The sequence below is a fragment of the Echeneis naucrates genome, chromosome 12 (assembly GCF_900963305.1).
Source record: "Echeneis naucrates chromosome 12, fEcheNa1.1, whole genome shotgun sequence".
Classification (NCBI taxonomy): domain Eukaryota; kingdom Metazoa; phylum Chordata; class Actinopteri; order Carangiformes; family Echeneidae; genus Echeneis; species Echeneis naucrates.
In genome coordinates this window covers 7,687,745-7,831,607 of record NC_042522.1, presented here as the reverse complement: position 1 = coordinate 7,831,607, position 143,863 = coordinate 7,687,745, and the positions used below count along the sequence as shown (strand labels likewise).

General features: G+C 40.7%; 7 protein-coding genes across 10 annotated transcripts; 3 read left to right on the top strand and 4 right to left on the bottom strand.

Moving 5' to 3' along the window:
- Positions 1–35,142: 35,142 nt before the first annotated feature.
- Positions 35,143–42,404, bottom strand: pigo (phosphatidylinositol glycan anchor biosynthesis, class O). Its single transcript, XM_029516075.1, has 10 exons — positions 41,927–42,404; positions 41,226–41,369; positions 40,918–41,041; positions 40,373–40,532; positions 38,527–38,709; positions 36,795–38,391; positions 36,459–36,662; positions 35,908–36,092; positions 35,615–35,685; positions 35,143–35,272 (listed from the first exon to the last, which is right to left on the bottom strand). Exons 1-10 carry the CDS (start codon positions 42,402–42,404, stop codon positions 35,143–35,145), a joined length of 3,276 nt encoding a protein of 1,091 aa, XP_029371935.1.
- Positions 42,405–43,357: 953 nt separating this feature from the next.
- Positions 43,358–47,699, bottom strand: stoml2 (stomatin (EPB72)-like 2). Its single transcript, XM_029516024.1, has 10 exons — positions 47,553–47,699; positions 46,756–46,908; positions 46,231–46,330; positions 46,027–46,085; positions 45,819–45,920; positions 45,600–45,734; positions 45,250–45,394; positions 44,968–45,047; positions 44,736–44,864; positions 43,358–44,587 (listed from the first exon to the last, which is right to left on the bottom strand). The coding sequence occupies exons 1-10, from the start codon at positions 47,592–47,594 to the stop codon at positions 44,477–44,479; spliced, it is 1,056 nt and encodes a 351-aa protein (XP_029371884.1). The 5' UTR covers positions 47,595–47,699; the 3' UTR covers positions 43,358–44,476.
- A 680-nt stretch (positions 47,700–48,379) lies between these two features.
- unc13bb (unc-13 homolog Bb (C. elegans)) lies at positions 48,380–108,203 on the top strand. 4 transcript variants are annotated; one of them, XM_029515536.1, is made up of 41 exons: positions 48,380–48,637; positions 55,575–55,604; positions 61,125–61,224; positions 63,028–63,145; positions 63,305–63,428; positions 65,523–65,596; positions 65,787–65,844; positions 67,402–67,615; positions 80,554–80,847; positions 80,936–81,026; positions 88,679–88,725; positions 88,914–88,992; positions 89,268–89,273; positions 89,896–89,970; positions 90,114–90,333; positions 90,485–90,712; positions 90,838–90,979; positions 91,163–91,332; positions 93,099–93,214; positions 93,806–93,969; positions 94,516–94,666; positions 94,837–94,905; positions 95,199–95,288; positions 95,453–95,590; positions 95,867–95,997; positions 96,201–96,286; positions 97,627–97,753; positions 97,868–97,964; positions 98,167–98,310; positions 98,879–98,956; positions 99,124–99,201; positions 102,904–102,992; positions 103,086–103,232; positions 103,516–103,639; positions 103,749–103,802; positions 103,947–104,024; positions 104,378–104,525; positions 104,765–104,821; positions 105,043–105,135; positions 105,245–105,404; positions 105,990–108,203. In XM_029515536.1, exons 1-41 carry the CDS (start codon positions 48,616–48,618, stop codon positions 106,273–106,275), a joined length of 4,797 nt encoding a protein of 1,598 aa, XP_029371396.1. In that variant the 5' UTR covers positions 48,380–48,615; the 3' UTR covers positions 106,276–108,203. The 4 variants fall into 4 exon arrangements, with proteins under 4 accessions (XP_029371396.1, XP_029371399.1, XP_029371398.1 ...); XM_029515539.1 differs by lacking the exon at positions 89,268–89,273 and having other exon boundaries at positions 95,453–95,581; XM_029515538.1 differs by lacking the exon at positions 89,268–89,273.
- A 2,177-nt stretch (positions 108,204–110,380) lies between these two features.
- On the top strand, positions 110,381–121,384 carry LOC115052188 (phospholipid-transporting ATPase ID-like). The gene is given in 28 exon segments (XM_029516174.1): positions 110,381–110,488; positions 111,601–111,684; positions 111,866–111,924; positions 112,096–112,209; positions 112,437–112,535; positions 112,693–112,754; positions 112,869–112,941; positions 113,095–113,165; positions 113,246–113,328; positions 114,126–114,284; positions 114,828–114,916; positions 115,163–115,356; positions 115,470–115,678; positions 115,783–115,826; positions 115,926–116,091; positions 116,313–116,501; positions 116,624–116,739; positions 116,832–116,996; positions 117,216–117,327; positions 117,504–117,688; positions 118,498–118,566; positions 118,789–118,972; positions 119,078–119,301; positions 119,734–119,817; positions 119,951–120,196; positions 120,342–120,480; positions 120,580–120,710; positions 121,124–121,384. Coding segments are annotated over 27 exon segments (3,582 nt in total). The 5' UTR covers positions 110,381–110,488; positions 111,601–111,629.
- A 7,112-nt stretch (positions 121,385–128,496) lies between these two features.
- stbd1 (starch binding domain 1) lies at positions 128,497–133,842 on the bottom strand. The gene is made up of 3 exons (XM_029516499.1): positions 133,416–133,842; positions 131,638–132,008; positions 128,497–131,134 (listed from the first exon to the last, which is right to left on the bottom strand). The coding sequence occupies exons 1-3, from the start codon at positions 133,705–133,707 to the stop codon at positions 129,167–129,169; spliced, it is 2,631 nt and encodes an 876-aa protein (XP_029372359.1). The 5' UTR covers positions 133,708–133,842; the 3' UTR covers positions 128,497–129,166.
- Positions 133,234–137,275, top strand: LOC115052414 (heat shock protein 30-like). Its single transcript, XM_029516500.1, has 2 exons — positions 133,234–133,256; positions 136,607–137,275. Exons 1-2 carry the CDS (start codon positions 133,234–133,236, stop codon positions 137,190–137,192), a joined length of 609 nt encoding a protein of 202 aa, XP_029372360.1. The 3' UTR covers positions 137,193–137,275.
- LOC115052415 (heat shock protein 30-like) lies at positions 135,177–135,856 on the bottom strand. Its single transcript, XM_029516502.1, has one exon. The coding sequence runs from the start codon at positions 135,795–135,797 to the stop codon at positions 135,177–135,179; it is 621 nt and encodes a 206-aa protein (XP_029372362.1). The 5' UTR covers positions 135,798–135,856.
- Positions 137,276–143,863: the final 6,588 nt, after the last annotated feature.

Here is a 143,863-nt window from a genome sequence, read left to right as displayed (position 1 = left end):
CAGGGGACACCTTAAGGTCTTTATTAGTATTCAGTCCTCTGCTGCCCAAGTGTCACAATGAGGAAGTTACAGAGATCTGCAAGAGCTCATGTAATAGCCATTTATCGAAGTGAGGAGAAAAAACTGCACAACTACGACGACCACAATCAGCTCAGCTGTTAAAACAGAATACTTCAAAACCAGAATGACTCATAGAAGAAGGTCTGGTGCCATTACAGCCACATTTGGCTGCTCAGGTGCCACTGAGAAAAACCTGAGTGGATATTTCTTGAAGGTCAGTGTCAGAGGGGCTGAATTTAAGTATTGCAAGGAAGACACCTTAGTTCAGGACGAACTCTTCTGGCCCATTTATTAAATTAAAATTACTTTTAGAAAATGTCTAATGATCTGCCCCAAGACAATTGTGAAACGTCAGTGATGATTAGTGTTACTATGATAGTATTCTGGTAGCATTGTTAGCCGTTGAACCAAACTATGATTTTTATTCTTAGGTTAACACAACCCAAGCTAAATTGGAAAAAAATATCTGAATAAAAAGGTATATATTTCCCCCTATAACCATATTGCAGGAACTTAAATATATCTTTGAATGCCCTGATGCACAGGTTTTGGACATAGTCCCCAATGAAAGCAGCTTGCATCTGTTGTTTTGGATTCTATTAATATATAAATATAAACCAACCAAACCCCCTTCTCAAACCACATCAATCCAACATATGTTCTTGTACTTTCCATCATGTCATGAATTTGATGCTAAGCAGTGCCTAGCTTTGCTCTCATGTCATGTTGCTGTGAGTTCCTCCAACTGTATGAGTCACTTCCCAAAGCTGTTGAATGTCACTGGTATGTGCTGATTAGAATCCCAACCAGCTCCTCTTTTCATTCCTTGTTTCGGTGAAGGGGTGGAGTGAGGGGTGGTGGTGGTGGCGGTGGTGGGGGGGGTGGCTATGAATGGAAGCACCACAAAGCACGCCTTTTCATGAGAATGAATCCCCCCTCAGCCAAAGATCTCACCCACGGACCAGGGAAGCAAAGACCTGGAACTAATTACACTAACGAGTTCACCCAGATCCCTGCAATAGCAAGTGAGTGGAATCATTAAGAACCATTTAAAACACGCAGATGTATGTGCACTCGGACACACAGGGACAAATAAATCAAATCACTGACATTAAGGGTCTTTTTCTGTCCCTGGCCTGCACTGATCTGATCCATCATCGCTCCTTGAGGAAACATACTACTTTACACATGAAACAACTCATCTCCCTCTGACATTTCATTCCATCATCTCACCTGAACGCTACAATCACCACACAGAAGCATCACACTGCTGAAGGCTCAACAAATGCTTTGGAAATCAACTTCTGTACAGAACAAATGAAAGAAAAACAGAAAGGAAAAAGTAAGTGAATACAGGCGGAATGTAAATCTCAATGCATCACTGGGCCAGAGATGACACGTTGGCTTTCAGGCGCTGCCAGGTTGAGAGCCTGTGCCAGCTAAACGCTCTGAAAGAATCTTGACAATAAGCACATAGCAGGCAGCAGGGAGGCAGCTCAGGCTGCAGAGGAGAGCTGCCATGGCAAGAGGAGCAGGACTCGGTCCAAGGTTAACACCGAAACTGACTTGTTTATGCACCTGTATGGGCTGCAAGATAACAATAACAGGGTTGTAAACAATGACTGATGGAGGGCCTAATGGACAGCAGCACTCCCCCGTGGGACAGTGCTGGGGGAAAGTGGGAAGCTGGAGACAGAGCAAACTACAGTGCGTCTGCTGCTGACTGGAGCAGCAGTTCTCAATGACCCAGCCATGCCCTTTGATGCCGCATCTCTCACTGAGACAACTTATAAGGTCATAGAAAACAATCAGCAGCCTATTGCTTTAACAGCTGAGCTCCGGGTGACGTAGACGAGCTAAGTATATGCTGAGAAGTCCCCAGATTTGGCCTTTTCATACAGATTTCTGCAGATTTTCTCCATGCACGGTTGCCCTTTGTGAAAAGAGAAGGATGCAAAAGCATCGGAAACCCCAAAAAGGCAAAGCAGCAAGAGCTCTTAGTAGTTTTATGACAAGTCCAGCACGCATCCACACCCATCCATGTGCATGTTGACCTAAATGTGGTTCTCCTGTACCAGCAGCTGCTACAAGGCTTCCCAGCAAACATCCAGCCTTTATGATTACAACAACAACAAAAAAGGAGAATCTAGACCAGCACACATTTTTGTTATGCAACATATATATATATATATATATATATATTTTTTTTTTTTTTAAGGGAGAGGGAAAGCCAAGCAACCTTGCACACACATATGGACTCACCTTAAAGGGTTAAAAAGCTGGTGCTCACCGAGACTTAGCGGGGGACTTGATCCGTTCTGTGTCAAGCCCGGCCGTCCAGCATGGCAAGACTTTGCTGGGGAATGAAGTATGTGCGCCCTCCTGGTCGACCCGCAGAGAGATGGATGGATGGATGGATGAATGGATGAATGGATGAATGGCACGGCGGTTTGTTATCCCTTCCCCTCACGTAGGAAACGGAATGACTCTCTCTCTCTCTCTCTCTCTCTCTGGCAGGACTTCTCCAGGAGCCGCGGACAGCTCCGGTGCTGAAATCCTTCTCCTCCTCCTTCCTTCCTTCCTTCTCTCCTTCCTCCCTCCTCCCTCCTCCCTCCTCCCTACTCCCCCACCACCGTCCGAGGAGACACGCAGCGGGCTCTGCTGGCGGCTAAGGCAGGAGGAGACGTCGGTGCGGACTCACACACAGCTGACAGACAGCAGAAGTTCAGTTCAGTCACGGATTTATGACCGCCCCATCTCCAACACCGCCCCCGCACCACCCTCCTTACACACACACACACACACACACAAACACAAACACACACAGATTCGCATCCACCTCCACCCAATTTTTCCGCTGTGCGTCCGGGGAGCGCGTCGAAATCATTCAGGTGAATAACTTGTGCTCTCTTCAATCCCGGACCAGAAGAATCTGGATTGGCCAGGAGTCCTGCAGTGCTCCCCCCCCCCCCCCAAAAAAAAAAGATTCCTCAGCAGCCAATTATTTCAAGCAGAAATTCAAAAAGAGCAATGGGGGGTGACGTTTGAATCCAATCTTAATCCAATTTGGGCATGAGAAGCTGAAGAGGAGAGTTGGGGGTGTTTTCAAGAGAAACAGTCTGAATTTTGATTGAGCAGATGTGTGAAATGAGTGCTACATTATGCATGTAGAGCTACATCTGCCCATTGGAGATCAAATTTGGGTCACTGCTGTAACACACTAGACTGAGACTAGACCAGCACCAAGACATCCCTGACTTATTCGTTCCTCACTGCAATAATCACATCTTCACATGAGTTTTGAAAACAAGTTATACGGTGCTTATATGGTGGTCAAGTGTTTTCTTCTTAGTAAAGTGTTTCCAACTTCTACTTGGAAATTGCAAAAATCTCCAAACGGCCTCCTCTTAAGCACCAGCAAGGGCCTTATTCTATGTAGCATGCTTTCATTATGACAAAGTTAAGCGTTGCCACATTTGGTTCAGGCCAAGCAATCAATGTCTATCTATGCTAACTGTATCGTTTTCATCCTTAATGGACGATATTTACGTTGAAATAGTAAAGTGCTTCCCCTCGATCAGAATTAGCCTTTTTACTCAAAATTTTGTTTTCATTGATCCATTAATTACGGACTAAAAACTGAATGTGGTTACAAATGACAATTTTAATGCCCTAGAGATGGAAGGGGTATCAGCATCAACATTACACAACAGGCGAAAAAGCAGCAAACCCTGTGATTCATGCTGGAATCAGCGATGATTAAATTTGCATCAAAATTTTGTATGCCTCAAGTTTAATTTAAAAAAAAAATAATAATGTGGTTTGATTTGCTTGTAGATATATCGTGTGTACTGGTTTAACACTAAAAATCACACTGCAAAAATAAGTCCTGTGAATCTTACAAAAGAATGCCACAAGTTCAACCGCTCACAAACGTCTATTATTTATAAAGACGCAAAAGACACAAAGGAAGGAAAAACTACTCAATCACAATTTCATGGGTCAAGCCTCACTGATGGTCTGGAAGTGAAGGCTGGACTGACCCTACAGTAAAGCCACGGTAGCTCAGACTGCTGAAGCAGTTTATGCTGGCTATGATTAAAAAAAAAAAAAAAAAAAAAAGTGTCAGAGCATCATAGTTGTGTATGGGGCTGTGAAGCTGCTGCAGACCGGTCAGGCTGTCGACCATGAACCCCGTCCACCGCTAAAAGCGTTTACAATGTCCACAGTGTGAACGGACAGATACATTTGGTTTCTTACCTACCTGCAGCGGTCTTGGCACCAAGATGCATTATGGGGAGCAAGGAACAACAACCGGTTCAAAGTTTTGCATTAGCTCCAAATCCCCCTGATCTTAATCCAATCCCATGTGCAGGAGAACATGTCCAATCAATGGACGTGTATTTACTCTTCCTCCACAAGATGAATCATTAGACCTAAAATTCACCAGCATGTTTTGATCTGGTGCTGTTAGACAAAAGAAAAATAAATGCACATAATGTATTACCGGATAAATATATTGTTACAATGATCATAGCAGTTTCAGCAGCAACAAGAACCGGAGAGAAGCTGCTGCCGTTCTCCGGTTCTTGTCCACAGCGCGGTGTATGGTTAATGTATGAACAACTCCACGCACCGTGTGCCACTTGTTCCACAGCCTGCTGGTTCAAATGGAAGCCCATGCATTATTGATGAGGAGGTAAGTGCACACTGACCCACGGACCTGGAGGTGCTTGGCTTTTTTTCTCAGCTGGAGGGCAGAGGAGGAAATGGTCATCAGGAGGAAGTCACAGAGGAAACCTGACCCCTTCAGCTACTTCCCTGTGACACCTATTCCCTGTGGTCAACTTTATGCTTTACAAAGTAAATAGGATAATGATATCTTCCTTTTCTTGTCTGGCTGGGTGATGTTAGGCTACCACAGACTTCTCTCTTATTAACCATGTCAATAGAAAGTACAGATATTAGAAAAATCCATGGAACATTTTAATGCAACATTTTTTTTTTTATGTTTAACGCATCAGTGTGTGTTTCTGATCTTTCTGAATTTATATTAAGATGAAAAACCTTTTGTGCTTTGAGGTGAAATTGAGTTCAAATCTTCAGTTCAAAGGGACAACGCTGGAAGAGTTCATTATTTAAACTTTACTTTTCTTTGGACAGAAACTGGCCCTAAATGATGAGAAAGGGCAGCGGAAAAGCCAAGCTTGGAACATTTTTAAAGGAAGAATTAGGCTGGGAAAGCAAATAGCAGTGGCCTCAGTAGCTCTTTCAAAATAGATGTAATGGCCTCAGCCGAGCAGTCTGTCACTATTAACAGTCCATTCACAGTCCAGTTGCATTCTTAATAGCATTCCCATGGATTTGGAGCTGCATTTTGGAGCGCTGCAATCACAGCCTTTTCAACACTGAATCACTTGTCCTGTGGAATGAGAAAACGGGCCTGATGGTACCTGATTGGTCCTTTAAGGGTGAACAGTAATTGTAACTTCCTCTTTATATTCTTCCACTTGCTCCATTTCTGCGGTGAATGAATTTTAGTGCAAGATCAATTCAATAGCATGACCAGTCTTCCAGTGTCTTCAGCAGTCACGCTATTGATCTCCCCTCCTATCACAACAATCGGCTGAATATAGCATATACACAGGAGGGAGCTTTTTTCACAACTTGGAAGATATGATGGCCAAAACATGGACATAGCTCAATATACTAGAATATATTTTATGTAATTTAGAAGCAGTAAAATAAGGGCAATGTCAAAGTAAAAGTAAAGCAAGTCGATAGAGAAATGAAAGTTGCAAAATACTCAGAATACCGTCATGCTTTTCTGGAGTCAACATTTTAAGGAAAACCACTGAGGTGTAATAAGGCTTGGCTGGTCAATTAGAATATGATATCGCATTAGCACATCTCATTCCAACATGTTTGTATAGACCAGTGTTGTGTTTCATTCCACACAGTCCTGTTTCCTTCTGTTTTCCTCGTGGATTATTCATGAATCATTGTTAGTTTGCGCATACATCATGTACACATCCTACGTTACGGTGGCGCAGGCGTCTTGCTGCATTCACAAAATTGGCTTTGTCTTTCAGAGTCACGGTCTCACAAATTGATCTTTCTACAGAATGTGAGGATTGGTTTTCACATATTCTCTTGGATTGTGAACCTTGACATGTAAAGAAGCTGAATATGTTACTGGCCCCTGCTGGGACAAACATCTCTTTTTACTCCTTTTGGGTTAGACGCCTGAAGAGAATAAGGGAAGGTCCTGTTTCCTTTTCATTTGTTTGAACACAGATTTTTGTCCAAACATTCCACTGGTTTGTGTTAGTTTCTTCAGCTCATTAATCATATTTGTTGTGTGTATTAGTTTTGCTCTATAGATTACTGTAACCATGCATATCCCTGAACACGTCTTGTGGAATTATGCTTTCACTAAACCAAAAATAGAACAGGGCACGGGCAGATTATGAAATATTCTGTTAAGTACATACTATTTTATATGCAGGCAACGCAGACAGTCAACTCTAATGTGATGCTGTAAAGTAAAGGCTGATGTCAGTGGCATACTGCTTTCTACAGGATTTGGGGAAATTTACGCCCCAGAGACGGACGTGATCAATAAAGCATAAATCTGGGTGTTTGCCTTACATTGCTGGAGAAAGTGCTGCAAATGTGAAATAATGCTTTTATTTTTCTTACCCTGTCTTAGTGCCCATAGGCATGTTGCCCTTTTGAGGCAGCAGAAAGCGATCATATGTTTGACCGACAAAAAAAATGGCTCAGTATTTCATAATGAGTGTTTCCAAAGGTGTCTCTTTCCATCACTTGAGATAGCATCTATTGAAGCAGTGGCTGCGTCAAAATCGTAAAACTGAGAAATAGCTACTTTGAAAAATGGATAGTATGTAATTAATGTGTTGTGTTTTATAGCTTGCATCAAATGTGAGACTAAATTTGTCCCGCCACATTTTCATGGTGAACCAACTTTATTGTCTGTGTCAGGACTGGGGTCATTTGTCACAGCATCTAATCAACTGACTGCAAATATCACTGAATCCTGAGATAAAGACAGCACCATTTACAACTGTACCCGCAACTGTATGTTACACCCAAAAACATTCATAACAACCATAAATAATTAAGAGATTAAATACAACAGTTTCTAACCATGCACCAGGTGCAACATCCATCCAGTTAAAACAGCAAAAAAGATATGGACAAATTTTAAATGCATTATTACCACATGCTGGACTGTTAAACTTGAACCTTCAGTACAACATAATGTGCAGACATACACACAGGCTTTGTGTCAGTCAAAAATGTGAAACATTTAGCAATCAGAGGATTTGAAAAGTTGTCAAGTTAGCCACTTGGTGCAATCTAGAGCTGAGACTTCTTTTGTCTGAAATCAGCCACTCACTGTTTCAATAATGACAGTCACCTTGCCACCATTGTTATTGTAAAGTGCATAAGACAGACGAGAATGGAAAACATGACAAGTTATAGAATCCAGCTAATTGAAAAAGAGGTGGATTCTATTAAGAAACAAGGATTCATTGATTTCATTTCTTGACACAGCCTTTGGTTCATTTCAGGTCATCAAAATACCAACAACAAAGCTGCAGAGGTCAAACACTCAAAGGAACAAGGGGAAAGGCAAAATGAATCAGGTGAAGTCGCTGTGCTTAAAGAATCTTTTTGGATTGTATTACGTCAACATTAGCCCACCAGTACACAGAAATTGCTTGGGTGGAGGGATGTAGGATGAGCCAGAGTGAGCACTGAAGAAACTTTGATTTGTGGTGAGATCCAGGGCTGAGTCACCCTGCAGTTAATCTGATCATGATTAATTATCAAACAGAGTGGATTAGGTAAAGAAAAATGGAACAGCATTTCAGACTATGAGTCTGATTTCCGAAGTATTAATTAGATTTTCACTCTGTGTTTGTACAAGAGCTGTTTTTTTTTCCCAACTAGCCAAAATATAATTTCTATTTTTATTATTAAATGCATCATAATGCGATAGACTAGTTCTTTTTCATTCATAAATCTATTCTTTATGATCTGCGTGCTCTAAAAACATGACTATACAGACTGTTGGCTGGAAAAAACAGAAAAATTGCTAGGCAACTAATGAGCCCTGATTCAGCTAATATTCCATTGGTAATTTTAAAATGTGCACTGGATTTTTGGGAACTCCAAAATCTACCCAGTTATTCATTGTGTCTCATTGTAATAGCTCTCAGTGAAAGTGTGTGCATTTCAATTTGCGTGAATTAAAGTTGTCCTCCATTAACTGATGAATGTTGTTGTGTGTAGTAAATGATAATCAAAGAACCTGCACTCCCTTAACTAGCCTACATTCTGACATTATTTGGGATTGTTATTATTCCTTTGAGAATCTGATCCTTAAGACATTTAAATAGCATCTGCAAGCAGAAATAATCTCATGTTGCAACTGTCAAGCCTCCAAATATGTAAATCTCAGTACCTCAGTTCGGTTTGATTTATGTTGTCATGGTAATAGTCCACAACTGAAAAGCAATTTATTAGTGGGGAAAATAAACATTACCACCTGATGATTTTGATCTTAAACTTCCAATACGATCACTTCCAAGATGGCGCTGCTCTGCCGGCAACACGGAGTGCTTTTGCTCGGTCCGTGCAGCAATTTCGCTTCTCCTAAGATAGACAAATTTAAGCAGCCTTGACCTTGATAACTTGATAAGCATCATAAATGGTGGTATGTAAGGTGATTTAAAGGTGACTGTTTTCCGTTTCATACCAGGTTCCAGGGTGTCACTCCCCACATTATCGCCATGTTGACCATCACACCGGTGTCTAATCAGTGTTTCGTTTTAATGTTGTCCTTTTTTTGTCTTCAGTTATTCAGTGTCCTGGTTCTGAGATGTGACTTTTTTTTGTTCGCAGGTTTTTCAATTAGAGAAGCAGCCCTTTTTGTTTCTTTTCAGTGGTTGAGGCAGAGGGTTTGCTCGGCAGCTCATTTGGGGGAAACCAGTGTGCTTAATTTGGTCTGTGTTAGTACTGTCACACCCAGCCCACACTCACTCACCTCCTGCCTCAACACCTCATCAGTCACGATCTCCGGCACCTGGTCTCCCCAGCTGAAGCTCCTCTCCACTCATCAGCCAGCCAGTGCCTAACAGACACTGTCAGATTGTCCTTGCGTCATGCACTTAGTGCCAGCACTCTTTCCTGGCCGGCTCGCCATTCTGGCGGTTCCTGTCGCCTCATCTATGCCCCCGATGCTCTTGATGGACATGTCCTGGGTACTGCCATGCACTAGGCAGCTGACTGGCAAGCACCAGTTCCACATCGTTGTCTGGCCCTCATCATGGCATACCCCTGGCTCTGTCAACACAATCCAAGCATCAACTGGAAGACCATGTCCATGAATGAGGGGTCACCTTCTTGTCACCTGTACTGCCTGAATTATTCTCCAGACGTCTCAGACATACCCACTGAATACCACGACCTCCATTAAGTCTTCAGCAAGGCCAAAGCCACATCATTGGCCTCCTGCCTGGGACTTCTCCACCCAAGGCTCGCTTCTGCTCCCTGTCCACCCTGGAAAGGAAGGAGACCTGCATCAGTGACTCCCTGGCAGCAGGTATTATCTGCCCCTCTTCCTCACCTGCAGGAGCAGGTTTTAATTTTGTGGCAAAGACAGAAAAGCCTCTAAGGCCTCACATTGACTACAGAGGCCTGAATGACATCACAGTGGAGAAGTGGTATCCCCTGCCTGTCATCTATTGTGCCTTCAAACTGTCCTTGGGGGGCACTAATCAACCTAAACATGCCTTTGGACAGTGGGAGGAATGGGGCATGGGGAGAACGTACAATCTCTCTCTCCCCCAGGCCCAGCAACCAGACCTACAACTTTATTGTAGTCGGATAATGGTGTTAACCACTGTGCTGCTCTACAGTGACATGTAGAGTCAAATTGGCTTCTTTTTTTTTTTTTTTGGGGGGGGGGGGGGGGGGGGATAAGAATGTATGATGGACATGTCTAATAAGCAAAACACCAAGTTGAATGATTCAAAATATGAATATAACTTAAGTTCATTTTCTGACTGAAAGGGGTTTCTTGCCAGGAGCAGATGTTATCAATCAGCGGTCTGACAGTTGCCAGACAAGACAAGGACTCTTGAGCAGCACTAATTCAACAATGGAGACAAGATTTTTGCGTGCGAAAGGCAACTTTTGCGTAGCTTTCCACTACTTGAGACAAGTTTGATCCTCAACCCACAATATTCTTGTTTGACTAGTTTCTGAACACCCATTGAGAAGGCTTCCGTCCTCAGCTGTGTGTAAACACAGCCACACTAGCTAGCTGCATGCCTGAGTGTGTTGACAGTGATGGGCCTAACAACCTTACACAATATCTCAGGCGGTGGTTAAAAACAAAGACATTACTATGAGGGGGAGCATTTCCTGAACTGCTCAAACACTGTCCTTAATCCATATTTTGCTCACATTTGTTTCATGCAGAGGCAGTACTGCACCATGTTACTACAGCTTTAAGTTGACAACAGAATGAAATCATCCTTGCAAGCAAGTCAGGGAGAAATGGGAATATTTCAGCCTGTAGTGATGTTGCCTTATTATATAAATGTGTAACTGCAGTCTAAAGAAGGTGTGTGCTCTTCAAGTCTACTGTCTGTCCTCTGGAGTAATTTATCCCACACTCACACACCCCTTCATTGCATGACAGAAGTGGTAATTGGATTTCCATCCTTGCGCTGAAATTTGATAAACATGTGCATCTCTTATCTAGCTGTCCATCACAGCAGAACAGTATTTGGGGAGGGGGGGGTTAGATATGAGGAAAACTGACTAATCTGACTTTGGTGGGGACATTTGCTCTGTGTTGCATCATGTAGCTTAGCTCCTGACCAAGCACAGTTAGTGTGATTTTATCCAGACGCTACCTTCTGACCGACGCTGTCCTAGCCTTCCTATTAAATAAACCCTTTATCAAATACTGTCCTTTTTCTGCATAGTCAAGTTGGATCACCAGATTTGCACTGACAGAGTATTGTTTACCTTTATCTTAGCAAACTGCCTGTTACATGTTACACAATGTACCATTTTCTATTGTGTGTGTATTTGGGCAACTTGGTTTGATTAATGATCTGGAGCTGCTTTTTTTTTTTTGACATCTTCGTCTGCTGATGTAGATGTATGAGCAGATCTGGCAAAGCCACATAATTCAGCGTCAGCTCCCCCACCCCCCCCGTTCCACACTGACACAGTGGATCTGGCACTGAGGCATAATGGACCACAAGCATCGATCAGGTCCAAAAAGAAGGGAGGGCTTACAATGGCTGGTGTTTGAGCTTTTGAACTGAATTAAATATGTCGCAAGTTTCTGCGTATTTATGGCCTGCATGGTGTAATAGGGACAGGCAAGTCCCGAGGGCAGCAAGAAAATTTACCTCGTTCAGTTCTCACTGTGAGCAGAGAGCTACCTTCATATTTTTAAAATGTTAACACTTGGAGGTGGAGATTTAACAGGATGCCAGACTTGTGAAATAAATTTTTCGAGCGGGGAAAAGGTCAATTAAAAAAAGAAAAACACATTTTGTAGGATGAGTATGGCCCCTGATAACAAAACTGTTAATTGCAAAAGAAATATTACCTAGTGAAATAATGACAGTTGACATAAGAAGCCAATATTTGTGAATACAAACAAATAAAATCTCCAGTGCCAAGGCACACTTTCCTGATATCTTTCCTGGTATCTGATGGTATCAGAAACCTGCTCAGACACTAATCAATTGTAGGGAAGGCTTTATGGATCCATATTGGAGTTGTCTGAGCATTTGCAGTAAAATGAACTTTTCTGACAGCAACAATCAATCTGTGCTGGAAAAAAACTAGATTATCTCAGCAGCAACCCCAACTTTTTTTTTTTTTTTTTTGAGTGTGTCAGCTAAAAAAAAAAAAAAAAAAGAGAGCTGTCCAAAAGCATACAGGCTCGATAATGTATTTATCACTGATAATCATTCCATAATTTCAATCAGGCCCTGTTATTTATGTTACACTGTATTCTAAGAGGTGTGATTTGACAGAAAAATATGTTGTGCTATATCTATTTTTGGTGCATTCTCCTGAATATCAAAGTTAAGTAGATAAAAGATTCCCTCTGGCTATCAAGTGACAGAAACAATTACAATCATGTATAAATAGCTATGAATAAATGAAAGGGACCAAAGTTAAGGCAGCATCCATGGAGCCATCAACCACCACTCTCCAGCATAATGTCACTTCAAAAACCTTAGTGTGTTGAAAAAAGTCAACTAAATTTAAGGCGTTCAAGATGACAACATCTTCATGTGATGATGATAAAGGTGAAACTTCTCAAACAATATTGCGTACACAGACACCCAAACATTATAAAATGTCAACATGCCATATATCAGGTTTCTAAAGAGCAGTCATGAGATTCAAAATGGGCTCATCTGCCTGCTATTCCAACAAAATAGACAAAGATCTGACAAGTGTACATCGCTAAGAGGGGATGCGTTTAGTTATGCATAACTTTGGCTCATGTAAATGTTAACAGGTGATTTATAAAAAGTCATCTTCCCCTATAGTTGTCATAAATTTGCTAAAATGGGAGTCTAGGCCCCATGTTGTTGTTTAAGAAACTGCAGTGTGTGTTACAGGCATGTTGGTTCATCATTCAGTCCTGCAAACTGCAGTTTGGTTTTCATATGACATCCCAAACTTCTCTCAGAAGTCTTTGACGAAGCTTTTAGAACCTGGAGGTTTAATTTCTTGAGTGCTACTTCAATCTAATCACACGGGCATGAGTGAAGATGACCTCCGATGTGTTTGGCTCTGGCTCTTTCAAACCCAAATGGGACAGCTATTTCCTGGACTGCCATGTTGAGACAGGGAAAAGCTTTGCCCACGTGTGACCCCACTGCCTGTAAACACAGTACAGAGAAGCTTTTGTCACTGTCACCGGCAGGGTGTACGTCTTGTCTACTATCTTTGCAGTTCAGCCCCTGTAGGCACTCATTTGCTGCTACTCCTGTAAATAAAAGTAAGATCAGCCCTAATGTCTGTTTCAAACTTTCTACATCTAATTTTGGTCTGAAAAAGTTCACGGCATTCAGATTTTAACATTCACATTCATTTGGAGAGTAAGTTGGAGGTGAATGAACATATTGCTCAAAATGTTGAACTGTTCCAGCTGACGGAACTGTCAACGGCTCAAATACACACACATTACAATGCTTTGAAAAGATCGTCACTTAGAAAGTGATCACAAGATAAAAAAATGGAAGTAAAAGAAAAAGCTGTTAAAGTTCAGTACAGTTCAGTACCTGAACGTTTGAGCCATAGCTATTTCTGCTTAGTCATCCTTTCATGTCCCAAATTAAATTTAGCCTGGATTTGTAGTGATGACCTAATTTTGAAGGGTGTATACTTCACACTGAGCCTTAAGTTGTGTCAAATCAAAAGCTTAGTGTGAGCGTAAACATTATGTACTGCAACTCCACTGAAGCACACAGTTATTTATTTATTTAAAAAAAATGAATAAGTTAACTAATTTAACTGCACATAGAAATGCTGCTCAGTTCTTTTTGAAGTAGAGCAGCTGTCAGTGCCACATTATATTGGCTGTTAGCAGAAATAGAAAAGTTCAAATGACTATAAATTCCTCAGCAAAATGGAGCTCTGCTCTGCTGTCATGTTGAGTTGGAGTACTTCGTGCTCACACCAGCGAATGTAGACGTGTAGTGTTATCCGTGGCTACCAAGGAAACCTGCTTCTGCAGCGCAGGGCTCCGAAAGGGCCTGGCAGTGTTAATTAATAAAAATAAGGCGACAGAAACAGCCACAACATCTGAGACCACGTCAGACAACAGGGACAGGTTCAACTTCCCATTGTAATTTGAACTAAGAGCAGGGCCCGTGGAACAAACCATCAGAATCACTCCTGCACACGATATCCTCATCTTTTCATATACGGAGGTTAATTTCGGTGCACTCTGAGGAAAACTGGGATGAAAGGAAGAGCCATTAGCTGTGCCACCTCACCGCCTCTTGCTAGCAGACAATCATCCAGATATCAGCCATCGATAATGTTTACAGTACAAATGACAGTCCATATTTGCATGGCAGCAGCCCAACAGACCATTTTAATACAATTTAATATTTGATAGGACCCCTTCCAGTAATGGAAACTCTGTGTTTGAGATGAATGTGATGATAAACAAAAAGAAAAAGAAGACCAGGATCTGGTCACCAATCTTTGCTAGAAAAACAAAGCAATCAGACAATCAATCCACAAATCATTCGTTTGAGTCAACACACATTTGTCGAGTTTAGTAGTGGATTAAACACTAAAGACTGTCATTTCATCTTTTGAAATTATCGGCTTAATTTGAGCAATGTGGAACCCATTGCTGCTGCATCACACAACAGTCAACAACACAAATACAAATAAAAGAACAATTGTACTTGTGTGCATACGAAGACGGAAGGATCAGACAAAACTCGTTTAAAGATATTGATGAAAAACAGGCAGCTGCAGGCAGCGTTGCACTGATCTGATTACTTTCTTCCGCACATCCTCCACAATTACAGTACAGCTGCCTCCCCAAATCACTGGGCATGTTAATAGGTAAACTATCTAATGCTCCAACTCTATTATCACGAAACAAACAGGAGTGACTGGCTGAGCAGGCTGTATTATTAAAGCTCCACGTGAAGTCATCAGGTTTATTATAAATTATTCACATATCCAGTCTTAAGAGTTGGTGTCAGTCTTTTATATTCCAACTAGGAAAATATAAATTTAGAAATGAAGAGAAAAAACGACTCATCTGCACGATTCAATTGTGATGCCTTACAAAATATCAATCTTAGGATGCTCAGAGAAAAAGGAACGATTGTCTCTTATTCTGTCTCTCCCACAGCACACAGGCTCTGTCTAACCTTTATTTACTTCAACTCCAGAATGTAAGACTTTTATTTGAGGTAGATCTTTTTATTTTTATTTTTTTTTTTTCAAACTACCTGCTGCGCTGAAGTAAGCTACCGTCTCATTTCTGTTCTGTAATGCCAAGCACCACCCAGACAGTAAAAGGAGAGGAGATCCCCTAGGTAACCATCCACCGATGCCCAGACGTTGTCGGGAGTGCACACAAGCACTCAGGGCCATAAACTCTATCGAGTAACATTATGACTTGCTGTGATGAAATTAATGCTAAAGTTTGGATCAGCTTGTGATTGGTGAAAGTTTTTACTTTCTTACTTTTGATTTTCGCTGTGATGGGGAATCCAGCCCTCTGTGGGTTGATGATTTGCGTTTCCACTGACTGTCACTATCTGTTTTTGATTCAGACAATGGGTGTCAGTAAAGATTGTCAACTTTAATAGCTAGTTCATCAAGATCACGGTGTGATTCAACAGTTCCTATAATTTTTCAGGATGGTACTTTATTTTGCTATAACAGAACCAAGACCCAGTGTTTTGGAAGTTCTTCTCAACTTCCCTGCATCCGCTCATAGAGGTGTAACCTCTGGTGTACCACATTTATACAAAATGCCCCCCCAAAAAAATCTCTAACTCTGTCAACTACGTGTAACACTGCTGTAAGTCAACCAATCAGGAACATTTCAGAGAATAGCTGAGGGACTGCTGCTTCTGCCCAGCCAATAAGAACGTTTTTTTATCTCGCTTCCAACCTTGTATAACAAGAAGAACTTGATTATCTTGCAAAGAGCCATGAATTTAATCTCTCTGACACCTTTGGAGCCAAGTGGATTGCAAACTGTGAGCCAAACTGAACATTGTCGTATCTGGAGCGAGGCAGCTCCATTCCAAAACCTACTGGAACTCTTCCAAGAAAAGTGTGGCGTCTATGACCAATTGGACAACAATCAGAGCTTTATATCAGAAAATATCTTTTGTATGTATTGGCTCTGTGTCTGGTCTGATCGGATCTGATTTTACAGTGATCTACAAAAATAAACAAAAAGGTATTACAATTAAAATGTTGCACCCTCTGGTACAAGAGACTTTGTCTCTGCTGTTCTCCACCTACTTAACACTAGGGAGAGGACCACAGAAATACAGAACTGTGTTATGTATCTGAAATTAGCTAATTGTTCAGCTATTGGCAGATAACATTTTATTTATATTAAACTTCGAGAAAGAAGAAATAGCTTTTAAGATATTTGAACATCATCATTAGTGCCCATACACTTTGATACTGATGTTATAGTTTCACAGTGTGTACAGCCTGGATGGGCATGGCTTTGAAGTGCGCAGGATCAACTTTCCTTGTTGGTACAGAGCTACGTCTTTAGTCAAAATATCAAATTAGAAATCGAGTTGAAGGGCTGGTCACAAGCAGCACTCAGAAAAGGGGCAGGAACGACACCCTGTCACGATACACAAACGCCTTGGCGCCACACTCTATCAGCTGTGATGCTCTCATGTACTTGAGGAAGAAAGGCGTGCTTAGCTTGCATGCATAATTGATCAAGTGACTGGGTTAGATGAAAGACAGATATGCTGTTGTGCACGATGGGAGAGGGAAAAAAAATATGTTTCCCACTGGCCAAGCCTTAATGTGTAAGGAAATGGACGACCACTTATCGCATATGCACTGTTATGGATGTCTTGTTTCTTGGGCAAAGCCGCTACGGCTGTTTCCAAAGTGGACAGACGACGATCAAAAGGTTAAGTGAGAGGATTTATTAATAGGACTGCATATACTCAAGATCTGAGCATTTATTTGATTAAGAAGAGTGCTCACCGGGCTGTGGCGTGGGCCATGAACCGTTTTCCTACAAGCTCTTGAATTTGAATTCAGTTGCATGTGAATCTTTGTCCTGCCTAAGTCTGTTGTGGTTCTTTAAAATGCCAGATAAGGCCAATGAAGACAGGACAAATCACTTGCTTATTCAGTGTACGATCTGTGATGCCTTTTCTACATGAAAAGTAACAGAAATCATTTACCATCAGACTCTTTTGGATTGTGCGCAGTTGTCATAATAAAAACTGACAGCATGATGCTCCTTGCAGTCTTCCCAGAGCTAAAATTCTCGCATATTTAGATAAATGAATGAATATCTTGCAGATTGGTATTTTTAGGAGAAATGAAAGTTCTATGATCCCCACAGGTTTATTACTGTCAGCTGGCACAACCTAGGATTCCTTTCCACCAATGGAAAAGTTTGATATTTTATTAAAGATGCTTTATTGCTACTTTATGTAATCTGTCATCTTGTGCCCACAGGCTCTACGCAATCTGTCCACATACTGCTACAAAAGGAATTTGTGGAGGCAAGTTAGATAGACAGCTGCTTGAAAAATAAAAAAGCCAATATCTTCAAAAGGTTGGGACAGATGCCCCCCCTCCACCTCCTGCAAAATCCTCCTACACCCTTTTATTTCTTTAGGTGTTTCCTCCTCAGTTTATTGTGTTATCCTTCAAAAAAAAAAAAAAAAAAGAAAATATCATGAAAGTGGCTACAACTGAAGCTATTTCTGTTAATAGCAATGATTTGGTATTATGATTATTTTATGATTATTACTCCTCCTGAACATATTGTGTGACAAAAGTCTTACATATAGCAGTTGTAAGTGGCAGATTCAGCTATCCTCTGGTTTGGTTGTGCTGGGGAGTTATGTCGCTCCACGCAGTGTAAATGTGAGTGCAATTTAAGTAAAGAAATATATGATACCTACATTTTGATACGGCAAGTTCCAAACACGGTTGAGTTTGTGACACAACTGCTTTTTCAGCTTCACTGGGTCAGAAGGAGCTTTTATTTATTTATTTATTTATTAATTAAAATGTGAGCAATAATTTGACACCCACACCTTTTCTATTGTTATCCTGATTGCTACAACCATTGGTAAAGATGACGTAGCCCCTCTCTGCGGTGCATCACAGTCATATTCTTTAAATAGCATCTCTCATTCGAGCACAAAAACAGCAGAACCTTCCACAGAGGAGTTTGTTTTGTACGAGCTATCAACCAACAGCGAGCTGGTGTGCCGCCCCAGTGTTTGCTTGCCCCTGATGAACAAGGGCTCTGCCAGCAAACAACCTCACAGAGAGCACACATTCACCTCAGTCCATAGTGGACTGACTCTGCTGACACCAATTCTCTGAGCACATGGAAACCAGGGAGGGCACAGACAGAAAACTCACTCAGAAATACGGTCAGAAGCAGGGTAGGCAGTCGAATACAGCAAAGACTGAGGCAGGAGAGACATAAAAGCACTGAACAAACCTGACGTGGATCTTGGATGTGCAGTGTCTGCACACTTTCGCACCAGTTTGTGCTTTGCACATATAACATTAACCATAATCAATTTTTTTGCTTATTTTCAAGATGGTCCCGCACTAGTGGCGGCTTGCTGTAGCAGCTCTGTTGTGTTCTTTTTGAAAATACCGTATTTTGCGGAGGCGCACCGCAATATCAACGACCGGGTCTATTTTCATACATAAGGCGAATGATAAAACGTAGAAAGCGAAGCAGTACGTACCGGAATTTCAAAAAGAGGCGGAGCTAAGCGCACTGCGTTCTGTTCTCTGATTGGTTTATCGTCGCCAGCGATGGCAAACACCTGAAGTTAGTGTGACGTTGGAACAACTTTGCATCACAACATTTGATCATAATCGGATTATCATATGGATTTGAAAATTGGGTTTACGTGAAAAACCTGACGTTGGCTTGACGTCTCATCATTGTAAGATAACACTGACTAAATGTTGGATGATGGTTGGTTGTCAGCACTACATAATTAGTTATCTAACGTTGTCCAACCAAGGACCAACGTTAACACAACTCCCTGTGTCAGCTGGGAATGCTCCGACAATCCATCAAGCTCAGCAGCTTTGTCGCTTACCAAAGTCACACTAAAACATTTTGACCTATTTTTGAGCGCAGTGTGCCACATAAAATAGGTTCGAGGTCCACAAGCACAACAAGAATTCATATATAAGGATTTTAAGTGCGCCTTATGGTGCGGAAAATACGGTACTTCAATATACTTCTCTTCAGCCTACATTTTTCTACATTTCCATGCTTTTGTTTTAGTTTAGTTTCAGTCCACTTATGTGCACTGAATGCACTGTGAATTTCTCCACGGTGGGATAAATAAAGGCAACTCTAACCATAAGCTGTGTCATCTCTCTTGGCTTCCAGCAAGAAATAAAATATTTGAAACATCCTTCTGAGAGATTACTAAGCGTTCCAATAATTGTAGGACTGCCAGTAACTGAAACTAGCTTTTTTTTTTTTATATAATTTTCATAGACATTTCCATCTTAAAGCAGCTTCAGATTTCAAACAATGAGCCAAGACGGGCTAAGGTACACAAGCATCCCCATGTAACAACTACTGACAAGCATCCTGGTTGACTGGATCCTAACCAGAAAGCACTTAGACTAAACGTGTAAATGCACTCGAGACACACTGAGGACTGAGATCTGAGATCAATCTAACCATCCAAACTGCCTCCAGAGCTGGTCTGAGACACATTTGACCATGTTAACAATGACATTTTAAAAAGGCTTTTACTCAGGCCGACATAGAGAGACTTAAACAAGCTAACAGTTTGACTTGATGCTGTACAACAGAAAGAAAGCCAGCATTCACTCTAAATGTTGTGTTTTCTGTGACGCAGTCTGTTACAGTATATCAGTGACACATGTGATGGTGGTCACAGTGGAAAAATAGGCAAAATGTTTCAATGCAAAGTCTTATTTGATGACCTGCAGCCTTCTGCAGAATCCCACAATGGTTCCTCCTTATTGGTTGTTTCCTCTGCCATGATTGCTTTAGCTGTTTGACCTGTTACACTAAAATGAAGTGTGTTTCACTTCCATGAAGACTTTTATTCTTGACTAACATTGCCAACTAAAATCAACAAGTAAACATTAACTAAATACCACAATCTCACACACACCACACAACTTTCACAAAGCAGCCTATATAAGCATCCATAACAAAGAAAGCTATAAGCTTTAGCTGTGAGCTACAAAAAGGTGTTTTCCAAGTGTATAGGATCTTGGGTTTGTCTTTGTATTGAGAGTTTCAAACTTCTTTGTAATCTTCTCAATTCTATAGCAACTTCATAAAAACAACAATTACAGCAAATTATTTTATGTTGCAGTTAAAGTAGAGTCATTTTATTCAGTTTGTACTGCTGATGGCAAATCTAGAGCCAGAAAAAAAAAATCTTGAAGTTTCACTGAAGTGTTTTTTTAATCAATAATATAATACAAAATAAATTTGTACCAAAGGAGATGTATGTTAGTAACTAGACCTCCTCCTCTACAGAATAATTTCACAATCCTTTCATACGTCTCTTCATATGGCTTTTTGTGACTATTACAGTACCATCCAATATAAATAAATAAGCACATCTTCTTATATCTCCCTGCCACCACTTAAGTGCTTCAGCCAATCTCTCCCAGATGAACTGAATTTTCTATGGCAAGTCCGAAAACATTGTTTTCCATCTGCTATCCAGTACCATTACAAAAACAAATTACTGTTGAAACATGAGCAACAAAAACACCGTAGTATCAGCGGTAATCGTCATCGCAAGATAAAAGAATGGAATGAAACGCTATCAGTAGCTCAGAGAACTTTCATGGCTTGAATTTTTAGATAGAGCTAAAGTAAAAGGGATTGAAAGGACAAGAAAAAAAAATCACTCAGCTCGGAGTGTAAATGATTTTTCTTCTCATCATAGTAAATCACACTAACTCTATTGATCGTCTTCCCATCTGGAAATAAGTGGCTGAGGTGAAAGAGCCTGCACCATGTTGTTTTGCTCTCACATCCATCTGTGTCTTTTGGATGCCTTCAGCCACTGCAATAATACAAATGTGATGGACCACTCTTGGCCGTATTCCCCGACGCATGGATTTTATTATAACGATAATTCCCGAGGGCATTTGAGAATGAGATCAGCTCTGCCAATGCCCATGTCACAACTTCTCAAGAGCACTTACAGGAGGTAGAAGAGAATAAGGAACTAAGTACCTATTTTCTCCCCAACCTAGACCTGTAATATACTGACCAACAGGAAGACTTTCTTACAGTCCACTGCCTTGTAACCTTTGTGGAAGTGGGAGGCATTCAGGGCTTCTTAAAAGTGAGCATCACTCTGAAAGCCAACAAGAGGCCTTACGGCTAATTATATCCCAGCTGGACGAGGGAAGTACAGCTGGATGGTTGACAAAAACAACCTGGGTAAAAAAAAGGAAGGAGAAAAAAAAGTAGCATTTTGTTGTGATTCTTTCTAATTGTGTCTTTGGGAATTATTCCTATCCAACTGTGGGACATGTGTACATTCTCCTGGTCATCAGTGAAACTTGACAAGCATGACCATCAATTCAGAACACTCTATCAGTATGTCAGTGTGAATGTTATCCTTTCCTTATCTGCTGTCCAAACTGGTTAGCTTCTGGAAGCTAAATAAGGACATGCTAAAGGAAACAAGAAGCTACCATATAATCAATTTAACATGAATATTTGACTGTAAATGTTCCACAACCCCATTATTCATTTTCCTCGTTACAGCAACTTTTGTCCACTATCTGCAATTAATCAGCTTTGAATCAAGGTGGAGCTACCTTCCCTGTTTGTGTGTATAACTAAGTAGTGCTCTTTTATATTGTAGCTCTAACGAATTGAACAAATTGAATGTCTCATGACAATGTCTTTAATGTCATCTTTACTGAGAGGGAAGGTTCTCTGTCCTCTGGCTGTGGTTTTAATTTTATCAAAATCTTCTGGTTATCAAATCCTGACCACCTGCTGGCAAGTTTTCATTTTGTTCCCTCTCATGGGCAGCCACTTTAGTCATCTTTCAACTGTGACTTAATCTGCCTATGTTTTATCACAAGACGCCACTGAGATAAGCGTATAACTGTGAATCCCTAGAAAACCATTAATGTAGTTAAGTCTGGAAGTTTGGGTTATTTGAAATAGGGTGGTGCGAGGTACTTACTGTCACTGTATTACCTGCAGTATTTAAGCCCATGTTAAAAACTAAATTCTAATATCAGTTGAAAAAAAGTCAGCAAAGCAGGAAGGTGGACACAAATGCAGATGTAAAACCAGGAGTTGACAATAAAAGTTGATTCCACAATGAGGAACTAAATATAGAGCTTAATTCTAATCCACTCATGTGTGGAAAGAAATTCAAGATCCTAGAAAAAAGGAAAAAATCCAAAACATAGAGGAAACTCAAGTAAAGCAGACAAAATGGCACAAAAATGGGAGAAATCTTAAACCAATTTAAGTTTCAGTTGACAGTCAGTTTGGGGGGGGCAAAGACAGAAAGTACAAGAAACTTAAGTCACCATGTACTCACTAAGGCAACATGAACATGAGGTCCAAAGGAAGTGCCCAAATCCAGTTATATAAAAAGGAAGATGATGACAGGAAGTACATTTTCTTAATGGTTGCGTTACTGTAGTCCGACGCACAAGCACACCTCCGGCTGATTTGATCTGCAGGGCTGCAGTGTTTACTGTGGGTGCACTTACATGTAGTAATATGATAGTTCAGAGGTTCAGTTTGATCAGTTTCATCTTCTATGCCCGTGCTCCCAGCTGCTTCTTCTGCTCACTTTTTTGTATTTCAGTTTTCCTTTTTTTTTTTTTTTAGGTGGGGGGTGGCAAAAAAAATTCATTTCTAATTAATGCAAACTCAGTGAATTATTTGGTATGAAAATATATGATTCATTCCTGATTGGTCCTTTGGGCCTAAAGATCATTCTAAATTTTACTTTCCAGATAATCTAATTCCTGGCCTCGAGCAAAATGATCAAAGGATAGCATGCTGCAGTGGTTGGAGAGATTTCTGTGAATGAGTTGATGTGTCCAAACTTTATTCATAGTTTTCGTGACATCACACCATTGTTGGGGATGGCCCCCTGCCTGTCCGCAGCCTTCCAGCTACTATTTTTTATTTATTGTACTTGTTTTGCCTTAACTTTTACCAAAATAGTTGCTGTGAAATCGGCTGCACAAATCAATGAGGAGACAGGTTTAGGTTGTTGTTCTCTGGCGTTTCCAGTGTTAGCTGCCATCCTGGACCCGGTTTTTTGCCCTCCACGGGTCACCGCAAGTCACGGGACTGAAAACTATGAATCATTATGGTGTTGAGAATCTGACCACAGCTGGTGCCTGTTGTCGAGACATGAAAAATTTTTCATTCTAACTCAACACTTTTCCCATTTTAAATGGGGAAAGGATTCACTCCGGAACATGGAAGATATGATACTGAGGAACATATCCTGACATTTACACGGAGGTGTCAGAGTGGGTTTCAGTCCAAAGCCATAGAGTGTAGCTGACATTAACCCCATTCAGTCCCTAGATTTGAGCTCCTTCTCTTCCAAAATGCATCCACAAAAAAGCATTCCACATAATCTCTTAGGGGGAACAGCAATTGTGTAACTTGCCTCAGATGGATGAAACATTAGTGCGTAGAGGTTTAAAGAGCAGTCCATTGGCATCATCCATTAGCCTAATGTGTTCCTTTCCACTCAATAGCCAATCCTCTCTCTGCCCCATAACTGCTTTGTCATGTGCTCTTCTCTTTTAACCTCTCTGTTGTGTTTGGAGAGATGAACGAGAAAATATTGCACCGTAATTGAGAGTTATGCCTTTCCAAACAGCCAATACTGGGAGATATTCCCTGGTATTATTCCCCTTCTTAGTGACTCAAGGTGCTCAGTAAATACAAGATGAAAGGCAGACTAAGAAAAGAAATTCTGGCTTTGTTGTTGCAAATAGAAAATGGAGGCACTATGGCAGGTTAGTTGGTTGGTTTACTTTTTTTTTTTTTTTTTTGGTCATCATGAAAAAAAGCAAATGATGAAAAAATATGCAGCTCTTATGATGATTAATTAACAATTTTTGTGATTCATACTGCATTTTATTAAAATAAAGCTATTTGATCTGATCTGACAAAATCTCAGAAAGGAGTAACTTATCAGAAAGAGAGACATCCAGAAGAGATTAAATATATAGTTCATCTACAGCATATATGAGCTGGATTTTTCCGCACCTCATTAATTAATGCATATTGATCAATATGTAAATGAGGCTGGGAGAACTATTAAATGAGTCTGGAGCTGTTTCTTTCATTAAACGCAGCCCTGGACATGTCGGAAACAAAATATATTAAAAAAGATTAAAAAAATGAAATATTTTTAAATCAGTTTGAACCATCTTTTCCATAAATTCCTTCCAACAGACATTGTAGGAGATCACGTCCCATTCTGTTTGGAACAAAATAACTGAAAACTCGAGCTCTGTGTTTGTTTATAGGACAGTTAATTCATCTTTACCACCCAGTGTTGTCCTGTGGATGTGTCACTGTCTGTTGGCATCGACAGCATATGTGTCACAGCTGTCAATGCAGCTGAAAGGTCCAGAGCGCGCTGCTCCAGGATGTAAATATGCAAACAGGGGACGATTAGCCATGCACAGCAGAGACATCGCACATTCAGTGATATAAGTGAGAATATCCAGCTGACTGCAGAAATTTTGCAAACATATGGCGCTCTTAAAAATGCAAATGAACATATACGTTTACTATGAGACGACACCAAGAAAGAGAATTTCTGTGCAGTCGCAGAAATACTGCGACAACAAATTTGGCAAGGGAGACAGACGAGATGAGGAATCATTTTGGGACAGGAGCATTCAGCTAAATATGCTAATGTGATGCTTATGCCAGGTGTTAGTAATATAATGCAAACCATCTTCCTCTTTACCGTGGGAATAATGGTAGGCTAGGAGAGATGATGTACAATTACTTTATTCACAGCTGTGTGTCTATAAGCCAAGTTGCAGGAAATATGGAAACAATCTTCCCTTCCTGAGTTAAATTTGAACTTTACTTTTGACCATAAGCACCAAGCATTACAGTTTTTTTGGATTATTTTCAGGTGATAAAAAAAAAAGGTACACCATTTTGTGAGCCTGCGTGACCCCTCAGGTAACTCTAATTTATTTCCTCTGCCGATTTTCAAAGACTGCAGTGGACCAGGGCTTATGGGAAATGGTGTTTGGTTCTGATAAAAGACAGACACACTAAATAAACAATATGATGAGATCGCTTTTCAAAAACCACTGACCATATTTAGCATTTGGCACACTCAACTGAGATGGTGAAGGTGGTCAACGTTACTATTATTATTATTATTAAAATTATATGGCTCAAACTATATTATTCCCAGATAGAGCCCTGTTAATATCTTATTGTAATACTTCTTCAAAGAATAGAAAATACCTTTCTTACCCCTGAATTTTTTTCTTGTAAGTATTGAACTTTTTGTCTCCCTGGATTCTTTGATTTGTCATACATAAAAAAATGTTAAAATCACATCTATCTGGGATTTTTAAAGCTGGATCTGGGTTTAGTGGAGACATTGCTGTCATATATGCTCCAGGCAGTGGAGAGGCATCTGGAGAGTGTGTGTCCATACTCTGGGAGGATCAGGGTCTCACTTAGGAGCCCCACTGAAGAAAAATATCCCCCTGGAGGAGGTGAAGAAGCAGCTGAGTCTAATTCATCAGATTACCTGGCAGCTGGGGAAAAAAAAGGGAGCACCCTCAATACCCCAAGAGCTTTTGCTGTGTAATTGCTTTCATTTGAAATTCATATTTGTATGTGTGTGTGTGTGTACTTGCGAATGGACGACTGTTTATTTTCCAGCTGCCACCGGTTGCAAAAACAAGCTTACTTTTCTCCCAAGTCACGTCGCTTCACTTTGTCTAGCTCAGGAGTTTTGTGGCTGCCAGCATGATATGCATACATTAAATCAAGCAAATTCAACAGCGTGTACCTGAATGAGATGACTGCTGTTTTTGCCAAATGAAGAAATCTGCACCAGAGTGCTCGTATTGGTAATGTGTGTCTTCCAAGGCCTGTATGAGCTCAAAAGACTCATTTAACCATATGTAAAGTGGATTTTAAAAATGTATGAAGGGGGATAAAAACCTTTTCTTAGTCTTTGTTTTTAATCTTTTATTTATTTTATGAGTTTGTGAACATTTTTAGGAGTTTATGTCGTCTTTTTTTTTTTTTTTTTTTTTTTTTTTTTGCCGGAAGGTAATAGTCTGTTTAACAGCATGTCCTTGCTGCTGGACAGAAAATATGGCTAAAATTTGTTTAAAGCAATCAGCAACATGAAACAATTTGCCATATTTTTCATTAAGTGGAGTCATAAAGTTGTGTACAACCCAACACACGAGGGGAGGTTTGTCAAAATAAACAATAAAAAAGACATTAAAAACAAAAAGATGGCGACCAGGGCTCATGACCACATCATCATTTGTGGCCACAAAGAGCGGGCATGTGGTTGCTCCTTTATCAGTTGTTCTCCTGTTACTGCAGGAAATCCCTTTTGATTATCTGCTCTCTACTTTCATTATGATCATGTGATAATATAGGTAAAAAAAAAACGTGGGCTACCCTCAAACACATCGCCCATAGACAAAGCAATCCACATTCTTATGATATGATATGGGATATTTTTTTTTTCCTGGATGTCTACAAAGCTCTGCAATGTGAGTTATACGTTGAAAGTCAGTAGGTTGTTTCTGACATTTTCCAAAAACCTGATTCATGCATTTCATAATCCATATTACAGGTGACCTTTAAGGCAACCTCTAAAAGCTATTTCAGTGAGCAAACTCATCTGCTCCACTTGCGTTTTTGTTCAATACAAATACAGTTCACTGGGAAATAACCATGAAAACCTTAGCTCCCAGAAACGCTGTCAGCCACATACTCAAAAGCCTCAGAGCCTCACAGTCAGTTCCTTTGTCAGGAACTTTAGCTTCAGTCAGTGCAGATCATCACAGATCCTTTCTCATGGTTTACTGTAGTTGTGTGTGTATACTCAGTGACTGTTCAGCACAGGCGGGGCTCCTCGACCAGTTGGTCATCTGGTTATTATTGACCTATTTTCACTTTCTGTCTCCAGAAAATCCAGCAATATTTTCTAGACAAATAGACAAATTTATGCAAGAGGGGGAAGTTGTTGTGAGAGGGGTCATGCCCAGTTTCTGTGTGGATAAAAGTTGTTTGTTTTTTTTTTTTTGCTTCTTTCATTGATTACCATTCAACAAACTTAGATCCTCTTCTGTTAAGTACTTATTTTAACCCAAATCACAACCCTTCCCTATACTGAATGTATTTTTCTGGCTCAGCTCATGACTCTTTATCATCGTAACCATGGAGATGAAGGGGCAGGTCCAGTCCACTATTGGTATACCCCATGTGTTAATTATAGTAACTATAACAACCAAGGTCTGATGCTTGCTATCATAGGGTGGAGATTCATCTTGGTCGTATCAGAGGGTGAGCTCAATGAGCTTGATGGTGGTTCAAGTTGGAGGATTAATTGGTTCAGCACCATAAAGCGCTATTGATACCAGCACAACTACACCTTCTTGACCCTGGGTGCTTCCACTGGGAGCTTCAGGGCTTGTGGGATGCCTTCAGGTGTTTGTCTGTGGATGATTCATGTTTCATGATTCATGATTCTGTGTGTGAAATCAATGTTAAATTTTATTACTATCGCCAAAGACACAGAGGTGGTTAGAAGAAGGTAATTCGACTGCTGAAAGCACTTCCAAGCTGATGAGCAGTTTTATTTACATGCTGGGTCAGTTCAAGTTTGTCCAGTAAATTTAAGAACTCGGTGACTTCAGAGTCATTCCCTTAATTGAAATGAATATTCAGGTCTGTATCGAGGATTACTCCGTCTTATCTAATTACACGAAGTGAGTTCATCTCATCATCAGCGTGGAAAATCTCTGCATCCATATGTACTTTCTCTATTTTTTTTCTTACATGCGTAAAGATATCAAAAGGCGTGAAGGCACCCTTTGAAAGAAATTGTGATTACAAATTGATAATGAGATTTTTTTATTCATGCAGAATTTCCTCTCTGGAAAAATACATTACTGTAACGCATTAAGAGATTGGCACTGATAACTTAATGCACATAAGTACTGATAATGTATTTAGAAGAAACCACAGGTAGTTTTTGAGCTTCATGCAATCCTAGCTGTATCAACACATTTCCAATTTTAGAAATGTCTGAATGCCCCAAAGGAAGCAAACAAGGAGCTTTATGTATCTATCTCAGGTGTGAAGAGCTGGGATATCAAATATAGCATTGTGAATCATCCTGGCCTGTTTTAAGGTGGCGATGATTTGATATCACCCAGGGCAACTCGTCTGACCAGGATGTGTGGGTTTTTTTGGGGGACCTATAAAGCCGCTGAAACCTTTCAAAGACATATTCTGCCTGAGAAATTCAAGCTTAAAATTAACTTTGTTAATTTGCAATCACATATTAAGTGAGCATCAGGGAAAGTGAGCATGAATTCACTTGACTTTTTTCAAGACCCTTTGCAATGACTTATGAGTTACCTGTCAGTAAATATCCTGAAAACAAAGTCTCTCTGAGCAATGTTTGTTTTGATGTCCTTGACGCTTGATGATGTGGAACGCTTTCTGCCACAGCAGAGGATCAGTGATGATGAGAATTTGCCTCACTGGCTCATTTAGCAGCTCTCGGTGAGATCTTCTCAGCTCTGTGACCTTTTAAAAGTAGGCCATAGACATAAGACAAGCTGATGGCTCCCACAAGCACAGAGACCTTTATCAGCTTTTAAAAGCAGGAGCAAAATCCTCTTTCATGTTCACACAAAATTGCTGGATGGGATCGCTTTATCGCAGCCAATGCCTCTCATTCGCACTTCCACTGCCCACAAGCAATGTCTTCTCCAAGGACTGAAACGAATCCACACACGTAATCTTATAGCTTTTATCTGTTGTGTGTCAGGTTGTCATGCTGTTGTACTTCTTCCTATTATCCTCTGTAAAAAACACACATATATATCGGTGTCATTTCCTGAAATCCATGATCACAACCAACGTAATCCTGATTAAAATGCACAAAACACATTAGACTGAATGGAAAAGGCAATTTGAAAACGCAAATGACATACGGTGGACGCCATCATGCCAGTTCTATCAGAGATTCTCACTGCACCGAGGAAAAAGAAAAACACGCTCAACCACCGTCAGTGGCCCTGTGTGTGTTAAGCGTGCAAAAATGCGTTGTTATTATACTCCTTCTGCCCATCTGTATCTGCCATCTGTAACGTCAAATGAAAACTGCAGTAGCTTCCTGTCTGTACGCTTGGCCTTCATTGACAGCAACATACTTTGGGTCCATCTACATAAACCTGTTTTGACAAATGTATTATACCCTTGAAGTCGAGCAGCCATCCAAGAGTTATGGAACAACATTAGCATAAACTGCTGAACCACTAATCCCTCATTAATTGTGTTAGTTTTTCAATACTTGGGTTCCAAATGCAGACAACATTTGGATGCTGGTCCAAGTTTGTTTAATCAATGAAAAACAAAAAAGAGCATAAAAGTGTGCCGACTATGCACGGAAACAAATACAGTTTACAAATGTGCCTGGAAACCCTAAGATTACAAAACAAAACAAACAAACAAACAAAAAAAATAAATGAATGGAAAATCCAACAGAGGGGAAAGAGACAAAGTGAAAAAGTTGGAGATAGAAGGGAGATTAAATATACAGGGCAAAGACAGGAAGTCATTTAATGAGACCTGGGAAGTTACTTCAAAATAAAACATAAAGTTAACAAAACAAAATTGTTAAGCAATCTAACACAAAGTCTCCTTTAGTGGTGGGTCATTGGTGAACAAGACCACCATTTGAGAGTGACGTTTCATTGGAATTTGGCTTTCCAAAACATATTTGCTAGCATGAATCAACATTACATGAAATATTCTTTAGAATCTAAATAGCAAGTCTTTTACATTTTACAGGGTGTACACTATTGCTGCCAAAAAAAAAAAAAAAAAAAAAAAGCTCTGCTGACTCCACGTTCAAACAACAAATTGTTCTCCCTGGATGGATGTAGACCTCTGCATTTTTGAAAAGAAATCTTTACTTGGCTGAAATACAGCTCACTCAGGCAGATCCTACCTGCAAAAAGGTGCCACAGGATCAAAAGCAACAGAAATGCAGTCGTGTGCAAACACATCATGGACAATAAGGTGTTCGTCTTTATGTTGTCTTTCAGTTGATCATGTGTGCGGTTGCTATGGCATAAAACTCACTCATTTTCACTGTCAGGTACCAGTTTAGCTTAAGTCAAGGCGGCCCTTAACTAGAATATTTCCGGAGTTTGTTTGTCCATGTCTCTTTGTTGATGTGACATTTAAACCTGAATTTGCCTGTTTATGTGTGGGTGCATGAAAACAAATGTGTTTATACATCAACTTGTCAGTGCGTTCTGTGTATGTTTGCGTGGATAACAGTTTGTCTGTTTTGATTTGTAACAGGAGTCTTTTCCGTCTGTCAGGTAAAATCAGTGAGTGTGCATTTCATAGACTTCGTCCCTGTAGCTCCAGCTTTGGACACAGTTACTGCACCCTTTCCTGCACAGGAGAAAATCAGGTATATTATAAAAACAAATCCCTGAAGTACGGTATCCTCAAAGGACCAACATGATATTTGCTCTGGTTTTAAGGTTAACATATTAATTAAGTTTTTGAAGGTCAGTTCAGGTACAGGTTGTAAAAGTTGAAGTAACCCAGGCAGGTGCAGTTTAAATCAATAAAGGGCTTTTTATCTGGGCAAGGTGAGAAAAAGAATATCTCTGAAGCGAGCAGGGAAGGTTTGAATATGGGTCCATCGTGGGAGCAGGCTGTTAGTCGGGGTTTCCTGGGTAGTGGAGTCAGCAGTGGGGCGGGTGGTGAGTAGGTGAGGGATGTCTCACAGGCATCTATAGAGGACGAGGAAGGAAGTCGCTTGGCAAAAGTAGGTGAGTGTAGCACAAGGACAACAGGTTCAGACTGAAAGGCACGAGCAGCAAAACAAAGCAAAATATTCACAAGGTTAAATTGGATGAGACGTCAACCACTGAAAGTTTGACAACGAGCTGGCAAGGAGACAGGACAGATATATAGCAGGTGGAGGAGAAGGTGGCAATTCAATTTGTGTGAGCAGATTGTCAGGCGAGTGGGATGTAGGTCAGCTTTGCACAGCCAACGACAAAAACAAATAAACACAACACAGGGAAGTGAAATCACCAGAACATCACAAGGAAAAGACAATGGGACTGCACAAAGCCACAATAACAAGACACAGATAGTATGTGTGTCTGTTCATATTAATCCTGCTGTTGGAATAACATTTAACAAGGACAGTGTGGACAGTAAACATTGTATTGTTAAAGGCTCACTTTGTTAAAGTCAGTAAAAAGTTAGAGTTAGACATGAGATGGGCTCAGAATCAAACAAAAACATAAAGGCAAATAAATAAATATCATTAAAAAGATATATAGTATATAACTTGTGCTTTTTAAGCATTATAGCTGACGCTTTCAGGAGCATTCAGCCTTTCACTTTGAACATATTCCTTTCCAACCTGATCCTTTTTGATCACCTCAAGCGCTCTAGCTGTTCCACTAACATAGTAAACTTTGTTGGTATCTGAATCAGGAGTGAGTTTACTTATATATAATCTCTGTAAACCGGCATTGAACTTCCAGGAAGTTAAGAAAAGTTCAAGTCTATCACCTACATTTGACCTGAAAACAAACTTTTAAATGGGTTGCTTTTGGATAATTTTGCTAGAAAACATGATGAATGGAAACTCGTTAGTAAATCTAATTTTGTGTGGGTAGAAAGAGACTCCAGTCCAGAGGAAAAAAAAATTAATTAGAGTCATTATTCCTCTTTTTATGAAACAGGTGGTTCACTTTTACAACAGAAAGCTGTTATTTTGTGACTTTTAAAGTCAGATTCAGCAGTCTTCTTTAGTGATATTGGTTGAAAATGTTATGGCCATGACCTGTCCAGGGTGCACCCCATCCTCGCCCTATGTCAGCTGGGATCAGTTCCAGACCCTGATGGATAAGCAGCAGAGATAATGGATGGATGGATGCTATGCTCAAGGACTCACCCCATAGTGTGCATCTTAGTCATCCTCACCGGAGGGCCAGAACGGGATGATGGCTTTCATCTAAACAAATTTAAATTGGATCCCCTGTGGAGGGATCAGAACTACCTCACTGAAGTCTCGCCAAATTATTTTCCATCCTGATAGTACAAATTGGTCTGACTTCAGTAGTTTGATGTGGGTACTGTTATCCAAACAGCTGCACGTGTGATAATGATGGAGAATTATACTGATGCTTGAAATGGTGCTTCATAGCTAAAATGAGAGATCCAACGCTTCAAAGCTGCAGTAGTTTTCCTTGAGGTTTCTGTTTCATGTGTTTTTTAAATTTTAAGTTGTTATCATGAAGCCACCACTTATTGGTATCGATGCATTCTTTTATGCTGTTACTGCTCAGAAAATATTTTTCTCCACAAAGAAGACAACATGAAACTCAAAATATTATATCCAGTGAACCATTGCATGTATTTTGGGTGCAAACACAATAGTGATATATAAAAATCAGCTTGATGCATGAAGCTGTAAGAAAGGAGACAGCTATATTAAAAACTTCATCCTGTTCAAATACAATCTGACAGTGATGAGTAAAAGTTGCAAGACAGGTGCTCCTACATTTCTTTTTCTCTTTGAAGCTTTAGCCTTGTGAATTATTGCAGTAGGTTTTTGAAAGCCATTCTTGGAAACCTGAATAATCTTCTTTGTGCATAAATTTATATTTCTTTGTAATGAAACTTCCCCATGACTTTGACAGTATTGTCCAAAATATAAATAGCGATAAAGGTGACTTTTTCATCTTTTATTTATCTGTTATATATTAGGTGAACGTATCAAGTGAGGTTCTCAGAGCACAAAGGAAAAGAATTAATTCTATCCTGATCATAAATACCAAGGATGTGGTTATTAATTTCATGTTTCAGAATACACATTTCAATTTTTTCACATTATATTGCCACATTCTTGTCAAGACCTGAGGTATGTGAACTTTGCCAGAAGTGGACACTCATGAATTTCCTTTCAAATACCCCCAAGTACATTCTCAACCATGTCAAGTTTATGTTCTGTGGCCATTTTGATTATTTATTTATTTTTTTTTTTTAAGAAAAAAGCTTTAAAAAGGATATACAGATGCTGGTGGAAGTTAGAAAATTTAACATTAGTAACATTAGTAACATTAGTGTCCAAGTGAGACTTTCAGCAACTCGGGGAGTTATATGAGAGGGAAATGTGGAAAGCCTCTTTGAATAATGAATGAAGCACCTTGAGTGATTGTTAGAAAAATGAACTTAAGGGGGCATCCACTTCCTTCATGAAGTCTCTGGATCAATAAACATTAGTTTGTGCAGCCATAAATAATCTTAAAGTTGAAACATGGTTGCGAGATAAATAGGGACAGGGAATACATTATTCTGGTTACTTCGCTTTTACATATCTAAATTACTGTGAGGCAAAGATTTCATGTACAAAAGTTTTATTACATTTTCACAGATTGTAAAATCATTTCAATTAGTTAGTTATTTATATAATAAACATTTTAAAAACAGAAAAAGAAAGATGTGCCTTGTCATTGGACAGCCAAACCAAACCATTGCTTGAGCTGAGGTCTCTGCAGCAGCCGCTCTACATGACCAAATCACTCCTTTAACAGCCTGAGGAATGCAGTACTATTGCATTATAGCTAATTCAACCTGAGCTCAACATCCCATCCATACCATGCATTAGCTAATGAGCCTTAGCTGCTGACTACAGTTGCAGAACAGTAACAGATCTTATGCTGGAGACTGACTCAGATGTCCCATACAAATAAATTTACTGACAGTGTTCCTGGAGGTCCTGGATTCAATGGCCCTGCCAAAATTAATGACATCATACATGAAAAAAAGGCATTTGTTAAAGCTAGGCACCTATTCCAGGGACAAGGTGAATGAGGCCCAAATAGGACAAAAGTTTCATTTGAGATTAGAAAACGAATCATCGGTGATTAAAAAAATCTTAATTATAAATAGATAGTAGATTTAGGAATCAGGAAACATAAAACACCATGTCAGATTAAGAAACCATTAAAAAAAAAAAAAAAAAGTTACAGCACATGAATTGGCAGTAATCAGATATACTGGGTATTTCAACATCTTGAAAATACAAAACATAAAAAGGAAATCTTCCTCCAGCAGACACTTAAATGGCATGCTGTAATGCACTTAGATGGATCTTGTCAAATGTAGTTGACCTGCGTGCAAACTGATAATGTAAAGTAGCTTCAGACGTTGGGCTCAGTTTCTGCAGTAAAACGCTGAACCTTTACCTGCTCATTAGTTGTGCATCATTGTGGAAAACAGTCAGCTTAATTTAACCCTCAAGTTCCTTCCATAGTTGCTTTTATGTCACATTCAATGGTCAGTTTGGCCACGCTGTTCAACATCAGTGTAACACAGTCTCAGTTATGAGGTGGGAAAGAACCCATGTATTAAAGGCCGATTTTGTTTCAATGCTTCAGTTAATAGCCTGCTCTGACAGACCTGTAGCTCGTGTAAACTGTATGTATTTAGTGAAGCTCAACTGCTCCACTGTGACCCACTTTCAGATAGAGGGGGTGAGATTGGAAGGTTTCCTCCATAAATTATAGAGAACAGGATTTTAGGTGAAACATTCACAAACTATCGTTCTCTCCCCGTCACTCACAACTGTGGAGCTCAGAGGCCTTAAATCCCGTCCTTCTTTTATGAGGCGCTTTACCAGTTTTAACCAAAAACACTGTATAAAAAAAAAAAAAAAAAAAAAAAAACTTCAGATGCTCAGAGTTTTGCCTGTCCAAGATTTGATGTCCTCAGCTCCCTCTGGCTGAAAAGGTGGCACACCTCAGTGTCAGTAACACAGCCCTCAAGAGAGTTACAGTAAGAAGCAACCTCAAAAGTCTCTGTTGTGGGGATCCTTATGTTAGACTCTGATGGCAGTAATTCCGTATAAATCTTTATAGTGACCACCATGTCCTTTTTTCTCTGTGGCACAGTGAGCAGTGCCGTTGCTACCTGGACGTGTCAGGGATGATTCTCTTAAACCAGTGGCCCACGGCTATATCTACCCTCAACACTAATGTGACCCCAATCAGCAAAGACAGGCTGCTCACCAGGAATCCTGAGGCCTCAAACATTAACCTGGAAAGGAAAGGCAAAGCAGATACTTTTAACTTTCCAACTGGAGAAATTTGTATTTTCTTTTGCATGCTTTGTGACACATTATTTTCATCTGAGCAGCAAAAACAAGATGAATATAAGCAGCAAATATTTTTCACATTTAAAATGATATGGAAATAAACTATTCCAGTACTCAGTGCATTGGGAATGTCAGGTTAAGAGTTCCAGATGTGTACAATGCAGTGTAAACCTGTACTCACTAATGTGCGATCGCTAAAATGAAGCTATACTGTGTCCACATCCTCAAAAAGACTTTTCCATTAATGAGTTTGTGAGAGATGGAAAATCCATTCAGGCACTTACTTGGGTGCGAAAACCTTCCACACCATTAGGTGTCTCCTGAGGATTGCAGCTGCACACACTGATGCAAAGACCTGTGAAAAGAAGAGAAAAGGTATGGTGTGATGTGATACGCATCCAAAAATGAACCAAAAAAAATAAAAGAAAGCAATACAGTAAAATGTAAAACTTTTGCCGCTCATAGATTGACGTTGTTTGGTCAATGATTTAAAATTTTCAAATAATCAGATGTTAGTTGTGCCACTCAAGTGTGTGAAATTATAGATCCCAGGACATATTCTGCTCTGTAGTCGCACCTGTGCTCCGTGAATAAAGAGGTAGCGTGTTGAGAGTTGTAGGAGCGCAGAGCTGAACTGCTTGGGGTTTTCTCTCAGTCTCATCTCCATCACAGCATCCTCTCCTTCTTCTCCACAGGCTCTTCCACCTCTGCTGCCACGTACCTCGCACACCAGGGGCCAGAACAGCAGCAGCGGACAACTCACTGAGGTCAACCAGACATGGACACTGAAGTTAACGCAGTGTCATGATGTCATTTCTGGCATTGCATTGTATTTCCAACCCTTTTCAACATACATATTTCATACATATAGCTGCATCTCATGTATTGCTTAGGTTTTTGGTGGCCAACCATCTGAATGACTTCAATGTAAGCATTATTTAACTAAATTTATAGTATGTTTAAGTATTGCATCATCTTAATCTGGTGCTAATCGAGTATTCCAATTATGGGCATTTTCTTATGTCCTTGTTGAATCCTTTTGCTTTTGCAAAAACAAAAGGTTTTCATGTTTATATCGTACTCATTAACAGTTTTTATTGTTGTTTCTTTTATTAGATGGATAATTACCGGCAAACAAGATATGTGAGGCAAAGGTGTTGAGAGTAACCAGTGAGGCTGGCAATATGGTGCCTGTGTGTCCATCGGGGAATCCCACAAAGGCTGCACCCCACTGGATGGAGGGAAAAGTGGGAAGGTGACCTGTAGCATGGAAGAACTGAGTAGCAGCAAAGGACCACATCACAATGGGGGTCCATGGCACGTAAAAGCCACCTGAGGAAACAATTAGAGAGTGGTCAGTCACATAAAATGTGTCTTTCTCTAAACACCATAGTCCAGTAAGACTAGAAATAGACTTAAAACCATAGTCAAGGAAGCCCAAAACATAATGAATGATTTTCTTACCAGAATCTGTTCCATGTAGGCCACTGAGGGTAGTAGAGGAGGCTTGAATGTGCAACAGAGCTCCCATTTCTAGCAGCAGGAGGAGGAAAGACAGAGCCATGCCCTCTGGGTGCAGCAACAGTAAACCAATTCCCAGTAGGCCACAGAACAGCAGTAGAGGAGCAGAATATACAGTTCCCAAACCGTAGGCCTCCACTGCAGGCCTGCTGTCAACCTCACTGACCCTGCTCATCTCTCCGTCATTTAGGGAACGACGCATGCGCTGGTAAATCTGGGGAATGAGGTGGTGCAGCTCAGCCTGGGGACTAATGCCAGTGCTGGCCCGGTAGCGGGGTGGAGATAGTGAAGAGCCTCTGGTTGAAGTTGCAGCCCTGGTCTTAACAAACACAGTTAGAGGGTCTAGCCAGATAAGAACCAGCCCCAGGCCCAAGAGACAGAAGGCAGCCCTTGGGAGAGCCAGCTGGGCTAGGCTGATCAGCTCAGCCAGATTCCTGAAGCTGTCCTCTGGAGTGGCACTAACAGCCCAGTGGAGCCCCAGGCACATAGACAGCAGCGGTAAGATCCAGCGGGCTGTGAACACTGTCCCACCTGAGGAGTTGAGGTTACCATAGTGGCGGAGGCAGCGTCTCAGGAGATATGTCCACAAGCCCAGGGAGAAGATAGAGAGGACATAGTGTAGGTTCTTCAGCTGACTGTCCTGCAGTCGGGAGAGAGGAGAAAGGAACGGCGATGGCTGACAGAAGCCCTGCTCTTCCCGGCATCCATGAAAGGACAGGGAGAGGTAGAGGCTGCCAACAAGGAGTCCTATGCAGGCTAAGAGGGTGCTGCTTTCTTTCCTCACAGTTGATGGTGACAAGCCTGGGGAAGGCAGAAGCCCAGCTGACTTCAGAGGATCATGGATGGGGGGTAGAAGTAGACCATCCCAGTTGAGATGGATGGGAATATAAAGGGCCAAAGAGAACATGAGAAAGGTCACTACTCTGCCCTCAGCAATCACGTAGCTGTCTGACAGCAGGGAGGCACAGCGGAGGAGTGGAATCACAACAGGAGGAATGAGGAGATAGCGTGCAGTCAGACAGCGAGCCCACTTTTGAGTTTTAGTTCCATTCTTCGCCACAGCAGTGGTTCTGCATCGAGATGCTGTCCACAGGAAGAGAAGTTGAGAGGTCAGGGCAACAGCTGCCAGCGACCATGCTACCTCAATGTAGCCCTGCGTGAGCAGCTGACCCACAGCCACGCATCCCCCCGCAGTAAGTGCCATGATAACAGGCACCTTAAGTCCAGGACCAGTCTCCCTTAATAGGTCAATGGAAAACTCAGACAGGATGAAACAAAGCACACAAGCAAACGCCAGGATGGCTAAACCTGCTGCCATTTTAACAGGGTTGAATCGAGCCCAGGTAGCCCGGCAGGTGTCTCTGACAGAGGTGAGGTAGGCCTGCAGTGAAGCAGCAAGCTCTGGGGAGGGTGACCGACCAAATCTGACTGTGGTGAGGTACTCAGAGGAGAGCCGGTTGAACTCCTCCTTCAGCCGTGAGAGGCTCTCAGGTGGGATGTCTTTGGCCATGCCAGAGTACGTCTCCAGGAAGCGGTTTACCTTCAGAAAAAAGAGATGACATAACATGAAGTTACATACACCTAAAACACAAACCTGCAGAAAATGATTTCAAATCTTAAGTTTTTTTTCTTCTTTCATGGAAATTTGGTGCAAACGTCTAACTGAACAGAATACCTGTTTTGCATTGATCCACAGCGCCTCCAGCTGGCTGAGACCTTCAACTGTGCCTTCTTTCTGTCCATGCGGAGGGAATAAAGGCAAGAGGACCTGCCCCACGCTGCTGTACGGGATGGGAACTCCCAGGAGTAGAGCCAGGGTGGGCACCAAGTCAGTCTGTGGCACCACATCCAGTTCATTCTACAAACATGAGAAAATGAAAGCCTGCTGTGTTGGTTTAGTACTCCAACAGCGCTGACACTTTGGAACCTCTGCTGTGTAATGAGAAGCTGGCACAATTCACATGCCTCCAATTGGCAATTCTCCCCAGTATGTGTTTCGTAGCACAGTAACCATTAGCGAGATAGATAAACATAAAATTAGAAAGGAGACTACAAGTATTTCCATTCCACCAGGTTGTTTAGAATATAGCTTAATTGAAAAAACTGTCAAATACGAAAATATGAAATAAAATGTTCGGTCAGATTAGTCTATAAGTTTTGATTTGATGATTACCATAAAAACATTGGCTGTAACTTTTGTTATGGTGCTGCTTATTATCAATTCTAGTTTGAGCAGTGGTTTGTATTTTCAAATTTGAGCAACAAAGCCATTTGAAAAAAATGTGCTTTACCTGTGACACTGTAAACAGATTATAGATGCATTAATTAACTCAATCTGTCAGACAACTCTACAGTTACATTTATCAGCAGGAGAGTGGTGTTATTTCCATCTTTTAAAGAATCACTAATGGGTAAATGAGTGTAAGTGAGTAGTTCAACATTTCAAAAGGCATCATGGGCAATAATCCCCCCTTTCATTACAGTAGCATCATTCTCTGTATACCAGTGTAAGCCACAACTCTCCACAATGTGTTATGTAACGCTCCAATTACACTGCAAATACAGAAATCAGCCGTGGAGTTTACCTTTGTGTTTACCTGGTGTGTTAATTGCTTTTACCCCTGAAAAGGCAGAGACCACCTGGCAGCACCAATTTAACGCATTCAGGGAACTGTGCAGCTGAGCAAGAACAAAAATACTCATGCAAGGAATGGAATGATGTTTTGTATTTATGAGGCAGCAACTGTACTGCTGATTTGGAGGGACTAACATGATATGAATGGGAATTTACTGATAAAATTCAGACAAGCAAACTGATAAGGGCAAATAGTTAAGGGATCATTCATTTTCTCCTGTTTCCTTATTTGCTCATTTGCAGACTGAATTGATATGCCAACTTTGCTCAGCAGCATGTTCTTGCTCTGTGAAAAGGTTTCTGGAGTCAGGTTTCTTGTTGCAAGTTGTGATGGAGCATAAAAGGAATATAATGAGCCTGTTCTTTGAATTTTCATCACTTTGTGCTTATCTCTTACTCCACCCTGCATTTGGATTTAATCAACTGTTCATGACAAAATGCTTTTATGCTGGCTTATCTTATGTTAATGCAACAGCAAGCAAATTTGTTTAATGTAACCAAGACATTTTGAATTGAGTCTGCATTTTTACATTGTGTATAGTATACATATAAAATATAAAATATATAAAATAGTATAAAATTATATTCTATTTTTACTTTTTTCTACTTATCATTTTAATGACCATGTATTACTAAATGCTTTGGAAAGTCTTCTTAAATTTATGGTATTAGCTATTGATTATCCAACAATATTGTCTACCTTCCAACAAAGATGCATGCATTTCATATTCACACGCTTGTATTTAAAACCAAGTCCTCCTTGAGACCTACTGGTCACCTTCGAGTTTGTCCTACCTAATATATCATCATGAACATTATTTTGAATGTTGTTCTTTTGTATGAGCTCAAGTTATAACACTGTGAAAAAGTCGTCTCACCCACTGACCTGTGATGGGGGACCAGCAAACAGAGGAGCGGGACTATAGAGGAAGATAGCAGCATCAGTCTCCTTCTGGCTTTCTCCACCATGATCTCCATTGTCCGTCATCCCGTGATCTCCCATCACCACCAAGAGGGTGTCATTCTGCAGACGGTCAATCACAGACCTGAAATAATGAGGAAATGAGCTGAACATAATAAACACTTCATTTCTACAAAAGTCATAAACTGTCAATTCAACCCAGCAGATTTTAATGATCAATTGTTAATAATGGAATAATAATGGAAAAAAATAAAATAAATAAAAAGCCTGTCCTTCAATATTGAATATGTATTATCTTTTTATAATTTATCCTAGTCGTATATTTCCTTCCTGTCTACATGGTTGGGTGTGGTTGAACATTATATATGTTAAATATTATTAAAATGTTATAAAAAGACCTGAATATCTGTAGTAGCACAGGTTCATTACTACAGCACATGATGATGACAGCAGTTGTAAGATACTGGGAAACAAAAAAAGTTATTAGTTACTTGTTACGCATGTCTCACCTGATGACGCCATTCATCTGAGTCAGCTTGTCAGCCATTGCTGGGTGGTCTGGACCAAACCTGTGGCCACAGTGATCCACTCCAAGGAAATGAGCAACCAGGACATCCCAATCACCACTTGTCACTGTCAGAACCAAAGGAAGAGACAAATCATGACAGGGACATGAAGAGCAAGGGCAATACGAAAATGACCACAGTCTTGCAGACATAAAAATATACCTCAGTCTTTAGCTTTTGGCTTGGGAAAAAAAAAACTGAAATTGCAATGTGTGTGTGCAATGTGCAATGATGTAATAAATACCACATACTCGTGGTGTAGAGGTGCTGGAGGATCCCATTGTCTACCGTGTGCAGATCTTTGACATTAAAAGATGGGAAGGGCAAAGAGCGGTAGAACTTCTTAGGAAAAAGACTCTCCCAAGTGTCATCGCCCATGAACACCACCCGCTTGCCTGCAATGCCATATGCACATGTAAAGAAAAAAAAAACTAAATGAGAGACTGCCACAACCTTATTCCATGACATTTAAAAATAAAATCTATATGTGCATACTTTTCGACAGTGTTATTATATCTCATAAGTGAAGAAACTACCTCTTGTAACTGCATTTCTATGCCTGAACGCTTACAAATCTGAAAGTGTAACGTCTTGATTTAAATTTGCTGACTTGATATTATAATAAATTAGATGTCAGAAATTATCTATACACTGGCACCAGTGTAGGAATAGATTCTGTTGTGACAGTAATGCAGTGATGTGTTATCCCGGTGTCATCGTATCTCCTGGATCACTCAGTTCTCAGGTAGCTTATCCAAAACCTCAAGGAGTTTATACAACACCAGTCGAGCCATAGGTCTCTGAATGTCATCCATTGTGTTGTGTCTGGTCAGTCATGCTTAAAAAAGTAAATGACAACCTATTTATCTCATCAGTTCTGCAAATATCATGTGCCATTCATGTGTGTATTGCAGCCTGCTGGGTATCATTGTACTCCTGTGTAACTACTCACCTACTTGCCCAAACTGGTGAATTAGATTGTCCTCCAAGATGGCGCTGGACGCAAAGTTATTACCGACGTCCACAAACGTGGGCAAGGACCCCGTGGTGAAGCCCTTGATCCTCTGCATGGTGGTCGTGGGGGGGTCGGCCCTGAAGGGGTACAGGCGGCTGTGGGAGGGCCGGGATGAGGCTGTCTCCTCCAGCACAGGCAGCTTGTTCTCGTAGGGTCGGGGCGCAGTGTTGTTGGGGTCGAACCGGGCGAAGTCGATCTTCAGGGCGTCGATGATGAGGAGGACGGCCCGGCGGAAGCGAGGCTGGACGCGGCAGAAATCCACCGGCTCCTCTCCGGGCTGCAGCACGTCTCCGCAGGAGCTGGTCCTGTTCACCTCCAGCCTCACCAGCAGGAAGCCGCCCACGAACAGGTAAATGCCCACAAAGTAGAAGAAGCACAGGCCGAGCAGCAGGGACAGCACCGGGAGCCCCTTCATCCTGAACACACGGCAGCACAGGTAGAGATCAGCCCCACTTGTTCCACCTCAAGCTACAAAATAGTAATAATAGTGCGGCCGACGCTTAATGACAGCTGCCACAACAGATGCTAACACTGGCAGCAGGTTATTTAATAAAAGAAAACGCCAGAAGTTTAATTTAAAGCAGGGCTCGGATGTGACAGGTAATATTAACTAGCAACGGTTAACGTGACTAAGTTAGCCGACGCTAGCTCGCCTGGCTCTCGTCACTGACCTTGTCCCAGTGCGGTTTTCGTCCTCTCTCGGCAGGGTGGACGCAAGTGTGTGTTTTAATAACACACAGGGTGGTGGGGTGGGGGTGGGGGGCAGGAATGTCAGGTAAACTGAGAACGACGTGACACCACCCTCACCTTCATTGGGACTCCGGTACAATGGGATTAAACGACCGGTGACAGCTAGGAACCTTCAGCGGACACGGAACCCGGCGGAAATTCCGGACGGACGTTTTCAATTGTAACACGGTACTTCCCGTGATCTTGCTGCCCTGAGTTTGGAATTCAGGTGCAGTTTGTTTCTAGTTTGAGACATTTTAAAAACAGCTTAAAACAGCTTATTCAAAGCACACCCTGAGTATGCAAGTCATTAAAAAAATGTACCATTAAAATAAACAATATACTACAAGTCTGCGAATGTGTAGGCTTTTCAGCAGCGCCTTCACAAATTATACTACTGATATCTAAGTATATCTTAACGAAATGTTGCTAATGGAATTGCCGAAGTCATTTCTATTAAAATAACTGATTTATCTCATTATTGCGTTATATTATGCAACGTATTGACTTTCCAGACTAGTGTAAGATACAGTTGTCCTCATGTTAAATAATGTAATAAAATAAAATTGTTGCAGGAATGTAACACTTTTACTCATCATACTCCGTTTAATTGAAACACACAGTTAACCACTTCAGCAATTTTCTTTATTGTATGATGCTGGAAATGTATTTCTCCATAACATTTTGCACACCTTCAATTTGAGATTTCCAGAAGTTTCTCAAGTCCTTTCATGCAGTCATCTTCTAACATCATTATATATCTATATTCTTTTTTAAACAACTGCTTGACACCATCCATTTCTAACACACCCAGAACCTTCTAATGAAGTCATTTCACTCAGTGAAGCGCAAGTGAGACATACTCAAGTGTGCCAGTTTCATTTTGCAGTAAGTTCATGAACCTGTTGTGAGACAAACTTGTTAAATTCACAAGGAACCTTGAAATTTAATAAATATAGTCCATGAAATATAAGAAGTGAGAACAGCTATGAGCAGGGCCCTTTTTTCCTAAGGCTCACTTTGACTTATTAATTTTTGAAAAGTAATTAATTCTGTCCAATTTTACATCTTTAAGACTTTCTCAAGCAACTTGTGGTTTAGCTTTATCGGGGAGATTGTGCTTTATTAAAACACATGGTACATTGTGAAGTAATTACTCTTTAACTACACTTCCAAAGATCCTGATGCATCCAGCCAGACATCAAACATAGCAACCCATTGGTGCTGGTCCCAAAATGATGAAAACTGTTGAAGAATTATCACTGTTTTTTGTAAACTTCCAACAACAAGCCAAAGCATTTGGTGCACCTGAGCTGACTGTGATTACAGCATTAATACAAATGAATCTATACTATCGAGAACAATATTGCAAATATGATGAAAAAATAAACATGATTGAATGACTTACCAAAATTAATTGGTAATGCAGTTCTATTCACAACCTTCAAAATCACTTCTATGAATATATTTGGCTGGAGGCTGGATTTTATTTCCCAATCTGACAATAAATGAAAATAAACACGAGTCAGTGATGATTACAAACTCTCTTACAAAAGCTGTGGTTTTCCATGGACTCCAAGGCAAGACACTAGAAGAGTTTATAAAGTCGGCAGTTGTTCCTTTTCATTCTTCCTTTTCAACAGATGGTGAACTGATGTCTTGCATGGATGCCTTGGAGCCCACTGTGACAACTGAAACATAAATTGCCTCCTCGGGTTCTGTTTCATTTACTGCTTTGAGTTCATTTTGACTCCTCTGCTAGGGAGTTGATGTTGATTGGTTTTGAAGCTCTTCACTCTTCTCCTCCACCACTTCTAATGTCTCTACCGCTGGGCTTGTCTTCGCCAATGTGCTGTAAATGGTCATTGCCTGCGTAGTGAGAAAATCAACAGTCAGTAACATTAAAATTGATGACAGCAAAAGCCGATATACTTCCATCTAGATGTCACAAACATACACATTCCAGCCCAATATGCATAAGCTTGAATAAAAATGCACGTAAAAAGCTTGTAAATACCTGTGTGACCATTCCACTAATGTCACCAGTATTAGATGGCAAAAGGATGGTGTTGGACTCTTTAGCGAGGTTTGAGAAAGCAGATACATACTGCTCAGCCACACTCAATGAGGCTGCTGCATTTCCATTCTGTATAATGCACAAACATCAGCAAAACAACAAAAAAATATGTTTCAAATGAGGTTCGACCACAGTTATCCCAACCAAAAAAAAAAACAAAAGTGCTGTTTACCTGCTCAGCCAGAACATCTGATAACAGGTGGATGGCCTTGGCTTTTGCCTCAGCTTTGGCCAAGATAGCTTGAGCCTCACCTGGAAGAAAACCGGTAATCGGTTAGTAAAATAACAATTCGCAATATGTCAGTAATTCAAGCATTTTTAGCCAGACAAATTCAAGTTAAAGCCTTAGTCACAGCAACAGGTATGAGTGAAAACAAGCAGCATTGCTACAAGCACAGTAACTCTGCACAAACCACAGAGATAAAAACTAAATTGGAAGACTAAATTCACGTACCAGCCGCTTTATTGATCTGTTCTGCTTTTTCACCCTCTGAGGCAAGGATCTGAGCTTGTTTACGACCCTCAGCAACATTAATGGCCGCCTCCCTCGTTCCCTCAGACTCCAGCACTGTGGCTCTCTTTCTGCGCTCAGCCTCTACCTACACAGAGTAAATAAAATGTGAGGGTTAAAGCATGTGCTGTGATTAATAGGTCTCTCTTGCTTCGCTATTGAAGTGTTGAATTTTAGAGATGACTCAGTCTGGTTCTAAAAGGCCACCAGAGAATAAAATCCAAGTAAAATAAAGTCTCTTCTGAGAATATTCTTTGATCCTTTTTCATTAATTTACAACACATTAATCTCACCTGCATCTGCATGGATTCTTTGACACGAGGTGGAACATGTATATCTTTGATTTCATAACGGAGGCAACGAATTCCCCACTCATCTGAAGCTTGGTTGATGGAGTGCACGATATTGGAATTGAGGGACTCCCTCTCCTTTGAAAATAAAAACCAGAAATAAAATTATGTTGAGAGTACAGTTATACAGCCACCATGAGACTCAGCGGTTTTTTTGGTTACCCTGAACACTTTGTCCAGTGTGAGTTTTCCCAGTTCTGAACGCATAGTGGTCTGTGCCAGCTGTGTGACGGCATATTCTGGATCCTCAACACCATAACTGGCCTGGCAACAAATAGAAGTGATTGGAAGATTAAAAAAATACATTTGTATCACAATTGTACAATAAAAATATAGTATAAAAATATTATAGTATAATATAGAGCATTACCTTAAAAGGGTCTAAGATCCTTAAGTAAAGTACTCCATCAATCTGAAGTGTTACATTGTCTGTAAAAATAAGAAAAACCATGTTATTCCTAAAATTTGTTCCTCAGGCTCAACTGTATTGTGATCGAGTAATTGATGAATGATGCCCACAGAGAAATCCCCTGAGTACTCATGACTTATGGAATAAAAGCCTTGTGCTACTTACCTAGAGACACTGCAGACTGCTCTGGGACATCAATTACAATTTCTTTCAGACTTTGCACATAACGAATTCGGTCAAGTAAGGGTATGAGGAAATTCAAACCCTGGAAGAAATAGGAAATTGATAAAGTGATTTAAGTGATACAATGTATGTTTAAGGCAAAATGGCAGCATAATGGTTAGCGCTGTGGCCGCACAACAAGAAGGTTGTGGGTTTGGTGCACGTGGGTCTGAATGTGAGTGTGAGTGGTTGGTTGTCTCTGTGTGTTGGCCCTGCAATGGACTGGCAACCTGTCCAGGGTTTACCCTACCCTCGCCCAATATGAGCTGGGATTAGCTCCAGCTTCCCCCGTGGCCCAGAAACGGAAAAGCGGTGCAAGATGAATTAATCAATAATGCAATACAGTTCAAAAGCAGCTGACAAAGAATGATTCATTGCAGTGCTTTTCAATTTAAATGCACATTCTTATTGACTGACAGCTGAGAGTGTATCATTTTTGGATTCGGAATAAAAAATAACAAATGATACCGGTTCTAAGATCCGGTGGAAGCGACCCATCCTCTCCACCACCCAGGCTTCCTGTTGAGGCACGAACAGGATCACCGTGTTCATGGGCAAGCTGGATGCCCATCGCTGATGTGCTGGTGTCACCCACAACCTTGGTGCAGTCCGCTGGGTTTGCTACAGACACAATCATAACGGAATCAGATTTCCAGAATGGCTATTTGGTGAATTAATTCTTATCTAACAAACTTATCTTTTGTTAAGACATAGTTTTCATACTTAAGTCCTAGCTGCAAATATTATGTCATGTACATCTAACTGAACAAGATAAAGTTGCAGCTAATTGTCTAATAAATTGACTGTTAATTCAATCAAAAATTTGAAAACTACAAGATGTTCCTCTGTCTTCAAATATCATTTATTATATCATTTATAATGATAAAAAGCAGCAGAAGACAAAACACTGGGAAGGTTAGACCCACGTGCTAACTGACATCTTAACATAAATATCTACTTAACATAATATCAAGAAAACATGAAACTGTGAGCCTTAGTCCGGAGACCTACAACATTTCTTACAACTTACATCATGCAAATCACAATGGAAATATATTTATGATGTACAGGCAAAAACAAGGCAATTTTAAAATACACAATAAATAGTTGGAATGTCGGTCAGATGTCAGGGAGACAGATTTCTCTGTGTAGAAACTCAGTGACACTTCTATCAAGATAGAGTAGATTACTAACACATGGACACTCGCTAAATGACACCAACTGACAGACTAAAGAGCCGGAAACGCCACAACACTTTGATTTACCTGCAAGAGGAGCCCGCCGGCCCGACACAGCGTCCGTAACATCGCTGGACTACAGCAAAATGACCGAAACAAAAAATTTAATTCGGCTCTGTCGACTGGACTCTATCCAAACTGTGCACTCATGTGAATGACCCTTCCTGCACAGGAAATGAAATCTTACATCATTGGTGCGACGCTGAATAACTCCGGTCGGAGCGAACAACAATAATCGAGCGAATATGGTTCCGCTCGTTCAAGATTTTGTGGTCCTAATGTAATAATCACTAAGTGCACAGAGTGGCGCTATTTGATTTGTTTTAGCTCTCTCACAGAAGCAGCTATTCAGAAAAGAGGCAAAAATTATTTTATCAGCTGTCACAGTGACCTATGGTTCATCTCAAGACTATTGAGAAATAAAAAGTACTTATAATTGCACTAATGCACGAATCACAATTCATAAAGTTAAAAACACATGTTGTATACGACTCATGGGGATATAACTATATTTGAATATGGGAGATTATATAATTATAAAGACACGAGTAAAATAAATTACACCAAAACCAACAGTTGTTACTGTTACCCTAAAAAACAAACACGAAACAATATAAAATTTGAACTCTCATTAAAAAAAAAAAAAAAAAAAAGTTATGTGGATGTTTGCCCGCTTTGGATCCGTGTGCGTCACCTGGTTCATCCGCCAACCTGCGTCGCTTAGCTATTGGTCAGATTACTTTCGGAAACACCGCCCCCTGGTACAGCGCCGCATTTTGATTGGACAGATCAAACGTCAGTAACAGGTGCCTCTCCCCAGTCTCGCTGGCCTCAGGTTGTCGGTCAATCTGGAGAAAAAAAAACTGTGATGAGAGTTAGAATAATGGCGTGGCCGCGGCGGGGGGCCGCTGCTCTGTGCCACAGTCCGGCACCAGAAAACCGCCTGTAAACCTCAAACAGGGAGCCTGACGACGATTAGATAAAGTCATCCAACGGACTTCATAATGTAACCGGACAGAGGAAATCTCCGCCGAGAGCCAGCTTTGCAAACTGAGTGAAACTATTAGATTTTCGCTGGAAGCCCTCTGCCATGTCGTTACTGTGTGTCAGAGGTAAGTTTTAATCATCTTTATTATTATTATTTTTACTTATTTCCGCATAGTGTTATAAACGACATTAAGCGTCTCTTTCTCGGATTCATGGGATAATGTTGGTGAAATCTCACAGGACTGGTTTTCTAGCAGCGGACAACCCCCCACTCTTCCTCCTGTTCCTTCCCAAACAGTCACAATAACAGAAAAGTAACTTGTACATAAAAAAAAAAAAAAAAAAATCCAGACACGATGAATGAATATCATAGAGCTATACTTCAGGTGATGTTGGCGTTTTTCTGTTGGAGTAAATTCGCTCACATCACAGGCGCTGTTTTTGCAGCTGTTTTGACAGCCACCATCTGCTGGTTTCTGTTGACCCAGGTATGTTAGAAATATATGGACAGAATATATATATATATATGTATACATACACACACACACACACACATATATATATATAATTATTGATAAATCACACAAAAGCAAATCTTTCAGCAGCTCCAAAGATGATAACACGATAGACTGTAACACATTTTTAATCCAAGGCTACAGGCACAAACATATACAATGAAGGAAATAAACATGGGATTGGTTTAATACACGTGCACACAAACACAAAATGTTGGAAAATCCCTCTCTGCTCTAGCATCCTTTACAGTAGTAAAGCACATTATGCAATACCCAGTTCTGTGACAAATGCCCCACAGTTTTGTCCAGTGCTGTCTGGAGAGGAAACTAGAAAAAAATAAAAATAAAAAAACAGCAAAAACAAGACTCAAACTAAACTTAGAGAAGTCTTGTTAATACTGAGAGAAAATAAAGACACAGTATAATGATTATGCAGATATATTTTGTTATGTATTGAAATGTAAAAAAATGTAATCACTTGCTTTGTGTAGGTAGTACTTGTCCATCCAGTTGTGTTCTCCCTGACGACACTCAACGTGAAAATAAAATTCTGTCTCTCAACCCTTTCAAGATTAATGTCTCAAATATATAAAATGTCAGGCCTTATTTGAAATGAATAATTTATGAGCTCATTTATCAAATAAAGTCCACTACTCTAAATGACAAAATAGATGTGTCATTCCAGCCTCTGCTATAGATCCCTTTCCACAGGTTGTATGATTACCACCTGTCTCCTCATTGGCCATGAGTCAAATTGATGGCGCCCTTTCCAGAAATGATTTGTGATATATTATCGAGCATTTGGTTCAAAAAATGAATGGCTTTTGTTATTTGGAGGAGTTGAGGTGAAAGTGGGCCTTAAGTTGAAACTGAAACTGATGCTATAGCAAGTTCTACAACTTATTTTATTGTGTAGTTGTTTTACAATCTTACTACCTAGCTGAAACAACATTCATCTTAGAGTCAGCATCTTTCAAGTCATGTTGATGACTCAACATCTGCTTTCTATTATGATTTATGATTGTAACTAGTATAATCTTACCTGTAGGCAATAACTACAAAGTGGACACATGCTGCTAGTGTTAATATTAAATAACAGATTTCCTAAATATCCTGAATATTTCTGGGAATCATTCTGGCACATTTCTGGCAAATAGGATTTACATACAGAGCAATATACAGCCTCAATCTGAGTACCCTGGTGTATTTTATTTTTGTAGATTCAAAGCACCAAATTTTATCTTTAAAAAATAATTTGTGCAGGGTATAGATGACTAAAATCAAATATTTGATGCTGGAAATCAGGATTTCAGTCATCCTGTGTCACCACAGATACACCAAATTCTTTTCAAATATCCCTCAGATCCCACCATTCGTACCTGATTATGCAATCAAGCAAACGCCTTCTGTCATGATCTTAACTCTCTTTAATACCATTTGCAAATGTTATCAAAGAGGCGTGACTGTCAAAACACTTGTGTTCTTCACAAGGAAGGAGTCCTCCTCATACAGGCTGTGTAAACTAAAAGTATTCTGCTCAGTCATGATAGGTCTGGTTCTATATTTCCCACATACCCGTGTTTCTGATTTCTGAATGTTCAGATTTTTTGTGTTTAATACAGCAAGCATTTGGCAGTGCAGCTAATACCATTGCTAACCAGCCCTTATGCTGCTTATATTTGGTTTGATTGTTCAGCTTTCTGCCTTCTTAAGGGAGTCAGTCAACAGGGAGGGGAGGATTAAAAAGTTAATCAGAAAATACCAGTAATAGTTTAACAGCAAAGAAGATGGCCTCCATATTTTTTGTTTTCTTCAGGAAACTGCCCAAAGCCCAAAGATATTCAGTTTACAAATATAGATGAGTAAAAGAAAAGCAAAAAAATAATAATTCTGCATTATTTTTCACTAAAAACTGTTTAAAACAAATCCCTTTTTTTGATTAAGAAGTTGATTTGTCTATTTTTTTTATTTTAAATTCTCATTGTCACACAATGTGTGGCATAATCGCCATATGTGAAAATTTGGACAATTGCTATTGTAAGTAGTACTTTTTCTTGACTGCAAAGGACTTGATCTTCATTCCAAGCTATTTATATGGGACTCCCACTATAAAACATTTTAGGAAACATTTGATTTCTATATAGAAGTTGTATTAAGATTTGTCGTACTTTAACCACTCCACATGTGGCACAGTCAAATCACTGCCAAAAATCAGTCATTGGTCTGTCAGCGTCTTCCTGGTATTAGGTCGCCACACAACTTTTCATTACAGAAAATCTGTTTGCGACCTCTAAAATAAAATAATAATAATAAAAAAACACACAGACAGAAACTTTGTCATTTTCAGTAAAACCTGGGAACAGTGAGCCTCAGGTGTGACATCAATACGCATAAGAAAAGCCAATTAGTCTCTCTTAATTCAGAAAGTTCAGCCCAATGGCTCTGCCAGTCAAGTACTATTGTACAGATTGGGCCTTCCACTGAAGAGCTCACATACTGTCCATGTATTGATTATCGTTATTAAAGCCAGTTGGAACCATGCCGCCCATAGAACATAGAGGAAAGGGTGCCTGTGCAGGGGTTGCATGATTAGCAGATGTCGTGACTCAGCCTCTGAAAGCACAGCTTGGCAATGTTGCTTATTGATTGCTAGTAGAGAAGCGTCATCTCCATGGTGATGTCTTTACACAACAGATAAGTGGTTGCTTTTACAAGTGGACATTTGGGAGGGGGGACTCCTGCTGTGGATCAGGGCTGAGTGGACTCACATGGACTGCAGGATGCAGAAGTACAAATACTGTTTCAGACACATGCTCACTTTATTTATTTATTTATTTTTTTGAGAGCGAGGTAAATGTTCCTTTGGTTCAAACAAATCCTCTGTGGTTTTCCTGAAAGACTCTTCAAGGCTACAGAGAAGCTCTCATGGAGAAGTTTTGTGGGAACAGTTGCTCTTTTAGACTTAAGAGTCTCTTATGACTGGCTGAAGTTTATGAAGGAAGTGGCTGTAGACAGGGTTGAATTTATCCTGTCCATCAGCCATTACCTTAATAGAGGAACACTAACAGACTATAATTTGCCCAGAATGAGCAGGGTCCTGGAGGTCATTGTTGCAATATCAAGAGGCAGAGAATAGCTCAACTGTGCTAGAGGGTGTTGATATTGGGACATTTGAGCAATTAACTTGATAACATTTTGCAAATGGTACTTGGATGTAGAGGTCTGTCAAGTGAGTCATTTACTTGGCTGATACTTGCCGTCAGCAAAAGTAAAGCAAATAACACCTACATTCTGTGGAACAACCAATTAATTGTTGTGGCACTAATTATCAATGAGAAACTATTTCGCTGCATCAAATGTTAATGTTTGGTGCTGGTGAAGTGACTCAATGCCTCCTACATTTGTACTTCAGTTTTATTGCCAGCTGAACAGGTAACACCACAGAATGTTGACCTTGTTTTGCACGTCATCGCACCTTTCGTGTGCTGACTCTTCTGTTGACGTGGTGTCAAATTTGATTTACTCTTACTCTATTGAAACTGGCAATGAAATGATGTCACTGTAATGGCACTGACGCCTTTGGATGAGAAATGGAGGCTGTGCATGACTGAAATATTGTCGGCAGGGCGGTCGAGTGTAGCAAACAGCAGAGTAGTGGAATTATGAGAGAAAGAGGCAGAGTGAGATAGAGTGCTTAGAGATTGTAGTAGTAATCCCTTGGCCATCTGTTGCTCTCTCTCTCTCTCTCTCTCTCTCTCTCTCTCTCTCTCTCTCTCTGCATCCCTCTCTTTCTCTTTCTCTCCCTCCCCTTCCTTCTTTTTACCTCTTTTTTTTACACTGGCTCCATTCGATCAGATCCAACAGCCAGCACAGACTGGAAGTTCACCACTGCCTGCAACAGCAGTAGCTTTCAGGTGTCACTTCCTGTTCCTCCTTCCCTTTTGCAAAAGAGTTTAGATTTTGGATGCTAGCTTTCAATTGCTAATATCAGCATTTGATGATTGTACCTCATTTGTGTCTTTGTGATCCAGCTTTGTAAAACTTCAGCCAATCATTTGCCCTCCTAACATATTGTTTATTGTTGCCATAACGACAAAGGTCACCAACAGTTTAAGTGTGGAGAAATGTAAAGAGCCATTTGATTGGCTGAAAGCAAACACACCCGATTGGCTGATAAATCTGTCAATGAGAAACATACATTTGATTGACAGCTTTATCAGCCAATGGTGACGTTGGTTGACCTGCGACATCAGGGCAGTCTCAAAGTTCAACGCACAGATTTCATAAATGCACATTCAGCAATTCGTATATGCCGTGAATTTATATTACAAGTGTGCCTCAAAATTACATTTGTGACCTAAAGTGTGTGTATTTGCAAAACAGATTGTGTGCATTAGTGAGTTCGCAATACAACTACGAAACAAAACATGTGCATTCATGAAAAGCCCCGCGAGAGTCCATTCATTATGAGACTGTTCGGACTCCATAATGTGTTGCCTGCTTTCAGATTCTTGTCACTGATGGGGAAAAAATCATTAGTTGCAACCCCAGACAAAAACCAAGCAAGCGTCTAGTGAATGTAAATGGTAAGTTGTTACTTAACAAGAAAATAATAAGAAGCAGAGATGTAAACCTTTCCATGTTACAATGTCGCCCTACTGGAATCAAAGACCTGTGGAAGGTTTCATTGTAAAGGATTTACCTAGTTTACTGTGTTTGAGTCATGTTGAAAAGAAAGTGAGCGCACTGGGGCAAAAGGGGGAACAAAAGTGGGTTGATAGTGCAATTCTGAATCTAGCCCTGCCTCAGCTAAATGGCCTCTAAACCTTTGCAGAGCCCAGAGCAGACACTGATAAGCATCACTTTCCACAATAATGGGTCCATGGTTTATGACCCTCTGCTCTGTGTGTCACAGCCCTAAATAACATCATGTAAATTAGGACATAAGGCCGCTGTGCCAGCTCATTTGTGCCACTGACAAAGAGATAGGCCATGGCTGAAAAAGCCTATCAGAAAGCCAAAGGGAGGAGGAGGAGGAGGAGGGGGGTCACACTGCTGGTTTCTCTCAACATTTCCACTGCTCCCTTTCTGCTAGATACTGAGGTATGTACAAGGCAGGAAGCACTTCAGTGACGGGTGAAGTTTTGTTATCTTCCTCCTCCGCTCCACCCATTGTAATCCTGAAAGACAACATTGGAAAAAACTCAGTCAATGTTTTAATCCTTGAAAATGATTTTTGGCTACATTGCAGCAGTGAACAACATGTATTTACAGTTGTACATATTCTTAAACTTTACGTTACTTTACTATTATCTATTCAACATATAGATACTCATTGACTGGAAAGCTGATTGTTGTGGCTGTAATTCACATAAGAGTAATTTTTTATTCTGAAGGGAGGACAAACTAATTTGTTCTACTCCTATATAGCTGTTTGAATGTGCACAGGACAGGGAATGAGACATGGAAATAAGAACGTGTCATTTGTGCCTCCATCATCCCAGCCTGTCCATCTGCCATCAGAGGCTCCAGAGGTTTAGTGGGTTACATGCTCAAGCACATAACTCTGCCACAGCAATCACAATTAATCCCCTCCAAAGCTTCACAATCCCATAAATGTTATTGTATAGATGCACCAAGCAGCTAAAGATGGTGGCTCTAAAAATAAACCAAAACACACCAGCATGTCTTTTTTTCCATCTTAAATTATTGCTTTTAGGTTTTACGAAATGGCTGCTGTTGCCAGATATTTTCCTTTTTTTGTTTGTTTTGTTTTTTGCTTTCTGTTTATTTATTTATTTATTTATTTTTTAAATTCTATCGTAATACCCATCTGGCCCTGTCCGAATTTACCATTATTTTTTGTTAGTTTGTATCCCATCTGTTGTGCGTTTATTATACAGCTGTCTAGGCTTATGCTTCTTGATTATATTAAAGTTGGTATTCTGGAATAAAATTTATCTGTCAGCTCTGACAAAATGTAGGTGTCAGTTTTCGTGTGTATAAATGCATGTAATATAAACTTGTGCAATTTTTGAAGGCAATATATTCACATATCAGAGGAAAGGGTAAAGCTCAGCTTAATTGTTGGACTACTTTAAGCTCAAGCAGCGTTTATTGTTGTTCAGTGTGCTTGTATAAAAATAAATCATTCATCAAGAGATCTAATTCACAGTAGTTCTTCACGGTAGTTGTGATGGAGGAGAAAAAGGGAAAAGAAAATTATGAGCAAGTGGAAATTGGGCAACTTGCTTAATGTGTGTGATGCATGAATTTAATTGAATTGAATTTTTATTTTGTGGTTTTAGAGCTGGCCACTTAAACAAATGGGTCATCTATTTTGATCGAGTTGTGTTTTCAGTGTTGTTTCTCATGCAGACGGCAGCACGTTAAGGCTTTTGCTCAGGTGTCACGAGTCCTCTGTTTATGCAGGTGTTTTTCTGCACATCAGATTTCACATGCCTATGTATGTTTTAATTTCTGACTTGTTTTCATCCCCAAGAGTAAGAACAAATGCTGAATTTTTTTTTGTTTTGTTTTTTTGCAGTGAAGAAAGCCAAACTCCAAGGATCTCCAGGTGAGTGCAGTTCTCTTTATTAGTTCAGTCTTATCATACAAAATCAAACACTTTCCTTTCAACATATGTGGAATGACGCTATTAATAGCCTCACCCAATGTCAAACTGTGGGAGAATCCCCAAAGGTTAACTGCAACTCTTCTTAATGCGGTCGTTGTTGTAGTAGTATGTGTCAAATGTATCACACACATTCATCATCTCATGTAGGTTAATCACTCACATTCTGGCAAGTCACTGAAAGCCAGGTTTGATCTCGCATAATGTCCTGTGTCCTTCCATACCAAGGCCTGCGCAGGTGAGCTTAGATCGGTGGCTGCTTAGGCCAAATCCCGGTGCTCTCCACCTTAGCAAATCCCTCCAGTGTTTAGCCTAACGCCTGCTCTTAAGCCCTGTGACGTTTCTGTCACACTGGCAGGAAATCACCACGGCTTTGGATATGCCGGTGACATTTTACTGTCATTCACAGTCTTCATCTCACCTGCATAGTCAATTATCCAGCAGGCCTCTAGCTTTGTTTAGCGTGTATGTTCTGCAGTCCCTTCCCCTTCTTCCAGTCCCTTCTTGGTAAAACATAATGTTTATATTAGGAGTCTGCATTCTGTCACAAGTGGCTCTGCTGCTCTGAGATACTGGTTTTAAATGGTCAGTCTATGGTAGACATGTGCCCTGCACTTCTTCTGGGCCACGCCACGAGACACCTGCCCCAGAGCCAACTTCAGGGATAAGTCACCCTTAGGTGAAATATAAACTTCAGTCACTCCACTGTGCCACAGGGCCAAGAGGGATTTATCAGGCACAGTCACCCAAGAGATTTAGAACACAAAAGGAGATGTTGACAATGTAAATTGTATAAACCTAAAGAAAAAAAAAAAAAAAATCACCATTGAAAATCTCCTATTAAAAACATGATTGATTGAGCTGAAACAACTGGTCGGCTGAAACAACTAGTCTGCTTAACTAAGTCATCATATAATCATAATTAACCTGCTTTTTATTTTACATGTATATATACATTTGTGGTATTAAATTGTTTATGTTGCTTACAACACATACAGTCTTCATTGTCAAGGGCTCTGATGTGGCTCACTATCTTATTATGTTGCAGATAAGAAAATGTTTATCAAAGCTGCACAGTGTCTACTTTGTAGAAATCCATTTCATCTGCAAATTTATAGGAAAGGCATGTTGACATGAGTTTCCTTCCTTTATTTCACATACTTCCCATTCTGGTAGGAATTCTTGGAAGTAATTTTCCTTTTGTCTGTTTATTCAGGTTTAAGGAATGAAGTACTTAACATGTCATGGCTTTTTATTAATCTCTGTGATAACCCTTGCTTGCTCTGCAGAGGAAGGTCTGTGACTTATTGGAAGAACACTTAAAGTTTACATAAGGCTGGTCTGGGTTGTGTGTTTGCACTTCAACACACCTTCAGATGGATACTGGATACCTGTTAGGCCGAACTTTGACGGCCTTATATTACAGACATATGTCTGTACATTTTGAACTAAAGGTGACCTTGGACTGGCCATTGGCCAGCTGTCTTACTTTCCACCAAAGGCCACAGGAAACTGGGGCTCGATAAGAGCTTTGTGTTACTGTGTGTATGTCCAGTTTCTGCATGTTTGCCTGCCAACAAATTTCAGTATGCACGTACTTTCATTTTGTAAATTACTGTGGTGCCTACATCAACATCTATTCACATTATACTTGGTGTAGAATTTTGTACACAAGAGAGACTCATGAGGTAGTCCCATCGATGGTATCTCAAAAGAAAAAAGTTTACCAATAGATTTATCTCTGCTGTTGCATGCAACATTGATGAGTGTTCTGAATTGGAAATGTCATGCTTCCAACTGCCTGCGTTTCCCTGACTAATTCACTGAAAACTCATCATCAATCAATAATGAATGATGACACAGAGGACTCGGGGTGAGCGGGTGGTTCACATGCAGGGACTGTGAGTGCTGTCTTAAAACATTGACAGGATGGCTGTTTTATCCTTTCATTCACCTCATCTGATTCCTGCCCTGCCAGGTATGCTTGGTCTGCTCTCTTTGTGCCACTGTGTGTACATGCATTTGTGCATAACAGAGAGAGTGAGCGTGTGCATGTTGTGCCGGATGAATTGTATATTATCAGTCCTCAAAGCAATCCAATGAGAAAGATCCCACAAAACCAAAATGTGTATGATTTTACAGTCGTATTGGGCAGAAGCTAAATTAATGTAGATTTACATATTGCTTGTTTTTGTGTGACGTAGGAAAGGCCCCAGGTTTGAATATATGATCTTGTTGCTGTGAAGTGATATTACTGCGCCACTATGTGTCTCCTTAACAAAAATAATTATTTTAATCAATCTTTGTTCATCCGTCTATTACTAAAAGCCTCAACAAATTTTCTAGGCCCGTAGCAATATTGATGTTGGTGATCTGGTGTAATCAAAAAATAATAATAATAGTAGTACAGAAATACATTGGCTGATAGTGTGTTTAAAGAAAGACTATCTTAAAACATAAACACAAACACATCTTGAAATGGATCCATTGCATAATGTGTTTATGCTCTCTGGTGAACAGACTGCAACAGTGACACTGCTTTGTGTTGTGGACTCATTGAGATATCTATATACAAGTATCAGTGTTCAAGATAACAGTGGCCCGCATATGATCACATGATCGATATAGTCTAGGTGAATTGTTAATGCTATGTGTGTCTTGTGTTTTTTGGTTTATTATTATTATTATTATTATTATTATTATTATTATTATTATTATATTGCATAACATGTCATCATATCCTGATTATTCTCAAACACCAATGCTGGTATAGACCTCATAAATCCATTATTAGTCAGCCCCTAGTGTGGAGAAATATAGTTTGTTTTGTTTGTTTGTTTGTTTTTTTTGCCAGGCAGTTACTGCTGCTTCCTCCTCAGCAGTGCAGATTGTATCAGTTGTACAGTGGACAGCGCCTGCAGTAAAAGGACCACAACCATTAAGTGGCTCTCATCTAATCCGACATCCTCTTCCCTTATCTCATCTATTCTATTCATGGGAGGCGGCGCAAGTGTGGTACAAAGCATGGTATATCTAATTAGGGAATGGCTTGAGCATCCCCCAGGCTTCTTTGTAATTATACCTGCGTTTTGTCGCCACTGCTCTCCAGAGACAGTAATTAGGTCTGCGTCTTGTCACTCACGCTCCTTTTGGGATGGCTGATTCTTTCAGACCACTGGCTGTTTTGCTGTTTAATCTTAATATGTGTTTAAATTGCGTGCCAGTGGAATGCAGGAAGAATCCACCTGTGTGGCAACTGTTTATGCTCTAATTGAGTCAAGAGTTGTATTTACTTATTTGGCTGCTCTGTGAAAGGTAATGTGCTGGGTGAATGTTTCAATATGTTGCTGCTGTAACCAGAACAATCTTTGTTTAGTGTCGTCATGGGATCAGTCCGCAAAGAAACAGCTGATGCTTCACTTTTATTTCCCATAGACCTTGTGCGTGTGCTCACACATCCATGGTGTGCACATGCGGTGGGCCTCAATGTTCAGGGTTTAGCCCAGAAATCTTGGCCCTCCAATTCATCCATTTATCAGTAGAAACCTCTGCACTTACTTTGACAGTTTTACATTGACCTCATTAAAACTAAAATTGATTTTGGAGACTGCAGCTTTTGTAAGTACATTGCATTACAGTGAATGGATCCAGTATGTCCTATGATCTCCTTCTGGGGCCATTGTTTTATATTTTTTATTTTCTGCCAAGAAAACTGTTTTGGAGTGTGTTTGTTTTTTTGTTTTTTTTTTTTTTTTTGTTTTTTTTTCCCTAATATTAAAAAAGAGGTAATGCACTTCTACTTTACACATTGCGCACATTGCGTTGGCTTTTTGATTTTGGTGCCCATTTTAACATTTTTCAGAGGGAACGTCACCGTGTCATGCCTCATAGCTGTATTAAGCTGCCTCTCCTGGAAAAATAGGCAATTAGCATTGCTGCTACTGTATAGATTGAGCTCAAGATGAGCTGGCATTGGCAACAACACAATACGCATGCAGTCGGGGTGACCACATGCATAAATCCTAGCTTTCTAATAACTCAACTCTGTTGCATTAGGGCAGCTGTGAAAAACATCACCTCTCAGAGGACTTGTTGGAGCCTCTTGTGTTGTGATGAACACAACAATAACTGAAGCTCTCAACAAAACCATTAACAAATAGCCATTCTTGTTAATGCTCGCTATTTAGCAAGAGCAAAATGGACTGCAACACTGGATAAGATATTTTATCTTGTACTCAGTGAAAATGGGGCATTCATTTTCATTGTTACTGTACACCAAAAAAATAGATACACCCTAATATACATTTTAGGTCATATGCCACAAGTGAGAGAGGACTTTGTCCATATTGCTCACTCCTTGTCCATCACACAACCTATCCTCAACATTAAAGCCATTTCAATCTACTCTTCTCCTGTAGCTGCTCATGTGCCCTGTAAGGGGCCAGACTTGAGCCACTGCAGGGAAGACTTCTAGTAAGGCTGGTAACTACCGTAGGTAAAACCAAGCACATTAGCACACAGGTTTGGTGCTACTCCACCGTGCTGCGGTAGTAGTTGTTGTTTTATGGGCTGTGTAATCCCCTCATTCCTACGGGCGTTGACAGCTGGTGCAGATGCTGTTGTTCCGCTGTGTCACACTACTGGCTAAGAAGAGACTGATGGAGATCATTAGGCATATGATGGATTTTTGAGTTTCTGAAGTGGTCACTCCTTGCAAAAATAGTCAGCTGATCACATAGGAAAGTTACCTGCCACCTTTGACCCCTTTGAAATTTATTTTTAGTCTTGATGGTATCAGGGCTGACAGAGACCTTTCCGGCAGTAGTAACAGGTCAGAAGGGACTTCCACTTCATTACATCATCAGAAGACCTGCTTCCTCTATTATATGCAAAATTTATAGAAGACGAGTTACAGTGAGATCAGGAGAAGCTGCAATTCACATTGCAGGAGGGATATAGCATGCGGTTTGAGCCTGTAGTGTATCTGCTCTGTGGGGTTGGCTCTGACTGGAGATTAACAGGGTCAGTTTTCTGCCCTGCCCTGGCTCGGCTTGGCTCAACAGGGGCGAGGGGGCTTATCTTCTTTCACTCTCACTAAAACTCCTGATGTATTTTTCTCCTGCACAAAGCCAAAGCAGAAGTGCCCTGGTCAGTATTACCTGTGTTACTTTGCACATTGGATCTTAGTCTACCTCACTTATTTATTATTTATATTTTATTTATTTATTGGTTGTTTATCCGTTTTGGTACATAACACTCCTCAAAGTGTTTTGACCTGGTTGTTCCCAGTAAATGATCATGCAGACTGTTGCATATATTGCATGTTGTCATTGAAGAAATATCTTCTCTGCCACTTCTTTACTTTTGAAATTTTATCTGAATAAGTGCATATTTTCCCTTATACAGCTTCCTGTGCAATGCTACCACCTCACCATAATTTAAACTTTCTTTTCTTTGTTTCAGACAAATTCAACACCTACGTGACACTGAAGGTCCAGAATGTCAAAAGCACAACCATCACTGTGCGTGGCGACCTGCCCTGCTGGGAACAGGATTTTATGTTGTAAGTTAATTTAACTACCTTTATGACCATTTATTAACTAGAATAAAGAAAAAGGTCATAGTAAACTGAAGAAAATGTCATAAAGACCTCACCTAATATGCAAAAGTGATATAAAGAACCACACCATTGCAGGCTTTGCATATTAAACAAGGCTGTCACACATGACTTTTTGGCGGTTTATCCTCCCAAGATTCTAATCTATGTAAGGGTACACAATGCGTGCTTCTATTACACACATACATATGTTTTACACCCCGTCCATGCAGTCACATTTCCTGCCTGTTATGCCACATGGCTACAGGAAAGGTGGCTGTTTTTCAAGTTCTGCGACTGCCTCTATGAAAACAGCTGTTGTTCATTTCCTCCCTGTAATTCATTGGTTTAATTTCCGCATTTTACTTTCCCTATGAAAGGTATCTATGGCGACAAGAGAGGCGGCACGTTGCTGCATGTGTGTCATTGTTTGTCTTTTGTAAACTCCCGCATTGGAACAGTGTTTGTTTTTCCAGACCTTCATCCTCCTACTGTCCATTAATGATGTGCCAGTTAGGTGTAATTCAACGTAAAAAATAATCATTCATTAGGGTTTCCAGCAAATGCTCAGCACCACCTGTTACAACCAAATGTGTGTTGTTTTTTTTTTGTTTTGTTTTGTTTTGTTTTGTTTTGTTTTTTTTAATTAAGAGTACAATGATTCTGCTGCATCTGAATGTATAGTTGTTTTCAGGAGCTGAATATTTAGATAACGTGCACTCACTCTCATAAACCAGGAGTATTTAAATTAAGTTAGCCATATGAGAAATAAAGTACCTAAAATGTTACCATAACAGATATTTAAACAATATAGCACAGCACTGCTTCGGTTTGAGACCAGTAGCCACCTAACCAGAATTTTTTTTAGATAAGCTATGCAGATACATAACCAGTTACATTTTGATCTTTATCTGCTCTGATGGCTTCTGCGTGATCGTGTGTGTTTCTGAGCTTGATGAAGTGATGCTTCCATGATAGCAGTTTCTGTAGATGACAAAATTCCCCACAGTGATTGTAAAATATATTAATGTCTATGGAAATCACATGTGATCAGCGAGAGACTTCCCAAATATCTTTGAGATTCAAGACAGGAAACATTTGTATTTTAATAAAAAAAAAACCAAACAAACAAACAAGATAAACCCCACACAATTTCAATGACCACCTAAAAATAAAAAGGCATCTCCCGTTTAAATTTAGCAACAGTTTGCTTTTAATACCTTGCTGTGTCATCTTGTGTAAGTGGATGATTTAGAAAGCCTTTGTCCGTGCACCTGGGCACCATGGATGTGCCACATCCTCCCCCTGCACTTTTCTCAATTAGCTGTTCTCTTTGATTGTCTTTTCTCTTATCTTCTCTTTGTTTAGCCTGTGGATAGCAGTAAACTGCCATAGAGAAGAATATGCAGATACCCTTGTTACACAGCTCCTTTCAAAAATGTATATGCCATTTTAGTGCTGTCATCAAGCTTTTTTTTTTCAGCTCTTTGTAAAGCATGTTGAATGGGGGGGGTAAAAAAAAAAAAAAAAAAAAAAGGCTGGCATGAATTATGACAGCTGATAGGCGACAAAATTGGGAAGTAATCTTTATCACCCAGTGGTAGTGCCCAGCAGCGATGATGTAGAAATTTCTGACGTGAATCGAATGTTTTCTCAAAGCATTCAATTATGTAGCTATTGTATTACTCCTATCTGCTGACATGCAAGAATGACCTTTTATTATTCAATTGTGATACCAGTTTGAATGAAGACACACTTTATTTGGCTTAGTGAGATCAACCGGCTGGACCTCGGCCTCATCGTTGAGGTGTGGAACAAAGGTCTCATCTGGGATACCATGGTGGGGACCTCCTGGATTCCTCTAAAGAGTATCCGACAGTCAGAGGAGGTGGGACGACACATCCAAATATTGCATAATTTGGCAAAAAAAAAAATAATAATTCCCTACTGACATAAAATTCTTTGATATACAAATCTGAAATGTGGTAATGAATGTGAACATATACAGAAAATGAAGCTGCATATCAGAATTTACATCAAATTGCAGGAGGGCTCTGGTGAATGGATTTTTCTGGATGCAGAGGTTTTGATGAAGGCAGATGAGATTTATGGCACGAAGAACCCAACTCCTCATCGAGTCCTGCTGGATACTCGCTTCGAGCTGCCGTTTGGTGAGTGTTGTTTCGTACTTTTGCTGTATGTTTTGTTTCCAGAATGAGGCAAATGACCAATAGTGAAACTTCACCTTTGACCATTCCAGCTGTGTTATGTATGGCATTTTTGCAATGTTGTCACCTCAAGTATCTTCTCTTACTAGAGTTGCTCCCTCAGTGATTAGAGTGTTCATCAGTGTTCCAAGGTACCTGAGGGCAAAATAAACCTTGATCCATGGAGTTGCACAAAGGCAGTGAATGCTTCCTGCTAAAATGTCAGCAGTCAGTTTCTGAGCTACACACACACACACACACGCACACACACACAAAAAAAGAAAAACTCCAGCCTGGGGTGCTGAGTGACGAGCTGATGACGTTGAGTAACCTGGTGTTCTGTTGCTTTATGCAAACACTGATTTTCTCCTGAATAGAGAATATAAGGACATAGAACAATGTCTTCTCCAGTAAGGTGTAAGACCACATGCTTCCTGAATCAGGTTAGGTTTTAACATCCATAAAATATTACATAGCTAGAACAGGTTTACTCTTCGAAATTTGTCATAGACATTGGTCTTGGTGTCTAATGTCTATCTGGTTGTAGTGGAGTTGCAGTGATTCTGTCCTGCATAATTTGGGCACAATGACTTATCAATGACAGTCTCCTTTATTAGCTTAGGTTCAGTAGATATAATTTTGTCTGTCCATGTTGTTCCATTGACGCCAACAGGGTTAAGGAACCATTAAGAATGCTTTTTGCTGAAATTTAGGCCCATCAGTCAAGTTCTGGAGATTTACAAAGCAAAGTTGGAATATATATTTATTTAAAGCTGCATTTTATTCATTATCTTACTTTTTTATCATTGCTTCTTAAAGTAGAGATAGTTTAGTAAGCAGCCACCCATTAACGCCAGCAGCAAAAATAGCATTTAATTAGTTTATTGCCATATGAAGATAAATAATAAAATATCAAATCTAATTTCAATCCTTTCCATCAACTCCTGGAAAAGAAATTGGGGCAGTTTAGCTGCTAGTTGTTTGACTATCATCATCAGGTAGTCATTGACCTTATCTGTCTACTATTTGGGGATTGGCAGGTAGAATACAGCTGGTTTATCAGAGTTTTTATGCTGAAAACAGTCAAACTATCACTGCGTCCATAAGAGTTGAAGTTAATTCATGCAGTGAAGCTGATTTAACTTAATGCCCTTCGAGATCAGAGTAAAATATCCTCTATTGTTCTCTTGCTCTTGGCATCCTTGACCACAGTTCTATCTCCATCGCCGCTGCAGCATGCACAGCTCGAGCCCTATGATCAAAAGGCATCAAAGTTAAAGCAGAGCGTCTGTTTGCTGAGTGGGAGACAGACTTGTTTGTCTGATTTAAGAGGAGACCTTTCAAGGTTGCAGTAGGTCATCATGACTCTCTGTGCCACCACATCCATTCATTAAAGCTGTGGGTCGGTGTCTCTTTGAAGCCCTGGCCTTTGTGCGTGTGGCCTTTAATGTGTGTCTGTCCGCAGTGTCACGCAAATCCCGCTGAAAAGTGGAATCTGTGAAAGTGCCTGATCTGAGAGAGAACAGTAATCAGTTCTCAGGTAATGCATACAGTACAAGCAGGGTTGAGTGGGGGGGGGGGGGATTCGGAAAGACACTCCAGTTGGTACCTCATTTCACAGTAAAGCCCCAGATGCAGTATATATTTACATAGATGAGCTTTATGTGCTGTATTTTCAATGACTGCTGGTATTCTCAGGTAATTAAAAAAAAAAAAAAAAAAAACAGGATGAAATTTAACAAATTTTATTCTATTTTACAAGCTGTTTCTTGTAATTCAATAATTTCTGGATTGTTACTGTCAACACTCATCTCTAACAACATTGAATCCTTGCTGTTTTTATGAAATGTCCCTAATGTTTGTGTTGCTCCTCCCTTAACAATTTGTGGCCATTGCTAACTGTTTTGACTTTTATTCTTCATTCCTAAGAGACTCATGAGAAATTAAACAGGCATAAATGTATTATGGCAACCTCCGTAACGTATGAAATCAGAAGGAGCAGAATGGAAACATCAAACACACACTTACATGAATATTTTATGCTTATTTTGTTCCCAGACATCCCCGATGATGAGGCACAGTATTGGACAGGAAAGCTTGAACGCATAAATACCATGAGAATCCATGATGAGGTAGAGTGCTGTTATTAAGGTTTTACTTTTTTGTTTGCACAGAGGCAAAACAGCACGTCAATGTATTGCAGTGGTAACCACACTGCCTTTCCTGAGTTAAATAATAGCTTACATTTTGATTTATTTTTTTTTTTCCTGTTAATTATGTCAACAGACATGACACATGCTGTTTTCTCTCTCTCATTTGTAGTACCCTCTCCAGGATGACATCCAGAGTCGCCCACTGCCATTTGCAGCGTCCCAGTGCTGTGAGTTTGCCTGCCTATACTGCTCTAAGCCAATAGATGGGGCCAATTGCACACCCTTCAACCTCTCCTTGAAATTATATCTCTGCTCACTTGACTCTATTATTCTGCCTAATGGAGAAACAGATTAATCTGCTGAAGTCAAAACTATTCACTTCAGATTAATTCAATAAATAAATGCTTTACAAAGCGTCCATCGCTTGCATGCTAAAGCTCTTCTTACCTTTGTGACAGTGTGGTTTCCAATTATAAGGTTCATTTATCCTACCACTTCTGCAACACAAGGACACTTTTTTACTTTCACACCTTTCTAGCTCCTCTGACTGTGCCTCTCACTTTTAACGTGTGCACTTTCACCAGGCAACTATTTCGGATGGGCTGACCCACTGAGTATGTAAAACACACTTTGATGAAATGTTCCCCCCTGGACAATCCTCAGTGCCCTCTGCATGTCCTAATGTCCTTTATCCCCAAATAACATCGAAAATAGAATGTTTCCATGCATTTTATGCTCGTTATTTCACTCTAACACTCCTTACTGTCTCCCTAATCCCCTTTGTCCATTTTTAACTGGTTTACCTTTTCCTCCTGTTTTCCTGTTAAATTTGCTCAATGCTGACGTTCAAGTTGCATTGCTTGTGTGTACCTAGTTCATCAATTAGTGGTTTGAAACTTACAAGCAAAAAAGAGATAGGAAGATTGCAACAGAATGCGTATGTTTCTATTTTTAAGAATGTCATAGGATTTCAGACATATTTGGCCATTGCAAATCAAGCTTTTGGATGATACCCTATCAAATCTGCAAATCAAATTTGCAGTTTCATCACTAAACTGGTGGGTGGCAGCATTTGTTCAGCTATATCTCTCTATCACCTTGACATTTCATTGTCCTCCTCTGCAAGAAGAGATATCAACAGGATCAGTTGATCCCTCCCCCTCTCACTTTATCGCTCTGAAAAGATAACACCTGCACTCAGATGTTCCCTCCAGCTGAGACCACCTTCCTCAAAGACATTTTCGGAGGTCACTCTCAAAAAGAAGTTTATGAGGGTTCCCTTCTTCTCTCATCATCTTCCTTTTGTACTGCTTCTATTTGTTCTCCTTCCTCTTTCCTGCTTCTGTTTATTCTTCTGCTTCTTCTACCAGATGAGAGTTTTTTGCAGTGTTTGTGTAGCAGTTACATGTAACTGCAGATCAATCTGAAGGAAACCCAAATGATGACACAGCTCAGTATACTTCATTTAACAATATGGAAGATATTGGGGATATTTTTTGCATGAATAAAGGCTACCTTTTTTTTTTTTTAAGCGCATGACCTTTGCTCTCTCAACCTCCGTAGTAACCTGGTATCCACTGACCCCAGTTTGTTTATTTCTGTTACTTGAGCTCTAAACACTTTTTTCCAGGCAAAATTTAAACTGAAATGCGTTATCCACTTTCACATGGGTTTGATAAAAAGCAGAATATGAAAATTTTGCTTATTTATGTAAAAAAGAAAGCAGACTTACTCATGTTTCAGCCTTGCTTAATGCACTTACATCATCATGTTGCCTGTTGCAGCTCTGGATGACCAGGACAGTGCTGTAGATGACCGGGACAGTGACTACCGCAGTGAGACAAGCAACAGTCTTCCCCCACGATATCACACAACGGCTCAGCCCAACTCCTCCATGCACCAGTACCCCATGGGACCTCGTATGCTGCACCACCCAGACTCCTGCACAGACTCTGTTCACAGTTTTGACCTAGACTACAGAGACCAGAGAGGAAGCAGGTAGACATTGTAAACGCACACACACTAGTCACGCACTCAGACATTGTTAAGCCAACGCACTTTTCTGGTCAAGTTGTAAATAGTACTGTCAGCTATGTTTCTCCCGTGTTTTGCCCAAAGCTGTTCTAAATGCATCTGATTTAAAAAAAAAAAAAAAAAAAAAAAAAGACTCTACAGCTGATTGTTTTAGAAGTGAACAAGCGTAACCTCTCGAAGGGTAACCAATCACGTTCTCTCATTCAGTTCCTTACCTGTACAGTTTTTTAATTTCTTTTGCCATAAAATGTAACTACATAATAGAATATTTAGCTTTACATTGACAGAAGTCATTTTTTTAAATAAATGATTCCTAAGTTTGTTTGTTTTTTTTTTCTTTTGGCTACACTGGAGCATCATGGTTTTTTTTCTGTGGGTGCTGGATTTCCGATTTGCCACAGTTATTGGTTCAGCTGTTCCAGTAGAGCAGCAGGGATATGGACTCCAGAGGCAGAATGGATCAGACTCTGTGTCCTCAGCCTAAGTACTGGAGTGAATAAAACTCTGGAGCTTTTTAACGCATATTATTGTTGGTTCTCCATTATCAATTAATGCATACTAATCGTTTTTTATGTTTAAAAACTAAATCTAATGAAGATGGCCAAAAGCATGGCCATTCATTCAGAGAATATTAAACATTATATTACTGTTGTAAAAAAATAGTAGTACATTAAACATGTCTAAGTAAATAAATTTAAGCTGGATTCCATCCATAAGACAAATATTCTCGGTGCATTGAATATACTTTACTGCACACGGATTGTGACAAAATACATGTGGACCAGTGAGACTGCTGCAAATCTGCCTGTGTGGACTGATAAAGAGTTGATCCGGATAATTCAGAATCAGAAAAAGAAATGGGATTAAAGCCAGGAACAAGTTCATTGTTCAAGTTTCTTTTTGTCTTGACGGTCTATTGTGGTGGTTAAAGTTCCTGATAGCTTCAAATGCTCTGAACTTGATTTAACCATTTCTCAGAGGAAATCCCCATGTCACACATGGAGGGGAGCGGTCGGTAACATACACATGTATTTCGTTGGTGAAAGCTTGTTCAACCTGTGCCATAGGGGGGTGATTCAGTGTGAATTTCTCATGAATGCTGCCACAAGTGATGAAATGCTGCTAAGCGTGGCTGTTGCTGTTGGGACCTACAAAGATCTATATTCAGAGAGGCACATGCAAACAGGAGCTGAGACTTCTACACGCATACAGTTGTATGAGCTATATTAAAAAATGGCAATTTCTGTTAATGTTAGAGGTGCAGTATTATTTGAAAAGTGACTACTATACTGAGGAACTTGTTCTGTCTGTTTGCATGTTTTCTGCTTAATTTCTCTTTTTTTTTCTTAATGCTTAACTTGTTTTTATTTGGATTTCTCTTTTTGTGTGTTTGCCTTTTCTTTCCTTGTACCTTTTCCTATCCTCATAAATGTATTATTAAATTAGATTATTAAACCAGAAGGGAAAGGTTCGCATTATACCTGTAGATTCTGGCATGGGTGTTGAAGATTGGGAAAACAAATACAAAGGGCAGGGCAAGCCTCAGCTTAGTGACTTCTTACATGATGAGGAGGACAATGTTATCCTTCGAATGGGAAGACCGTACCCTGAGCCACCACATTCTTCTGTCCGTCAAATTACTCAACATAGTGGTTTTCTGCCTTCCACCTACCCTGAGGGCTATGACACTATTGATCGACGGCGAAAGAAAACGATAAGGAACCCTGGAGGTTTGCATAGTGCAGCTGCAGACGAAATGAGAGAAGAGGCTTTTCCCTCTGACCTTGCACTGCTCCATGAGAAGAGAGGGGAGCTGTTTATGCGGCAGGTTGTGGAGATGCAGGAAGAGGAGGAGCGCATGACATCATGCCTCAGGCCATACAAGAATGGGCTTCTCTACAAGACGAGGATGTGGGCTAAAAATGAGCTGGACCACACATTGGAGAATTATGTGGCATATAAGAAAGAACAAGATGCTAGAATGCGAGCACGGTTTGATTTTGATTTAGTGAGTTCTGAAGATCTTCACTACTCCATAGGAGCAGAGGAGGAGATTGATGACTTGGCAGGAGGAAACCATCACCCAGACAATGCTAAGCATAATAGAGACAGGTATTCTTTTGGCCACACAGAGAATTCTCAGGGCCTTCATGAGAAGAAGTGTGGAAAGGCTAGAATTGGAGGATGGACTCCAGAGGCAATGCTCTCTCCTGTAGAGGAACCAAGTAATGAATATGTAGACCCTATGGATGAGCTCCAGTGTCTTGTTGAAACGGTTTCTGAATACCTTGCTGAAAAAGAGGAGGAAATTAGCAAGTATGGTTCCCTTCCTAAATCAAGTAAATCTAGGCTGTCATCTTTGGGAAGCAACAGAACCGATTCTTTTGGTGATGACCAAAATAGTTCTTCAAAGGATCCAAGAGTAGAAGCCCAATCACACACCTCTTCTGACCAGGGTGTTTCAGGGGTAAAAAATGCTGTGAGCTCATTATTTAGTTCTCTCACTGACAGAGTTGGGGGAGCCCCTAAACAGCCTGTGCCATCTCTCCAAGCACAATCAGCACAATCCTCACAATTGGGACTAACAAAACTCTTTTCCTTTATTCCTAAATCAAACAGTTCAGCTCCTGTAGCTGTTGTATCTCCGGTAGAAACATCTCCTGAAAAATCATTAAATCCATTGTCCTCCCAGCAACCACACGATGTCAAGACACAAGTTCATAGTGAAGAAACTAAAGCTCCCACATGGAGTCAGGCCCAAACAAAAGAACAAATACCCAAATTCCAAAGTACTCCAAGAAACTCAGTATTGGGTAAATTAAATCCTTTAAAGCTTTTTTCAGTAGAGGTAAATGGGAACTTGGATGAAGACAAACAGGCACCAGAGACCACATATTCACAAGACCATACAAAGCTGAATGGGAAATGTGTTCCCCAAGGTCCAGAGTTGATGGCAGCACATGAGGAATTTCGAAAATTAAGTTCATCACAAGATAAACAAAAGGAACAAAGTCAGGATGAAACAGGAGGACACAGTTCACTGATATACAAACAAATAAATGTGCCTGTTCCAGGGCCACCAAAGCCCGTGAGCCAAACCCAATCAACAAACGCAGGATTCTTTAGCCCTTTGAAGAAGTCATTAAGTTCATTAATCACACCTAGTGTCCCTGTTCCACCTCAGGGACCTCCCCCTGTGGCAGTTTACCCTGTGTTTAGAGCCACAGAGGATCCCAGAATGGAGAAGTCAGCAGAGGACCCATCATTGAGTAGTAAGGCTAAACAACCTTTCCACTCCTCTGAAAATGTCTCTCCTCATCAACGTCCTAAAGCAGAGGGAGGGATTTTCTCTGGTTTTTTAAAGTTTGCATCCAGTGAGGATGTTAGTGCCTCCACCATCCCAAACAATCCTGTTCAATCATATCATGCTTCTACTTCAACAGCCTCTTGCACCGTTACACAGGCTTCTGCAGTGCCAACAGAGAGCACTGAAAAAGGATGGTTTTCCAGTATATTTAACCCTACCTCTGCTCCCTCTGGTTCAAATCAGAATATTGCCAGTAATCTGCATCCCCAGAACAGCAAAGTGCCATCTGGCTCGCATGCACAACATACACAAATTCAGACACCACTGGCAGCTCATCATGGAAAGCAGCAGCATGAATCTCCCAATCAATCTCAATCACACAGTTTTTTGTCAGGTCTCCTTAAAGGAAGCTCGACAGAGGACATTGCTCATGTGGGCTCTAATCAACCAAAACAAGGAGGACTGCTTTCTGGACTTCTTAAATTTGGTTCTACTAGTGACCTATATGACAGTGCGCCTCAGCAGGCTTCCCATAACAATCAACCACCCAGGAGCAGTAATCCCCAACAGACTCCTCATCACCATCCCCCACAACAAACCTCTTCAGCTCTCCCAAAGGGGGGCCTTCTCTCAGGGCTGTTGAAGTTTTCGTCAACAGAAAATATACCCCAAAATACACAGCTGTGTGCTGAAGCTGACAAGCAGAGGAACGTCTGCAGCAATTACTCTGGTCAGCAGCAGACTTCAAACGAACATCGACAAGCACAACGTCAGCAAGAGGGGGTGTTGTCAGGCTTGCTTAAATTTACATCTCCTGAGAATACTTCAAGCAGCCAAACAGTTCACCACCAACAAAGCAGCATTAAACGTAATCAAGAGGGTTTCAACCAGCAGAAAGTCCAAAGTCCAGCCCAAAGTCCAGACTGCAGGTCTCATCTCAGGACTAGATCAATAAATCAGGAAGTGTTCCAAAAGGATTCAAATAAACCAGGCTTTACTCGACAACAAACAGTTCCACTTCAGAGGACACATTCCCAACAAGGTACACTCCTATCTGGGATTTATAAATTTGCTTCAGCGGACAATATAAAAACACAGCAACAGCCAGAAGCTGATATGCATGGAATTTCCCCAAGTAAATCAAGCCTTGAGCAAACAAAGGTAAGAAATATCCCCGTTCCTGTCCAAAATCAACCACAAAGTGGCTCATCACCAAAAACCACGGCAACAAGTGGTTTACTTTCTGGATTATTCAGATCATCAGAAAATATGGCTCAACAGCCTCAGCCTGAAATCATCCATGACACAGTTAAAGTGCCACATAGCCAGACTACTCAAACTCAGCCGGAGGCAGCAAGTCAATCTGTGTTCTCGGGGTTATTCAATAAGTTAGCAAAAATATCTGAAAACACTGACACAGCTTGCCAGACCTCAACTGCACAATTAATGCATCAGAAAGAAAATAATTTCTCAGTCAACAAGAAGGCCGCACTGCAAACACAGTCTAGCAAAAATAAAACGCAGCAGTCCTCACAAGAAAAAAACGAGAATGTGAAGACAATTCCACAAACAGCCCGGCAAGGGCTTTTATCTGGTCTACTCAGCAAAAATGCAGATGAGCCATGTACTCAGATAAAGGTTGAAACATCTGGACAGACTACAGAAGAACAGAAATTATCAACTACAGTCACAGAGATTCATTCAGTTATATCAAAAACAACTACCTCCGACTTGAGAAGCAATATCGATCAGAGAGCTGTCCCCAGTTTCATCAATCCAAGACTGAGCAGACACGTTTTTCTCAATGCACCTGTTCCAATTGATACAGAGAGTCTAGACTTAAGAACATCATCTACTTTTGCTAGATCTCTTCAGACCAAGGCTACATACTCCTCACTCAGTGCAGGTAATTTATCTCAGTTAAATTATGCTGGCTCACATCACTTAGTTCACCCTTTGGCTTACAGCACAGGAAATATTCATTCCTTTTTACAAAACCACACAACTTCAACCATGAACATGCCACCATATATTGGCGGAAGCACTCCCTCATTGTATGGAGCTACAGGACAAAGTTTTTGCCAAGATCAGCTATCACCTTATTCCCTTGGAATAAGTCCCTCTTATGATGAAAACCAGTGGATCCGTGAAAGTGCTCTATGGCAGCAGTTTCACAATGAGTCACTGAATTATCAGTTTCAGGGAGAAGATCAACGGTATAGCCTGAAGTGTGAGGATCGGTCATTACAAACACCTGTTCTTCACTGCGGCTCTTCAAATATCAATCAACCCTTTAACTCTGCTGCATCATGGCAAAGCTTAGTTTGCCAGGAAGGGCAAAATGGGCCATATGAATTGAATAAACAAAGGATCAGTGATCTGTATCCCAAAAGGAAACTATGGTACAGTTATGAAAACTTGGGAAATGCGGAGTATTCACTTAATCAGGAAGGGGCTTTAAACTTAACTACTAAACAAAGCACTGCAAATTTTGGGACATGCCACTCATTTAATTATGGTAGCACATACAGTCTGAATGGCGTTTCATACCATGAAGGCTATTATGAGGAGACTGCACCAAATTTGTCTTATTCGGCTAACTGGCAATATGGAATGGATAACACACTTCTTCAAAATATTCATACTGATGGCAGGATCACTGAAAGTCAGTTTAACTTGACTCAAGCTACAGATCCCGACTATCCAGCAAATCTCAATACTGAAAGAGAAGACTTCCATTACCTTGAAGACACTGAATGGTATCAACAGTGGCTTGCACTTTTAGAGCAAGGAATGTGGTGGCCAGCAGATGATGGAGACTGTGGCTACTTTGTTTACACAGATCATGAGTATATTTATGCCTTGCTTACAGATACAGCAGGGGAATATGTCTATGCATGTGCCCCTGAAGGTGAATCTTGGGGAAATGCACAGAACACCAATAGCTTTCCCAGTGCTTGGCTGCACAATGAAATGGTTTTAGTGTGTGGCTTTAAAATTCCTCTTTACAATGAGGATGAACTTCTCTGGCTACCTGGTCAAGAACACAGTGATTCTCAACTTCTTAATGCCCCCTTAGATTTGTCTGCCGCCTTCAGAAAAGGAAATCAGATAATGAATTTAAATCTTGAGCAGTTTTCGCAGATGTTTGAAAATTCATTCTTGTCACAAGGGCAACACGGATTTGATTTAACATCTTACAGATTAAACAAAGTCAGGATGGATGCAAGACACCCCAGTAATATCTATGATGACCAATGCCAGGGCGTTATTGACCTTTCCTGTCGTAAACATGACCGTGTTGGTCCTTACTGGAACAATCAGGAAGTGAAGACATTTCTTGCACAAAAGGTTGCCGTTTCCCTGAACTCCACGCCTAATGTGAATTCAAATCAGCAGCTACTCTACAACTGTTACCAGCCTAGCCAACGACGGCGTTCATCCACTGGGGTTACAGTGAAGCATGCAGATGATGTATCAGAGGAAGAATGGAGAAAGAGGGTGGCTCCAGGAGAAGAACAACCTAATCGTCAAGTCAGAAAGATTTCTTCCCTCATATCCACTTTTGTGGGCAAAACTTCACAAGAGGAATCCAACAAAAGAAGCACTTCCTCAGGTGATAAAGGTGCTGAAAAACAGCCAACAACTAAGAATCTTCTTTCGTCAAGTTTCCAAAGTCTGAAGTCAAAGATCACTAAAGAAGAACCTACTGCTGTTGTGACTCAGTCAGAAAGTGTTAAAAAACAAACAGAGAAGTCAGCTACTACACAAAGAAGAATTTTGCCCACAATACCACCACCTGCTCAAGTGACTCCATCAACACAATCAAATACAACTACACATAAACCTAGACTTTCACGTCAGATTACCATGGCACAACAAACAACCCCACCAACACAGCCCAATGACACAGTGCCTCTAGGATCAAAAGAAACACTTCCTAAGGCTGTTCCAACTAAACAGCTTGCCACTAATAAACCGGTGGACATAACAGTGGAGAAACCATCTGAGCAACCACAGGCAGGCTTCATGAACTTCCTAAAATCTACAGTAGGTATTGAGGAAGTAAAATCAGATTCTCATACATCTCCTGCTCAGCAGAGCAAATCTGGCAGCATGACCTCATTGCCAGGCAGTGTACCTTCAAATAAAGAGGTTACAGGCGTGTCAAATCTATTTGGATCAATTGGCAGCCTGTTTAGCACTGAGCCTTCTCCACCACAGAAACAGCAAATGAAACCCAGTGTGACAGAGGGCTCACTGACATCTCCATCTAAACCTAAGGGTCTACAAAGACAACAAACAATGGACCAAAGTGGTAACTTGCGGCCACAGACCGAACCCCCAAACAGAAGTGGATCGCAAATATTGTCTCCGAATTCTTCAACAAGCCCTTCAGAGACTATGCTTCGTACAGAGGAGACAAAACAGGAAGCAGGAACAAAGCCATCTGGTGGACTATTTGGATTTTCATTTGGGGAAATGCTGTCAGGAGCAACAGCAGGTGCCCAATCTGGACCCCCGCCCCAAAGACCTGCTTCAGCTACAGCTCCACAAGAAGAGTCACTTGGTAAAAGTATATTATCAATGTTTGGTGGGCAAAATACTCCACAGGCTGCACCTAAAACTGGGTCTCAACAGCCTCCTCCAAGTACAACTCCACAACCTCCCCAACAGGAATCACTTGGTAAAAGTTTATTAACAATGTTCGGAGGATCAAGCCCCACACAGCCTCCCCCTCAGCCCAAGCCTACTGCTGAGACTCCTCCACAAGTACGTGCTCCTCCAAAAGATCCCCCATCTACAGGATTCCTTTCCATGTTTGGTGGTGCCAGTCCCCAGCAGCATCCAACTCAAGCAGGATCTATTCTAGGGGGAATCCTGCCTGGGTCATCAAGTTCGAATGAAAGCCCGATGAAAGGACTGTTTTCAATGTTTAGTGAGCCCACTTCTCCACAACCTCAGCAACCACCAGTGGCATCACAACAAAGAGTACCTCAGTCACAAACTCAGAGTCAACCTCAAACACAATCTAAACCACAAGCTCAACCTCAGGCACAAGGACAGCCAGCCACCTCAGTCCTTGGGGGAATATTGGGCGGCTTGTCTAGCTCTACTGAAAGTCCAAGAAAAGGTTTGTTGTCCATGTTTGGCAGTCCCAGTACTCCTCAAACAGCAGGAGTGGATGGAAGTGCAAATACGTTGCCTTTGTCAGGGGCTGCAGCACCCAAAGAACCTACAAAAAGCATACTCTCTGTTTTTAGTGATGTTGTAACATCTCCAGAACAAACTCGTAATTCATCATTTACTGTTGGTGATGTCGCCAAAGAGCCATCAACTACTAATTTACAAGGGTCTTCCGCAATGGCATCTGTTTCCAGTAGCAACGTGCCCATATCAGTAACTACTAGTCAAATTTCAAATGACCTCTCAAGGAAAACTGTTGTTACTAGCTCCAGTGAAGTGCATGTTAGTCCATCCGCAGATATCGATGTAGATACCACAAATTCTAATAAAGTAGATGCCACCATTAAAGACAGTAACATTACATCCATGGAACCAAATTCTGAATGTGTGGCTGCTCAAAAGGAAACAAACACAGATGGTGCAGCACAACGCTCTGCTCCATCTAAAGAACCACCATCTTCTGGTCTTTTGTCTATGTTGAGTGGTTCAGGCCCCCAGATACCATCTGGATTAATTTCTGATAGTCCGGGAAAAAGTTTAATGTCATTATTTTCTGGGCCCAGTAATAATGAGCCTAGTTCTGGACAAACAGGCCCATTTCCGACCGCACCAGGGTCAACACCTGGACCAACCGGCCCCAAGGAGCCACAAGCCAAAGGTTTGTTCTCTGTGTCTGGAGGTTCCAGTTCCCAGCCCTCTTCCCAGCCTGGAAGTTCATTACTAGGGGCAATGTTTGGAGGCGCTTCACCCCAAACACCAGCTTCTCAAACAGGAGCATCTATACTAGGTGGTCTGTTTGGAGGGCCTTCAGCTCAGCCTTCACCCCAAGTAGGTCACAGTAAGACTCCTGGTTCGACTCCTCAGACTGGGTCATCTTTACTTGGAGGCTTATTTGGTGGATCTGCTCCACAGACTGCGGGATCCCAGGCTGGAAGCTCTATCTTGGGAGGACTTTTTGGAGGATCAGCTGCCTCAGCCACAACATCTACGATTAGTGGTGGTTTAAGTGGAATTTTTGGTGGGTCTACCACCCAAACTTCAACACCCCAAAACAGTAGCTCTGTATTGGGAGGTATTATGGGGGGGTCATCTCCTCAGGCATCAACTCTACAGACTGGTACATCTTCAGCTTCGGTGGCATCTGTTTCTAATGAGATGCCTGGTAAAAGTTTGTTGTCAGCATTAGGAGTATCTGATGCACCTGCAACTCCCAGTGCAACTTCTGCACCAAGTGATAGCAAGAAAACTACAACTGATGCCTACTCTACTTCAGGTCTAACTGTTCTACCAAAACCTACAGATGATAGTTCAACTTCCCCTGCTCCATCTCCAGCAAGTCATGAGATTATTGTAACTGATACTGCCACCAAGAGTGCAGAGCAGGTAGAAACACTAATGCAACCTGAGGATGCAAACCAGAGTCTAGAGGAAACCTTACACAAAACTGATAACAATGTTGCTGAAGACATCAAATGTCAAGATACTGACAAGCTAAGTTCTCTAGCTAAAGAACCTGAAAAATGTGCACCAGGACAACAGCCTGCTAGTACAAAGCTTCTAAGTACTCAGTCAAGTCAAGATGCAATTTTACCTAAAGTTGAAGAGGAAACACAAGCTACTCAGTCTGTAAGTCCTGTGGTTCAAGAGAAGCCTTCAGAGCCAGGGAAATCCTATGGTGATTCACCAGCAGATGCAGTTTCAGGGTTTGTGTCCTCTCTTTTCAAACCAACGGCTGCTTCAAATGAAGGACCTCAGCAACAGCAGAAGAGCTCACTCTTTGGACTTGGAGGAGCAGCACCTCAAGCTGCTAGCAGTCAGAGTGGAGCATCGCTATTAGGGGGTATATTTGGAGGGTCCAGCACGCAGACAGCAGCTCCCCAGACAGGGGGATCATTACTAGGAGGTTTATTCAAAGGTTCTGTTCCTCCGTCTGGTCCCCAAACCACTGCTCCCAGCACAGGAGGGTCAATATTAGGTGGCATGTTTGGTGGAGGAGCCACTGCCAAGCCTGCAGGTCCCCAGAGTGGTGGATCTTTATTGGGTGGGATGTTTGGAGGATCTGCAGCAACAGCACAACCTGGTAGTTCTTTACTTGGAGGAATGTTTGGGGGAGGAGGCACTGCTCAGACAGCAGGATCACAGACCGGGGCATCTATTCTTGGGGGCATAGGTGGGTCTTTATTTGGGAATATGGGACAACAACCCAAGTCATCTGAGCCAGTATCAACTGGCACAACTGGCACAACTCTGAAGCCCCAGGTGAAGAATGAAAGCATGGCAGAAAAAATAACTCCTTCAGCTGCTGACGCTGATGCAAATAAAATTGTGGGCCCCTTACCAGATGATAATCAATTAAAATCCAGCAACCTCACAAGTACTGTTGTGACCTCTGAGACGGCTTCACCAAAGCTCTCTGTTGTCACAAATCCATCAGCAAGTGCTACATCTGACCTCACCGCTGAAGCAGATAATGCTGAAAAAGAAATGTCGACTGCTGAGGCAGAGGTGATACATGAAAAGCCCATGATAATTAAAGGTGACCCTGAAATCAAAGAGGGTGACAAATCGGTTCCACCCGATATCAAGCAAGCAGATACTAATACAGAGCCACCTCAGGCTACGTCTCTGTTTGGGTTTATATCAGCACAAAGTGATGCTGGAAAATCTCTTGGATCCCTGTTTTCACCAACAGTGGCTCCATCACTGCCTAAAACAGAAGCAGGCAGTGGTCTATTTTCAGGATTAAAAACTCTTTCTGGAGGCTTATTTCAAGAGGAGAAACCTGTTCCTGGAAAACAAGAGCAACCCAACACCTCATTGTTTGGGACGAAGATAAATTTTCCTTGGCAGGCAGAGCCACCAAAGTCACAAGCTGCCCAAATTATAACGTCTCAGCCCAAAAATACCAACATGACAGCATGTGACCAAACGCCTGCTATAAAAAAGGTTGCAACATGTGATGACCAAAAATCTGAATTGGTAGGTTCCACTGATGATTTAGAAAACCCCCAGATTTGTATCTCCACTCCTGAAGTAGATCCTTTAGCATCCCTGACCCCAAAGGAGATGGAAAGGCTTGTAGAAACAAACCCTTCTACAGGTTCTACCTCTGGAGTGCAGCTGGATAACCAGTCCAAGAAGGAGCTATTGAATGCAAAAAGGCTAGTAAAAGCATAATAAATGGGATTACCCCTCACCATTTATGATGCATTAATCTTTTTAAAAACAAAGAAAAACGTATCCCCTGTCCAGCCCTGCTATCCATCCTCACCAATCTTGTTTAATTTTTAGCGCAAATGTGTGTATGTGCTTGTTATCTAATTTGTTAACTTTTCATTTCATGTGTCATTTCAAACCAGAATTCCAGAAAAAAATTGTGCATGATTGCAGCAAAGTCACAAATTCATGAACATCATAATCTCATTGTTACTCTTCTGACACAGATTTAATAATGATTTTCCAGAACTTCCACAGTTTATAAAGTTAATTTTGAGTAGTATCTTCTGTTGGGAGTTCAATGAACTTGACTAAATTTGTTTTCCGGTTAGTTTCTGGAGAGGGACATTTATATCACAAATGTAAGAATAATTGTCTGCAAAATTACAAACAATGCAAGTTTTGTTTGACCATGGAATTCTGATTTGTGTTACTTCATATGTTTTTTTTATGTTTTTTCTTCATATGTTTTAGATTAGCATCTAAAACTGTTTTCCCCCAAAAATGTAGTTAGTAAAAAAAAACACTGCTTTATAAAAGGTAAAACACTAAACCCAGATCAACCTTAAATATTGTATTGTCCACATTTCCAATCTTCACTTTGACCCCCTTGTTATGAGCACAATATAACCAATATGCCTCATATACCATGTATGTGCTTTGTCTCACGGGTAAAGGAAAGGAAAACAATATGAAAATATGTAAGAAAATATGCTGAGGTAGTAACCTTCTAGTAAGGCCTAGGAGTTGTAGTGCATGTTATAGTTCATGTTACAAATTTGAGCCTACTCGTGTTTTCCAGTTCATATTTTCATTATTTTCCGACGTGCTACTGCCTTCCTCCAAGTTTAGCTATCTTTCTAGGGCATGACGTGGGCCGTGTGTGACTATACCATTTGATCGTAGAGATGATATCATGAAAAGTAGACCTTTGTCACATAGTTTGAGTATTTTTAAGTTGGTTTTAAATAGATAAGTGGGGTTTCTTACACAAAAAATAGTAATAGCAGTTGTAGAGATATCTACAGCAATATAAAAAGCACTTAATTTTCAAAATTTTCTGAAATTTTATGTAAGAATCCCCACTTATCTAGCCTCAGACAGAGTACAACTACACATACACACACACACACACACACACAAAAGTATATCAATATTGAATATTTTCCTTACTCTTCTCTCCCCGTTTTAGTCCAGGGGAAAGTAGTCGTTTTGGGTCATCAGGAAACCTGAGCCAGACCAGCTCCCAGCTTAGTGAGACTGGTCAGGAGAGCACAGGAGGATCAGAACTTGAGGAGTCATTCCACTCCTATCACAGCACTGGCTTTCATCCTTCCACCAACGGGCAGCCACGCACAAACAGTCATCTCCCCACCAATGGAATCTCCATAGTTGGTAAACAGGAAATTCATAAGCCATCTCCTGAAGTCAGACAGGCCCTGAAAAATGAGCCCCCAGGAGAGAAAGGGTCCTCTAAACTTCAAAGGTATTGTTTTCATTCAAAATTTCTCTTAACTGTGTATTTGCCATACTGAAGATGAACTAAGAATTTACTTTCTGCCGCTGCTACCCAGGTTCCATGATGACGGGCCGCCATTGCCATTCACTCCATCCAGAGTCCGTTGGTTGAAGGCCATCAATAAAGTCAGGGTTCAGCTCCGGGAGGTAGGCTGTACATCATTCAGTTTCCTTCACCAACATCTCACTTCTCATACCCTTTTAAGCATGACTCTGGAATTCTCCAGATAGGGTTGAGTTGAACCTCTCTGGTTGTTAAAGAAGATGCACTAAAATGTTGTATTAAACAGAAAGACTTTTGATAATCTGTGAAAAGCAACACTAAGCCTACAAGGATGTGAACTAGAATCACTTACTTGTATGTTGGTACTTTGATTCCACGTAATTGACTATAACCCTGCTCTTCTGTGCCTCAAACAAATATTTCTTAAATAGAGATTGGAAACGTTACAACCCTACTGTTAAGTCACATCGCATGCAGTTCATTTCAGATACTCCATCTTTGCCCCCTCCTCCTCTCTCTCCTCATTGGTGAGTTTCATCGCTTGCAACAGCACTGTGATAGGGAGGATGTGACTAATATTCTTCAGTCCTCTATCTCCTGTCTGATTGACATCCCTCCCTTCCTTTCATAATGTTGTGAAAATGGGATCACTCCCTGAGTAATAAGTGGTCATCTGTACCATTTGGAGCCCTTGCTTTTTTTAGGGATGGATTTGGTCAGTTGCAATGTCTAAAAAGAAAGGAAATCTTAAGACAGTACTTTGATCTATGTAAAAGAATATTAAGCTTTTTTTTTTCCTTTTCTTTTTTTTAACAGAAACATGCCATTTGTGTCATATTGAATCTGGAGACTTTGTGCATTGCACATGCAAACATATATTGAATATCACCCGACATGAACTCCAGCTTTAACATCTTCAGAGACTAGTTGTAATGAAAACATCAGAATCTCTCAGCTAACTGGAGTTCACCCCCCTTTTTTTAATCTTTTCAAGGCATGTCAGTAAAGGTGTAGCTCTGGTAGCCGTAACGAATGGCTTTCATGCACCCGTGGAGACGAACACATGCTATAAATGATTGTTAATTGAAGACATGAGTATAATTGGAAAGCGAGGTGAAAGCTGTCTAAGTGTCATTTATTATAAGACTTAAAGAAACAGTACACAAAGCAAAATGCTAGAAGAGCTGCAATGAATCAGAATTTTTTATTAATCTGTCCAACATTGTCACTGTAACAAGTATAAGAATGCTGGATCTGACCTTCATGTGCTTGTTTACATTCAAAAAACTGATGTGGGGCTTGTTTACAGTTTCCTCAAGAGTTTTTGGCAAAGAGGCAAACACAGGCACATACAGAGTGGGAATCGGTGCTGGCTGGCGGACACATTTGCAGTATCAGTTTCAAGATTCATATATGATATGTCTGGGTCCAAGCTTGGAAGAGAAAAGCTCCTCTTTTTCCCTTATTTCACCAATAAAATGAACATAAGCTAATCAGTCAGACAATCCAGTGGTATTTATATTTTTATGATATGTGCTTTCACTTTTGCAAATTAGAAGTTTTATTAATTGAATAACAAATATCGCACATCGCAGAAGCAGGCAGTTGTGGAAACAGACCAAAAGAATGAATGAGACTGAGAGCTGGCAGTCATACAGCCTCAGATTATCCTTGTGCTGCTGGAATACGTTGCCAGAGGACAGAAGGAGAGAGAGCAGAAAAAGCATGCAAGAGGGTGGGAGGGAAGTGCAGATGGCTACTTAACTGAGGGTGAACTGCTGTGTGATTGTGGTCTACCACTGTCGCGTTTGTCGTTCCACTGATAGAAATGAAGCATTCAGCAATTCTGTGTGACTCCCAGTTGAAGAGGATGTGCTGGTTTGATTAAGGAGGATCAGGACCTTGAGTAATATTCCCAGGAATACATTTTTTGAAAAAAGTCAAGTTACTATCACGGATCGTACATGTGGATTTAATAGCTCTTGAAAGATGATATCTACAGGTTGCTCTTTGGTAAGATTTTTCCTGTAAGGTAAGGCTTGCATTGTAATTTATGTATATTTACATTTTATGAAATCAGTTTGTGGAGACCGATTAAATAATTCATGCTAATATATATTATACAACATTAATCTTACCTTTGGTAACTCTATGTAGAAAAGATTCTGTTACTTATTGAACTTGAGCTTTTGAGCTCAGTTGAACACTTTTTAAGCCTATTTCATTCTTTGATTGGAAATCAACTTAAAAACCTTCAAAAGCAAAATCAGTTTGTCTTTTGTTGTTGTTTATGGTTTTGGTTATTTTTTTTTTGTTGTTTTTTTTTGTTTTGTTTTTTATCCAGGCCACAGACCATTTAGTATGGAGAGAAAAGAAATTGCTGCAGGCAATTACTATGACTCGCATGGAAAATGGGCTTGAGCCAAAGTAGCCCCTCAACCTTTCTTTATCCTGCACAGTTAACTAATAAATCGCTGACAATTAGAGTGCACATAGTGGATCATGACTGTCCATAGGCTATTGGCATGCCAACCAATTTTGATATGCTATGTGTAATTGGTATGGAACATGTCAAAAAACAAATGTATTCTTGCCACATGTGCTTGTTGGTAGAAAATCCCATCAGAAAGGAAAGAACATGAAAAATTATTTTTTAACAGCATAATTCATAACGGTCCCAGGTAATTTCGGTCAAACTGATTCCATTAAGCTGATAGCTCAGCATTTTAATTTCACATTCAGTTGGATATATTTGGTTTTCGTAGACTTGATTGCACTTTTCTTTCTCCAAAACTCTTATCAGATTGGCACGGCATCAGTGCTTAAATGCATATTGGAGACCTCCAGTGTAGGGGGTGGTTAATGCATTTAGCAGCTATTCACTCAGGAATAAATTACTTAATGTAATAGGAAACCCTCCTCCCAAAATGAAAACTAAGGCACACTGCAATGAAACAAAAAGAACAGGTTTTGGGCGGTTTAAGACAATAAAAAATTTAACAATCAACATCTTACTTTCCATATTTAATGTTATTAACGTTACCATTGTATAGACAACACAGTTAAAGTGTTAACAAGTTTCAAGAGCATTTAATTTTCTCCTGTAGCATCAAATCTTAGTCAGTCAAGTTTAAGGTCTTTGTGCCGGTTAAGTTTCAAGCGGTGCTTTTGTTACCTGGCTATGTCTGATCTTTAGGGTCAGTCAGCAGGACTTGTCCCTGTGATTGCAATAATTTAAGGATTTCCCAAATTCATAATGTGATTTTTGAAAGGGTAAGTCCCAGTGGGCAGAGATGATATCACCGACTTGTGTCTAGTAGATGTAGCCTACCTAAGAGCCCAATCTAAATTTCCCCACTGTGGGACGAATAAAGGTATATCTTAGCTCTTATCTTAAGATTGTGTATATCATACATATGCAGAACATATATTTCTCTTCATCGTGTAATGGCGTCAGATGGATTTTTGTATGTGTTTGTATGTCGTGCCATTCAATAATCCCTGTTGTATTTACACTGTAGGCAATGGGTCAGGGCTATCAAGCCTTGCAGCTGGTGTGGGTCTGAGAGAATGGCATGGCCTTAGAGGAGAGAATTGACCTGTCATCTAATTGCTGTGCTGTCTTTCCAAAGCATCCTAATTACCGACATCTAAGCAGCTGCCTGGTGTTCATTCTGCAAGTTGCCACTCTGACAGAGGAGGTTAGCTAAAGCAATACTGTCAATCACATGTCTAATGTATAGGAAAGTGTTGTCTCTCATAATAGCTTCAAATACAACCATAAGATTTAATATGAGATATATGGAAAATGCATCACACATACTCTCGTCTGCGAGTGAATCAATGTCAGAAGCTGAAAATCCTTCCTGCTTTGCTCTCTAAACGGAGTAGTCAATTGGTCTTTAAAATATGTAATCATAAGGAAAAATCTGTTCATTTCAGTTTTCAGAGTCTTTACTGCGCTTCTTTGTGTCTAAAGTCAGAAATATTTGATGCATTTCTTTTCTTTGGTTTTGAAGTTTAAAAATGTTAGTGTAATATTATTATTCAGATATAATTACATTTACATATATTACCTTTTGCTGCTCTGCTTTTGATAATTGAATGCATCAGTATGCAGATGATAGCTGGAAACAACTATTGAATGGAAGATTTCATTGTTTCAGTAATTGGTAAATTATGTTTGGTTTGTCTTTTACAACAGTACAGAACAACAGAAATACTGAACAAACTGGCCACAAATGAAATGTTTATCTACTTTAGTTGACACACAACAAAAACAATTCTTACTGACACTTGTCACTGCTTTGCTGACAAAATTACTCCTGTCCAATTTTCTCTCGTCAGTCATAGTGCCAGGTTGTGGTCATTTCTTTATTGGATATGCTTATGCTTACACCACTATAAGGAGGAGTGACTGAAGCGGTGGTTTGATTATGTGTGGGAACAACTGATCAAGACTGCCACCTCTCAGGGATGTTCCCCAGAGGACACATCAGTGGACAGGATGAACCTTCCAAATCAGAGCTACTTTCACTCTCACCCAAGAGGCGAGACCTGCATAAGAAGAGATCACAGAGCCAAAAAGTGGGGCAAACCCTTTGCAAAACATTACAAAAGTGCTTGCAAGGGCCAGAGGAGAACTCTATCAACGACCTCTCATCAGTGGACACTACCTGCACCAAAACTGACCTCTCCTTGCTTGGGGAAAACAACGGTGCTGATTGCAAAGATGTCACTGGGGTTTTGGGGGATACTATGCCCCAGCTTGTGGAAAGATCCAAAACTGAAGGAGAGAAAAAAGATATGGAAAATGAGGAGACGGTACAAGACTCAAGTAACATAGTGGAACATATCCTTAAAGAGCTGAAAGGCATCAACAAGATCCAGGAAGAAATTTCTGACCTGAGGCTCTACCTAACATCTGTTCGGGGCTCGGTGGATGAAGTGTCTTGTTGTGTTGATGCAGTTCTCAGTGAAATAGGTGAGCTGTACTCTGGGGCTTCAGCTGTGCCTCATCCTAGTCCTGTTTTACCCCGCATCAGACAAGGAAGCCTTGGCAGACAGAACGCCATCACGTCTCTTCATTGTAGAGATCCTAGTCCAGTGTTGGATCACAAAGATTGCCTAAAAGATGTAGGATCCATACAATCGCACAGATCATCTAAACAATGGAAAATGGATAACGTTAATAACAGTCAGTTAAGACACCAAACAGATGACGAGAACCAAGAGCAGAGTTCAAAACTGAATCTGCCGCAGGCTGACCTCTGCTACCTGGAGCTACATCATGACCCTGACTATCAAAGCACCAGCTCTTTGTCATCTTATCGCAGTTCCAACTGTGCAGATGCAGGCTTTCTTTCTAGCGACACGGAGTATGGCAGATGGCCTTCTGCTGATATGCAGCAAAGTGTTAGTGGAGAAGGTGGTTGGAGTGAAGAGGACATCTGCTCATGTGCAAACAGTGGAGAAGTAGACAGTTGTCTAGCTGTTTGGGACAGGTGTGCCACAGAGGAGACACAAAGCAGCACACCAGGACAGTCATCACACAACAGCTCTGAGCATCTCTCATTGCTATTTGGACACCACTACAACTCTCCTTCCAGCTCTAGCATAGTGGACTGGAGGCCCCTCCAACTGCAATCCGAGGAAGAAAACCTGGACTGCAACTGTGCTGCCAACTGTCCATACTCACGTAGCTCAGGTTACCACACCATGGATGCCTGTGTAAATGAACTGGATAGTGGGCCCTCCAGGAGCCTGAGTTGCTCCACTCTGCTGTTGACGGACTGTGAAGATGTTTATCTGGAGCCACATTCACCGTGTGATGATTGTCCATCATCAGGTGACACTCTTGATCTGGGCTCTGTTGAGAGTTTGGACAGAGAGTGGACAGATCCCAGCATCTCCAGGGATGAAGCAGGGGAACTTTTATCACACGCGTCTTCTGAAACAGATTCTGAGCCCACGCCCAGGACCCCTAATGTGAGCTTTGATGTAACAACTATTAGCAAGGCTGTAATCACTTTCAGGTCAGCTTTGAAAGGGGCTTTAAGAAAGTTAGAAGGATCCAACCCTGAAGAGCTTCAAGATAGCATTGAGTTTGAGGTATCTCCGCTCCCTGTTAGGCAAGACAGTGAACCCAAAGAGGACCAAAGCAGTACTGAGGGAGATATGAGTCTGACCGAGAATCACACTTACCTCTGCAGTGCAAGAGAGGACAGTGATGCTTCGCTATATCTGGATTGTGGTGAGACACCTGAAACACTGTCAGGTGATCTTCAAGCATCCTCTCATGATGCAAGCAATTCGCTCTGCACCCCCACTGAGTATCATTCTGTAGAAATTTCTCAAGACCAAGGAGAGTGCCCAACAGATGGGGAGCTGTCGAACCTTGACCTAACGCCAGACTGCTGTCCAGAAATGGGCAAGAGTCCACTGGGTGTGGTGCTCAGTACAGAAGAGGTCCGGTTAAGTCTGATCAGGGAAAACCATGTTCTTGACGATGACAGTCAAGAAAAGCCTATAGATGCCAGTCACCGAGAGCGTATTGCAAATTTCCAGCGCATTCTGAGGGAAAAGAGGCAAACTCATCACAGACTGTCCAAATCTGCCCAGGACTCCCAGGGCTCCCAGGGGTCTCAGGGATCGCAATCTCAAGACGAGTTCATCATAGGTATTTTCAAGGATGTTTCCTCAGTCTTTAAACACTTTTCAGACCAGCCAAAACTCATGGAAGCAATTAAATCCTGTAATGATGAGATTAGATGAAATGAATACATACAGCATTAAGATCAAATTTTGTATGCAGTATGATGTGGTTATCATTCATTAGCACTATCTTGCAAATGTGCTCACCTTAGTTTACTTAACTACAGCATCTCAACACAATTTCTAATTCTTTTGTGGTTTTTATTTGCAGAGTTTGGGAGAGAAGATAATCAGGTTAATCATTTTACATTGGCTCCACATTTAAGCTGCCATTATAAAATTTTTTATTTATTTTTTTTTTTTTTTTTCTTTTACCCCATTATTTGTTTTGCTTGTCTTTGTCAAGGCTTGCAGTTTATTGCTTACGATTCGGGAGCACGTAACTGTAGGTCCACTCAAAAGCATTACACACAAATTAAGCATGACATTTCCATTTCATTATTCTGTAAAAGATGTTATTAGATGTCTCTCAAATGGATAGGTCATGATTCCTCAGTTCTGTTTAACAATGGTAATGTCAGTACATTGTTTTCCCCAGAGTTGGGAAATTTTTGGGACATTTTTAAACAATATCAGAAACTTCTGGGAAAGGGAACCTTAGAGGGTCTCTGCTTTCTTTTCACCAGTCACAGATTCACAGATTCTAATCAAAGACTGTGATGAAAAGACCTTGTGGACTGGACAGTAGTCTGCCTCTGTGGTTTTCTGAAATCCTGAAAGACTTTTCTTTGGAGTGTCTCAAAAAGTAGTTTTTGATTAAAAAGTTTATTCAGGCATGTCTTATTTGCTTACTTTCTGTTTCAATATCTAAATGTTTGCCCACCATCCTATTTCATGTCACATCTTGTACCAAGATTTCAGTAATATTTATTTCTATATTACTGAAAGTCTACATTTTAGAAACTCACCATTTCCTTTTTATTTGACTTGCATGTTCTGTAACATCAGAGAGGTGAAACTCAACCAGGTTTAACTTTCCATTGTATGTCTTTCTCTCATTATTTACTATACAATATTTCTGCTTTTGTGAGCTGTCACCTGAAAGTCTTTAAAGTCGTGATTTGAATTTGAAATTTTATAGGTTCGAGATGAAGAACCCAATGCTAGACAGGCCTGGGTCAAACCAGGGTAAGTCATATATACCTAACATAGACATTTTGGTTTTTTTTAGCACACAATTTTTGTGTGAGTAACTGGACAATCAACTATAAATGAGCATTTCAATGTGAGTGTAACTATATTCAAAATAATTTTGTACATCACTGTTGTGTGAGGCTCATATATGATCTGATGACACTACTTTTGTTGGTGGATAGTGGCGGATCTGGTTTGTACGGAATTGACAGCATGCCAGACCTGCGTAAAAAGAAGCCGATCCCCTTGGTCAGCGATGTGGTCAGTAACAATCTCATCATTCCTTTACTTTGTATATTGCATGTCATATGTCACCCTGTTGGTTTCGTTCTTTCTTTGTGAGTGAATGTCGGTCTGTTTCTGAGACAACAGAAAAAGTGACAGTAACTTTTGACCTTTTGAGCTCAGATTTGGGATGAGATTGTCAACAAATGGAGACAGATATGAAATCAGACTGCTAATTTCTCTCTCCCTCCTCTCTTAAACCTGAACTATTCCCCACAACTCTCTTGAATGCGTTCAATCTCCTTGGTCAGGCTATGGTAAGTTAATAGAACCCAATTGCCACTCCCTTTCCTGCTACAGTACAAAATATGAAATAGGGCAGATGATACAGACCGCATGTCTGTAACATGTTGACCTCTTTGATTGCAGACCTTTTCTTTGATACAAATGAAAATGTTTGCATGCATCCTCGGTCGTGGGTAGCTTTTCTCTTTTGATACTACCATTAAAATATAATGTCACAAGATCCTTCCCCCACCTTATGGTTTGTATTTTTCAACACCTGCTTTGCTGTGGTCATCACAGAGCACATAGGTAGATAATACAATAATACAATACTAACCCTCCAAAAAAAAATTTGTTGCATATAGTTACTGCCTAGTAGCGTTTGCATTGGTATGACCTTATCCTTTTTGGTAATCTCTTCGCTAGCTGTGTGAAACTAATAATACTTACATGGGCCTTCTGATCATTTAAGGAGAATTCACCAGTGACACACATAAATATTAACCCTACTCACCACCCGTAGAAAATCCCTGGCCTTCTCCTAACCATAATGACTTCCATAGTCATGATAACATTTGGGTGTTCTTTACTTTAGATTGTGTATTTGTATGTTAAATACTAAGGTAAAAGTATTATCCTTTGTCGCTTGTTCAGTCCCTTGTCCAAGCCAGGAAGGCTGGAATCGCATCTGCTATGGCTGCACGGTCCTCAATCAAGGATGAAGAGCTGGTGAGTTTAACAACTCATAACTTTCTCTGTTGTGAGTGATCACAAAACCATGATTGTAAAATTCAGTTAGTGTTCTTATGGTATGGCTTATGGTATCCACGTGTCTCTGCAAATGAAAACTGAAAACATTATCCCTTCTATAGAAAAACCATGTGTACAAGAAGACCCTGCAGGCTCTCATCTACCCCATATCTTGCACTACACCACATAACTTTGAAGTGTGGACCGCCACCACACCCACCTACTGCTATGAGTGTGAGGGGCTGCTGTGGGGTATTGCCCGCCAAGGCATGCGTTGCTCCGAGTGCGGCGTCAAGTGCCATGAGAAGTGCCAAGAGCTGCTGAATGCTGACTGTCTACAGCGTGAGTACTGTCAGAAAACATTTTAAGGAAGTGCTCACCAGTGAAACTTGATATCACTAACCCAGGCTTGCACGTGATGGGGCCAGTTCGACTGAAGAAGTTGATGCTGATTTTGAATCAGAATATAATATATATTTTATTGAATGCTTAGGTGCTGCAGAGAAGAGCTCTAAGCATGGTGCTGAAGACAGGACTCAGAATATCATCATGGCCATGAAGGACCGGATGAAGATCAGGGAGAGGAACAAACCAGAAATCTTTGAGCTTATCAGGGAAGTGTTTATCATCAGCAAAGCCATCCATGCTCAGCAAATGAAGACTATCAAACAGAGCGTGCTGGATGGCACTTCAAAGTGGTCGGCCAAGATCACCATCACAGGTATCAAAACTGACAAAGGGTTCATCAGTTCAAACAAATCTTCAGCAGCTGACTATCGACCTTACAAATTGTTGTTTTGGTGGCACTAATGTTTACTCCTAATGTGTTTCTTTCTCCACCAACAGTCGTTTGTGCCCAAGGACTTCAGGCAAAGGACAAGACAGGATCAAGTGATCCATATGTCACTGTTCAGGTGGGCAAGACTAAGAAGAGGACCAAGACCATTTATGGCAACCTCAATCCTGTCTGGGAGGAAAAGTTCCATTTGTGAGTCACCAAAATTCAATGTTTGCAAAATGTGTTTGTAAAAATGTTAACATTTCTTGTACCAAGCTCTTGAGTGCCCAAATACCATGTCTTCATTCACGCACTTCATTCAGTGCACCAGATCTTATTTTCTATGAAAATTTATTCCTTATTACATTTTGTTTTATTCTACTTTTTCTTTAGTGAGTGCCATAACTCGTCAGACCGAATCAAAGTACGTGTGTGGGATGAAGACGATGATATCAAGTCGAGGGTGAAGCAGCGCCTCAAGAGGGAATCTGATGATTTCCTTGGTCAGAGCATTATTGAAGTTCGAACACTGAGTGGAGAAATGGATGTCTGGTACAACCTGGGTTAGTATCCTTTTTTTTGCTGTTCATGATGATATGGACAAAACATGATCTACCTTATTGCTGTATTTGACGTAATAAATATCGAAACAAAATGATTTGATACTCGCTCATAGGTGTAGGCACAAAGCATCTCTACAAATTAAGCAGGTCCACAGCTTTGTTCATATCACCTGCTGGGACTGACTTCTAACTGCAATTGTTTGGTGAGAAATGCTGTGAAACACTTGGGAATCTTGCATAAATATAAAGATATTCTCTCCTGTGGCATTTGGAGGGGCCCATTCCATTTTGGTTTGGTCCACCTCAGGCTTTTTGATCCCTGGCCTACATAGAAATCATTTACAACAGCCTGGTTTCATAAGCCATTTGCTTTATTTTGTCCTATTGGAGGACTGATCTTCTAATGATGAGTCTTGCGGTCTCACCACATTTGTATGTCTCTGTTTGGTGCAAAGAGTTTTCATTTCTGTAAGTCATGTCAGTGGTTTGTTTGAACCTCATTACCCACATCTCCTTTGCTTTCAGCATATTTTTTTTTGAGCAACCCCAAGGCCCATACATGGCCTGCATGACAATAGTTTTTCCCTGGCAAGCTCATTCTCTCAAAGTCCCACTGTGCTTGCTGACAGTTCATTTCAGGGAAAAACAACACTAAACTTGTTTCATGATAATCCTCAGGACCAGTCCCTGATGTATGACGGGATTTTCATTAGGATGAGCCAGAAATACAGTTGCTTGTGCTACAGTGTATAGATGGGCTGCTATACTATTCCTTTATGTTATGCTCTTGTGATGCTTATCGAGGTAAATTCCCCTCTTGATCTTGTTATTTTTAAGATGATTATATCTGCCTGCCTTTTCTTTTGACAGTCAGTTTTTTGTACAGACATTAACTCATGAACTCAGTTTTTATTTTTTTTTCTGTATTATACTGCTTTGATCTTCATCCTTCTCTTTTCCAATCCATGCTGAATATAAAATTAAGCTTCGGAGTGTAAAACATCTCTTGTTTTAGCTTGATTACAGTGCTTAACTTGATTTCACTGGCAATAGTAAATCCTGCCTAGCATTGGACTGAATCAGAATGTGTCTATAAATCAGTTCCTTTTTTTCCCCTCTCTGGGAAATATGAAGAGCTCAATTTAATATTCTTGATCTCTGATAATTAGTCTAACAAAATATTCCTCTGGTCAGGAGTCATTAGGAATTAGAATAGCAAAATTAATTATCAGTCATATAATATGCCCCATCCATTTCCTCCTCTCTATCTCTATTTTTTCTTCTCCAAAGCACCCCTCCCATGTCCTCTTTACTCTCCCCCGTTTCACTTTCTTGATTTGTGATTATCAAGTAGCAGCACTCCTCTCGGAAATCGACCGCTCCACGGACATGTACAAATTACCTCTAATGATATGCCTGTCAGGGCAAATAGCAGGGGCGAGCCGCCAAGCACTCCACCTCCAGAGAAGCTCCAGCTCAAGTGTCTTGGCTGATCAGGCACAGATCCATACAGCCCACTGCCATTGTCTCCCTCACTATCAGCTGGAGGACTTCTATTAGCTCTGCACTGCCATCAAACTAGAAACGGAGCCCCTTGCTATAGAGCTGCCATGTTAATAGCCTGCAATTAGTGTTGTGTTAACAAACCTGTTTTCATGTGTCTCTATGTCACAGAATTGGAATTGAGTTGTGAATCGAGAATGCACAGATATGCAATTGTTTGTATGCATGTGTAATGGCATGACTGTATTTGTGTTTAATTACAGAGAAGAGGACAGATAAGTCAGCTGTGTCAGGTGCCATTCGCCTCCAAATCAATGTGGAGATCAAGGGAGAGGAGAAAGTGGCTCCATATCATGTGCAGTACACATGTTTGCATGAGGTATTGGATTCTTCAGAAACATTAGCATGTGTTAACAAACTAAACACACTGATACTGTACATAATTTGTATGTGCAGTATTTTAGGACAGTAACAGCTACACAGGATATGTACATTGTAACCCTGATCTGTTATCAGTTTCTAAACAAAGTTATGCTAATTAATTTGTTACTAATAGTGTACCATCTGATGTAAGTGTTTCTTTCTCAAAGGGGCAAAGTTTTGGAATTGCTCCATAGCCAGGATTTGCATTAACTGCTCCAGCCATCATTGTGTTCATAATATAGGCGGTAATAAGACACCCTCTATATCTTTTAAGTGGACATACGTTTATTATCGGATGTGACTCAAATGGGAGTTTTCGTATACAACAGAAGTATTTTAACCAGGCATTTGGCAGGAACCTGTTGAAATCAGGTGAAATCACAATTTGTATATTCCAACCTCTTCCTTCAAAGCCAGCATAAACAGAATCTTAACAGCACTGACGGTGAAACTGTCAGTACCGCAATCAAAAAGGCCAAATTCTTTTAACAAGTACAGTTTAGGCGCTGTCAATTTGGCGTTAAAACTGCGTTTCTGTACATCACAGAACCTGTTTCACCACTCCACCGACATGCTTGGCCAAGGTGTGGTGAAAATCCCAGAGGCTCGTGGGGATGACGCGTGGAAAGTGTACTTTGATGATGTTGCACAGGAAATAGTGGATGAATTTGCCATGCGCTACGGGATTGAGTCTATCTACCAGGCCATGACGTAAGTCTGAAATATCACAGGGCATGTAAAGTCCGACTTCTTAGCTGTTTGTCTGCACTTGTCCAGTTGAGTTTGTCACCTCTTGATCTCTCCTGTTCCTCGCCCTCCCTTCCAGTCTTTTTCTCTCTTACCAAAGTGCCTCTTACTGCCATTGTCATTCACTGTTGGCCTCCAAATGAAGGAAAGTCAATTATAAGAGGCTGAGGATGGATTTGTCTCCATGAAATGTCATGCTCCATACAGATGCCTGTTAGCTGGGCCCATCATTCACACAAATTACTCTCCAATGGGCCATCCTTCAGCCTAAACGTGCCAGCTAGCTGATGGGCAGATGAAATGACTGTTCCTAAAAGGTATCATTGGCTGAAAACAAGACCCTTGAGAGGACACAGACTGACCAAATAAAGGCAAAATGCCTATATCCCCTTGACAAAATCCTTTCTTTATGACAATGAAATGTCTTTGTATGTGTGAGCAGGTATGAATTGGAGGAAGACAAGGCCTGCCCAAGTCTTCACCAACCTCTCTTTGTGCTTCCTTTTCCAGTCACTTTGCCTGTCTGTCATCTAAGTACATGTGTCCCGGGGTTCCTGCAGTGATGAGCACCCTCCTGGCCAACATCAATGCCTTCTACGCCCACACAACCGCCTCCACCAATGTGTCCGCCTCTGACCGCTTTGCTGCCTCCAATTTTGGGGTTTGTGTTTGTGTACTAGACAAACACACACAAAGACAATGAACATTTTTCTTGCTTTGTGACTCTACACACACACACAAACACAAAATGCATTTAAACCTTCAATTTTTGTCTGTATTGTCTTTCTGCCCTCTTCCTTATTCATTTTTTATTTTATGCCCACCATACAGAAAGAACGCTTCGTCAAGCTTCTAGACCAGTTACACAACTCCTTGCGTATTGACCTCTCAACATACAGGGTAAGGTTTTTGACTCTAAATAACTACTACCAGCATTATTGACCATTGTAGTCCTTGCACACTGTTGCTTTGACATTGATATTGTTGTTGATAATGATGATTTATTTATTATTCCCTACTTTGCAGAATTTAATGTTTCCTCACTTGTCGTCTTTGGGCACACATTTCCCCATTTTCACACCAGAAAAGCTATTGATGTAACCGATCTTCTGCATTTTGTTTCATGCCACATACAAAAATGCTTCATATTTTCGAATCACTATATATTAATTAAACTTATTTTTCTTTTGTAGAACCACTTCCCTGCCAGCAGCAAAGATCGTCTGCAGGATTTGAAATCCACAGTGGATCTTCTAACCAGCATTACCTTCTTCAGGATGAAGGTAGCTAAAAATATTTAATACACTGTGCTTTTTTTAATCTGTAATTGCTCTCTAAGGGAGCTGAAAATTAGATGCACGGGATTCCTGCACTGCAGGTTGATAAGGTTTCAGTGATTGTTTAGTCATTTACTGCTAGTGATTTACTATGTTTATGTGGTTTTCAGGTCCAGGAGTTACAGTCACCGCCCAGAGCGAGCCAGGTCGTGAGGGACTGTGTCAAGGCCTGTCTAAACTCAACATATGACTACATCTTCAATAACTGTCACGAGCTGTACAGCAGACAGTACCAACCTGTGGACACAGTGAGTCACAGACTAATTATCCAGCAATAGGTTGTGCATCAGCATGGTTCTGTAGCAAAAGCCATGTATAAGTTCGAGACACATAGATACCTTTCACCTTCTTTGGAACGTGATAATTGGATTTACTATTATTAACTGTGGTGTAATATTAACTGACTTGGACAATCAAGATTTACACTGACCACTAAAACAGACGCAACATCTATTATTCTTGTATTGAGCTTCCCTGAAGTACATATTTAGTGACTGACTGACTGTGTTTCTTTTCCAACCCAGAACAAGGAGGATCTCCCTTTGGAGGAACAGGGTCCGAGCATCAAGAACCTGGACTTCTGGCCCAAGCTCATCATGCTCATTGTCTCTATCATTGAGGAGGACAGAAACTCTTACACACCTGTGCTCAACCAGTTAGTCGTTGGCATACATTCACTGAATCTTTACTCTTTGAAAATAGCAGGCCCATGCACACTTTTGTGACTAAATTGTGTATAGTTAACCATTAACAGTTTTGTCAAATTGAGAGTAGGAGTTTTGTTTAATAGTTGATACTTTTGAGTTCAGGAGGATTGACATAATATTCTGTATTGTCAAACTGTCTCCCTTCTCCCAGATTCCCTCAAGAATTGAGCGTAGGGAAGGTGTCAGCAGAGGTCATGTGGACGTTGTTTGCTCAAGACATGAAATACGCAATGGAAGGTAATTCCCAGTCACAGTCAGTTATCCCTCTATAAATGTCCTGCTTTGCTGTGTCATAAAAAGACAGTAAGTTATCATCATTTCTGCAGAATTGATTTGATCTCTTCAAAGGAAAGCACATTTCTTTCCCAGAATGAAACTCATCAGTCAATTCTTTTCTTCCATACCTTGTGCGTTATGTCTCTTAATATAATCATTTTCTGGCTTCTTCCACATTATGCTCTCCCCACTAAGTTTCTGGAGAGCCACACCCAAGACTTTTTATAGTAACAGTTATGCTGTATTGGACTTAACAGGCGTAGTTGATCTCTAAGAAGTGAAGGAAAAACCTGAAGCATCATGGGCTTCAAAGCAAGTAAAAAGTACAGTTCTGGTAAAACTGGAAATGTCCAGCAGAAAAGAAAAACTCTACTGTAGCACAGAAGAAGTTAAAGATAGAAACGATAACTGTGCTAGGTTTGAAATCTGCTTATGTCTCCCAGGACCCTCTCTGCACTTTTTCACTGCTGTACTGTACTGCTCAGAAACCACCAGTCCCCAGATGCAGTCAGCTTTTATCCCAGCCCTTGCCCTCAAGATGAATCCCCTTCACAGATTGTCACTGTGGAATACCAGCTTCAAACATTTCTGTAAAGAATTGGTAGCTGCTTCAATTTCAAGGTTCATTAATATAAATGAAAAATGTTTTTAGGAATGGAATAAATCCTGAGAGAAATTATACTTATTTAAAATTTTAAGAGAAGGAGTTTTTTCATAGCTCACTCATGCATGATCAAGTTCCTGGTTGAATGTGAGCTAATCATTGTTATATGATCCCATTGCTTTCTATAACTGTATCTTAGATTTGTCTGAGCTCCCCTCCAATTAATTATCTGGAAGTCTGAAATAGACCTGGTCCAGAGTGTTACATTCATTAGCTTTTAAGTGTTGATTAACCTCACACTGTGTGTGTGTGTGTGTGTGTGTGTGTGTGTGTGTGTGTGTGTGTGTATTTTTTTCACACTGCCATAGCATTTTCTCCCCCATAGTGTAAATGCTATTACTTTTCAGTCAAATCTGGTTACATGGCTTTTGTATGTAAAGTGAAAAGCACAACCTAATAGTGTTTTTAGAATTATAACTTTGCATACAACTAACTTAAAACTATGTTTGTATCTAGTATGAATCAGAATTACTTTAGCAGAGAAAGAGGAAAAAGGCTCAAACTGGTAGCCAGTTGGCTCCAACAGGGGTGGGGGGCTTTGAAATCAAAACTCTTCTATATCGGGCTTAGATTCTGTCCCATTCTGCCAAAAACTCATCAGCAATTTCACAGGATTTTTATTTCTTCATATCTACAGAGCACGAAAAGCACAGACTCTGTAAGAGCACAGACTACATGAACCTGCACTTTAAGGTCAAGTGGCTTTACAACGAATATGTCAAGGAGCTGCCAAATACTAATGATGTCTTTCCCGACTACCCATCGTAAGTAACATATTCATTCTTAGGGACATGGACGCATTATATTTCTCTATGATTACTTTATTTTTGATCCCTAATTCAGGTATGTGTAACCTGTAATCTTTTTTCCCCTTACAGTTGGTTCTTACAATTTGTGCTGCAGTGGTTGGATGAAAATGAAGACGTATCTGTCGAGTTCATGCATGGAGCTCTGGAGAGAGACAAAAAAGACGGCGTAAGAAAATAAAGCTGAATTTAATGTGTTGTTACTTTTCAGAAAAGGTTTTGCTTTTAACGATGTAAAAATAAAAGTAAAGGAAGGGACTCCCAGAATAAGGTATTTGAAGTTGATCTTCACAGACATATCTTTCTGCTTGTGCGTGTTAAGATATTGTTTGTATGCATAATTTCATCCTTGCTGTCTCATACTGTCTCAGTTCCAGCAGACATCTGAGCATGCTCTGTTCTCCTGCTCCGTGGTGGACATCTTCACCCAGCTCAACCAGAGCTTTGAGATCATCAAGAAACTAGAATGTCCGGATCCAAACGTCATGGCTCAGTATAGTCGTCGCTTCTCCAAGGTAAAAGCTGCTCCCTAGGACATCACATTGTAAAAGGAGTTGGACTAAAGAAACAACACACAGATATTGTGCACAACCTCTCCCCCATACTTAGTTACTTGAAGTTCAATCTGAATATTTTTTATAACTAAGGATAAATTTGTTCTTATTCATTTTGCCCTTTTATTTCCATAATCTGCATCTCGCTTTGACTGTTGAACAATATGAGGGACATTTCAAAACATTCACATTTTTTTGTACAGGGATTTTGAGATTACATCCTTCAATAGAATTGTGGGTTTGGGCACAATATTCCCCTCCTGGGGGAAGAAGTACAGATTTTTGTGTTTTGTGGGTTTGAGTTTTGTTTTCCTGCATGCTAGATAAAGACATTTGAGACTCTCTCTAACATTCAGTTGAGATGATCCTTTGGTGATGCTCCCCAAAAGTGAAATTATGTTCCACCTTCTAAACACTGTCAACAGTTTTACTAGTTATTATTAAGTAATTGGATTTGAAACAAATTGACATTAAATGTCTCTTTTTATTTCACATTAAGTTTTAATGTTTTTTCCCTTTATTTTTACAGACAATTGCCAAAGTTCTTCTGCAGTACAGCGCCATTCTGACCAAGAGTTTTCCCTCTTACATTGACAAGGAGAAGATTGTAAGTCACCCAGACTTCTCTTTTGAATGCCGATGCAGGTTCATTTACCTGCTTTAGATCTGACACAACACAGTACAAATTTAATGATGTCAAGTTGATTAACTCCCTGCTACATTAGTGCCATCTCACTGTTCATTGTATCTGTCTTTTCCTGGGTCCTCCTGTAGCCATGTGTCCTGATGAATAATGTGCAGCAGTTACGAATTCAGCTGGAGAAGATGTTTGAGTCGATGGGAGCCAAACAGGTAGGTCTGGAGATCCAGATGCAATGCAGTGGATGTGAAAACAGTTCTTTTTTCAGTCGATCAGGTTCTGTCAATGACATAATAGTTTATTCCTTGTTAAAGGGAAAAAAAAAACACCAACTAACTAAAAAGCTTTAAGTTGACCATGGAAAATAGAATTTCAGCAGTGGTTGCTTCTACATTAGCTGTTTGTGTGGCTCTTGTGTATTAGACTGCAAGAGAAGAAGCAGAGGTATGTATAGTAGTGGTAGCTTTAGTGTCTATTTGAAGTAGATGACTGAGCGTGCTCGGGAGTTTTGACTGTTAGCAAGGCTATAGCAGATGTTGTCATGCTACAGGCAGGTTAGAAATTTCTATATGCTGTTGTGGTGTCTGATGTGATGCTGTCAATGAAAGCAGATCAATAGTGACAGAGATTAAACCCTGTGCTCCCTAATAGACTAGAGAATATTGAGACAGAGACTTAATTCAATCATGTCCCCTGTGTCCGTGTCCTAAGTGTATCTGCAGTTAGGACAATCAATATCCTCTCAGCTATGACCTCTCTGCTATAGAGTGCTCTACCATATTTATTATCAGTACAGCAAAGTAGGTTTTTTTTTTTTTTTTTTTTTTTTTGGTGGTTCTTGGTTGTAGCTGTTCAGCACAATAGCTGAAGTTTCAACCAGTGTGTTGACTTTGCAATTAAAGCAAGATGAATTGGTGGAAGAAGAAGAGGAGGAGGAGAAGGAGGCAGGAGAGGAGGAGGTAGGTTCCTGTCATAGTCTTGGCAATGCTCATACGGGCACATATTTGTCCTTGAAAGTACACTTTTAAATAGCCAAATGAAGCAATACATTGCATATATTGATTATTTTCCTCTTCCATGACTTGGACTGCAGGTTGTAAAGGGTGATGAGGAAGCAAAGGCTCTGGTGGGTACTGTGGATTATAGCAGAGTAGATTATTTCTTGCCATTGAATAGACAATAGATTCTGGCTCTTATAAATCCACCCCTTCTTTAGAAAACATGGTAGTTAACATCTTCTAGTGTCTTCCAGTCCTCTGTTCATGACAAAAAATTTTGAACAGTGAGGTGCTTTCCTGTAGAGGTAGATCAGTCACCTTTTTCCTATAAATGAGAAATCTTAACAGCAGGTGTATCAAAGTGCCTCTTTTGTTTTGCAATGGATAAAGAGATGGCAACGCCTTGAAAATGATTTTATTGAACCTGGTCACAGCATACCTGCCTCCAGAAATGCTTTGAATGACAGTGTAAGTGCATGTCATGGTGGAATTTTTCATCCCCCGGTGGCTAATTGTACATTCAACAGTACCTGTTTTGAATTTTATTTTACTTTTTATTTTATTTATTTTTTTATTTTTTCAGTTAATGTGTTTGAACTTTTATCATTTAAGTTTTGTGGAAGGCGTCATTTTAACATTTTAATTTATTTGTTCCAATACTTTCCAATTACTTATTGTCTGTAGTTTAATGGAATTAAATATGTATCAGTTATTTTAGGGATCAGTATGAGTAAGTGCTATTAAGCTTTACAAGGAGCATAAGTCGGCAATCGTATTTATCAGTTAAAATTATAATACACTTGAGCCAAATCAAACCACTATAAGATATAAGAAGCTGAAATTAGTAATATCTGCAAAGCTAGTTAATCTTACCAGATCTTTTCTCGAAAATATTATTATGTAAACTGAGCCAGACTTTTAGTCAAGCTATATCATTATTCAGCTTTTACTTGACGTAGCTTTCTGGTTTTTTTAGTTTGTCTGTTTGTTTGTTTTAATCAAAAATTTAGGTCTTGCAGGGTAAAATTTCCTAAACATATTTTTTGGAAGAATGAAGTCACAATCATGTTTCCCATCTCTTTTTTAGCGCAACCATAGCATGCTTGCATGGCAGGCAAGTTCAACGTATATGCACGCATGTTGTGGATCACATGACTGCATATATACACATTCTTCTCATCACTTGCATGCATTGTAAAATTTTCCTGAATATCGGTCTCACAAGCTTTATTTCATATGGTTGTGGTAATGGTAGCAATGAGAATTTAATTGTTACAGTTTGTTACATTGTCCTTTCACTGCCCTCCTAGTTTGAGGAGAGTGAGGAGGAGGAAGAGGAAGAAGTAGGGGAGGAAGGGGAGAAAATAGAGGATGAGGTTTGTTGTGGTGGTTTTAGCCCATAACATTGTGCGTAAAGTCATTCTTCTTCAGTTTTTCCTTGTTCTTCTTGCTCCCACCAGCATCACAGGGAGCCTCGGTCCCACTGAACCAAAACGTCCCTTTGGTTATCACAGTGGAGTTTATTGTGTCTAGTTTTTTCCTCATCATCCCTGGTGATTTCCACCTTGAGTTTTCACTTTCTGTCAGTGACACTTTTCCTCGCCTTTCCTGTTAACTGATCACTCATTTCCCCACTTAACAGGAATGATTATCTCTGAAATGTCTGTCAGACCTTTTTTTTGTTGTGTGTGTGTTGATAGCTTGTCACTTTTATTTCTCTCTTTCAAAAAATCCGAAACATTCTTTGCTCACAAAGATGGGTGCGCCAGGGGAAAAGGTAGGTTACGTGCATACATGCGTATACGTACCAACGCGCTTTGTATCACGACAGTTGATCATTTGTAGTTGTAAATGACAATCAAATGACAAATCAGATATGACGGTTAATTGAAGTTGTCCTGTGTTAACCTCTCTGTGCTGCCGTAGATTGAAAATGCATTTGAAGAGAAGAAGGTGAGTGTCAGTGTATTGACTCGCTCATTAGTGCACCAGTGCACACTAAAATACTCCAAGGCAAAAACAAAAAATGCTGCTCACAGAGCACATTAAAAGCGGACCACAATTCATTTCTAGCTGTCTTTTTTCCTTCCCTGAAGCCTTCCCCTTGTGTTGCATAGCAGAAACTTCCCAATCTCCCTCCCTCTAATGGTGCAGCGTAGCCTTGACAGCCCATGAATCAAAGGGCCATTGGATCATTGACTTAATGGGCCGCAGTGTGGATTCATCCATATGGCTTTGCTAACCCTCCAGGCTGTGCTTATTTAGATACCATAGTATACCTGTGTTAGGTATGCTCCAATCTTTCCTACTTGTTCCCTGCAGCCTTTGCTCACTACTTGCAAGACATTTATTGCATACAATATTAAACCTTTTATTTTTTTCAATGTCCTCCCATTGGTAGTTGGAAACTGCAGAGAAAAAGGTGGGTTTGTGTTGTGTGCTGAGGAATTAATCATTTTTTCTTTATAAAATAAATATCATATGTTTTATATTAATTACAAAAAAAACACATAGAATACAAGCATTACTGTACATCATGAAAGAAGGCTCCATTACAATTTTTGCCTCTCATCCCATGGTTCGTGAAGTGTTGCAAACTGGATGGATTGTTACTTTTTTCTTTTGTTTTTCATAACACAGTGTAACATTTTAACTGAAAGCTTCAAATATGAAATTGAAGCAGTCCATTTTAGCCAACTGCTGTGAAAGGATTTCCAGGTCCTCCATGTTTGGGGGAAACCTGGGGCATACCGTCTCTCTTGAGAGTAATTATTTTCTCTCTACGTTTGCAGGATGTGGAAGCTTAGGGAGGTTTTAGCAGCTGACTTCTCTCTGTCAGCATATTTTAGAGGTGCTTTTTGTAAGTTTATTTGAAACCTACGCCTCCTGGCCTTCTGTTTCCTTGTCTTTCTGCAGATGGATGCTGAGGCCAGCGACTTACTGAACGACCTGCAGGTGAAGCTGAACAATGTGCTGGATGAGCTCAGCAGTACATTTGGGAACAGGTAGATAAGCAGCTCAAACATCCTTTCCAGTGTATATGTCAGTCACCTGAGAGGGATTTGTGCAGACCAACCAGTACTTTTCTGCCTTTCCAGTTTCCAAGGCCATATCAACGATTGCATGCGACAAATGGCATCTCTGTTGTACCAGATCAAAGGACCGCTCAACGCCAATAACAAAAACCAGGTGGATGCCGACTCGGACAACATGCTAAGGCCACTTATGGATTTCCTGGATGGAAAGTGAGTTTGCTCATGACGTTATGGGACTCTATTTCCATCTTTTAAGCTTTTTAAGTAATGTTATGATTCATTTGGGTTTTAGTCTTATGTCTTCCTTTTTTTACTGTCTCAATATCGTCATGTATCATCTTAAATTGCATTTAAACATTTCAATAGCACCAGCAGTAGTTAAGGATGAACACACCTTAACACTCCATGGTTTGTGTATCTCAATGACCTGTGTATATATGTATTTGTGCGTACGTGTGTGTGTGTGTGTGTGTGCGTGTGCGTGTTTCTGCAGGCTGACACTGTTTGCCACTGTGTGTGAGAAGACCGTACTGAAGCGGGTGCTGAAGGAGCTTTGGAGGATGGTCATGAAAAGCCTGGAGAAGACTATTGTCCTGCCGCAGGGAAACGATACCTTTGTAAGTCCACTCCTTGGATGCTTGCTCCAGCATTGTTGCAAACAAATATGATGTTCTATAAAAAATGTAAGCAGAAGTAGCATCGTCCTTTTTTTTATTTTTCTTGCAGGGAGCACAGATACTCTCAGCTGCAAAAGAACTTGGTCAGCTCTCTAAACTCAAGGTATCATACTGTTTTCAAACATTTCATCCATGTTAAAGGGAGCTCAGAATGACCAGACGTGTGAAATGACTGATTTAGACATTGACAGTAAATGTATCTACTTGTATGGAGCTAGCTCACCTCTTCTCTGATTTGGGTGTGCAGGATCACATGGCAGGGGAGGCTAAAAGCCTGTCTCCCAGGCAGTGTGCTGTCATGGATGTTGCACTGGACACTATCAAGGTCAGTGTGTAGCACAGAGCTTTGGTTTCATCAGGGTGCAGGGCAGACGGGTCAAATTAGCTTCATCAACTATTCATCCATTAATCCGCTGCTCTGAGAGTTTGTGTAGTCTGCTGAATTTAACTGGCCAATTCAAGCTGAACCTTTTTTTTTTTTTCTGCCACGGTGGCATATAGTTGTTGGACTTGACTAGCTGCTAGCTTAAGTAGTTTTCACATAACAAAGTTTATCCTTTTTTTTTTTTTTGGCAGCTGAACACAAAAGCATGCATATAAAACCCAGTTAATCCCTAATACTACCATCAGCTGTTCCTTCATATGTTGATATGGACTGACACTTGGTCCCCTTCGCAGCAATACTTCCACGCAGGAGGCAATGGGTTAAAGAAGGCGTTCCTGGAGAAGAGTCCTGAGCTGTCCTCACTACGCCACGCTCTGTCCCTCTACACTCAAACAACAGACACTCTCATCAAGACCTTTGTTACCAGCCAGCATTCACAAGGTATTTTGGTCCACTGCTGTATGATACATCATAAAGATAGAGGGGAAATAAAAACTCTCCTCTAATAGACAAGGAGAGCTTGCCAGCATAAAAATGTGTGTTTGGATAACAAGGCCATTCACTGACAATTTCCTCCTCCTGTAAGCTTGCACCTGTATTTTGTGTTTAAAATGTTATGGTAGAATTTGTTGACATGTTACTGCTGTCTTCTCTTATCTCCTGTGCTGCCTCTGTGCCAGTGCACAATGGAAAGGGTATTAGGTTGTCCCCCAATGAAAAAATACAGCCCAGCAGGGGTAGGTTTCATTGAAATCATCTGCCAGCCTCCCTCTCCTTCCCCACCCGCTCTCCCTTTGTACATTTTGTCACTGTTCCACTCAAGTGGCAAATTCACCCTCTCTACTTGTGCCCCCCGCAATCACACCAACCCTCCAATATGAATCAAAGTTTCTTCTTTACCTGTATGGAGCCAGATGGAAGCTCACTGATACATGTTCATGGTTGTGCGTTAAACCAGGATCTGGTGTGGACAAGTCAATAGGGGAGGTGTCTGTCCAGGTTGAGCTGTACACACATCCTGGGAATGGAGAGCGAAAAGTCACTGCCAAAGGTCAGTTTTGGTGTCTTTAAAGCATCTTAAAAAGGAACTTGCCATTTTAAGCCATGTTTGCTCATTTGATGACATCGCTCACACTTTCCTCGCACATTTGTTGCCGCAGTCATGGGAGCCAGCGATTTGAAATGGCAGACATCCGGCATGTTCCGGCCCTTTGTGGAGATCACCATGATTGGTCCTCACCTGAGCGACAAGAAACGCAAATTCCAGACCAAATCTAAGAACAACAGCTGGTCTCCCAAGTTTAATGAGACCTTCCATTTGTAAGCACTGTAACAATTGAACATACCTCTGATTGTGAATAAAAAGGATAGGTCATAGCTTCAAAGCATTCATTTATGCATATTTCTTTAATTATTATAGGGTTTTTGTTGTTTTGATGATCTATATATTCATATCTATATATCCAGTACATTTATAACTGCATTAGTTAGCTTGATCATTTGACTCTTATGCACTGTAGAAATTTGTATTGTTTGTGTGCGTTAGTAATGTTTTTTAGCAGAAATTCTTGCTAATGGTTTTCAATTTATATTCAAATTATATTAGTTTTATCTTAACTTTTTTTCTCTTTGTGTTTATTGTTCATCAAAACCAATTCTTCATATGGAAACCTATTTGGCAAGAAACCTGAGTATAAACACTGATAACTCCAACTTGTATTGCTCTTGACATGTGACTTCAGTAATGTTTATCAGTAGTGTTTCACAACACAACCAACGTGGGATGCTTTAATAGTGCCTAAGCTGTTTAAGAACCTAACAGCCTACTGTAGCTTTAAGTCGAGTAACCTGCTGCTGTGTTGATGAATAACTGAAAAAGCAAACCTGTTTGCTTTCTCTCCACAGTGTTCTGGGTAACCAGGATGGCTTTGAGTGCTACGAGCTACAGGTTTGCGTCAAAGACTATTGTTTCGGCCGTGCTGACAGAGTGGTGGGCTTGGCTGTGATACAGCTGAGAGACATCATGGAAAAGGGCAACTGCGCCTGCTGGTGCGCACTGGGACAGCGTATCCATATGGATGACACAGGCCTCACCGCCATGCGAATCCTTTCTCAGCGCTCCAATGATGACGTGGCTAAGGAATTTGTGAGGCTGAAATCAGAAACGCGATCAGCCGAGGAGGGCAGATGAGGAGAGGGACAAAGGAAAAATTATGGCAGGTCTCCAAATTTTGGAATAAGGATCTCATGAGACAGTTTTATCAGAAAAGCAGGAATTAGTTTCCTTAGCTTGCCAAGTGGAATCTTTGTTAGACCTTTGTTGTGTCTTAGCTGCTGTTGACTGTTTGGTTTGCGCCTTGCCAAGTTCAAGACACTGTCACATTCACACTTTGGGTATTCTAGACAAACACTCAACTTTTCTATGTTCCTGAAATACACGCATCATTCACAGAGGTACCATACAGCACATAGCCCCAAGAATTCACTCAGCTGACACACTCAACAGCTGTTTTTTTTTTTCCCCCCTTATCTCTGTAAGCTGCATTGGCAAACATAACAGCCTGAGGGAAACAGAGGATGGCAGAACCAGACAAATTCGCAAAACTTCCAAGTGTTTTTGTGGAATACCCTTCTGCCCACCACCCCCCTTTCCCATAAACCCCTCAAACTGCCGCCATGTGTTTGATGCCTTACACTCTGCAAGCTGTGAAAGTGTCATGTAGAGATTTCTCTGGAATGCCCTGTTCTGTAGCTCCACTGTGATAGTCTGAGTAAATGTGAAAATACCTTGTGGTTTATCTCATGAAGAGGTCTTTTGTTTGGTGAATGAATGGCCAGTAGCTGGGAGACACTCCTAGACAATTATTAAATGCAAAAGATGATAATATATTTCACTGGTTAATCATGTACAGATAATGTTTGAGGAGAAGTTACCCAACCCTTGGTCTTACCCCTGATTCGAAGGATTGATCAGTTGAATGTGTGCCTTGTTAAGTTTCCTTTATTTTACCCAGTAGAGACAACATTCACTCAATCAGTATATACATTTAGCTTTAACTTCAGCCATTTACTCCAAGTAGAGTCCTGCTTTGGCTATATCTGCTTATAAGCTCAATTAACAACTCTTGGCTCATGTGGCCTAGCGTCACCTTGATGGTGCAGCCATTTTATTTATTTTTTTTTAAATACATATTTATTGTTGTTGCTCATGATGTAAAATGTTGTTTACTGCTGAGAACAGATGCGTTCCTCACATCAGCGTGTTGAGAATTTTGCACAATCAGAATGAATTGCTTATACAAGCAAGATGAGTCAAACACCCTCCAAGTAAAGTGACAAAAACTAGTGTTTTGTTTTGGACTTTCAGGTAATCACCTTTTCTTCCTAAGAAAAAAAGAAAAAAAGGCAACTGAACATTTGGACACAAGCTCCCCAGCTGCTGAAGGAGTATAGAACTATTTTTTGTTTACATATCTCTTCCTGCTCTGTTTTCTTCTCTTATTTTCAGTGGCCTTACTTTGAAGACAAACTAACTATGTGTTTCTCTGAAATCCTTTTTTTTTTTTTTTATCCATGCATTTCCTCAGAGGACTGGTCACTGTTGTTGCCCAAGATGATGTCAAATGAGTTTTCCAAGTGATGCTCCTTTTTTATCTTTGATGATCTTGCAATCGTTCTAACTATATCTAGGCTGGGTGGACTTTGCCGTCTGTTTTATTTCATGTTATATTTTGTAAGTATTTCCGTAATCCTCTTGAATAGTGGGGGATGATCTCAGTCGATGTGTTGTAAGAAACATTTGAGTTTTATGGGCAGAAATAATATGCAGTGAGACATGTGCCAGTGAATTTGTTCAAAACAGATGGAAAAATATTCAAATGTTACACTTAATGAAGGATGGATATTGCTGTATTATGAGAACCTCAGTGTGTGCACATTTTTAAACCACGAAGAAACCACGAAATCAGACTCCTGATTGTTACACTGCAGTGACCCTTGTGCATAATTTGTTACTTCCTTATGGGGCAAATATTTCACAGCCATTCTCTAATATACATGTTCCTTGTGCCAAGTTGCAAGTGGTTTCTTTTTGGGTTTTTTTTTTTTTTTTTTTTTTTTTTTTTTTGCATTTGCTAAATTTCTTAACCCTTGCACTATCACTAAACATCTGCAATAGTTAACAATTACAGTATATTAGTCACAGTAACTGTGTGATGTTTTCTTTGTATTGTCACGACTGTTGTTGTCAACATGTAAACATTCCAGTTAATGAATTTTGTATAAAGTCTTTGAGAAGTATCTCTACAGGTGTCTGCTTGTGTTTTTCCCGGTACAACGGGATAGTGGGATGCCTTGGTGGTACAGAGGTTAGCACTGTTGCCCCACACAGAGAGGGTCCCCCTGCAGTGTTTTTGTATGGAGCGTCCCTGTGCCTGTTTGCGGTCCCTTGGTACTCTGGCTTCCTCCCGCAAAGACATGCAGGTTAGGTTGAAGTGAACTGTAGGAATGGATGTGAGTGTGCTCCGTATCAGCCCTCCCCTATAGACCAGAGGACGGCGAGATTGCAAATTTTGTTTTGGCTTCTGTGTCTTATCAGTTAAATTTGATTTATTTTCAACTTTGGTTTAGAGAGCACCACCTTCACGTCATGAGCTAGTTCATTTCAGTTTTAGTTGAACCGCATTGTTTACTAAAAGTGTCCACTACCTCCTGCACATACTTCTGGGAATATATATATATATACACACACACACACAACATGGGCAAGTGGTTTGTTGTTTCTAAAGTGCAGTGACATTTTTTTTTTCTTGTCTCAATTTTGTTTAACTAGATTTTCGCTTTTTATGTAAATTGAACAGACAGTCATTTCCATTTGCAGTAGACAAAACATTTGAAAATAATATAAATTTTTGTCTCTGTTAATTTGAGATCTGGGTTGTTGCATATTAATCATATTTGAAACTTTATTTAAGAGAAACCGCATCATCAGTGCAGCATTGTCAGTCATGACAAAAATAAATTTGCATTCCTGGATACGTGCGCAAGTTTTAATGCAATATTTTTACTATTGTAAGCTCATATAGAGGTCAATAAGATTTCCGGCTTGTCATTACACCCAAAAAGGAGTCCAAAGTTCTTAGTTGTAAACCTGTGAACAAATACAAAAACAAACCCAAGAAAATTGAGTATTAGATGAGATCTCTGATGAGGAATTGTTTGTATTTAATCATTAATGACGCCACAGAAGTAAGGTCCCGGTCAAACATTTATACTTTTATTATTTATTTGAGGTATTTGCGGTATTTGAGGTATATTTCTAAATTTAAATCAGACTATTACAGTCAAATCACCACTATGTGAAAATATGAAATAAAAAAAAATACATGTATTTTGTTTACATTCGAGGAACGCTCTGAAATGCTTCTTTGATTGTCAGGACATTGATGTGCGGCATGCTTTGGTGTTTCCTGTAAGATCTTCCCCCTTCAAGTCTGTTTTACCACTCTGAAAACATTGTGTGTGTGTCTTATCGCCATCACAACTGTACTTTTACGCCCGTATTAGCACTGGCAGGCAGAGAGCACACACACCTGCACACACACATAAACACAATAACTAATTTAGCAAGTGGTTCATGTGGAGGTCCCCTGGACAACACACTGTTCCTTTGTGCTCGAGCCCAGGTATTAAATTCCAACTCAGAAAGCACTTGTATGTGTTTATCAGTCCTGCCGTTACAATATTCAGTCATACTGTTTTCATAACCACAAAACATAAAGTTATTAAAAAATATTTGTCTATCCTTCAAGAATGCAACAAATGCCTGGCTTGTTTGGTTCATATGAAAGAGGTAAAAATGTCAGTTAGATGAAAGGAGCTGATATTGAAAATGGAAAAAGGGAAGTTTCTCGGTGTGAGCATGCGCACCCATCACAGGGTGTGTTACATACCTGACCAGCCCAGATCACAACTTTTATGTCGGCCTTGATTGGCTGGAGCCATCCACCTGCGCTCCTGTTTTACTGCCCTTCCACTGCCCCTGTGTCACCATCCAGGTCCAAAGATCGCTGCACTGTTTGCTCAAGCCTGGAGCTGTAAGGTGCAGGGGGGGGGGGGGGGATCCCAGCTCTTCCTGCCTGAACCTGAAACCTCCACTACGCCTCTCTCAGCTCTAACCCATCCTGGGTGTCTTTCATCCAGCCAGGGGCCCCATTCGAACCCCTTTTCCCTGTCTGGGACAAAGTTGGTGCCTAATTTTTCCCAACACAGCACAGGCTGGATTTACATTATCTGCGGCGGAATCCAAGGGAAGGTTAAAACTTGAAGCTGTTTCCTCCTTTGATTTCTGGGCCTCATGTGTGTGCAGGACCTATTGAACGCGAGAAATCACTTTTTTGTTTGAGGTATGTGGCTGTTTTCATCTGTTTTTCTTTGCGGACAAAGATCACAAACCAGCTCTGTTCTAAATCCTTTTTAACGTGGGAGACAACTCGTACACATAACCAATCAAAGTCCACGCCTGCTGGCTAAGTGACTGTGCTTCCTAATAACTGTGTTGATGTGTGATAGTAGGACAATGGCAGTGAAACACGACCAGACTCCGGCTGTTCTAAACTAGTTAGCAGAACAGCATCATGGAGAAAATACTCATTTATCTTTTTATATGTTACATGTTGGTGTTGATTCTGTTATGGTAAACTCAGGGCGCAGATAAAACTGATTGAACTTGTTGACATTTCATGTTCATCCTGCTCAGTTTCTGATCGGCTGTCAGTTATATCGAGAAAAAGGAAAAACAGAAACTCATACTTGACTGTCAATTCAGTTTTGACGTCTTGATGTGAGAGCAGATTCGTCATAAAAGCAAAGGTCCATGGTCTTATGATATCTCGATCTTTGTGGCAACGGATGATCTGCCATAAATTTTTCTTTGGTACAAAGGGTTGTGGAGGGGAGTGGCTTGATTTCTTTACAGCTCTGCAGCTCAATCATAGTCTGGAAGATTTTGTCAGTAATGTCGTGCACATCTTATATGTCATGTAACGTAAATGCCATATTAGTTGACATTGTTCATGAGAAATGCACGGAAATATGCCTGAAATTTCATAAAATTTTGTTTGTAATGCTGGCAGAGCAGGGTGTGGGTCTGTTTATAGCTCCGTGACAATTTGAGATTTGAAAAACCAAATCAAACATTTTAGAAAATGGAAAACAAGAAACAAGACAAATAAACAGAAATATCAAAAAGTCAAAAAAATCAAAAGGACACACATTATTACTGCATCTACACATTATAGTTCTGGTAAGTGACTGGAAATAAGAATTTGCCGTCTGCAGTTAGGTGATTTCTGTGCAGCTTTTGTAAATCACTGACGTTATTAGCTTCCCCTCACTTTGGCCACAGTTTCCGCTTCCAGTTTTTATGCCAGTGTATGCTCTGACAGAAAAGAAGTTGCACTCTGCCTGACAAACTCTACGTCCCTCTGTGGAAACGTTACCTTTGCTCTTCCTCGAGGTGTGAAAGATGGAGAATCGGAGCTAAAGATGGGATCGGTAGTGTCATACTTTGAGCAGCTGTGTGGAAAAGAGAAGAAGAAAGGTGAGCTCTGGTGCTCTTGCGTACATTTTTCTTGTAACTCCATGCTGCCATTTGGCTTTCCCGCTTGTCTATTACACACAGTGTCAGCAGTAAAAACTTTTGCACACATCATGTTATCTGCAGGGATGCAGTAGCATCCATCTCTTGGTTTGAGGTTTTATTCCATTATCTTTTTCCACAGAGGAGGAGAGACACCTGCGAGCTAATGAGAGGCCTTTCAACCTGTCTTACAACTATGCTGTAAGTGCTGTAGTTCAAATGTATGTACATATTTAATAAATAAGAGTTTCTTTGACCCCTATTGAGGTAAAGATAAAACTAGGAAGTTCTGTCACGTGGTTTGAATAGTTTGTGTTGAATCTTATTAGAGTATGCAGCACTGTGACGATATGTCTTTGCCCTCTACTTCAGAACAACGCCATCAAGACCTCCAAATACAACATCTTCACCTTTCTGCCACTTAACCTCTTTGAGCAGCTCAGGAGACTGGCCAATGCCTACTTCGTCTTCCTCTTTATTCTGCAGGTAGACAGCCACTCAGCTACTGTTCAACTTCAAATCAAATGGTCTTTATGCACATAGACGGATAGGTGGATGGATAGATGTTTGCCATTTGCACAGATACCAGACAGTATGAGTACGTTGGAAATTTTGTGCATTGCTCTTAGAGTCAACTGTTTTTTGTATTTTTGCTCAAATGTATTTATTGCATTTCAAATGTGTGTCTGTGTGTCTTTGTGTCCTCTTGACAGCTCATCCCTCAAGTGTCCTCTCTCTCCTGGTTTACCACAGCTGTCCCTCTGCTTCTGGTGCTGGCCATAACAGCAGTCAAGGATGCCTCCGACGACATAGTAAGCAATCCAAAGCAATCTGTTGGGCCCAAATAATAATAACAATAATAATTTTAAAAAAACTCTTTTTTTATTAACTGAATGGGGTTAATTCTTGTCACTGTTAAAAACAGTAAAAACTCCAATTACATAACTTTCTCTTGTCTCAACTGAGCAGAACCGTCACAGAAGTGACAACCATGTAAATAACCGCCGAGTGGACGTCCTCATCAATGGAGAGTGAGTCATTTAAAGTAAACATTTTGGTAAATTATTTGTGATAAAAGTAGAAATGGGCAACCATGCAGGACTGCAATTTGCCATTGTTGTTGATTTATGCTTTTTTTCTGGCAGACTGAGAAGTGAAAAATGGATGAATGTTCAGGTCGGAGACATCATTAAACTGGAAAATAATCAGTTTGTCACAGTAAGTATGGAAATATGGAGATAGGATTTGATTATTTTTGTATTTTGGAAATGCAAGACATTATTAATTGACATATCATGGATTACTGCTGTTATACATGTTGTGTATCTTATGATGGCCACCGGTACTGTTCTTGATGCTTTCGTCTCTTAGGCAGACCTTCTGTTGTTGTCCAGCAGTGAGCCTCTCAACCTGGTGTATGTAGAGACAGCTGAATTAGATGGGTGAGTGTTTGTGTATTTGTGTGTACATGTTCCGTTGCGTTTCCCTTCAGTCACATCCTTCTCATGTCCCATCTCCTCAGTGAAACCAATCTGAAGGTGAAACAGGCCCTGACTGTAACTGGAGATTTGGGGGACAGTATCGACGCACTGGCTGGTTTCAATGGTGAGAGGCTGAAAGAGAAACAGGCCACCCCATTTTTATTTTTATTTTTTTTTAGAAGTCTGCTGCCTCGCTTCTTAATAAATGCAATTTTGATAAAAATTAAGATAATTCCAGTTTTTGTGAACAACTTTTTATGTGTCATGTGTAACACAAAACTAAATGCACAAACATCTGAATGGTAACATTCCCACAATAAGGTTTTATTTACGTTTTGGGAATTATTGCTGACCCAGATACATTTAAAAGGCTTTTGTGTTTCTGCTCTGAAAAAAAAAAAAAGAAGTGAAGGATTTTTGAAAAGAAAGAAAAATGAGCCATGATCCAACAGAAATCCAAAACCTTTGACTTTTTAAGCTAAAATCTTCATTTCCTGACTATTTCCTGAATTTTTACTAGTCTGATGACTACCTATTCTTGCTTCTTGTCTTTTTGTTGAAATTGTGGTTAACATATTTATGTTTTCTAGTTAAGAAAATTTGCTTGCAAATATCCATTGTAAGCAAATACAAAAAACCTGAATTAAGAAAAGATTCAAAACTATTAAAATAAATAGACTATATAATTATGGTTATCTGTTTAATATTTGTTTTATATGTTTCATGTGACAGGTGATACAGGCAAAAACTATAGGGGAGAAAATCATACAAGTATAAAGTCATTTAAGGTGGAAATAAAATATACAATTACTCAAAAATGCACAACTGCCTCATCGCTGAATTCATGTTCTCTGCGTTTGTACTCTGCACCTGGATCTGCTCTCCTGAATGTGATGTTGATACCTCCCTTCTGCCTCTCAGGTGAGGTGCGATGTGAGGCTCCCAACAACCGTCTCGACAAATTCAAAGGGACCCTGACTCTGAATGAACAGGCCTATGCTTTGGACAATGACAAGGTGCTGCTCAGAGGATGTACACTGAGGAACACAGAGTGGTGCTTCGGTCTGGTCATCTTCGGAGGTAAACTAATACTCCTACCAGTCGTCTATGTGGCTTGCCCATGCTGTGTTGTGGGGGGGGCTGAAGCCGATCCCAGCTGGTTTACACTCCGGACGGATGGCCAGTTTTTTTCACAGGACACATAGACAAACAATGACACACCTCACACTCGCTACTTTGGGAAATTTTAGAGGCATAGGGAGAAACCAGAAAAGCCCCAGGCCCGAGGCTTGAACCCAGAACGCGAGCCAACAGTGCTCACCACCTGACCTGATTAGAATCAAAGCTGCCAAATACAGGAATATGTTGCGGTGTGTATCAGTAGATTAAATTTACAGGGTTAAGGGTAGAACTCATTAGCGCTGCTGTTCACTGCTGCCACAGGTTCTCCATGTTGAGCTATTTACAGCTCTTCAACTGGCACACTAAACCCAAAAAGATCACTGAAAAGTATTTTATTTACTCTTTCAACTTTTTGACTTTTCATAAACAGCCGCGTTTCAAAAAATCAAGCATCAGTCAATAATCTGTCAGAATTCTGAATGTGGGATCGAACCCTTCCAGGTCCAGACACCAAGCTGATGCAGAACAGTGGAAGGACGAGGTTCAAACGGACGAGCATTGATCACCTGATGAACGTCCTGGTGCTGTGTGTGAGTCTAACACCAACACACAGTCACAATTCAATAAATTACTACACAAGATGACATGCACATTTTCTAATCTAGTAACCTGGCTCATTGATTCAGTTTTTAACAGTCACTGATTACTTAATGTCACGTTATGCGTATGAAAATGCGTTTAAAGTTGAAATGCAGTTTGATTTTTTAAATCAATCAATGTTATCATCTCAATATTTTTTTTTAATCATGAGATGTTCGATGTCTTTGGTCTGTCAGATCTTTGGTTTCCTGGTGTCTATGTGTTCTGTCCTGGCCATCGGGAATGCAATCTGGGAGGTGAAGGAGGGTTCAGTGTTCACGGTGTTCCTCCCTCGTGAGCCTGGGGTGGACGCCCCTCTCTCCTCCTTCCTTTCCTTCTGGTCCTACGTCATCGTGCTCAACACGGTGGTTCCCATATCGCTCTACGTCAGGTCTGCCCTTGAACAGGAAGTTAAAATGGCGTCTCAGTCATAAAATGTACTCCTTCCTCCTTCCTGCATGTTTCCCGCTGTGAAATCTTAACACCTGTGCTGTTTGACGTCAGTGTGGAGTTCATCCGGCTGGGGAATAGCTTCTTCATAGACTGGGACAGGAAGATGTACTATTCCAAGAGTGACACTCCGGCCCAGGCGAGGACCACCACGCTCAATGAGGAGCTCGGGCAGATTAAGTACATCTTCAGTGACAAGACTGGCACCCTGACGCAAAACATCATGACTTTCAACAGGTGCTCCATCAATGGGAAAGCTTATGGTGAGCGGTTCTGCTGATCTGGAAACTGTAACGGGTCAGAGTTGAATGAAGACAGCAGCAAGAGCTGAATGACTGATTACAGAGCGTGTTTTTGTCTCATTCAGGGGAGCTGTTGGATTTTTCCGGACAAAGGGTTGAAATCACAGAGGTGAGAAGAGAATTCTGATACGTGGCTACATTCTTTTCTGAATTATTTAAAGCAGCTATTGCTCTAACTCTTTCGTTTCTCTTTCCTTTTTCTGTGCAGAAAACGGAGAAAGTGGACTTCTCCTGGAACCGGCTGGCTGATCCAAAGTTCATCTTTCACGACCACATGCTGGCAGAGACAGTGAAGGAGGGAAACCCAGATGCTCATAGCTTCTTCCGCTTGCTGGCTCTGTGCCACACTGTCATGCCTGAGGAAAAAAAAGACGGTGAGCATCCTCTAATGGATGTGTTTATTACTGCAGGACAAGTGGCTGGAAGATGAGCAGTGCATCGCCCATGTTCTGATGTTTTATCTCTTTATTTTATCCTCTTCATGTTAACAAACCTCAAGATGAGATTAACTGTTTGTAATTGTTTGTAAGTATTCAAGCCACCTAGTAAAGGAGTCACTCCTTTCACCACTTCTCTTCTCTCATTTTTTGGACAGGGGAACTTTTCTACCAGGCCCAGTCTCCTGATGAAGGCGCTCTGGTGACGGCTGCAAGAAACTTTGGCTTTGTCTTCTCCTCACGAACACCAGAGACCATCACAGTCATTGAGATGGGCAGACAGGTCATCTACGAACTTCTGGCTGTTCTCGACTTCAATAATGTGAGGAAGAGGATGTCAGTCATAGGTGAGAGAAAGATGATTCCGGGTTTGTGATTTAATCGGCCGTATCAAAATCAACATCAAGCAAATCACCAAAATAAAATATTGTAACCCTCCCTGCTAAATGGCTTTCTCTATGACTCTCAGTGCGTGGCCCTGATGGCAGGTTGACTCTGTATTGCAAAGGGGCAGACACCATCATCTATGAAAGACTCCACCCCAAATGTAACAAATTGATGCAGGTTACCACCACGCACCTGAATGTGAGTGCTGTGTCTGAGTTTTTGTTCTGTGTGCTCGTGTAAAATTATGTATAAACTACTATCCATGTCTGTAACTGCTCAAAACTCTCCAGGAGTACGCAGGCGATGGCCTCCGTACGCTGGTTCTGGCTTACAAGGATTTGGATGAAGACTACTTGAATGAATGGAAAAGCCGCCACCACGAGGCCAGCACTGCCATGGATGAACGAGAGGAGAGACTCGATGAACTTTATGAAGAGATAGAGAAAGACATGCTGGTCAGTCTACCTGCTGCATCCTTTCAAATGTTGTTTTGTCATCCGGCTGGTTAACCTCTTGAGTAGCTTGCTTCCATTATAATTTTGTGAAAAATATATCAACAATGTGTCGAGGTGGGTCCAGATTTCGTTCTTCAAACAAGAAGCATTGAAATTTTCATCACCGACACTGACATTGAAATTGCTCTCGACATTGTCACCCTTTAATGTGTTTGTTAGCTGTTGGGGGCCACAGCTGTGGAGGACAAGCTGCAGGACGGGGTGCCACAGACCATAGAGCAACTGGCCAAAGCTGGCATTAAAATCTGGGTGTTGACTGGAGATAAACAAGGTAGTGAATAAGTGATATGGTTATAATAAAACATGTTTTATTGTCTTAGTCTCTGTGTGTGACACAGCTAAACACATTGCTTCTTGTGTAAATGTCACCGAGTCAGAGTTAGTGATTGCGTGGCACATTTGACAGACTAATTGCACCACTGAGATTGTACTGGTGTCGTGAAATAGAGACGGCGGAGAACATTGGCTATTCCTGCAACATGCTGAGAGAGGAGATGCAAGATGTTTTCATTGTATCAGCTAATACGGCCCAAGGAGTCAAAGAAGAGCTACAGTAAGTCAGACAAATCCAAATGACACGAACACACGCAGCATCTAGTCCATAGATCATTTCCATGAAACATTTTAATGTTGTTAAATCCAGTCCTTCCACATTTACTTTTGTGTTTTTGGTTTTTGGCAAAAAATGAAGCATTTCAACATGATAGACCTGTAATGTACAGGCACAGGGAAAGAACCAGAGAGCTCGACTCTCAGACACAGGGATCAGCTCAAAACTGTAGTCTTTAATCAGGGCAATCCCAGGAGCAGGAAACATGAAGGAACAGGAAGTAAGGTGACCTGAAACGAGACTGTGAGTATCAAAATAAATACCATATCAAACAGGAAGTGGCACAAAAGCGCACAGAAGACAGAGCAAGTCATGATAAGTCCTGCTTTGCCTAGTTTCGATGCTGTTATTGGAAAATGCATTTTTTAAAGTGAAGTTTAGCTAACAGCGAATTGAATCATTTAAATCAGTCCCCAGTCACCAAAGAATAAAAGTGTATAGAAGAAGACACGTGTTTTTCCCAAGTTGTTGTTGTAAAATAAATAATTAAAGTATAATGACTTAGAGGACCAGGGAATGAGATGTTGTGTTTCCTGTTGAAAAGCAATGGCTGATAAAACCTTATTACTGAACACAATAAATTGATATTGCCATTTTAAAACTTCAGCCCTGCTGGCTTCATGTCAGGATTGTGGCAATAATCAGTTTATATTTAATAATCTCTTTCCCTTCCAAACACAAGCGCATCAAACAAAAATCCCAGCTTTTTATCAACTCACCCAACAGCGATAATGAATATCCTTTTCCAGGAATGCAAGACGGAAAATGTGCCCTGACGGAGCAGAAGAGCCCACCGTGATCAAGTCTCATGCAGGCCTCTTTTGGTTACAGAAGACAGAAACTGTTCAGGATGAGTCAGTGAATGGCGATTATGGTCTAGTAATAAATGGACACAGTCTGGTAAGAAGGTTTTATTGGACACAGTACTATTTTGACACCCTCATATATTTACATCCTGATTCTAGTATTTTTATTTAAATGTAACTACTTTTACCTAATCCAAAAAGAAATTAATATATGTTGTGGTCACCATTTTATTCCTGAAAACGTGACGTTTATTTTGGTGTGTGGTTAAAATGTTTTGAGGTCGGACAAAGCTGGCACATTTTTGTTTTGTTGAAGGCGTTCGCACTGGAGAAGGACCTGCAGCTGGAACTGCTGAGGACAGCGTGTATGTGTCAGACAGTGATTTGCTGCAGGGTCACCCCTCTCCAGAAGGCTCAGGTAGTTCAGGTAGTCAAGAAATACAAACAGGCCGTCACTCTGGCCATTGGGGATGGAGCCAATGATGTCAGCATGATAAAGGGTAAGGTCAAGGAAGCTGTATTTGCTATGAAACTGCCAGAGCTTCCAGTATCCTCAGTTTCTATTATTCATTATGTGAATTCTACGTCTTACTTCTTTCCCTCAGCCGCCCACATCGGTGTGGGCATCAGTGGGCAGGAGGGGATGCAGGCAGTTCTCTCTAGCGACTTCTCTTTTGCCCAGTTCCGTTACCTTCAGCGCCTCCTCTTGGTGCATGGCCGTTGGTCTTACCTACGCATGTGCAAGTTCCTGCGATATTTCTTTTACAAGAACTTCACCTTCACTTTTGTGCATTTCTGGTACGCCTTCTTCTGTGGCTTCTCTGCACAGGTGAGGGACAACTAGTGGAATTATAATAATATGACGGGTTACTTAAAACAGTATGGAATTGCTGAGATCTAAAATACAAAGCATTTGAATACGTAGCTGTATGCGTGTATTGATCACATATGGTGCTACACAATATAATGAACAACAAAAATATAAATTGCACCATTTATCTGGATTTTTCTCTGCTAAAATGTTGAATATTAAAGTCTAGAAATGCTGAAATATGAATAAAACCTCAGAAATATGCCTTACATATTCAAATGGAATTGAGGAGTCCTAAATGGGCCCAGAATGTTAACTAATAAATTCTTTACATTTGACAGGAAAATACTAATTGTTTGTTTGCAAAGTACTTCACAAACATGTAAATTAATACACACAACGATTTTAAAGCACATACAAGGTTAACATTGTTGCTTTTGTTATTCGTAGACTGTGTATGATGAGTGGTTCATCACCCTCTACAACCTGGTTTACACAGCTCTTCCTGTCCTCGGCTTGAGCCTCTTCGACCAGGTCTGCTGCAAAATCAGGCATCATTGTGAAACCTCAATTTTCTGTCTTTTTTTTTTTTGTTTGTTTGTTTGTTTCATATGACAGAATCTGTACTTATTCACAGCTTCTGAATGTGTATCCTCTCTTTCTTTAGGATGTGAACGACCGTTGGAGTTTCCAGTATCCTCAGCTGTACTCTCCTGGTCAGCAGAACCTCTACTTCAGTAAGAAAGCCTTTGCGCGGTGTATGATACACAGCTGCTACAGCTCCCTCATCCTCTTCTTCATCCCGTGGGCCGCCATGCACGACACGGTCCGAGATGACGGCAAAGACATTGCCGACTATCAGTCCTTCGCCTTATTGGCTCAGACCTGTCTGCTTGTTGTGATGAACATACAGGTGAGGAATCCGGCTTCCGTCACCAAAGGCTTCACAATGTGTTGGGATTGTGAAGTGGTGCTTTGATTTTTAAACGATATTTCACAGGGTGGGACAGCCAAAAGCAAACATCCAATAATCCAATAATCACTTTTTCATTTTTCAGCTATGCCTGGATACCCATTACTGGACAGCAGTGAACCAGTTCTTTGTCTGGGGCAGCCTGGCAGCCTATTTTGCCATCACCTTCACCATGTACAGCAACGGCATGTTCTTCATCTTCACCTCCTCTTTCCCCTTCATTGGTGAGTGAAGTCAGCCCATTTACATGTACTGCGTGGAGGCAGTGAGGTTGTTGTGGCTCACGTCTCCTGACTGTTACTCCGATCTTTTTGGGAGTCCAGGCACCGCACGAAACTCTCTGAACCAGCCCAACGTGTGGCTCACCATATTCCTGGCCACCCTCCTCTGCACGCTGCCTGTGATTGCGTTCCGCTTCATCCTTATTCAGTTCCGGCCCACCATCAATGACAAGGTGAGGTAGCACATGACACAGGCTGTGAAGTGATCACTGCCCACATTATCCCTCAGGTAATAAATTTAGCCTGTTGATTTGGTGAATAAGTCTGAGAGATATGATTAATAAAGTAAACTATTACAAACAGAGTCAGATCTGTAACAATATATAGTATGAAATATCAAAGCGTTTGAATTACAAGCCTGTCTCCCATTTGTGGTTTTTGCATACGAAACTTTTCACATCTCAGACAGCAAAAGAAATGTTATTTTATTTAACTAACTATAACTGCAAGAATCTGTAATTACAAAAATATCAAAATGAAAATTGATTAGGCACTGAGGAAGTACTGTATGTAAATTAATGACAATAAATAAATATGAAGCAACAAATGAGGCCATAAAGCATTCGTCCCTGTCTCCCCTGTCTAGGTAAGGCACAAGGTGCGAAAGGAGACCTTGCCTGCTCCTGCTCCTCGACGCCCACCGGCCAGACGTATCAGCACTCGCCGGTCAGGCTACGCCTTCTCCCACTCACAGGGCTATGGTGACCTGATGACGTCCAGAAGGTTCCTGCTGAAAATACCCAAAAAGAATCGGCTGTTCGTCCGAAAAGACTCTCCTCTGGCTCAGAATCAGCCCCAGCACTACCGCACCATCAGAGAGGGGCCGGCCGAGGCACAGAGCCCTTAGCTGAGCTCACACCAATGAGAGGATGCAGGGAGAAAAGTTCACTTCCTGGATTGTTCCCAGACATATGTTTACACTTAAAACTTAGTTAAGACTGATTCAGATTTAATTTTCTTCCTTTTTTTGGCGGGGGAGGGGGGTTTATGGAAGATTGTTAAATGAAATGCTTTTAAACGTTGCCACTGGCTGATCTGGAAGGAACTGGATTACCACTCTGCCTGCAGCACCAGGTTGCATTTTGTACCTTTAATTGTTTGTGACTTGTTCACACTCAGGGTGTCATTCAGAAAAAGGATGAAAAAGTGATTTAAGATTGTCCTATTTCAACTCTGTTGTTTACATAATTCTGATTGATATTACTGTAAAGATTTCATATTTTTGTTGCGGTCTGTGTTAATAAGTTTGTTAATATGATATGTGGTTGTTCGTGACTTCAGCTAGGTGTCACCTCAACACTGTGTTGTTAAAGCAAAGCAAGGGCTCAGTGTTGTCTCTGGAACTGTGTTTTCAATTTTCCGGCACCAACGGGATAAAGGTACAACTCAAAGTCTCATCCTAGGGATAGTATGAAGCTCAGCAGTCAGCTCAAATCATATATGGAACGCTTTTTTCAGCTCCACCACATACTTGCCTTTGGGGTTTGTCATTTTATCAGAATTAAATAAATGAAGAAGCAATGCGGGTCACAATTAGATTTGTTTTTTTATGTGATAGATTTCTTCTAATTCCAACAGAGATGATCTGTGAATAAAAAAAAACAACAACAATATTGCAGCTGGCTTATGTGGCCTGTTATTTATTTGACACTGCTCCAATTTCACCCTAAATTGTTACTGTCTTGGTTTGAAATGATTTCCATGCAGTGCACGCGGCTATAAATACACATTGCGTCCGGGAGCACAGAGTTGTCTGAAGTCGTACAAAGGACAAAAATATCTGTCATTGTTGTAAATATTTCAAAAGCTTGCTTCTTTTAGGGCTCCTCAACAAAAATCTCTCACTTATTTGTCTGCATTATGGATGTGGCTGTCTTCTTCCTCTCACTCTCTTTGCACTCATGCTTAGCACAAATGCATACTGCACTGTACAGTCTGTCTGTAGATAAACACACACACACACACACACACACCCACGTCTGCAGTGTCCTCTGGGACAGTGAGTGATGACATTACTGGTTGAGGGCTGTCCCTGTGTGTTGTAGCCTGAAGAGAAACAGAGTTCCTGCTTATCTGCCAATCTGCCCCTCTTCTCTCTATCTTTCTTAAATAGGATTTTTAGACTTTTGTGCTCTGATCTTGCAGGCTGACCTTTATCCACACATATTGATCATAATCCCCCTGAATGCCAAAGCTGTTAACAAAAAGCTCCATATATTGTAGCTTACCCCCCAGTTTTACCCTCACTCGTAGCTCCCCCCATTATAGCCACGCAGTGCATTCAGCAGCTCTACACGCTCCTGTGAAGGTCACTGCATGATCCCACAGCATGGAGGAGGAATGAACACTGGCATGCTGTATAAATAGCCTGCTTGTATGACACACCCTAACCACAATCGCGACATAGTACACCGATACTGTTATCTAGGACTTCATCATTTCACCAAACTATTTTAGATTGTACTTCAGAACTAGCAAACATGTTTTGATGTACGCCACCGGCTTTGGACAATTTTAGTGCAAAATCAAGGCACAAAAACCTAACAAAGCTTTTATCATTTGTTGTGCCATGAAAAAAACTGTGCTATACTTTAAAATGAATGATTCTTTGCTTGTAAACAAAAATAAAATAAATAAATATATAAATAATTCAATGAATTAGGGACTGAAATGCAAGCGAACACCATGAAAAAGTACAAATTGATACAGATACATCTGTACACTCTGACGTTATCATACAACCCTCCCAGGTCAAAGTTCAAGCAGTAGCCCGGTTTGACTAGTCAGCCTCTGTAAGAGGAGACAGCAGGCTGAAGCTCCACAGAAAGACAATTTCACACTTAGCGGTCCAGCTTGGACTGAGAATCCCTGAGTGTCACAGTCAACCAAGAGTCTGCAGCTCTGTGGGAAAGGCAACCTGTCTGAAGTCATTTTTATTTAAAGCAAACATACATAATGCAAGAGAACGTTTCGGAAGAGAGCTTGAATTAGTCACAGCCTTCATTTTCAGTCACAGTCTGTCACATTTTTTGCTGATTGCTAGTTTTATATATATATGTGTGTGTGTGTGTGTGTGTGTGTGTCTGATGAGCAGCAGCGCTTTCATGACAATCTGCCTTCCAATGCTTTGATTCCTGCAGTATTTATTGCCAGATAATCAGACATTCTTCCATCAGGTCAGAGATTCCCCTTGAATAACTTTGATCCAGGACTATCTTGAAATGGACTGATCATATTTTCAATTGATATCAATAAATTTAAATGGAACCTTAACATTTTGCATACTTGACACATTTGTAGACAAATTTGAATTTGAAATTTGAGTCTTAGCATCTGTTAGCATCCGTCTAGCTCTACTAAACACATTAGATTAGCCTACATAAAATACATGAAATATTATATTGTCAGAGCAGATAGTTTAACAGAGTCATGCAGTTTTTTTTATTACTTTATTACTTTTATTACTTTAGTTATATCTAGATGTGATACAGCTGGCATATCTGGACTGTTCCACAGTTTGAACTAAATTAGACACACACCAGTTTCCACTCTCATTATGGACAGGATCTATTTTTGGTAACAAGAAAACAAAGAAAACAGAAGAAAATTCATTGTTTGCACCAACGGCCTTTTAGGACACATTTAACATTAATACAGAAAATGACACAAACAATAAAACTAGATAAAAAAAATAATAATTACTGGATCTTGTGCAGATTTAAAAGTGAAATATACATTAAACTAAAACAAAAATTAAAATAAACTACCTGCAAAATAAAATAGAGCATACTGAGCCATTTTTGCATCGATGGGTTGAAGAGGGAATCGTGGATTTTGTTAACGATACAAAGAGAACGAACAATAAATAAAAGACACATGAAAACACAAGAGAAAAACATGCTGTGAAGCTGAACACTGTACGGAGTGACAAAGTGTTGCTGCAGGGAAACACTGTTGTTGTGTCTTTGGCTGTGACAGTGAGACTGTGAGGTGTGACCCGCTGACCTCTGTACAGGCAGATGTAGCACCATAATGCAATCTAATGCCATGATGCAGAAGAGCCAGCATGGTTGTAGACACCCTGCACTGGAATTCCTTCATTTAAAGATGGAGTCAAGATGTCTTACCCAAGATCAAACAAGCGCTTGTGTGTTAATGAATGTTTAGTTTTGTTTTGTGTGTCCTGTCAGTGTCTTTTTATGTCAGCAACTGATTGTAGCATTGTGCCTAAGACAAATTTCCTCAGGATAACTTTGGGCACAACACTGTCACAAGATGGCGCTGTGCCTCTTGTGACCCCAACTGAATGGTCTTGAAGAAGAAATAATGCAACAAGAAAAAAACAAAACAAAACAGGAAGTGGCTACAACTCACCTGTCTTATTGTCCATGTACCTGGACATGCCACCCCACCCCCTCCTGGGAATTGGAAGTTGAAAAACTAAAAACTTGCCCTTTGGTATGTGGACTCTCAAGGATTAAAGGAATATACTTCATCCAGCAATGAACAGTGCACCATTTCTCAGGTAGGGAGATTCTACTGCCCCGCTGGTTTATGATGCTGGTTCGTCTGGATTATTTATACGTAAATGCTCATATGTTTGTAAACTTAGGAGTTTAATTGTGGAGAATTTATCCCAAACTGAGAATGTGTAGCATATCAATCCTGCCTGGTGGTTAAACAGCTTTTTCTCAGTGAGACTGCTCTCGACAGATTCAAAGTGGTCACCAATGACCAGTTGGTTTTAAGAGGCTCGGTCTCCATGGCTGTATAATTCCTATCTCTGTTCAAGGTTCTTTTGGCCTAGATAAGTGGCAAAGAGACCAAAATGATTGGCTGAGATACATGGGTAATGAGTCAGGACCACACTGAGAAGCACTGTCTGTTTCAGTAGTGAATCATGAAGTGCTGCGGTACAACAGTTCCTTCTGTGAACCTAGTCTCCTAGTTTTGTGTGACAATGAGGCGTTCTACTCCTTTTGTCAGCTGGCTTTCCCCAGTTTGTCACAGCGCAGCAGTTGCCATAGTTTCTGGACACATGACAAATATAGGCAGGTCCTTTTGATTACTTCTTACTTTCTTTAGCTCTGCTTTGGGTCACCAACTGTTCTTCTGTTAGATAGTTGTTGGTTGTTATGTGTTGCTGAAAAGCTGCCGCCTCCAATTAAAAATGCGGCTATAAGATCGCTGAGAGAAAAGCACAACAGCTCAGTAGTGTGCTCAAACTCCCTATAAGCTCCGAAGAGCAGTGGGCAGCTCTCGGGTTGTTCTTTTATAGGTTCATCAATTTCTCTTTGTCATGTGCCGAACAGTTTTTTGAAGAGCCAGACACAAATGAGACTGTTGACTCAGTGCTAAGACATTTGCCTTCATAGAGATCAAGCTTTGGCTTAACTGTTTAGATGATGTGTTCAACACACAGAGCGCGGGATGCATAAGCAGAATGTGGGTGGTGTCAGTGGTGTCGGTTGTAAGCCTCGTGTCTAAATAAAGGATTACCTTCAACCTTAGAAAGTGCACACATTCGCCTTTGCCACATTAGCAGTGAAGCAATGAGCGAGTGTGCAGTCTTTACACAAAATTAACAGGTTTGACCCTGGAGGTGACATTAGTTAGTTATTGAGCCTTGTGTGCAAACAGAGCCTCTATATAGTGTGTTTGTTATATTTGACTCTACGCTTGAGCAAACTGACTAAAGTTCGCTGAACTTGCGTTTTGAAATAAGAATTAGACCAGAAATAAGCTCTCCTGGAGCTCTGTTGACCCAGTTTGAGGCTGGTCAAGTGAGGCCGTACAGACATGTTTGGCTAGGAGCATGATGTTAATCCTGGTTTAGGGTTCAATATCCAAGGAGAGGCTCATGCAAGTATTGGTCACTTTGAATGGATGGGGTCTTCCAAATGCGGCGCAGGGATCACATTTCACAGACACATGCACAGGACACACAGAGGCAGGTCAATGCAGGAAATATGTTAGCTGTCCTATTAAGATAATTTCCCAGTTTGGGATCAATAAAGTATATCTATCTATCTATAGTTATAGTTTGTAATTTCAAGCGCATTGCTATCGTTTACCTGTTTTCGCTATAAGCTTTGTCCTAACTCTGTTCACTAAATTCACCTTGGTCTTTAACAGGAAAGACATTTTTAATCAATGGTTTTGCTGTTATTGAGTCCACCTTTCCCTACTTCATTTTTATGAGTGAACTCAGAGTGCACAAGACGGTGGAGTTGCCATTTTGTTTAATGATTCCCCTAGAAGTTTTGCTTCTTTTGAACACGTGGCTCTCCATTTGTGTTCCTCTGCTCGAGCATCTACGGGCCACCTAAGCACTGTGCACACTTTTTTGATGACTTTGCTGAACTGTAGTCTGTAGTCAACTTTGACTTTGTAATTATTGTTGAGGAGTTTAAGATCCATGTTGACAGCCTCCACGACAGAGGCACTAAAGAACTGTGTTGTGTCCTTGATAACTCTGGACTGACTCAGCATGTGCAGGAGCCCACGCACAACAAAGGGTACAAATGGGTCTGACCATTTCTAAGGTTGTGGTGACTGATGGTTACTGTGGTTACTCTCTCTGATTATCCCTGCGTGTTTTTTGAGAGTGCTATCTCTGCGCAGACTAATATTCAAAGAGTTAATTGCCAAATGGTGTATCACTGATAACGCCAGTGAAATATTTATTTAGACATCCCCCTCCTCTCCCGCCCTCTCAAGGGTCTCAGTGAATGAGCTTGTAGAAGATTTCAGTTCAAAAATGACAAATGTGATTGATACCATGGTGTCCACTAAAGTGAAAGTTGTCCCTGGTAAGAAAAGAGCTCCATGGAGAAATGCCACGCTGGTCAGAATGGGGGAAAAATGATTAATCATTTACGCAAGGAAAAAAAAAAAAAAAAAACGGACTTGTGCATGTGCACATATGCGTGTGTGTGCGTTGTTCGGCACTCCTGTGCACTCCTTTCCACCTTCAGCACTGAGCTGAGTGTGGCTGATGAGCTGGCATGAAAATCTGCCTGCTTACGATGCTTTCCCTGCATGAGCCCACCCCTGAGCCAGCTGGACACAAAACAAGGTCTTGGCTTCCACAGAAATCTATATAAAGGAGATTTGGGTTACCAGTTCAAAGTGCTTTTTCACTGCATTTCCTCAAAATGATTGACTATTTGTTTGTTGCAAGAGCGGTAAATAATTCCCAGAAATGTAAACAGCAACAGCACCGTAGCACATTTAGGTTCTTGGTTTAAAAAAAAAAAAAAAAACTACAATATAGGCAAAATGACCTGGTTAACTTCAGTTTATGAAAAATAATGAAGTGACCCTCGCTCTCTTTTTTTAGTGAGTGAAGCACTGAGGTGTTACTATAATTCCCTCCGAACATCAGGGCTTTCAGTGACTCAACTTGTATCAGAAGCACATTTCAGCAAAGGATTTTTTTTTTTTTTATTTGATAACCAACTTCATTTTAATAGCATTCAACATTAGTAGCGTGTTCAGAGTATAAGTTTGAGAAAATGATGAAGGTTCTGTTATTAATTCAACAAAGGGTGCAGTGAATCAAAGAAAACAAACAGCAAAGAGATGCATGATAACACATGAATAGAAAAAAATGAAGGTTAAAAGGCACATTTAGAGAACAATGGGTCAAATATGCATGCAGAGTCCCTCGAGAGAAAAGCAGCGTCAAGGATACAACTATGTCACAGTTTAGTAGTAAACGCATGAGAATACCTGATAACACCAACCACACAGCATACAGAACAATTATTGCTTTGATTATTGCTGTAGTAAAAGTGAACTATGTGCATTTATTATTATAGATCGTTTGGGAGTATTTAAGCAGCATATGGACAGTACAATAATGTTTTTATTTAAAAGAACGAGCACTTGCATGAAATCACCCACTTTTGAAGAGGTGCAATTTGCATAATCAAAGATATTGCCATGGCAATGACAACACATTGAATGTAATGTCTTTTTTTTTTTTTTTTTTTTTTAATTATGGCAATATTTTCAGTCCACTGAAAGATCCATTTAATGATTAACTGTGAGAGGGCAATCCTCTCGGGACAGTCCGACTAGATGACCAATATAAAGGAGTTATCATGGAAATCTGCAAGCCACAAAAACATCAGGTGTCTCCGTTGAAACTGGGCTGCATAAGTCTATAACTGTTGTTTCAATACACTCTTTTACTATAAAATTTCATATATGCACATTCAAACATTGTAGAGTTGGTCTGCAGATCTGAGAGCCAAAGATGATGGATAGCTTGTTTTCTAGGCAGCCAACACAATAACAACAACAATTCAGACTAATTATCAAAGTTGTTGGTCGAATTTCTGTTCTCATACTAAAAGAAATTCCCTTTTTTAACAGGTTCAGCCCAGTTTTGATCAAGACCTGACATCTTTTAATGCAGCGATACAGCATATCCTGTTTCACTGTCATATTCAACGCCTATATTAGTATGAGACTTCATTTTAAACTACTACCGTATCATTTGGGACTTGTGATGGGAAGTTATAATTTTTATCTGGTCCAGTATTCAGTTTCAAAGATGATACACATGCTGGTGTCACAGCATGTTCTCTCACCTCTGCTGCCCTTTGCTCTCAAACTCCTCCTACATGAACCCCCACCATTTCTGCACGATCAGGTCGTCTCCGTAGCCCGTATCCAGGAGGCGGTTGCCACACTCCTCCCAGCGAAACACCTCACCCTTGTCCATCAACACAAACTTCCACTCCACAAGGCTGTCTACAGGCAGGCTGACCACGGTGGCCCAGAGCCCATCCCCGGCCTTCTCCAGCGGGATGAACTCCTTCCAGTTTCCCAGCTCCTGCTGGTTCCCAGTGACAGCCACCGTCTGGTAGGGGGTGTGGGTGATGTAGTGGATACGGAAGGTCACATTGACATTCTGTGGCATGGGCTGAACCGACACAACCTTTTTGTTACTTTCTGTGTTTGTGTGCACGGGGGAGAGTGTGCTGTTTTGAACCATTGCAGAGGAAGGAGGAGTGTCTGTGAGGGTGGAGCTCTCTTGGAAGGAATCCTCGGAGGGAAGCTTCTCCATTTTTGGGTGTTCTTGGGCAAGAGGTTGGAGAGAAAAATTCATCCAGGGAAGGACTTGGTTGTTACTATCTGTGATCCATTCATTATTGTCCATAGTTGCCTCCATGATACTGATGTTGGTCTTTTCATAGTCCTCTTCTTTCTCCTTCTCTCCTTCTGTTACCGCTTTCTTTGAAACTGTTGCTTTTGTCTTCTTCTCAACCACCTCAACAACAGTTTTCACATCTATTTGCTCTTTTGGCTCCTTGGTTAAGCTCATTTCACTTGCTGCGTCCTGCACCATAACCAGCTCCCATGCTCTGTGGTAGCTGTCCTCAATCTCGTGGCCAAACATGTCCTCGTTGGCTGCAAATGACTCATTTTTAGCGCTGTCTGTGTGCTCATTGCGGGGTTGCTGGGAGACAGGTGGTGAGTAAGGCCTGAACACTGTTCCCCCTACATCACGACCAACGTGGCTGTTTTGAGTCTCCGTCCTTTCTTCAGACGGTGCATCACACTCCATCGTTGGAAGCATCATATTGTTAATGGCCAGCTCAAACTCGTCACCAGCTCCGTGTAAATCAGGGCTGACGGCCATGCTTGAAATCCCACTCTCTTCTCCGACGCTAGGAGTTGCTATGCTGTCCTGGTTGTTATCCCTCAGCTCACTTTGCTCCAAAGATGACAAGTGAAATTGACACATGGGAGGTTTAAGATCATCAGTGGCTACAGGTGCAGCACTTGTGATGAACTCTAAAAAGTCTTCATCATTTTGGATTTGGGCACTTTGCTGGGAGAAAGACAACACATCAGGGTAAGATACTTCTTCTAGCACTGCAGGTGTAATAATATGATGATTATGACAAACAGCTGCATCAGTAGCAGGAATAGCCTTCCTATCACAGGTTTCATGAATTTCCATGTGGTAAATTTTTTCATCTTGGTGGATGGATGGAAGCTGAGGCATTTGTTGGTCTTGTACGGGAGCGGTCAGATTTTCAGTAGTATCAGGACCAACAGCAGCGCTGGATGTCGCAAAGGACTCGTTATTTGTCTTTTGGAGTTCAATACTTTCTTGAGGAAAAACAACAAATTCACCCGTTTCATAGTTTTTGCACTGGATTTCTCTCTTGAGCCAATCAGAGTCAAGAGCAGATGTGACAGACATGAAAAGGTGGTCTTTTTCTATATCTTCCTCAATCACCCCACCAGCTAGGCAGTTACTGTAGTCACTCCTATCTGGAAGGTGATTCTCTTCAACGTAGTCCTCATCTTTACCAGAGCAGGTAACAGTGACAGGAGGATCGTCTACATTGATGATGGGCTCCACTGAGCTGCACTGAACACTGTCTGTTTGCGGCGTGGTTTCGTTATCTAGTAGACTGTCATCAGCATTTTCACTCAGAGCGGGGGGGGCCTGGTCAAAACACTCTTGATTGTTTGAAGTACACTTCAAGTTTTCTTCCGCTTGTCTGTCTTTGTCAACTGCAGTTTTGTTTTCGTTTACATTCTCACCCTCCTGTTCTCCAGCTTTGAACACCTAAAAAGACACGAAAAGAACATTAATATAACATGAAGGTATTGTAAATGCTGCTGAATGTGATCCCAGTCTGTGCTAGTCCAAAAACCCCAAAAAGAATGAGGTCTAATAGAAATAGATAAGTAGGTGAGGGAGAAATATTCCCCGTGGGTTGATGTCTGGAAAGCTACAGCCAGCTTTCGCTTACATTACAGAAAACTTTTATGAGAAATTAGATATCTTCCAATTTTTCCCAGCTAGTTCATAGCTCATTTGATGTATGTAGAGCTCCAGATTTAAAGTTAAAAATGTTTTTTGTTTTAACACGAATATAAGAGCAATAATTATTATGTCCCCAGTCACTCTCTCATATGATGAATCAATTAATGAAGACATTACTTCATTGATCCAATACCAATATATTTTCATCTAACATGACCTTTCCATCATTAATCTAACTGATCACTTGATTTTTTTTCTAATTTCTCTGAACCAGATGTAAAATGGCTGCTTAGTTTCCCCACCTCCACCAGCTCAGTCTCCTTCAAGCAGCTCTTATTATCGCAGATTTCTTCTATTACATCTTGAGAAATGTCTGCTGTTGCGCTGTGGTGACAATCATTAGCACACTCCACTTCCATTTCAGCCGCTGTGCCGGTATCACATTGCGGGTTGAGACTGGCCTCTGCTCCTTTGTCAGAGTCCTGCTCGGGGGTCATTTCCTCTGTGTTGTCTGAAGTAGTGAGCTTGTTGTCTGGTATTTGGATGTGGCTCTGGTGAGGAGAATAAGGTGGAGGTTTCTTCTCAGCTGCAGCACGGCGCCGCCTGACTTTCAGATCAGTTTGAAATGAATCAGGGGCCTCCCTCACGTCTGACAAATCTTCATTACTCGCATCTGTTAAAAAAAAAAAAAAAAAAAAAAAAATGTGGTGCTGAATGTTAATTCTGCAAATGAATCATGTAAATCATAGGCAACTATAAACGTATTGAACTATACATTACACTAATAAGTAACAGCCTATACCTCAGTCTGAAATTCTTCTTTGACTAATTTCTAGGTTCTATGTGTTATTTTTTGCTAACTACAAGCATTTCATGAAAATTAAAAATGTATGTTTGTTAGGTTCAGTGTTTTCGCTGGTTTACAAAGGCCCGACATAAAAATCTGGTAAAACTTTGTGTTCTCCCAGAAGATCTGATGACAGAGAAAGTAATCGATACAGTCAGCAGGGATCGGTCGATTGTTTGCTTCATCCATTAAAGGCCCTGTTTACCCTGATTGCAATATCTCTGGAGTATATCCTCATTTGACAGTTTTATCTCACCGTCTTCATCTGAATCTTGACAATGTCACTGCTGCCCTGTGGCACATGACAACATTACTTTAGCGGAAAATTTCATGTTGAAATGAAACATCTTCTTTGGATTTCATGTATTTTTGTAAAAGTATCCATCTACTTTGTTTTCTTCATGAAAAATGAATCACTTTTTTTTTTAACTTGGATCTGCTAGTGCATATAAATGGATGAGGCTTTCAGCTTATGAATTTAAGTGAGGCTATTTTTACACAAATAAAATCAACAACCCTTTGATCGATAAATTCCATTAAAAATGGTAAGAGATAAGATATCAAAGCAAGCCCATTTAGCACAAAAGCACAAATTACATTTGTTGTTTTGGGGAGCAGAATAATCCTGTTTGAAAAAAATAAAAATACATATATATCTCAGAAACTCACTGCACATTCAGAAAAAGTTGTATCTCCAGTAGCTTCAACTTCCAATATGAGATCTGACAAAGTGAGAAATCTCATGGCTCCACTGGAGTGATCCAGTAATAAAAAACAGTATAGTTTGACATTTGATAAGTAACCAATAAAACCAAATGTCAGCTAATTGTATCAACTGCTTTATGATGGGAGTGTTATACTGAAGAGCAGGTATCCTAGTAAAAGTTTCCTGCCAACCTCAAGCAGTAATTATTTTTTTCTTAACATGATGGTAATCACTTTGATTTCAGATACCTAATTGGATTAGAGTGAGGCCAGATTATCGCAAACGGCCCGGACAGAATTAATTCTGGCTTTAAGCACATTTTTTTACCGTCTATGTTCAGTGGTCATGGACATTACGTTATCTCTATTGTATTTCCCATCATATTTATACCGCTCGTCAGCACTAAACTGAGCAACTCGGTGCTGCTCTAATTCTGATTGTTATCACTATAAATAATATTGTTGGTCTTGCTGAGCCCGCACCTGTAACCTGCAGCAGCCTGTGGTAACGTTATCTGGTACTATTACCTGTTGACTCTGCGGAGCTGTGCGATTCCTCCGAGCTCGGTCCCGGTCCCGGTCCCGGCCGGATCACCGATGTGTCTGTCTCCTCCTCGGGGCTGGCGCTGTCGCCGTCGGCCGCAGTGGCCTTCCTCCGCTTGCCCCGCACGCTCCGGTAGATGATGAAGCCCGCAAGCACGGAGACCATCGCGATCAGCGCCAGAGCCACGGCGGGACCGTGGCGGCTGATCATGCAGAAGAGCGAGGCCAGATCCACGCGTTTCTCCGCGGCCACGGCGTTGCTGTTTTTCATCAGCATCGCGATCTGGTGAATAAAGGACAAAAAGCCAACCCCCCAGATTGGAAGTGTCCGTATTTATGTGCGCATGAAGGCCGGGCTGGTCGGGCTGATCGGACGGGGACTGCTCCGGACCTCCTCCCCCTGCTCTCTCTCCTCCACGTTTCCAAAGTTGAGTGACCTCTTGTTGCTGCAGAGCTGCGAACGGCTGCAGGTGCGAGCTGCCGATTGGCTGAAGGGGTCACGGGACCTGAACCTTCATTCATAAAACATAAATAAATGAAAAAGAAAGAAAGAGAGAGAGAGAGAGGGGGACAGGCCGTCTCGCGCAGACGGTCACGACGCGGCTTCCAGTCGTGAGTCTGATATCGACGTCTCGCATTCCTCTGATTGGATTAATGGCACACGTGAAATTGATCACGCCCAGTCTGATCGGATTGCTCCCCATCGGAAACCCCCACCCGTGAGGATTCACAAAGGAAATGTTAACTCCCACCGAGGATGATTTGCAATCAGAGACAGGAAGCGTTATTTCAGAAACAGTGCTCAGATAACAGAACAGCCTGCTGTGTTTGTTTTGTTTTTACACACCAGCAGCATAAATAGGGACATGATGAGGCTTTTGAATGAATAGATAAGAGACACGCATTCTGAGGAGTGATTTCTCAGAAAGCCTGAACAAATGGCTTTAGTTTAACAAGCTCCCCGTTCTATACAGTGAAGGTGTCTTTTTACAGGAATAAACCAGCTGATCTTTGATCAATACTTTCTACAGAAGAATATAAAATAAGAGCCAGAAAGGCAATTAAACTTCTATATTAACAGGATTAACCTGATTAACCTCTTGCTCATACATCTGTCGTACTGGTGGAAAGAATTGCAATGGTCCGAACAAAAATATCACTCGCTTACAAATTCGACAAATCTCTATTTCCTTTAGCTTCAACTTCAAATATGAGATCTGACAGTGAGAAATTTCATCGACCACTGCGCTGATTCAGTAATATTAGCAGGCCCGAGTAACAGCTCCCCCCAGTGGAGAGTTGATGCAACAACAGTAAAGTGTCTGAAGACTCTGGAGCTCTTCAAGGGTTAGTGTTGGCTTTAGGGGTTCTGGTTATCTTCCTTGTGATTTCTCCATTTCAGACTTGGTAGATTTTTTATTTCTGGGCTATCTCTGTCTGATGGTTATGTTGTTTGTTTCTCTACCAGAATTGGTAAAATGATAATGATCCGAGAACTGCTTTGTTACAAATTAAATTATGAGGACGTTTAGAAATGACAGGATATAAATTTTTTGAAAAAGGACAATGACCTGCTCATATCTGTGTCAAAATGAAATGAAAAAGAAAATATAAACTGGAGTGAAAACAGCAGAGAAATAATAGTTACGTTGAGAGATATTTATTTAACAATGTTCAATTCTACATACAAACATATTAAACAACATATGATCATCAGTCATCCATATCAAATATTTATCACTGTGATCAGTCCATGTGTTGAGCTTTGTCCTGCGTGCTGTTGTGTGTCTCTGTGCTGCTGCCTTCTGCGTGTGAACACACACTCTGCTGTGTTTCCTCCTCCAGGCTCCTCCTGATAGTCAGCTCTCTCTCAGCCTCCTCAGCACATGGAGCTCTGGCTGCCTGGATGTGGAGCTTCCCGTCTGGAGCCAGGCAGCAGGTGACGGCTTCAGGGTTCAGGCCCTCGGGCAGATCAAACTCCCGTCTGAACTCCTGCAGTCTGTAAGAGTAGGAGCCTTTCCCGTCCTCCTCCTTCTTCTCTGTCTTCCCGCTGACTCTCAGCTTCCTGCCCACCTGCCTGACAGACAGCTCGTCTGGAGAAAAGCCTTCAGTGTCCAGGATCAGGCCAAAGTGCTGTCCCTCTTTGTCCAGCTGGTAGGAGAGCGGCTGCAGAGCTGCTCTGCTTTGTAAAGGCTTGTTCTCCTCCGGGATGTTGTGTTGAAGTTTGTCCATCAGCTCCTGTAGGTCTCTGTACAGTAGATGCTGCTGGCAGACCAGAGGTCTGACCTCTGGCCACAGACTGCGTACAGGCCAGGAGACGTCCATGAAGGGACTGAGGCCAGAGGGGAGTCTATGAGAGCACAGCATCTTCAGTGTGTTCAGCGGAGAGTCCTCTAGTGGGAGATGAAACACTGTTCTCTTGTGTGTTGCTGGTGTAGTTTGTGTCTGAGCAGTGGGACTGTGTCAGCTTTTATGTTGTACCTGGAGGAAGTCCAGAGTTTTCAGGAACTTTCCTGCCGTTTCCAGAGCTCTCCACTGGAGGGAGCTGTTACTCAGCTCTGCTGACGTTACTGGATCCTTCTGTTTGTTCAGGAAGTTTCTTTTATGACTAAATATCCTGTAAACACTTGAGTTGCTCAGCTGTATTGGTGATTTTCAAAAGGTGACTTTTCATTTTCACAGTCCTTTTTCAAAAATTAACTGTGAATTAATTGTTATTTTAAATGAATGTCTTCAGTTATGAGTTTATTTCTCTACCTACAAATATAATTATGAAGACATTCATTTAAAATAACAATTAATTCACAGTTAATTTTTGAAAAAGGAAAATGAAAATGAAAAGTCACCTTTTGAAAATCACCAATACAGCTGAGCAACTCAAGTGTTTACAGGATATTTAGTCATAAAAGAAACTTCCTGAACAAACAGAAGGATCCAGTAACGTCAGCAGAGCTGAGTAACAGCTCCCTCCAGTGGAGAGCTCTGGAAACAGCAGGAAAGTTCCTGAAAACTCTGGACTTCCTCCAGGTACAATATAAAAGCTGACACAGTCCCACTGCTCAGACACAAACTACACCAGCAACACACAAGAGAACAGTGTTTCATCTCCCACTAGAGGACTCTCCGCTGAACACACTGAAGATGCTGTGCTCTCATATACTCCCCTCTGGCCTCAGTCCCTTCATGGACGTCTCCTGGCCTGTACGCAGTCTGTGGCCAGAGGTCAGACCTCTGGTCTGCCAGCAGCATCTACTGTACAGAGACCTACAGGAGCTGATGGACAAACTTCAACACAACATCCCGGAGGAGAACAAGCCTTTACAAAGCAGAGCAGCTCTGCAGCCGCTCTCCTACCAGCTGGACAAAGAGGGACAGCACTTTGGCCTGATCCTGGACACTGAAGGCTTTTCTCCAGACGAGCTGTCTGTCAGGCAGGTGGGCAGGAAGCTGAGAGTCAGCGGGAAGACAGAGAAGAAGGAGGAGGACGGGAAAGGCTCCTACTCTTACAGACTGCAGGAGTTCAGACGGGAGTTTGATCTGCCCGAGGGCCTGAACCCTGAAGCCGTCACCTGCTGCCTGGCTCCAGACGGGAAGCTCCACATCCAGGCAGCCAGAGCTCCATGTGCTGAGGAGGCTGAGAGAGAGCTGACTATCAGGAGGAGCCTGGAGGAGGAAACACAGCAGAGTGTGTGTTCACACGCAGAAGGCAGCAGCACAGAGACACACAACAGCACGCAGGACAAAGCTCAACACATGGACTGATCACAGTGACAAATATTTGATATGGATGACTGATGATCATATGTTGTTTAATATGTTTGTATGCAGAATTGAACATTGTTAAATAAATATCTATCAACGTAATTATTATTTCTTTGCTGTTTCCACTCCAGTTTATATTTTTCATTTCATTTTGAGCAGGTTAATCCGACAAAATTAAAAAATTAAACGACAGGACAGGAGGGGATGTTTCCATGAGAAATATATCAAAAATATATATTTGGCATATCTGAAAAGAATGTCTGATTAATTTTTCTCCAGAAAAAAAAAAAAAAAAAAAAAACACAGACTGAAGGGAAACTTCCTGTTAGAAAACCACCCAGAATAAATAATCTATGAGAAAAATGTGTACAAATATCTGTACAATATCGACATTTAAAAGGAAATGAGCATTGAGGAGACAGAATCAGGAGTGCAGTAGCTGCACAACATCCAATAGATGTCACATTTAGTATTTTGCGTCGCCTACATCTGTGATGCATAACATCCTCCCCTGGTGTAGCTACTGAGTTTGAAGGTCAGGGGCATTTTTTTCCATTGATAACAGGGCTCCCAAAGATGCATATCAGTTCCTTGTATCAGATGAGTGATCCAAAATATGTTTTCCATTTGAAGTGAATGTAAAATTCAGCAGGGCTGAATCATCTTTTGTGCTGATGTTGATGGTATTTAGAAAGTAAATAACTTATTTTACTGTGTAGTTTTCAAAGATGAAGAAGTGCTCACACACACACACACAAGCACAATATTATTATCTTTTAGATGTGTCACTGTACAATGTTATGAAGAGATGGATGACATTTGAATTTTTGAGTTTATGCACAAGAATAAATGGACTTTAATTGAATAGAGTATTGACATACAAGTCAGTTCATCTGAGATTCCAATCACAGTCACCAAGAAAAACAATATTATTAACATTGTGTACTGAAGCAGCGGTAATGGCCTTGCCCTCCTCTTTTTTTTTTTTTCTTTGAAACTTTTTCTTTCCCCTATTTTGTTTACAAGTTAATGTCAGCTATTACCATGCATGAGCGCCTGGTCCCTGGCTCCTGTCTGGCTGTTAGGGCTTTTTCTTATCCGAGAATAGACAGATTGTCCCGTAAACGTGGCAGCAACAGGGGCGGAGGAGGAGAGAGAACTACTTCAGGAACTCACACTGCTTTTGTTTTATTTCTATTTGTGGAGCTGCTCGTTGTTTTCAAGGGCAGTGCTGACAGAAGGCTTATTCACCGTCTCTTTAAATATCAGACGCTGTTGTTTGGCTCATTCCTCTGTCTGTCCCCATCTGAATGTAAAATCTTGCTTTCATCTGCTCTCAATCACCATGTTTCCTCTTTCCTCATCTCCTTCACCCGCTCTCATCTCCTTGTCACTTCCATCCCAATAACTCTCCTCTTTTCCTTCCCTGTCCTCTCCATCCTCTCTCCTCCCTCCGCAGCTGTTACATTGGGTGTTGTCTTGACATCTCTGACTCAGTATGGCATGCTTTCAACTATTCACTTCTCCTGCAAGATGTTTCATTCCAACACCAGTAACATGCGGAAAGATGCATTTATTTTCTTCTCCTTCAGGCCCATCTTCGTCTCATCCCATCCCCCTTTCCCCCTTCCTTTTTTATATTACAGTCTTCCCTGTTTCACCTTTCTCTCTACACACTGCCCCTCCACTCGTTTCCCCCATCATCTCAGACACTTCAACTAACTCTTAATGAAAAGGGTGTGTTTGAAGAAGACTGCTTTTACTGCCATTAAAAAATTCATGAGTCAGACGTGCATGTATGTGTGTGTTAGAATGTGTGGTTTCCTGTGTCTGTTCGTCATTAAGGAGATGATGAAAAGATGTCATGTAGGTAGATATATTCAATATGGTGATTTGTCAAAAGTGAGTCAGTAAATGACAGTTTTCCTCCATCTATAAGCTTTAGTACTACCAAAAGTCATTTGTTTTGTTTAATTTATAAATGTACTAAGGTTCGTGATAAAGTTATGTATTTCTGATACATGTGCAAAGGCTAGATTTTAACTCGACACACTGAAAAACATGTGCACAGTCTCTGACACCAAGCCCCTTGTCAAGCAGCATCACACCTAATAAAAAAGTCAGTGTTCAGGTGTTACAGACAGAGTAGCACTAACAATTAAAATGCTTCTGGAATAGAAATTTTTTGTCAAATTTCAATTTTTAGAAGTTGTTGCCATTATAATATGTAAAAGTCGCATCTTCACCTTTAACATATTACACATTAAAGAGAAGCCCGTTAAAACAGCTGTAAATGTCTTTTGTGGTTTGGTGAGGTATCTCTCTAGTGAATAAGAGTATTAATGAAAAACTGCCTGGTGTGGAGTGTGAAAATGTGTGCGTATCATCTGATTGAAGGTCCTATCAAAATGCATTTCAGTATAAACCATATTAACAAATATTTGCTGTGAGGGAAAGCAGTCAACTGGTCCTTTGAGAGTTTAAAGGTAAAGCTCAATTAAATTAATATTGAATTGTAAGTGATATCTTGTATGTCTCTGTGTGTTGGCCCTGCAATGGACTGCCGACCTGTCTAGGGTGTACCCTGCCCTGGCCCAGAGTGAGCTGGATGGCTAGATGGCAGTCAGAGCTCTGCTTCAATCTGATCTCAGATCATCTCTCTGTCCTGTAAGGCTTCTGTTGCCTGATTTGTATTGCATTTAATGTACTGCCTGCTTGTGGTGGCGGCAGGGTATTGTCTCTGAATCCATCTTGGCCTCCAGTGCCGTCACTGATGTCATTTGTGTGAGTGTGAATGCGTTCCATTGACGAAGACTGGAGGTTTGCACAAGGTGATTATCTCCAGTAAAGCTGTGGTGGCATTCTGAGATCAGTTTTGATGGGCATGGGATAAACATTCGGTATGAAACGTTACAAGGCAGCAATAGTAAGAACCTGACTTGTCATCTCTGTGTCAGATCTACAGCAGGTTTGAGAAGTGTGAGTCAGAATCTTGTCACAGGACTAGATTAGCTTCTCACAGAGAGAGAAATAGGGAGTTGAGGGTAATACGAAGTGTTTGTTAGCAGTCTGTTTGTCTGTAAACAAATCCTCTGGGCGTCTTAGCTACAGCCCACATGAACCATGGAAGGTTAAAAACATTCAGGTTTGACTCATACTTAATGTCACAATATCTGGGCATCCTTTTTCAGATCTTTCTCGAGTCTATAAATACTCATTTCGTAGAACCAATTTGATATGTATAATTTCTCCAAACAACAGGTACAAACTTTGACCACGGTATAGCTGCCATGCAGATAAATGGGTTGTTCGGCATTGATTGAAAAAAAAGAAAGCAGATTTGTCCGACTTTGCCACTTCCTGTGTGGCGACACAGTTTTTCATTTTGGTCCAAAGATTAATATCACTCACTGAGGCTGTCCTTTCTGCTGACAACCATCTCTCTGTGTTCTTTCCAGAAGGAAGGCAAGCTGAAACTAAAGTGACATTGTATCAGAAAGCAGCCATTAAATTTGCATTTAACTATGCATTTTGGAGGATCAGAAAGCACTTAGGAGTTTCTTTTTTCGTTTTGTTTCATTTCTTTTCTTTTTTTTTGTTAAAAGTTTAAATACATATACACAATCCCAAATATTACCATAAAGTAGAAGACGCAGAAATGTCTTGTCTGACGCCCTGTTACACATGCAAAGAAAAACTTACGAGTTGTGTAAGTGATGTGTTTATTCAGCATCTGTGTCCTTTTGGAGTAACATTACAACAGGTAATGTTATTTATCGTTATATGCAGTGAAAGGTCAACTATTTTTATAAATTTGTGGTCACAAAGAGAGGCTTCTGTAGCACGCATGAACACACACACACACACGTCTATATGCACATACTCAAACACACTTCCTGTGTGACTTTGAGGGTCTCTGGTATTTGAACAGATGTGGTTGAAGTTGAGCGTGCCTAGATCCCACCCACTCCCCTGACCTGGACGTGCACTTCCTGCTCCGAAAGCTAACACCCAGAGAGAACAATCGTTGTCTGTACCCTCTGAACACATGCACACGCACGCACTGTGCACACACACACAAGGGGTCACAGATGCGTCTAGGGTCAGCATGTGAGCCACAAACACACATAAAAAAAAAAAGCAAAAATATACACAAAGCTGTTAGTGTTGTTTTTAGAAGAGTGGAAATGTGTTTCACTGTCTGCGTGCATTTATACATATCTAATGCATTTACAGTAATATTTTCACGGGATGAAATCATACTCTCAAAATGATGTACATCTGTATGTGTGTGTGTGTGTTTGTGTGTGTGTGTATTAAATCAGCTGAATTATGGCACTGTAATCCTGTTCTCAGCTGGGAGATGTTGAGTATTTTCTCTGTATGAATGTAATAAAGTTAGCCAGAACAGTTCACATTCTTTACTTACTATGTGTTTGTCTGTGTGTGTGTGTGCGTGTGCGTGCACTATGGGAACAGTGAGACATCGTGAAAATAAAATCTGAGCTGAAAGCTGAGGCATGAGGAGAGAGACTGAGCAAAGAAAGAGAGAAAATGTGAAAATGGCAGAGAAGAAATTTGAGAATTCCAAAAGGAAAGCAGAGAAATTAATATGTAAAGTGTCATAAGTTGAAATAAAGTATAGACAAAAGAGACCACTAAAGACTGAATTTCAAATAGAGAGAGCTATATTCAAGGAGAAATAAGTCTGTGAAGAAATAAACGACACAGCAAAATCCAAACATGAGCAGAGAGAGAAAGAAAAACGGAGCAGGACCAAAAGACACACAGTGGTCACGACCTGTCAGCTGAATTTCTGTCAGTGATGTAGATGGAAACCAAGAGCCAGACTACTTCTCAGGGAGGGACCTATTAAAGGCACACACCAGCATCAAAATGACACTTCTTTTCACCCACCTCCTTTCTTGTTCTTCTTCAGGCTTGAACAACTCTTCATCAGCTATAAATAATTGATGTGTGATTTCAAAATAGCAGTGTGGTTTCACTGCTGGAAAGCTGGCAGCGCGGCAAAGGGAAAGAGCAAAACAGTAGCAATAAAAATGTGGAGTTATTATCCTGAAGTTCAACCATAAATGTGATTTAAATTTTAAAATTCAGGGCTTGAAACACAATATCAATAGAAGGTATGGATGACTATCCAGGGGCCGTTTGTATTAAGTCTCGAAACAAGGTCAATAAAAGTGTTATAAATTATTGTTCCTGTGAGCTTGAATACAAAATAAAATAAAATAAAATAAAAGTGTGCTCTTGAGCAAAAAAGGGAAGCAAAATGACAGCCATGGAAGTATTTAGCTTCAGAAAAACTCCAGGGTCAGGCCTCCACTGTGGCTCACACTAAAATATTTGAACAATTTTTGGATGTATTGCCATGAAATGAAGCCCCTATCATCAGGGTGCAAGTTTAATTTGTCCATTTTACCCCCCCCCCCCCCCCCCCCCCAAAAAAAAAAAAAAAAACCCTGCCTCAGCACCATCAGCTGCGTTTTTTTATTCAGTGCTTATTCCCTGTTACACTAAGATAAATATGCAAAACTCATTTTCAGTTTTGAAACACAGTTCATGGCTGCAGAAAGTAGCACAAAGTCCTGAAATAATGCATTCAAAGCTCCTGCGTTTCAGAAACCTATAGAGCCCCACGATTCTGACACAAAAATAAACGGACCCCTTTTTACTGTCCATCTTCATAAACTACACCTGTAAGTAAGGGATGGACTCAGGGAGGTGAAATACTGAAAGATGGACACGAAAAATTACGTACCCCAAGCGTATCCTTTACTTTCTTCCCCCAGGCTGTGATACAGTGGGGTACCGCGTGAACATGCACTCTCACATAAGCAGCTGTGATTCATCTCTGGAAAAATGTCACCACCTTTCCAACCCTCCTCAGCAGGCAGGATACCTGGTTGAGTGAGACTGCCTTCCTGATTGCGAGCATACACAAAAAATCCACGCTCTGGCTCCAGCACAGTTACGTCTTTAATAGCACGCACAATGTTTTCCAAGGACATGGTTGGCGTTAAGGCTGTCTTTTTGAAAGGCTGCATTTATAATATTAATCATGCCCACTGTCAAACTGGAGCAGGTAGTTCGTAAGTCAGTCTTCGGCACTACGAGAGTCTGCGTTGGTCAGTTTGTTTACAGCTGTGCCATTTAATTCTTCATAAATCTCAGGAATTACTGATGTTAATATGAGCATTGACAGGCTGCAGAGAGTATAATATGTATATTTATTTCCCGGTCAGGTCTGTTCTATTTCAACTAAACAGGGGAACATGTAATTGAACCAATGAAGGCGTTTGTCATGGTTTTCAATGGTGTCTCTTCAGAGGTTGTCCCCCTGGGAGTAATAAATTCAGCATTGGTTGGTGCCAGAGTAATTTACTTAGCATGGTCTGCAAGTTCATTCACCAGGAGACCCAAACATCTGTCATTTAATATCATAATACTGGGGATTAGAGCTGAATGGCAGCATTGAAAAACCAATTTATTTTATTGGAATAGTTGAAATCAGTGGATTTGTTCCACTGATTACCAATAATCTATCTTGACGTTGTTTAATTAAGTTGTTGAAAGATAAAAGAAATTATTATATTTGCAGTTTGTGACCGGCCGATTTCAGCGAGCCAAGTTTACAACAGAGATGCAGCAGA

What these genes read in the sequence shown, in the direction of transcription:
- pigo (XM_029516075.1), bottom strand. Translation starts at nt 42,404, where the DNA reads ATGAAGGGGCTCCCGGTGCTGTCCCTGCTGCTCGGCCTGTGCTTCTTC. An exon ending in CTCACATATCTTGTTTGCCG is followed by an intron (nt 36,093 to 36,458) that starts GTAATTATCCAT and finishes GGTTGACCTCAG; the next exon opens with TGAGTTGTCCGCTGCTGCTG. An exon ending in TGGAAGGTTTTCGCACCCAA is followed by an intron (nt 35,273 to 35,614) that starts GTAAGTGCCTGA and finishes TTTCCTTTCCAG; the next exon opens with GTTAATGTTTGAGGCCTCAG.
- stoml2 (XM_029516024.1), bottom strand. Translation starts at nt 47,594, where the DNA reads ATGTTACGGACGCTGTGTCGGGCCGGCGGGCTCCTCTTGCAG. An exon ending in AAGAATCCATGCAGATGCAG is followed by an intron (nt 45,395 to 45,599) that starts GTGAGATTAATG and finishes TACTCTGTGTAG; the next exon opens with GTAGAGGCTGAGCGCAGAAA. An exon ending in TTAGTGGAATGGTCACACAG is followed by an intron (nt 44,588 to 44,735) that starts GTATTTACAAGC and finishes CTCACTACGCAG; the next exon opens with GCAATGACCATTTACAGCAC.
- unc13bb (XM_029515536.1), top strand. Translation starts at nt 48,616, where the DNA reads ATGTCGTTACTGTGTGTCAGAG. An exon ending in TGGGAGGAAAAGTTCCATTT is followed by an intron (nt 90,980 to 91,162) that starts GTGAGTCACCAA and finishes CTTTTTCTTTAG; the next exon opens with TGAGTGCCATAACTCGTCAG. An exon ending in TTGACCTCTCAACATACAGG is followed by an intron (nt 94,906 to 95,198) that starts GTAAGGTTTTTG and finishes TTTCTTTTGTAG; the next exon opens with AACCACTTCCCTGCCAGCAG.
- LOC115052414 (XM_029516500.1), top strand. Translation starts at nt 133,234, where the DNA reads ATGGACATTACGTTATCTCTATT. An exon ending in GACATTACGTTATCTCTATT is followed by an intron (nt 133,257 to 136,606) that starts GTATTTCCCATC and finishes CTCTGGCCTCAG; the next exon opens with TCCCTTCATGGACGTCTCCT.
- stbd1 (XM_029516499.1), bottom strand. Translation starts at nt 133,707, where the DNA reads ATGCTGATGAAAAACAGCAACGCCGTGGCCGCGGAGAAACGCGTGGAT. An exon ending in CAGCTCCGCAGAGTCAACAG is followed by an intron (nt 132,009 to 133,415) that starts GTAATAGTACCA and finishes TTTTTTTAACAG; the next exon opens with ATGCGAGTAATGAAGATTTG. An exon ending in AGGAGACTGAGCTGGTGGAG is followed by an intron (nt 131,135 to 131,637) that starts GTGGGGAAACTA and finishes GTGTCTTTTTAG; the next exon opens with GTGTTCAAAGCTGGAGAACA.
- LOC115052415 (XM_029516502.1), bottom strand. Translation starts at nt 135,797, where the DNA reads ATGCTGTGCTCTCATAGACTCCCCTCTGGCCTCAGTCCCTTCATGGAC.